At 51.1% G+C, this 107,598-nt stretch overlaps 15 protein-coding genes across 19 annotated transcripts in view; 5 read left to right on the top strand and 10 right to left on the bottom strand.

The window, feature by feature from the left end:
• The first annotated feature begins 574 nt into the window (after window positions 1-574).
• LOC128279105 (paternally-expressed gene 3 protein-like) lies at window positions 575-5,470 on the top strand. The gene is made up of 4 exons (XM_053017827.1): window positions 575-670; window positions 2,763-3,668; window positions 3,721-4,350; window positions 4,438-5,470. Exons 1-4 carry the CDS (start codon window positions 665-667, stop codon window positions 4,687-4,689), a joined length of 1,794 nt encoding a protein of 597 aa, XP_052873787.1. The 5' UTR covers window positions 575-664; the 3' UTR covers window positions 4,690-5,470.
• Window positions 5,471-5,798: 328 nt separating this feature from the next.
• Window positions 5,799-6,797, bottom strand: LOC128269400 (trypsin 3A1-like). Its single transcript, XM_053006852.1, has 3 exons — window positions 6,504-6,797; window positions 6,080-6,414; window positions 5,799-5,991 (listed from the first exon to the last, which is right to left on the bottom strand). The coding sequence occupies exons 1-3, from the start codon at window positions 6,795-6,797 to the stop codon at window positions 5,799-5,801; spliced, it is 822 nt and encodes a 273-aa protein (XP_052862812.1).
• A 298-nt stretch (window positions 6,798-7,095) lies between these two features.
• Window positions 7,096-9,098, bottom strand: LOC128269102 (40S ribosomal protein S4). The gene is made up of 3 exons (XM_053006463.1): window positions 9,080-9,098; window positions 8,365-8,623; window positions 7,096-7,865 (listed from the first exon to the last, which is right to left on the bottom strand). The coding sequence occupies exons 1-3, from the start codon at window positions 9,080-9,082 to the stop codon at window positions 7,339-7,341; spliced, it is 789 nt and encodes a 262-aa protein (XP_052862423.1). The 5' UTR covers window positions 9,083-9,098; the 3' UTR covers window positions 7,096-7,338.
• Window positions 9,099-9,817: 719 nt separating this feature from the next.
• Window positions 9,818-15,629, top strand: LOC128269055 (serine/arginine repetitive matrix protein 1). Its single transcript, XM_053006401.1, has 5 exons — window positions 9,818-9,950; window positions 10,147-11,119; window positions 11,210-11,402; window positions 11,468-12,049; window positions 12,194-15,629. Exons 1-5 carry the CDS (start codon window positions 9,939-9,941, stop codon window positions 14,304-14,306), a joined length of 3,873 nt encoding a protein of 1,290 aa, XP_052862361.1. The 5' UTR covers window positions 9,818-9,938; the 3' UTR covers window positions 14,307-15,629.
• Window positions 15,630-16,261: 632 nt separating this feature from the next.
• Window positions 16,262-28,257, bottom strand: LOC128269056 (uncharacterized). The gene is made up of 4 exons (XM_053006402.1): window positions 28,225-28,257; window positions 19,014-19,389; window positions 17,179-17,347; window positions 16,262-16,451 (listed from the first exon to the last, which is right to left on the bottom strand). The coding sequence occupies exons 1-4, from the start codon at window positions 28,255-28,257 to the stop codon at window positions 16,262-16,264; spliced, it is 768 nt and encodes a 255-aa protein (XP_052862362.1).
• Window positions 28,258-29,922: 1,665 nt separating this feature from the next.
• On the bottom strand, window positions 29,923-43,564 carry LOC128269094 (nucleolar protein dao-5-like). 2 transcript variants are annotated; one of them, XM_053006447.1, is made up of 6 exons: window positions 42,314-43,564; window positions 41,827-42,250; window positions 36,189-36,439; window positions 31,632-34,343; window positions 31,392-31,562; window positions 29,923-30,390 (listed from the first exon to the last, which is right to left on the bottom strand). In XM_053006447.1, the coding sequence occupies exons 1-6, from the start codon at window positions 43,550-43,552 to the stop codon at window positions 30,235-30,237; spliced, it is 4,953 nt and encodes a 1,650-aa protein (XP_052862407.1). In that variant the 5' UTR covers window positions 43,553-43,564; the 3' UTR covers window positions 29,923-30,234. The 2 variants fall into 2 exon arrangements, with proteins under 2 accessions (XP_052862407.1, XP_052862408.1); XM_053006448.1 differs by lacking the exons at window positions 41,827-42,250; window positions 42,314-43,564 and adding exons at window positions 30,514-31,037; window positions 37,559-37,687 and having other exon boundaries at window positions 30,288-30,390; window positions 36,189-36,920.
• Window positions 39,020-40,333, bottom strand: LOC128269099 (probable ATP-dependent RNA helicase Dbp45A). Of its 2 annotated transcripts, none has more exons than XM_053006457.1 (2): window positions 39,535-40,333; window positions 39,020-39,471 (listed from the first exon to the last, which is right to left on the bottom strand). In XM_053006457.1, the coding sequence occupies exons 1-2, from the start codon at window positions 39,782-39,784 to the stop codon at window positions 39,044-39,046; spliced, it is 678 nt and encodes a 225-aa protein (XP_052862417.1). In that variant the 5' UTR covers window positions 39,785-40,333; the 3' UTR covers window positions 39,020-39,043. The 2 variants fall into 2 exon arrangements, with proteins under 2 accessions (XP_052862417.1, XP_052862418.1); XM_053006458.1 differs by having other exon boundaries at window positions 39,020-39,442.
• LOC128269095 (mediator of DNA damage checkpoint protein 1-like) lies at window positions 41,549-52,922 on the top strand. Of its 3 annotated transcripts, XM_053006449.1 has the most exons (6): window positions 41,549-41,588; window positions 41,658-41,762; window positions 48,074-48,334; window positions 48,393-51,645; window positions 51,954-52,268; window positions 52,333-52,922. In XM_053006449.1, exons 1-6 carry the CDS (start codon window positions 41,571-41,573, stop codon window positions 52,554-52,556), a joined length of 4,176 nt encoding a protein of 1,391 aa, XP_052862409.1. In that variant the 5' UTR covers window positions 41,549-41,570; the 3' UTR covers window positions 52,557-52,922. The 3 variants fall into 3 exon arrangements, with proteins under 3 accessions (XP_052862409.1, XP_052862413.1, XP_052862412.1); XM_053006453.1 differs by lacking the exon at window positions 52,333-52,922 and having other exon boundaries at window positions 48,393-51,422; window positions 51,954-52,096; XM_053006452.1 differs by lacking the exons at window positions 41,549-41,588; window positions 41,658-41,762 and adding an exon at window positions 47,896-47,970.
• On the bottom strand, window positions 43,722-45,480 carry LOC128269097 (esterase-5B-like). Its single transcript, XM_053006455.1, has 2 exons — window positions 44,266-45,480; window positions 43,722-44,200 (listed from the first exon to the last, which is right to left on the bottom strand). Exons 1-2 carry the CDS (start codon window positions 45,478-45,480, stop codon window positions 43,730-43,732), a joined length of 1,686 nt encoding a protein of 561 aa, XP_052862415.1. The 3' UTR covers window positions 43,722-43,729.
• Window positions 45,946-47,739, bottom strand: LOC128269096 (carboxylic ester hydrolase-like). Its single transcript, XM_053006454.1, has 2 exons — window positions 46,479-47,739; window positions 45,946-46,414 (listed from the first exon to the last, which is right to left on the bottom strand). The coding sequence occupies exons 1-2, from the start codon at window positions 47,703-47,705 to the stop codon at window positions 45,950-45,952; spliced, it is 1,692 nt and encodes a 563-aa protein (XP_052862414.1). The 5' UTR covers window positions 47,706-47,739; the 3' UTR covers window positions 45,946-45,949.
• Window positions 52,923-53,072: 150 nt separating the features above from the next.
• Window positions 53,073-54,727, top strand: LOC128269098 (60S ribosomal export protein NMD3-like). Its single transcript, XM_053006456.1, has 2 exons — window positions 53,073-53,981; window positions 54,050-54,727. The coding sequence occupies exons 1-2, from the start codon at window positions 53,087-53,089 to the stop codon at window positions 54,679-54,681; spliced, it is 1,527 nt and encodes a 508-aa protein (XP_052862416.1). The 5' UTR covers window positions 53,073-53,086; the 3' UTR covers window positions 54,682-54,727.
• Window positions 54,728-59,081: 4,354 nt separating this feature from the next.
• On the bottom strand, window positions 59,082-82,366 carry LOC128269100 (cold shock domain-containing protein CG9705). Its single transcript, XM_053006460.1, has 3 exons — window positions 81,706-82,366; window positions 61,398-61,520; window positions 59,082-61,290 (listed from the first exon to the last, which is right to left on the bottom strand). The coding sequence occupies exons 1-3, from the start codon at window positions 81,879-81,881 to the stop codon at window positions 61,113-61,115; spliced, it is 477 nt and encodes a 158-aa protein (XP_052862420.1). The 5' UTR covers window positions 81,882-82,366; the 3' UTR covers window positions 59,082-61,112.
• A 4,549-nt stretch (window positions 82,367-86,915) lies between these two features.
• LOC128279104 (protein nervous wreck) lies at window positions 86,916-91,586 on the bottom strand. The gene is made up of 8 exons (XM_053017825.1): window positions 91,566-91,586; window positions 91,127-91,356; window positions 89,282-90,365; window positions 88,420-89,220; window positions 88,099-88,342; window positions 87,901-88,014; window positions 87,777-87,799; window positions 86,916-87,671 (listed from the first exon to the last, which is right to left on the bottom strand). Exons 1-8 carry the CDS (start codon window positions 91,584-91,586, stop codon window positions 86,916-86,918), a joined length of 3,273 nt encoding a protein of 1,090 aa, XP_052873785.1.
• A 2,540-nt stretch (window positions 91,587-94,126) lies between these two features.
• LOC128279103 (UDP-glucosyltransferase 2-like) lies at window positions 94,127-95,969 on the top strand. The gene is made up of 3 exons (XM_053017824.1): window positions 94,127-94,248; window positions 94,314-95,249; window positions 95,933-95,969. The coding sequence occupies exons 1-3, from the start codon at window positions 94,127-94,129 to the stop codon at window positions 95,967-95,969; spliced, it is 1,095 nt and encodes a 364-aa protein (XP_052873784.1).
• Window positions 95,970-99,056: 3,087 nt separating this feature from the next.
• LOC128279102 (PHD finger protein rhinoceros) overlaps window positions 99,057-107,598 on the bottom strand; it is a 13,246-nt gene continuing 4,704 nt past the window's right edge. Inside the window, exons 5-6 of the mRNA XM_053017823.1 lie at window positions 102,915-107,598; window positions 99,057-102,860 (exon numbers count right to left, since the gene is read on the bottom strand). The exon at window positions 102,915-107,598 is cut by the window's right edge and continues 3,379 nt beyond it. Coding sequence (XP_052873783.1) covers window positions 99,057-102,860; window positions 102,915-107,598 — 8,488 coding nt within the window. The remainder of the gene's footprint in view (window positions 102,861-102,914) is intronic.

The following is a 107,598-nucleotide window of genomic DNA, read 5'->3' as shown; positions in this document are numbered from 1 at the left end:
AGCACGGGGCTCAGGAAGGATATCGCGACGCGAAACGAGAGCAGGTTCGCCGTGAAAGCACGCACACGCAGGCGCGCCCCGTGCGTGTGCCGTTCGCACCCAGAACCGCCGCCGCTTGGTGTCGGTTGTGAAAAGTCAAGAAAAGTCCGCGCCCTGCTCCACAATCACACAGACACACACGCGAGCTGGCGCTGGGAGGGAGTCGGTGTCGGCGCGTGTTCTGTGTTCCCCCGGTGGCCCGGTATACCTCTCGGCTCGGGCGTTCCTTTTCGGGGCCGGTGACCGGTGACACTTCGCGTGCGCTATATAAGAGACCGGAGGACCATGCCGACCATTCAGTAGTAGTAAAGTAGAGTACGCCGCTCTACGCCTATGTAGAGCGCCAACTTTTCTCACCTCAAGGACCTTCGCCACCGTCGTTGTCGTCGTCGCCGTTGTCGCCGCCGAGTTTGCGCTGGTACGGATTTCGGTGCCCCGGACTGTGTCTGTGTGTGTGCGTGCGTGTGTATATTCTATTGCCGTTTTTTGCCCTCATTCTAGTGCAGAGTCCCAGATTGTGCATGTGAAGCGCGTTGTGAGCGGTTGGTGAGCTTCGAGTGCGTCGGTGTCCTGCGCTGAAAGTTGCCCGACAGTGGCTAACGAACAGTGTCCTTAGGGAATCATTATGAAGGTGAGTGATCGCGTGGTGATCGCTGTGGAAGCTATGAAGCGCGATCGACGTGAATTGCGGTGCAACGGAGTGTTAAGGACACTTTTTGTCAAGTGTGGAGCTGAAACTGAAACCGATCGTGCTCGATAAGAACAATCTACGCCTGCGGATACCCGGGTGTGCCCGCCACATCGTTAACACGCACAACCGCGACTACCGGTCGACCCTCGCGACTAAGTGGATCCGGATGTTGTTGAGAGGGCGACGTTTTGGAAGCATGCCCCAAATGTTCCGAATTCCATCGGCCTGGCCATAAATGGCAATGGGTGGCTGGGCTCAGGGCTGGTCGGTTGTCCGGTGAGGGCTGTCGAGGCCTCTGTTCCGCGGTCCGTGCGATCACGCGACCCGGCAATGATCTAATTGCCTGCCGCGGCGACGGCGACAGAATCGTGAGCTCGAGGTTCAATGAAATCGAGAGTATGCGACGACGACGATACGCGCAAGGTGAACGCGCAATCGTCGGCGTCGTCCAGCGTCGTGATGCTCGGCGGATACCAGCACGGACAGCGGCTGACCACCGTGTATTGCGCGAGATGCCCGAGGGGCCACTGACGCACCGAGCTTGGGGTTGAGATCGATATCGAGGTCTAACGTGCGTCAGGTGAACGCCGCACGCCGGATTATGTAAAGCGGTAAGGCGTCGCCAGGCTCGCAGGGAGAACCTGCTAACCTTAGCGCGCGTGTGCCCCGCAGTACACGGTTCTGCTGTGCGCAACGCGATATCCACTAGCGCACCGCCACCACTTCTGATGCAATTGGTAAAGAGTTTTCTGTTTCACTCCACAAATCGACACTGGCCCTTTTAATGACACCTTTTGATCGGTGGCTCACGAACCCGTTATGGTTACCGAGCACGGAGCACCGAGATCGCGAACTTCCCACAGCGTGCAGAGCGCCGACGACGAGTCCGCGATTTACGGTTCTCCCGGCGCACCGTAGGCGTTGACCAACGGGAAATGCTAAATCATGCTCGCGGGCTATTGCGCCCCGCTGGGGTGGTGACAAATGTTGATGCAAGGAACGCCGACGGAATACCCGCGTCGTGGATCCGGCTCATCCGGTAAAGCGAATGGGACCTTGCCACTGTGAGGGCGTGATCCACACGCTGCAAAGGCTAACCGGATCCAAGACTGGCCGGATATGACGGGGGTTTGAAGGCCACACTCTGCCCATCAGCAGGAGCTGTGAAGTATCATTTGTGGGGCACTATACCGCTAAGTCTAGTGTGCCATGCACACTATTGTACTCTTCATGAGACTCATTAGCGTTCTAGTCATCGTTGAAGCAGCCGAGCAACGATGAAAAATTCCCAAAAGTGTTCTCCGAAATGGTCAGATCGATACACCTTTTAATTCGAGTTTCTCACCGACCGGCATTCCCCAAGGATCGGGCCACGGCCCCAGTTATGTTGAATTTAATGAGATAGATACCTGATACCCGCCGAGTGCGCCCACTTGGAGGGCCAAATATTTGGTCAGGCTGGCCAATGCTGGCCGGCGCACCCCGTAACAACGGACGGTTAATTGAATCGTCACCGAGCACCGTTCAGCGAGTGTGACAATGTCACCGACTCCGGCCCGCAAACGCACATCGAATGTCATCGAGTGTGAAGGTGCGTCAGGGTGCTCGCCACGGTTTGCTCCATCGCTCCAATTTGGTCAGACAGGTACACCAAAACAAGTTCGTTAAGCGACACCACCAAGTGATCAGGTATCTGATCGATACGACCGCAGCCGCGAGGTTTGGAGAGTTTAAATGTCTGCATCGAAACCGGTGACCGCCGGGGTCTGGTGGTCGTCTCGTTAGTAGGTCACACAGAACCTGGTGGCGTTCTTGGGGCTTGGGACGAACGCCACCTGACGCGCGTAATAGAACCGCGGATTGCAACAGCACATTTCGCAACATTCTGCACTTGTCCCTGCCTCCGAACTGGGTAACGATTAGATTGTCCGTTGTCGCGTTACGTCGCGATCTACCCATCCGTCGATCGGGTGTGTGAAGTCACCAAAGTGCCATTTTCTAACAGTTCTTTCTTCCACCTTCCGCGACCTAGCTTTTCGCTGCCCTTCTGACGGTGGCCAGTCTCGCAGCGTCGAGCTTCGCGAGCCCGGTACCGGACTGTCCGCCGAGCGGGCATGTCGGTGGCTACGCGTATCCAGCCCCCACCGTCCAGTTGTCGGTCGGTAAGGCCATCAACTCGGTCAGCGTGACGCCCGGTTTCTCGTCCTACTCGGTCGACGGTGACGTCAAGTATGCCTCCGTTGGACCTTCGTACAGTGCGTACGAAGCGTCACCGGCCTACAGCGCATATGGTTCGTCCGAAGCCGACCTGAAGCTGACCAGCTACGAGCCGGCCGTGAAGACGGTGGCCGCCGTACCTTCGGTGGCCTACGCCAAGACTGCCGGTGTCGTGTACGCGGACAAGTCCCCGGCCGCCACCTTCGCCTCAGTCGTCCCGTCTGGCATTAGCTACGCTAAAACGGTAGCCGCCACACCAGCGTACGTCGGCTCGGTCAGCAAGGTATACGACAGCTCTCCGGCCTACGTCTCGAACGCATATCTTCCGCCGGCGGTCAAGACCGTCGTTTCGGCTCCCGCCAGCGAATACTCGTACGTGGCCAGTCCGGCAGTCAGCAAGTATGTTGCCAGTCCCGCCGTGTCTTCCTATGTCTCCTCGCCGGCTGTAGCATCCTACGTATCCACGCCGGCGGTGAGCAAGTACGTGGCCACACCGGCCGTTTCCAGTTCGTATGTACATGCGGCGCCCGCCGTTAGCTATGCTGCTGCTCCAGCCGTTAGCTACACCGCAGGATACGCTCCAGCTGCCAAGGTTGCCGCCTACTCTCCGGCTGCCACTTACGCCAGCTATGCTCCGGCTGTGAAGGTTGCTTCCTACGCTCCTGCGGCCAGCTACGCCAGTTCGTACGCTACCACATCCAAACTGGCTTACGCTGCTCCAGCTTCCTACTCCTATGCTGCTCCGGCCGTCCCCGGCCTACGCTTCGTATGTATCTGCCCCAGCTGTAGCAAAGGTGGCCACCGCCTATGGACCAGCCGTCGCTGCGTACAGCTCCGGTGCTGCTGTCTCCGGATATAGCCACGGATCGGGCTACTCGGCGTACTCGGTTTCTCCGGCCGTCTCGAAGGTTGTCTCTACTCCGGCCGTCGCCGCCTATAGTGCCGGTCCGGCTTACTCATCTTACTCCGCTGGTCCAGCCGTTGCCGCGTACAGTGCTGTTCCCGCTGTCGCTAAGGTGGCCACTTACAGTGCTCCAGCCGTGGCTGCGTACAGTGCCGGCCCTGCTTATTCGGCGTACTCTGCCGGTCCAGTGGTCTCGAAGGTTCTGACGACACCGGCCGTTGCTGCGTACAGTGCTGGTCCAGCCTACTCCGCTTACTCCGTCAGCCCGGCCGTCACGAAGTACGCAAGCTCTGCGGCCCTGGCTGGCTACGCCACGACCGGTTCTTCGCACGGATACTACGCCGCCGGTCCGGCGCTAGCGACCGACCACTACGGAGGCTACCGTTACGCTGCTGCTGCCCCGGCCCTGGCCACGGCCTACACTGCTCCGGCCACCGTTGTCAAGACCGTTGCTCCGACCGTCGTTAAAACTGTCGCCGAAAAGTACCTGGAACACTACGTAAGTAGTAAAACGAGACCGACCGAGTAGCTTTGGACTCTCAAGACTTACTTTTCTTGGCATGCTTGCTCCAATCCTTCTTCACAGGACGATAACTCACGCTACGCGTTCGAGTACGGTGTGAACGATCCGCTGACCGGTGACATCAAGCACCAGAAGGAGGAACGTGATGGAGACGTCGTGCGCGGCCAGTACTCGCTGGTTGAGCCGGACGGTAACGTGCGCACCGTGGACTACTACGCCGATTGGGCCACCGGATTCCACGCCACCGTCACCAACAGCCGGGACCAGGTGCACGCAGCGAAAGTGCTAGGCAAGCGCGACACCGTGAAGGCGTAAGGCCGCCGCTCCAGCTTGCCCAAGCCAAACGAAAGTAGTGGTTGGTTCCGGTTGGGACAATTGTTGCTTCACTGTACAGAACGGAGCACAGATCGATGAGCGAGAACGTTTCTGCGGACGAGATTCCGATATGGTTGAATCCGTTTGTGCTAGCCCTGACTTGAGTTATTGTTAATCTTGATTTTTTTTTTATATTAATTCTTATCACACTACTATCTCCTCATCGCCTCTTTGCGTCCGGCCACTGGCCATCGGCCCTTCTTGACCAGCGAGTTTTGTTTTGTGTTATTAATGTATTTATTGGATGGCCAAGATTGAGAAGGAACTGGACCGACAAAAGGACCGGCATTGCACACGAACGAACACACACACAGGGCACGTCCACACACGGCTCGTTAAGCAAATGCGACGAGCTAGGAATGATTTCATAAATTTGTGTATTTTCTTCTGAATTCCCTACCGATTTCGGACTTCGAGTTTAGTCGCTGTAAATATAAATCCACTCCATTGTTTGTGACAACAACATCATGAAGCCCTGTACATTCAATCTTCAGTCTCAATCTCAACAATCTTGCGTTTATGCCTTTTTTGTCACAATTATACTCAACGGTTCCCTTCTTCATGGGTCCCGTCTTCTGTTCCAACGTTCCATCGCGTTAGCAGGAACTCTCCAACAGCGCGCGGCCAGATATCGGGACGTGGTCGGGACGAAAACAGATCCTCCACGTGCGCAACGGACACCAGGAACGTTGAAAAGCTGCAAAAACGTGTCAGCATGTGAGCGCCCATTTTGTTTCTTGTGATAGAAGTGTCATACAAATATATGTATTTTTATTATCTGGTTTTACTGCTCTTTCTAAACGTTCGTGGGTTTATCCGTGCTGTATAATGCAGCCTGCAAAAGATCTCTTCGATAAGCAAGACGATAGATTACGTCCGGCGGTATGTAAAGTTTCGTATTCAGATTGCTCAATCAATTGCATGGTGACCCAACGAGCCAATCGTACTTTGCGTGGATTAGATAACATTTGATTTCTCAGCCCCAGCAACTAGTTCACTGTGATCGGTGATGGCGGCTTAGTGCTGCTCAAACATGTTTTACATATATTTTATACATTGGCATTCTCGCGAATGAAAGTGCGAATGGCGGGAGCAGCAACGCGAGCATAAACTCCTGGCAGATTGCCGAGACAGAGTGGCGATCCCCAGGAAACGATACCGATTTGACGACCGTTGTTGGTGAGTGGGCCGCCGCTGTCGCCGTTGCACGCATCACGGCCCGCTTCACTGGCACAGATCATGCTTTTTATTAGGGTGAAACAGAGAAACCACGGCAAACCGTTAAGGGAAGTGCTTTGGGAAATAAACGAACGAAACGACGTGAACTTACTTATCGGTAACACTCAGCAACGACCAGCTGCTGCGACAGCTTTCCTGCGAGATAAGCGGAACATCGACCGCCATCAAATTGATCGGCAGAGCGCCAATAGGACTGGTGAGACCCCAGCCCGACACGACGGTACGCGTTCCGGCCGGATAGTCGGTTCCTTCCGGTGCCAGAGTAGCGGCCGCAATATTGGCACCGACGAATGACGTCGTAATACGGACAACGCAGACATCAAAGTCTAAGGTACCATCGTTGTACGACGGATGATTGATGATTTCCGCTGCCTGGAACAGGATACCACCCGTTGTCCTGTCACTGCTTCCACCACGGAAAGTGATCTTCCGGTACGGAGATGGTGCAACAAAGCGTCATTTAAATTATGGAACTTGGTCAGGATTGAAGTCGATATATTTCGATGGCTACTTACCGCCGCCACCGGTGGAATTGGGAAGGTACAGTGCGCAGCCGAGAGAGCATAGTTGCTCGATATCACCGACGCACCGCAGATGTGGGCTCCATTCTGGCGAAGCGACAGTTGGTACGGGAAGTTGGCAATGTTCACCTCGGAACCACCGACAATTCTGCCCCCATCGCGGCCTGGTGCGGGAACGGGCAACACAACGCCTCGCGGAAGGCGACGCTTCGATAGGTACAGGTCTTCTTCTTCGCAACCGGCCAAAGTGGTACCGATCAGTAGTGCAACGACGAACAGCGATTTCATCCTCTATCTGCTTTATATTCACGCCAACGGGACTTCCGTAACTGACCAACAGCGGTTAGCGATGGATGGCTTAAATAATTCTGCGCTACCGTCCCACGGAGATAAGGTATCTTAACTAGGCCTCCTCCTTTCGTAAATTGGGAAATCCTTCTACGTCAGATTACAATAAGATTCCCGTAGATTAATTCCGTTAATCGCTATTGGTGCTACAAAACTGGATGAACTTTCGCACATTGCAGAACCGTTCATTCCGCGAGAAGGTGCGAGTTCTCAATTGAAACAAAGCGCGAAACGAATGGCCTTTTTGTATGTTCTAGATTTTATTTCCCACCGCCGTTTGAAATAGATCTAGACCATTTCAAACGGAAGTCACTTTCTCCATTTCCACACAAACCAACACGGAATTGTTGTTTCTTATTCACCGACGACACCATCGGCTCGCCAGCAAACACCTGAGAGGCCGCTGCAGCATTTTCCGCCCCTACGAATTAATGGTCGTCGTCGAGTGAACTCAATCACTCCTTCTGGCAGCCTCCGCTTTTTAGTGGGCAGCCTTGTTGGCCAGTCGACGGTCGCGCTCCTCCGAAATACTCAGCTTCACACCCTTGCCCTTCGGCAGCGAGATGAATGCCTTCGTGCCCTTGCCAATGATGAACACGTTCGAGAGCCGCGTCGCAAACACATGGCCGGTCGTGTCCTTCACGTGCACAATCTCGAACGATCCCGGGTGCTTTTCGCGCAGGATCACCGTACCGCAACGACCCAAATTCCTTCCGCCGGTGATCATGCACAGGTTACCGGGTTCAAACTTCAGCACCTCCATCACCTTGCCGGTGGCAATGTCGTACTGAATCGAATCGTGCTGGTGGATGGCCGGGTCCGGGTAGCGGATCGTGCGACCATCGTGCGTCAGCAGGAACGGTACCTTCTTCGGGCCGATCTGGACGCGCTTCACCTTCAGCAGCTTGTACTTGGCCTCCTCGGGCGTAATGCGATGCACCGTGAAGCGACCCTTAACGTCGTAGATCAGACGGAAGTTTTCACCGGTTTTCTCGATGTTGATGACATCTGGGGAAGAAAGGTGGTCAGAATGACGATTAGACACTCGGTTCACTACCTTCCAAAAGCCTCCACACAGCCTTAATGACATTTCGTTATCCTCCATCAAAAGTGTTATTGATAAGCCATCCATTGCCGGACTTTCAATGACCGTCGACGGAGTGTTTGCTCTCGGCACACATTGTTTGACAGGTGACGCTCATAGTTTCGCAGACAACCCGCTTCGATAAGGCCAAACGATTTGGCGCGATTTAAGAAAGAATGGTACAATTTTCCGATAGTTTGCTTTCACATTGTCCTCCATCAAATATGTTATTGATAGGCCACCGACAATTCAGACCTTCAATGACCGTCGACAGAGATGATTTCTTCTTGGCCACAATTTTTTTGACAGGCGACGCGTAGAGTTTCGCAACCAACCCGCTTCGATAAGGCCGATGGAACACTGCTCACAGGCTGGCTGGCTGGCACACACGATACGATACGATGTTCCGCAAGCAATACGTACCCATGAATCCGGCCGGGTAGTTGGGATCGGTGCGAACCTTGCCGTCGATCTTGATGTGACGCTGCATCACGATCTTCGTCACCTCGGTGTTGGTGAGCGCGTACTTCAGGCGGTTACGCAGGAAGATCACCAGCGGCAGCGATTCGCGCAACTTGTGTGGGCCGGTGGATGGACGCGGGGCAAAGGTGCCACCGGTTTTGTCCAACATCCATCCTCGGGGAGCATTCAAACGCTTCAAATGTTTCTTCGGTCCGCGCGCCTACAAAGAAATGGGGTAAAGTTAGTAGGGTAAATTACACAGCCCTGTTACAGCAGTTGCAGTCGATCGAAAGAATCGCTCCGAAGTTCAGTTCAAGTTTTGCAGTTAATTCGAGTACCTGACATGAAGATATGACTTAAAATGTTGGCATGTTGACAGTGTATTATAAAAACCCACGAATCGGTTATATTTTAATCACGGAACACAACTAAAAGTCGAAGCCAACCGTGAAGGTAACAATCCGGCTTGCCGAGTATCAACAACCACTATCTTACATGTGGCACTGCAATCCATCGCTTTGAGAGCTCAAAAACAAAGCAAATTCACTGAATATCACATTCACCGTGTACCTCGGACTTTCAGTATTCCATTGGACTATCCCAAAAAGATAAGCCAAACCATTTATAACGTGAAATTCGCGATTTAACAATCCAAAACTCGTCGCACATTACTTACCATCTTGATAGTTCAGGGCGAAAAGAAAACGACAGTCAAAATGCCGGAAGTTGTCACTTGGCGTTCAGTGGCTCACCGGTATTGACGTTTACAAAACATCACGGAAGTGCAGTGCAACCGGTTCGAACTGGCCCGGTTGATGGCATTAACGTTTTATATTGTTTTACCACGCTTTATAGGAATAAAACACACATTCGAACACTGTTTGGTCATTTTCAATCGTCATTTTACAATTGGAACCTCAAATGTTTGTCCTATATCAAATAGGTACCGAATGCCCGATGTAAATTGTACCAGCTAGGCCGCGTCACATAGCGCCGCCGCCTTTGTCGACGCCGCCCGGGTTGTTTAGTGCCGAAACGGCGCCGTTTTCGATCGGGCCGTCAATTGACAGGACGAGTGACGGGCGGCTTTCTTGAGCCTTTTTTGCCGAGTATTTTTCTTGCTACCACCAACGAGAACGCCATTTTGCAAAGGCCGCGCGTACACTGGATGTGTTTGCTTTCTGGGTTCCCCGTTCCGCGAGACAAACGTGCCACAGAAGTGGCTTTGGTCGAGGCCGCTAGCATCGCCGAGCCGTTCTGCAATGAACACGTAAATAAGGGGAACCGCCGCGTACACCGCCAATCCGCCTGGGGCCTGCCGAAATCGCTCTCTTTTCGTCCGGTGGTTGTGCTGCTCGGTTCGGCTGCAGGTTTTGCCGGGGTGTTCCCAGTCGTCAGGCAAAGACAATTACGGTTCGCGCTTCGATCAAACAGTTTGGGCACTGATTAAAGATCGTTCGGACCGTTTTGCGGTGTTGTCGGTGCTGTGAAGGTTCACTGCTGAGTACATTGTTTTGTAACTCCACGGACGCAAGATGATGTTCACTGTAAGTATTGCCCACCCGGCACCCGTGCGCTGGTCATGTGTGTGAGGGACGAACAGTGAAGTTGTGCAATGTATCACTGGCCAGGTCGCTATCAAAACACCCGAACCAATGTTACGACACCGTTCTTTGCCCCCTTTTTATCGCGTACTCATAAATATTTGTGTTGTTTTCTGTGGCCGCACGTCGGTTCTTATAGGGAACAAATCAGCAGCAGGACTCCCGGTTCTCGGACAAGGAGAAGAAGCTGTTGAAGCAGATGAAGTTTAGCGACAATCTCAACAAGCGTGTCGACATGTCGAAGGTGAAGCTGGACGTGCTGCGGCCGTGGATTAGCCAGAAGATCACGGACATGCTAAACATCGAGGACGACGTGATCGTTGAGTTCGTGTACAATCAGCTCGAGGAAGAAAAGTTCCCTTGCCCGAAGAAAATGCAGATCAATCTGACCGGCTTTCTGAATGGAAAGAATGCTCGCGTGTTCATGGAGGACCTGTGGTCGCTGCTGCTGTCGGCACAGGAATCCGAAACCGGCATACCGGCCGAGTTTATACAGCAGAAAAAGGACGAAATTCTGAAGCGCGAAGAGGACGCCCGGCTGCTGGAAGACGGTGGCCGGGGACGGCGCTCCAGAAGTCGTACTCGCGACAAGGACGATACGACGGGAAAATCGAAAGCCAAGAACGTTGTGAGGCAAATGTACAAACCGGAGCCGGAAGACTATGTCGACGAGGAGGAAAAGATGATCGAAGAGTTCATCGAGGCGGATGTTCCGAAGGAGTCGAAGAAGTTACCACCTACCGTTGCGCCGGGGGAAGTGACCAAGAATGATGGCAAAGGTGTGGCGGCGCCACCCTCGGACAAAAGTTCCCGGGACGGGACGGGAACGGGAGTCCGCCGAAAGTCGGGTGAACGTGGTAAATCGACCGAGCGTAACGATAGAAATCGCCGCAAGTCTCGTGAGCGCTCGCGATCACGGACCGATCGACGGGCATCATCCCGCGACCGGAGGGCTTCGTCGCGGGAACGTAGATCTTCACGTGATCGTCGCCGATCACCGGTGGATCGATCGCGTAAACGCGGTAGTCGCTCGCCGCGAGACAAACGTGTAAACGATCGCGACCGGCGACGATCCCGCAGTAGCTCTCTGTCCAAGAAGGACAACAAAAACGGTAAGCAACGAATGACAGCAAAGTTAAAAGTTTAAATGGCGTGACCTAATACTGAATTCACCGGTTTTCACCTTCGCTTCGTTCACTTAGGCAACGGAAACTCAGCCGCTTTGTCCAAACTTCAATCGAAGCTCATGAATATGGCCGAAGGGAAGAAGGCGGTTAAAAAAAGTGGCAGCGATTCGACGGTTGGTTCACGTTCTAGAAGCCGATCCGGGTCGGCCAAACCGACCAATAGAAAACCGACCCCCGAAAGTCGCTCACGATCCGGATCGAAGCTCAGGTACGTTGGCTGCCCTACCCGCACGTCATTCCTGCCGATGCGTGATTGAGAGCCGTCTATTTTAGGTCAAAAAAATCGAAGAAAGGCCATCCCGGCACACGATCTCACAGTTCAAACGATTCTTCGGATTCCAGTTCGTCCAGCAGCGAGGATGAGCGGAAGGCAAACCCGACTGCCGCGGCTGGCAGTAAGAAGCGCAATGGACGAAACAGTCGCAGCCGTAGCCGTAGCACGAGCCGCAATCGGCGAGGCGATACGTCACGTAGTCGCTCCGGAAGCAGCCGATCGGTGTCCAGGGGTCGAAAGCAGGACGTTGATTTCGAGATTCAAAAAAAGGAAAACAGCGTGCAGAAGAAGCGCCACTATCGTTCCAACAAGGACTCTTCCGACTCGGAATCGGAAGCGCATCCAAACAGAGGACCGCCAACGTCACGCCGGCGACCGGCCGATGGTGACGGGCCAGACCGTGGTGGTAAGCCCGGCGGCGGCAGATCGGGTGGTGGTCGGGCGGATCGCGATCGACGCTCACTGTCTCGCGGGCGAGCTCGTGAGGATGCTCGTGGGCGCAACGCTCGTTCGCGGTCTCGCTCTAGAAATCGATCTCGTTCGAGGTCACCGAGGCGTCAAATTGCACGTGGAAATACACGGTAAGAGCGGATTTTTAGAGTTTTAATAGCCGATCTTTTCGGCCCAGAACTGGCACAAGAAAGTTTTGATTATCGAAAGGGTTTCGATCGCCTGATTCTTTTACACCGCATATTAATCTTGTTTTGCTGTTTTGCACTTCTTAGTGATGGTAATTTTAATCGTCGACGATCACCACCATCCCGTGGTGGCGGAGCACCGGGACGGGGACCAGACAAGGACAGGGATCGGGAGCAGCGGGATCGAGAACGAGACCGCGATCGTGCTGCAGCTGGCAACGCATCTAATCAACAGCAACGTTACGCGAGTCCACCGCGAGGACGTCGTCCCGAACCGCGGGACCAACGTACCAACCGTGGTGAGCGTCGCTCAGGTGACAGTGGTCGCGATCGCGAAACGCAAAACACTTCCAAGTGGCGTCGATCGAACGAACGCGAACAGCATCCGCCACAGCAGCAGCAGCAGCAGCAGCAACGTCACCAGCAAATGGGGCCACCGGCATCCAATCGGTACGACGATCGCGATCGAAACCAACGAGAAGCTATCGGGAATCGAAGTTCGGGTGCCGGTGGCGGTGCTCGCCGTGGAAGTCCAGAACGGGACAGTGCCGAACGGCAAGATAGGCATTCAAACCGAAGTGGTAGCAGTTTGGTTCGAGGTCGTAAAACTTCCGAAAGTCCCGCCGGATCGACGGGTAGCCAGCGATCCACGACCGCCAGGGCTTCGAATGCTCGAGATTCCGTCGAAATAGTGACGGATGACGGTGTCGGTGGTTCAGCGACTACAGCCGAGCGTAACAGCCGTAACTCGTCCGATTCAAAAGGAGCTACGATCGTAGAGCGAGGCCATAGTGGCGAAAAGGAAGAACGTCGTTCCGCCGGAGCTCGTAAGCAACAACCGGAAATGGCCAGAAAATCGGACGAACCAACAGTGGCGGCTACCGTTCGTGAACGGTCTAAAGAAGGCTCCCTTAAATCGGCCCCGATCGAGGATGCTAAAAAGCATCCCAAGCATCCTGCAACCGTCACAGCGTCTCGCACCGCCCGGTACAGTCGGAGCCTTTCGCGAACACCTTCACCGTTCCTCAAACCACACGAACGTGAGGCAGGCCTCAATGTTTCGGGTCAGCGAAACGAAAAGACAACCGCTGCAGCACCAACGGCCCAGAAACAGCTCGTAAAGGCGACTAAAGTGCAGACAAGTGGCAGTGGCAAGCAACAGCAGCACCCGAGCTCGGGCAGTGAAGAGGACGACAGTTCCGGTAGCGAAAGTGACGAATCGCAAGAGCTAACTAAAAAAGCGAACCGACGAGAGGACGGCGAAAGAAAACAGCGCGAGGCAACGGCGGTGGCGGCGGCACTCAAGAAGGAGAAACTCAAGCGTAAGCAAGATTCGAAGGCGCACCGTGGCAAGCACCGCTCCTCTTCGACGTCCTCTTCGACGAGCAGCGAAGAGGAGGAGGACGACGATGACGACGACGATGGGCCCGCGGACAAGTCCTCCGACGAGAGCCACGCCGATAAGCGAAAGTCGAAGAGCAAAGACCGACGGCCACCAAAGAACGCTCCTAAAGCGTCGACCCATTCGGCGGACTTTGCGCCCGGCGGCCCGGTGGATGATCATCGGAAAAAGTTTGCGACCGTAGCAGCACCACCCACGGCGAAGGAGAGCATTTCAAGAAAGCACCGGGACAGCCCATCATCAGCCGACCATCATCAGCATGGCAAGAAGCGCAAACAAACGAGCACTTCGGCGGAGGCCACCCGAGAGGCACTTGAAGAGTCCACGAAAGTGAAACTGAAGGAAAGTAACTCCTCGAAAGTGAGGCTTGCCGCCGCGTCATCGACTAAGGCTCCGACCGCAGGCACCGCCGTCGACGAGCGGGATTCCTCCTCGTCGAGCGATTCGGAGCGCCAGCGCAAGAAGCGTCGCAAGGAGAAAAAGCGCCAGCGGGACGCTTCGGAGGACGGTAGCTCGTCGGACTCGGAATCGGGCGGCAAGCGCAAGAAGCACAAGAAACACCGGAAGCATTCGAAAAAGCACAAGAAACACAAAAAACACAAGAAATCGAGCAAATCGAGCAAGTACCGTGGGGGCAGCTCTTCGTCCTCCTCCGACGACGATGCGGATGCTGGCGGTACGGTGCGAGCGAAGAAGGGCGCACCGGTCGGTGGTGCGGCCATCAATGACGACCTGGAGAAGCAGCTTCGGGAGCGGGCCCTCAAATCGATGAAGAAGCAGCAAAGCACTTCCGACTGAAAGCGCTCGGTGCCGTCACCACGGCGGCACTGGGGCACGAGGCAAGTCACTGTCACGCATCGCCGTAACGACTAGGCGGACACGACGGACACAGCCGGCAGTTGGACACACTAGAGGTAAAGTAAAGGGTTTTTGCGTTACACGGAACGCAGCACGGAGAGGTTGGCTACATGATTCCTAAGAACTTTTGAGGTGGGAAAGAACGGCCCCGATTTTTTGAAGATAGCGCCGCAGGGACAAGCGGCAACATTGTATAAATAGACTCTAGACGAATAGGATGGGTTGGGCCCGCGAATCCTCGGGGTCCTCCGGGTTTCCGAAAGAAGCTCTCGACCCTTGGCTTGACAGATGACGGTGTACGATAAGTACACGGTTCAATCGAAGCGATTTCAGGAGTAAAAGTTAGTAAGTTATGAAAGTGGCTTCACCGGCCCGGTCGGTTGAGCTGCAAAGAGGCACAGTTCTTAGAGGAAGAAATTGACAACATTATATCCAATAGAGACACACACACACCATTCTGAGCTGGTGAATGTGAGTGGCGTCCGTTTGGCACACTGAGTTACGGTTTTACTAATAAGCGCACGAGTTCGGTGGCCGTTGATCATCGTACACCTGGAGGTACTGATCCGTTCGCGTTCCGGAACGAGCAACGGGCACATCCAGGCCATGCTGTGTTAGAGGAAATACTTGAAACAAATGATATCCACACTCGCGGTAGCCAGCCACGATCCAACGATCTTCGAACACAACTACCACACACCAGGGCACTTGACATATTTTTTTCTTATCACTCTCTTGGACCTTGCACGCGCGCGCCCCACAAATCACCGTGATTGGCCCGGTCTGCGGCTGGGGCGGCAGATTATTGAACAGAATGTTTAGCTTTAAGAAAACCATCCTAGACTAAAGTAGCAACCGCTAAGAAGTACTAAGTTAATGAATCCTCTCTCGCTTACCGGAAAAATGAGTGTATGAATTTGTGTGTAGGTCGATAACGGATCGTAGATCGCACACCACGATTACGATCTACTTGCGGCAAACCCACATTAAGGAGAAAGCGCTGGTGTCGAAATTGGTCTACTAGAGGCGCCCGAGTACTACAGATACGACGAATGCTAGAGGACTCCAACAGATCCGTACGTAGCCGGCCCGTAGTCGAAGATGGATAGTGGAAGCGTTAGCGGAACAAAGGAAAAACAAATAATATAAACATAATCTCGCATCGTGTGAAATTTGTCTCAATTTTCAAAACAACTTACCGCGACCGGCAAACAACAGCATGGGGAAACAAACATCAACCAAAACAGAAAACGCTAATAAAGAATAACCGTATAGAGAATAATTCAACGTATCTCACACGGCACACGGCGCAATCGGACGGCGGCTCACATATGAAAGAAAAACTCGTGTCGTGCGCACACGGATTCGACATTACTTTCTTTCTTTTCCCCTCCGGTCAAGTAATCGAAACAAGGGTCTGCGAATCGAATAGAAATATTTATTTGTATGTACAAAAACGTCCGACCAACGGCGTCCTCGCGCACCTGTGTTGTGTAGTCTTAGCCGTACAGTTCCGTCTAACCCTATTGTTTTAATAACTCACATTAAACCACTAGCTACGCCATGTTCTATGTTCGCCTAGAGCCCCGTTTCCGGGGGCCTGAGCCAACAACTCCCCCTATGGTTGGCTCGCAGAAGTCGCAAAAGTCGCACAAGTCGTTTGTAGCCTGTAACTGCCGTGTACTCGAGTCAGAGAACGAGTTTAATAATTTAGTTTAAACACATGCGCACGGAGCGTCTCCGGGCGTTCCGATTCGAGTAGTATTAACAGCCGTTTCTCTGTCGTTCCGTGATCACTACAGTCCCATTGCGCTCAATGGATATACCAGCCAGCCGTACTACTCCGTTTTCGTGTTCCCCCGCTGTTTTGTAGATTGCTGGCGCGCCGGGTAACCTTACGGAATGAAGTTACCGCCCGCTTCCCGGGGCTTGTCGGTGGCGTATTTCGGCTTGCAGACGCAACCACTCTCCACCAGCACGTAGTCCTGGCCGGTCAGCGTGACGGGCCCGAGCGGGATCACCAGGAACAGGTACGGAACGTACGTTTGCGTGCACTCACCCCGGACTACGTCGCACTCCGATGACCTGTGGATGTGAAGCGGAGAAGAACCGGTAAGCATAGGCAAATGGTAATGCGTTGGCGCGAAAATGAAAGCTCTCGATCGCACAGTGAGCGAAAATCGGTCAAGTTTAAAGGCCACCGGCGGCAGAACCACCGCAAAGCCGAAAGAGGTGCAGCACAAAACGGGCATCGATTACAATCAGCGATATGTTAATGTCGGTTTTATATCGAAAGTGCGCTTGCGCGCGCATGCTTCCACGCTGGCCACGGTCAAGTTTCTGGTTTCTTTGCTAACCCCGAACCCCAGGGCGAGTAAAAGTTAACTTTCCCATCGACCTGGGCAAATAAAGCAACCGACCGACCGTCATCGTGCCAAATGGTGAAGTCGAAGAAAGCCGTCACCAAAAACTTGCCACTTAAGCGCACGCGGCCCAAGTTTCGTCGCTCACGTTGTTTGCATAAATAATGGCGCCAAGTGGCACAAACAAACCGCCGGAAAACCGGAAGAAGACCGCAAGTAAAAGGTTGCCAACTTTCGATCGATCACGGTGGCGGGGCCACTACACGACGACGGTGGAATCCTCGGGCGCCTTTACAACGCCTCGGTGCCTATCGGTGCTGAGAGTTGTTGATTGCTTCATGAATATATACAATAAAAAAAACCAAAACTCTATACGTGGATTTTCTACATTTTCCAGGCGCCATCAAGGCACTAGCGTCCTGAGCACGATCGCCGGATTCGGTACTTACTCGCACACTTCGAAGACAACTTGCTGCAGCAGATCGGGGAACTTCTGCACGATCGTGACCGGCTGGCCGGAAGTGAGACTGACGCCGTACATCGGGGCCGTGGTGTTGTAGCGGGTCTTGCAGAGGCGCGACGGTGTATCCCGGCACTGGGTGCTGTCCAGCGAGCGACCTTCGGTGGACCGAAACAGGAGCGGGAACGGAGAGTACAGAAAACAGTTTGATTAGCAGAACGTGACTCGTCCGGGAATGGATTAGATTGCCAAAGTAAAATTGAAAGTTTGCCGACGACGGCACAGCGAGAAGCGATTTATGTTCTCAAAATGGGAGCCCGCGTCGTTCGAGGAGGAATTTCAACGACCATCGTTACCGTGTTCGATACTAACGAGTTTTGGTTCAAAATGGCGGCCTGCCGCCCATTGGACTCTGATCAATTTACGCGCGCGCGTACGTCAAACAGCACATTGTGTTGAGAGGCAAACGCCTTCGGGGTGTCGCAACGCTAACCACAAAGTAGGCCCTGTCGAGTCAGAAAGAAAATTCTTCTTCATTAGCATCATACCCACGGCCCATTAGCATCTTTGGCCGCCCGATGTTGCGACATTCTGATGGTCAACTTTTTCCCGTAACGCGACCGATGACGCGCCGTCGTAACGGTTTCCTAGAAAGTGGCCACCCTTATGGCGCCCGCCCCATAGCAACAGTTGCTTGAAACTTTTCTGTCACCATGCATGATTTTCATCCGGCGCCATCCAAGTGTGCTGTTGATCGGGCATGAAATGAATGAACCGTTGAGAAGCGACGAATCGGTTAACCCAACGTGTTAAGCCGCTAATTGTTTCACCTTGGCAGTGCACGGCCACTTGTTTCAATTCGCGTGAAATTGCCAGCATTCCGCACGCACTTGGCACTCTGCTTCCTAGTGAAACGTTTGGCCCCATTTGGCCAAAGTGGGCTTTTGGCGGGTGTACTTAATTGCTAGCTAGTGACGGTGGACAAGTTAACAGATCGTGACTCATGGATGCATTCTGCAAGAAGAAACTCGCGTTGGCATTCCCCCGGGGGGGCGAAACAATGGCACTGCAACACGGAGCTCCTCGGGGAGCGCACTTTCGACACTTTCTTCTGTCTGGCGGCCCGACGAGTGGTCAGCACACCGGGGCGCCCTCGCCTCGGCCTCGAAATTAATAGTGAGAACTGTGAAAATACGGCCCGTTAGTTTCGCTTTTTCCACCACCCACCGACACAATGACACGGGTGAAGGAAAGTGAAGTTTTCTCGCTTCGTTCGTTCGCCGGCCGGCCGGCCGGCCGTCCGTCCGTTCTTCGGTCCAGTGGCCGGTTAATTTCATTTTCTTCCGGCACGCGTGACGTACACCACTTCCCGGTCCCGGAAGGTGTTTAAAAGACCTTTCCCCAAAAGTGAATGCTTGACCGCACGTTTCGCCACTCTGGCGCCTTTTTCCACCCTATTTCTTCAGCTCTGATTTGTGGATGGTTGTTAGCGCCCCAAGAGTACACGCTGCTTGTAACAAATTTAACACTTTGCGGCAGACGGCCCGTTGCTGCATCCTGTTCGGTATACAGAAGGGCCTTTGAATTGTTTTTACGGTTTCGACATCCATCCTAATGATGATGGTTTCACTTCTCGAGGAGATTCCGTTATTTGTCTTATTGGCGCCAAGCACTTCCTTTGGTAAAACAATGGGTAACTCATCGTAATTTAGATCGATATCGATTAAACTGATCGTAATTTAGTTGATTTGGAAGAGCCGGCAAAAGCCCACAAAATGGATATTGATTAGTTGCCCGCGGCGTTCGATCCTCTCCGTTACTTACTGTATCGTGTCCGGGCGCTCTCGATCGAAGCGGCCTCATTTGCGTCACCGTATGCCTGCAGCAGGGCCCGCTGGGTGAGCTTTGGATCGAGCGTCGGCAGCTGGCTCATGCGGCCACGCCGAGACGAACCTCCCGGGGCCCAGTTCGAGAAGGTGCGCGCCACCATGCCCGCCGGATACGGTGCGTTGTTCGGTCCGATGCAATTCGTGCTGTCGACGAGTGCATCGCCGGACAGGTACTTCAGGGTACCGCTGCTGGAGCATTTCTCTGTACCACCGGAACCCACGCTCGGACCGTCGGACCAGAGCGTGTGTGCACGGGCCGATGAGCCGACCAACTGTGGACCGTACGCGGGCAGAAGCAGAATTGTCACGAGCTGTAACGGAACGAACAATTAAAGCAATTAAAATATAGGTTTTTTAGAGGATTAGTAGAGTTAATAGACAAAAATGCTAACTCTAACCAAAATGACTAACTAACTCTCTCTCACTCTCTTCCCATACGGAGCACGTGATGGGCCAATTCACATGGCGCCCCAGCACCCATCAGTCAGCGCCGGGCGCATTCGCGGCCTAAATTGCGAAATGAACTGGAACACCGCCAGAAGTCCGGAAGTGCACCCAACTGGAACCGATTGCATGCAGCAACCTTCTTCTCTCAGCACCGAAGAAGACAAAAAATATCTCCGCACCTAAATTGCCCGCCTTCAAAACAATGGCCCTGGGCGGCGGGCTGGCCAAAGTACTTCGGATTTCACACATTAGCTCGGCGGCTTCTCGACGCACAGTTTTGCTCCCGTTTCCGACGGCCCGATAAGATCGGGCCCCCCGCCGTTTTGGTGAGTGAGAAGGGCCGTACCAAAAACCCTGCCACTAGGCCACCGCTGGCGGGCCGGAAGCCGACCGGTGTGGCGGGCGGCGGGAAAATTATTAATATTTTGCGTGGCGTCAGTTAAAACCATTCAGCCATAATTATGCTGACATCGTTTTTTTGTTGGTCGTGCTGCATCTCACAGTTCCCAGCGGCCGCACCGGTGAGGGCACCGGATTTTTGCGCCATTACCGGCGCGAGGGAAAGGAAATTGCTCTCCACGCACACGCACGCGAAAGAAAGAAAATCCCGGTTCCCGGAAATCGGTGCGCGCCACACTTAACACCTTTGCGCAAAGGGAGCCTAATGCGCTCTAAATGGTGCTGTTGCGCCTCTTCTTTTGGGCTCTCGCATGAAGTTAGATACAATTTACCCATTTCGGTCCTATCTTCTCGTACCGATCGCGGTCTTCTGTTTTTTTTTTTGCGAGGGCTCTTCACCGTCGGGTTTGTTTTCCCACCGGAAACCAGTGTTCAGAATTATCGCGCGCTGATTTCCGATCAGACGATCGCCAGCTGGCAGCCAGCCCGGCCGTGTTCCGGAGTGGGCCTCATTACATCACGCCATTTTGCGAAATAAGCCGTAAGAACACCTTTTCTTGGCAAAAAAAACCTCCTCAACAGGTCTGCGAGAAGAGCCACTGCCGAGTGGTGCTGATCGTACTGGAAATCTTTGGCGTTCGGTCGGCCGGTCTGCGGCTGCACCTGCCGCCGGTTCGGGTCAGTAATTGCCCGGCCCGGCTTCACTATCTCGCCACTGAATTTAAGCTCTTTAATCCGTTCGTCAGTTTTAGTAACTGTAAATACTAGTTATCGCGCCGGACCGCAACGGGGCTCTCCGCAGCGTGCTCTCGCGAGATTACGCAAGAGCATTCCTTCGGAACCCGTTAAGTGTGAGCCTTTTTTTAATGGTGGTTTAATAGCGGTTTACAGGTAACATTTGTTTTAACACTTTACGGCCGTACGCGCTACGCTTTTGGGGTGTTTTTAATCGTAATAGTTGTGAATGGTGCGCATCTGTTTCCGGCTGATACGGACACGCATTACCCTTAATGAGGTGATACGAGTGTTTCCCTGGGGGCCTGGTCCGGTGCGAGGTCATGCGGCGAACGCGGCTCTTCAACTGGGTTGAATATGCGCTAAACGGACCACGCGGGCACGCGATGTGGTCATTTGAAAGTTTCGTTTCGTTCGGCGACACACTTTTTCCTCGTTTATCTCGGAAATGCGTTCACGATTAGATTTTCCGGTGACCGCCTCGGTCCAAGACGCTGGCCAGCGAGGTGCCAACGACGATAAAAGAACGGACACACCACCACCGAAGTGGCAGTGGCGTTGGCCAATTGAAAGCTTTTCACTTACAAAGTTTCCCGCGGGAAGGCGGTCCCCGCCAGATTAACAGCTTGTCACCTTCACACAATGGCGCTGATTGAAAAACCCCACCTTCGGCCCACCAACCCACCGGGGAGGCCCGGACCGGAATTAATGTGCATGCAGCAGCGCCAGCAGCAGCAGCATGCCAACATGGAGAGGTACATGCTACACGCTATCTGCGCACCAGCCGTGCGCCGATGGAGCGGAATGTCATCGGTTCCCGGCGGCTCACGAACGTCGGGACCCGTTCCCGTTCCACTTCCCAGCCCCGAAGCTGGCCGGTATGTCACCCTGCCGACCGACGAGGCTAAAAGCGAACGAGACCCGGAACAACACGAGGTGGTCCCCCTAGCGAAAGGGAACCGGTAGCGGAATAATCCGCTTGACACGGCACAGCTTGGGCACCGAATCGATTTCGATGGCGGTCGGCGACGGGAAGCTGGCTTTTCCATTTCAATGGATACTTTTCCCACTCGGCGGAGCCCAACAGTCGGAAGATCACCCTCCGCTCTCGGCTGATGGCGGCAAGGAAAATTTCTTCAACAACCACCACCCGTTGCTACCAGACCCCGCTTATGACCCCGTTTTTGCCGCCCCGTGAATGCATTCTTCGAAGGCACTGAGTCCTATACGGCTGGTGGAGCCACCCCACAGGCAGCACCTCACCTGCTATGTAACCGAACCCGACGCCGACGCCGACGACGGTACCGATAGGCTCCACGAGAACCACGCTTCTGCCATGGCCAGTTGCCGCTGGTGGTTTATGCAAATGGTGAGAAATTCTGCACCATAAGAAAGTGTAAGAAGTGTAATTTATGAGCTCCCCGATACCGGGTGGTGGAAAGAAAGTGTTCACGGCCGGATCAATGAAAGGCCAACAGAAACACACACATTTTTTCCCGGATCACGTAAAAACGGGACTGGCCTTGGAAAAGAGAAAATGGTGTGTGCCCGAACGACCTGCAATTTGTGCTTCAACGGCCCTCCGGGGCCATTGGGGTTGCGGTTTGTTTGCATTTTGTTGCTGATCATTTCGCTTTCTTTGGAGCTTCGGTTTGTTTTCCCTCGCCAATAGAACAATGGCCGATCGTTACCATGGAAATATGGCTTTCCATAAAATGCAAGCTGCGTCTTCCAAGCGATGACACTCCGTTTGAGCGTACGTTACGCATCTCCACCTCTATCCGTCCGTATTGATAAACCCAACGCAGAACCGGAATCAATAATTTAGGACCCCCCGGTTGTGTGAGCCAAAAATTCTCGAGCAACATAAGTATGCTAATGGACCGCTCCGGCCGTTCCGGGTGCGTGTTAACCAATTTAACGTGCGCCAGCAAACGGTATCGGCCTATTAGGGACCGAGATTCTAGCGCTGCACATCTCCCGAGGGAGCAGACACAAAACATAAACCCCCGGCCTCAGACGCTAAGCTCGCTAATCGTGGCTCTCGATCTCGTCTAATCGATGCTGCGCGTGCCTTCGCGCGCCCGCCCAATGAATGGGCCGCGGCTTGCTGGGGCCATGCTGGGTTGCCCTGCCCGTTCCTAGTTGCCTAGGTTGGCCACGACCAACCGACCAACATTCGGCGCGGTGCGGCCCGGGCACGTTCCGGGTTCGGGTTCTCTCGCCGCCGCGGGTAACGCCAGGCGGATGACCCATTTTCGCCGACTTTGCCTCGTCTTCGTCGATCTTTATTATCGCTCTCCGATTCTTCCGTGCGGCGGGGTCATGGTTGGCCCGCCGATGTCGTAAAACTTTCCAAACCCACACGCCCGTCCACGCGAAGTAAGTCAGAGATAAAGATAAAGGAACAACAAAAATGCGTCTACCCCCTCCCGGTGCGTGTGTGTGTGTGTGTGTGGCCGATCGGACCCGAGAATGAATGGCGCGAAGAAACATCTCACTTCGGGGATTTGGGTCAGTGACAAAAAGGCGCTACATCCGCGGCCACGGCCCGACACCATTTGGGGCGGGCATAATAAGAACGGTCCACGGGCCGAAGTTATGCAAATGAAACGCTCCCCTCTTGGGCCGGGTGTGATGCTAGACAGCACTTACGCGTAGGAGTATGAGCCATTGGACCTCGTGAAATTGGCGACGATCCAAGACCAACTCGAACAAAAAACCGGGTGTTCCGGTCCAGGGTAAATGAATGATTTCTACGGCGCACTGTGCCGTTTCACTTTGGCCCACTTACGCAACCGCCGGCCAGCCTGCAGGAGGTTTGTCACTTGCTACAAACCCCGGGTGCAGGCCGCGGATTGCGGAGAACGCAGAACCTTTATCGGCGGACGGAGCGTGATTCAGGCGGGCGATATATTTAACGGTACCACCGCGGTGGTACTGGCAGCTGGCCATGTGTCAGCGCTGCAAGTTTAACGGATCTTTCTCTCCCGTTCGGCGCAAAGCGGACCGAAGCACCGACGATGGCAGCCGATGGGACCTAACTCATAATGTGTGACAAATGTCAGTTTTATTGGAGCCCGGAAAGCTGATTAAATGAAACGAGAACCCAGAATGTAATAAAATACCCCCGATCACCCAGTCGTCGCAGCATTTGAAATTGTAGCTATGGTGATTCTCATCGATTCTCCACAATCCACAAACGATCCACAAACAGACATCCGGAACGGCGGAAGACGAAAAATGTGACCGAAAACCGAAAAAAAAACCGGGCCCCGAAACCGATCCGCAGCTAACGTGACGCGGCGTCCGAGCCAATTTAGATAACGGTGCACGGCCAATGATGCGGCACGATAGGGATTTGCAGTCGAAAATTGGTTCGCCAGTGTGACCGACTGAATCGGGGTCACACCCGGGCCAGCGTGTCCACTGTCCGTGGCACTACTAGAGGCTTTTGGAAATCTAATAAATATTTGGCCTTTGATTCGTCACATAAAACACCGATCCATCAAAAGACTTGGTGCGCGGGGAAGGTAAGCGACAAACCCGCTTTTCGCGCTGAAACCGGAGCCATTTCTCTTGAGTTTCCACTCATTCAGTTGCGACACTTAACCTGCAATCTGTCATGTTTTCCGCCTCATGCCGTGGTGCCCCCACTAACGATTCGCAACCTTGAAAACTCTCTGGCAGCGACTTTTTCGAGGCTATGGCGCCCAATGAGCATGCTACCGGCATGAACTTGACCGTGGCTAATGTTCAACCTTGACGCAGCCTTTGACGAGTTTAAGCGCCGGCAGCGCTGCGGGCCCGCGGAGGGGTTTTATTTTTTTATGCTAGCGATTATTAAACCATCCTTTTGGTGGAAGAAACAGAGAAAAAAGTGGACTGTTAAGCCGGCGATCACACGCCCGATGTTGTGGTGGTGCACTCATTTGGGTTGTTAAATTCCTGTTGCCGTGCGGTCCAAAGCTAGCGATCGGGGAAAAAAATAAGTAACTTAAATGAAATCCTTCCACGAACCGGCGGAGTAGAAAGTTGAACGGAGCGGGTTTTCCATGGCGCAGCGCAGCGCGTGATAGAGAGGATCACGTTTCACGAAATGGCAATTCGGTGGTATGTTTGCAAGCAGAAGATCGTTTTATCTCGTGCAATAAAAGTAATTTGAAAAACAATCCCATGCGTATCACTTTCCTCGCGAAGATGAGCACGATCGGGTGATAAATAAAACATTTCGGGCCAGCTTTTCCCGTATCAATTTATCGCCCCCCGCTGGGTTTCGGGTTTCGCACAGCACAGTGGAGAAAACGTTGTTTATAAATATTGCAGCGTTTTTTTTAGCAGTCCTCACTTTCTGGCCTGGCCCATTTGGCACGATAAAAATGGATTAGTGCAATTTAGCCAGGGCAAAAGCGGTGCGGGTGCGGTGACAGTGTTTTCACTTCTTACACACGCGTGGCGAAAAAGTAGGTTGTCGTCGTAGAGAATTCGTGTCCGTGGCGTCGTGGCGAGGTTCCACAGTCGGTTGCATTACCCGATTCGTTCGTCCAATTCAAAATTTCACTTTCGCCCACTGCGCCCTCGCCAAGGAACCTGCTGCTGCCCGTGTGGACGTTCCGTGCACGAACTGCTGCTTTGGGTCAATCGAAAGCAAAATCCACGACCAGCGGTCGCGGTCGTCGCCGTGGTCCAGCCCATCCAGATTGGCGCCGTGGTTGGCACCGTAATCGATTATAAATGCTCCCAAACGTGCCAATCTCTCCGTGCCACCGGGAAGCATTTGGCTTTCTTTTGTGCCCACTTCCTTACACTTTTCTTTACACTTTGCTTGCCCCCGCTTGCGGATTGCCCCGTACATGGGCAGTGTGCTGGTAATCGGATCCCGAACTGGCCGACCATCGACAAACTCCGGTCCCGTGCGATCGCGACTGTATCGATCGATTGAAAAGTGAACGGTCCCCAAATAGGGTCCCGGTGTGGATGATTTGTCGGGGAAACCGATGGCCTACTTGCTCACGAACTGTCCTCGATCGTTTGTTTGCTTGCGATGGCGCTTTGGTGGCTCCCCACACATGTTCTTACTTCTTTCGATTCTCGTTTTCATTTCGAGCATATCGTGAGCATCAATCATAAGACCAACGGTGGATTCGTCACGAATTGTTTCCGAAACAAACATTAGTAACAGGAGGCTCGCGTATGGCATCGATAAAAACTCGTTTGGTAACTGTTTAAAGTGACCAATCACCGCATCGCTGCGAGCTGAGGCCAATGTTTCAAGAACATAATGAGAAGCATAAAGTTTGAAGCGTTTTTCTTATTTTTAATGGAAAGTTTTTTCCTTCTGGGGAATAGCAACGTCTGCAGTTTTATATCCTTTTTCTGACCGTGTCTTCTCAATACAGTTCCTACCCAACGGAAAAGGGTGTTGCAATAGACGTTGGCGCAAAACCCCACTAAAGCGGCGCCTGCCCGCATGAGATGGCCGCCAGTGGTTTTCTTTTGCCAAGCACACCAGCAGATTGCGGAAGATCAACGTTCACCGTGCGACGTTGTTCGCCTTACGCGGGTCTGCCTGCTCTGGCGATCTTGAACTTGAAAGGAGTCAACCCTACATAACCCGATCGGCTCGTGCAAGTCGGAGAGCTTCAAGTCCAGTTCAAACGAAGCGAACCCATTTTAGGGCGATCGTGATCAGGGTCATCTGTCATCGCGTCCTCGATGCCAGCGCAGCCAGACACGTACAGTTTTCCCCTCCCGGGCTAAGGGGTCGTCCGGGTTTGTGGGACCATCCTTCGAACAGAACAATCCACCATAAATTTATGTTTGTGTGTTTGTGCGCGTTCACTGCAATCCGCTGCACCACAATGCGATCGATGCCTTCCGCCCGGTGTGCGTGTCTTTCCAATGGCCCCTGACGAAATCAACGGGCAATGATTTTTTTATATGCAAATCACAGTCCACACGAGCCCACGATCGCCTTCAAGAAGCGCCATATTTTACGGGGAGGCCCAGGCGGTGCATTATCTTCCTGTTGGTTCAATCACAATGGAGGGTGGGCGACGAAAATTATGGTTTCCTGGTCACAGCTGCGAACGCGCGGAGAAAGTGAACCCAGATCCGACCGATCGACCTATGCAATGTTGCAGCCATGGTTCTCTCTTTTTAATGATGTTTTTCAAACAAAATGTTCCATCCTAGACAACAAGAAATGCATTACAAACAGTGAAATCCGATCAAATAGTTCACTCAAAATTACTCTACCTAACTGACCACGGGGATTTCGATTAGCGAATTGGTTTCCGTCAGTGGTGCTGCTATCCACGCAAGTCCTACTTAACGTTTGCCATTGATAACTTAATCCCCCGGCCAGTATCGCACCGGCCTCCTGCACCAAATGCCGATCGGCAGCTGGTGTAATTCACCGTGGTTTCCATGGCAACGGCCCAACTTAACCTCACACGGTCATGCTCATGTTTCGACGGACGAAGAGAAAGCTTCCCCACATTTCGGTCAATGCGGGACACGGAATGTTGGACCGCTGCCGCTTTGACGTTGAATCATCATAGCGCATATGCCGCGCAGACCAGACCGGGCCGGGCCAGGAGTTAAATACTTTTCATCAACACCTAATGAATGATTCACTCTGCGCGCCACCTTTTGGCGGCTACTTCTTCACTCAACGCCATCCGGACTGACTGAGGCAGTAAACGAACATCAGCAACATCGCCGCCTTTTTTGGTTGGTGGTCGGGGCTTGTTGGTCCGCGTGCCTTACTGACTGACTGACTGACTCCGACGCAGCAGCGTCATTAAACGCAGCTAATTTTCCTGCAATTTTTTTGATAAAACATCTTAAAAACAGGACCTCCACTTGCGAGCCGTAAATGAAAGTATAAAATTTATACATGTTTGAATTACAGAAACAGATACTGCAACATAATGCGCTTCGGGCCGATCTTGAAGCGCCCCAAACGGAAGGAAAGCCGAAACGGAAAAGTCACGAAAATTCACCACGCTCCGCATCCGCTGCCGCTGCCGCGTGTACGGAAATTGCACGATGAGAAAGTTTCATTATGCTTGCTGATTGGGGGGATTTGCTTCTTTTTTTTTGTTATTGCTCGTCTGCTACAAGCCAATGTTTTTGGCCGATGGCACACGCTGTCGGTGGCTCCGGTGATCCCAATTTTCCCAGACACGCGCCCTCGTGCCCTTCGCATCGGTACCCCTTTCGGTGCGCAGCGTGTTTGGCACGAGAGCGAGCATAAGCGACCGGACCCCGGGACTCGGCGGGCCACAAATAGTGCGTAATTGGGTTGAGTGCTGTAAACCGGTGAAACAAATTAAACGAACTCAACCGGCGAGTGGCCCCGGCGCAAGAGAGGTTCCTGCGCGCGCCACTGCACCGTGCTGAATAGATTGGAGAAATCAGCTTGAAGCGGCAGCGGCGCGTACTTGGGGCTTGCGTTCGGAGTAGGGTGAGATTTTCTGGAGTGGCCACTCGAGTGCTTTCGACGAAGCGCGCGATTCCGAGCCGTCCGACAGGTGGTATCATCTCCTTATCGTACTTACTTGTGCCAAATAGCATATCCATCGTTGCTCCATGTTGGGGTTCGCCTTGGCCTTTTTGTCTTGAGCTGCTTCCGCCGGACCGGTGCGGTGCTTCAGGACTGGTGCGATCGGTTGGCGAGCGGCCTGAGAACGTCGACGCAGGCAGACACACAGACCGGGTCCGTTCCCGTGAGGGCAAACCAACGAAAGTAGTACCGTCTAGGGGGTTGAGTCGGGTTTTGCTTTCGAGAGTGCCCGCGAACCACGGAAGGCTTGGAAGATGCGAGCAAAAACGCGTATTTCCTGCGTACAATTTTCAGCAACAGCAGCAGCAGCACAACAACAGCACACACGTCTTGCTGGCCAATTATGCGCGCCCAGGGTTAATGAACAGGGGCCGAGGCGAAGCACAACGCTGCGCCGTATTTTCCGCACTCTCGAGTGCGCAAGAAGAACGCCTAACCTCACACTCGCGAGTCTCACTTTCGTCCCGCACCTGTACCGGCCTCCGGCGGTCCCGGGTCAATTACCCGGCTGCTGGTGCGCAAGGAGTCACACGCAGCACGCAGCAAGGAGCGCGGCGCACTCGGGTGCGACCGGGGCGAACTGTTCTGGATTTTGCTGGACCGGATGAATTCGGTTTGTCGCACGAAGTTTGCTCGACAGCATCCACAAGAGAGTCGGTCCGATCGGGCGGTGTTTTAAAATGGAAGCGTTCTTTAAACCACCTGCACAAACTGTTGAGATCGAACTCAGAACAAGTTCAGGGCGCAGAAAGTACGAGATCTAGAGCTAAGAGACGCTGCACGATCGGTTCGATGGAAAGAGAAGCCAACGATCATCCCGCATCGGCCACAGGGCTGAGAACGAATCGATGCTGACGGTGCAATAAACCGGGAGCTTCCTTTTTCTCTCACCGCAGCAGGTACCGGAGTCGGTCGAATCGATGTGAGCTATCAAGGGTCCTTTTTCTGGGCACACTACCGGAGGCCGCTTCCAACGCCAGCACAAGCAAACGCACCGCGCACTTGGTCAACACTTTCTGGGAACGCAACTTGCCGATCGTTCCCAACGCTTAACCGGGCGCCGACAGAGGATCGGAATGAGTACGAAATAGGTATGTGTGTGCTGAAGAAGGAATGCCACAAGAAGAACGCCACAGGTACGATGTCGCCGACTACGGTAATTACGGAGGGCACAGCCGAGCAGTCGGTTCAACCTTTGTCAAGCAGAAGTTCGCGCGAAGAGGAAAAGATCCAAAGCAGCGCCTGCCGTCCACACGAGGCGAGCGTCGAGAAAGAACTGAGCGGCCGCGAAGAGACGAACTTTTCAAATTAACACCGTCTTCACCCACCTTCTTCGCTTCGTTCGCGAAGGAACGGGCCGGAAAGTGGGAAAACGGGAACCGAAGCGCAGGTTTGGGCTGATCGGTTCGCCGTTTCTTTCTTGACGTTCGCGTTCGGGCTGAGCCTGAAAATGTAGTCACAATTGAAGAAGTGAAGAAAGCCACCAGAAGCAGGTGAGAACGTCCGCTTCGGAAGTGAAACGAACCGCGAGTGAGATAGCGAATGGCACGGGCGCGATCAGTGAGGAGCACATCCGTTCGCGTCTTGCAGATGATGATCGAAACGCTCACTATGGGAACATCCTTTTCCAACTTTTCGGCCACTTTAATCCACGTTTGAAGCAATGGCACAGTTTCGGGTTGTTGAAGCTCGGTAAAATTATATATTTTGTATATTTATATGAACATTCATGTTTGCGGGTATTAGGACAATCGCTTACGATCTATCAAACACAGGCGATAGCACAACAGCTTGCATTGTACGTAATTACATACGTAAGATTTTCAGCCACTTGATGTGTACTTTCCGTTATCGCGCCGCTTTTTGTTTGGCGCAAATACCGTCCAAGACCCGTAAAGCAATTCCATCTTTAAAGTGTTGAGATGTTAATCGTGTCTTCTTATGGTTCGTATGCCTAGTAATATTTTCTTACAGTCGAAACTATAAATAAATTGAATATGCGCTTCTACTCATCGAACTTGATCGAATTAACCGACATATCGATCAAACCGCCACGGTACCCGGAGCGTTTCTTTTTCGTCTTCTCGTGGCGGAACGATTTTCCTTTCGTGTGCTTAAGGATTTCGTTGGCCCGTTCACCGAAAGAACCGCGAGCGTTGATCTGCAATAATAGTCCGTAAGAAATACTCAATGAAAACCGTACTTACATTACATTATACACTACATAGACTAGTGACTAACTAGCGAACAATGGATCATTCCCAACTTCTTGGATCACACTAACCGGGGCGATACTGAATCCGTTTAATCAATGGGTTTTAATGCGTAGCATCGAAAGCATTTTAAACTTTTAGAGAAATTAATTATTTTACAACTAACGCACTTCCAATCTCCTGCTTTTCGTGGAAACTTCGTCTTTTCTTTTCGGCTCTGTGCGTCCGTCACGGTTTGTTTTGCCTTGGCGCAAAAGCAAGAAGAAAACCGCTGATCGTTCGTCCGATGGCATTTTTCGCACATCCACTTGCCAGTTTGCTCGTTCAGTGTCCTGCCGGCAAGGTATGGCGCCGGATGCTCACATATTTTGCAGCACTCCGTATTCGTACGATCAGCGATTATGTTCTTCTTAAAACAGGACATACACTTCCAGCTCGTGCGGTCTAGCTTACACTGCGAGCAGGCAATCCGAATGGCATAATTAACGCTGGAACATCCTGCACACAACCATTCACCGTACCGGACGTTTGGTTTAACTTTAACAGCAATGCTCGATTTGTTACTATCATTTTCTTGGGCAGCAAAATTGATAAACTTTGTGTGGGCACCAAAAAGGAAAAAAAACGGAAAGAATGGTTCTCATGAAGCACAACAGACTCAAAATGATGTCGATGGATGAAGAAATCATAATCTACAAAGATCCGCATTCTAAGAGATCGCGACAAACCTTTGATAATATTATGCCTCACAAGGGTTGAACCAACCAATCTAATTTTATCGTTTTTTCTCCTTTTTACATTCGGACATTGAATTCTCCGTTCATTCTGGACCATGGATTGTACTGCGATGAAGCGCAGAATAGAAGATCGGGAATGATGATCGTTCGCAAATTATGATTCCTACACTTACATTTACCAATTACTAGGGCAACCGCCTGCTTCGACTTACCTTAGCTTCGTAAGAGTTGTTCGCTAATCGTTCATCGACATTAATTTCCTCTTCTTTCACGCGTCGAAATCGGTTTACGCCTCGGCGCTCGTCGCTATTGGTGAAGGATTTTTTGCCACTACTGCTTCCGTTCAAATGCGTGTGATTTGTCTTATTTGTAGGCGTTTCGTTCTGTAATCAAGATCACCATTAGATATTTTGCAAAACTTTCGTCGTGAAAGGACGTGAATTCAAACTAACCTGACCGTTCCACTGTTCACTGGATCGTACGAAGTTGCTGTAATTATTTTGCTTTTTTGCCGGAGGTGTTTCATGACTGTTCGCATGGCTGTCCTCCACTTTACGTTTCTGTCCTAGTTTAGGAGCCGGTTGAGCTGTGGCTGGTTTATGATCTTCATTCTCAGAACTATCATCGGAACTATCATCTGATGGCGCTTTCCTCTTTTTAGCAGCTTCAGGCTTTGGAGTCACTGGCGACTTTTTCGCCGCTTCCTCCTCCGAACTGTCATCGGAACTGTCCGACGATTCTTCCTTCTTTTTCGCCACAGCCGCAGTAGGTTTTGGAGCAGCCTTCGCTGGAATTTTTTTCGCCGCTTCGTCCTCCGAACTATCATCGGAACTATCATCCGATGACTCTTCCTTCTTTTTCGCTACGCCCGCAGCAGGGTTTGGAGCAGCCTTCGCTGGAGTGGCCTTAACTGGAGCCCTTTTGGGCGCTTCGTCCTCCGAGCTATCTTCGGAACTGTCTGACGATTCTTCCTTCTTTTTCGCTACTGCAACGGGTTTCGGAGCGGCCTTCGCTGGAGTGGTCTTAACTGGAGCCTTTTTCGCCGCTTCGTCCTCTGAACTATCATCGGAACTATCATCCGATGACTCTTCCTTCTTTTTCGCTACGGCTGCAGCGGGTTTTGGAGTAGCCTTCGCTGGAGTGGCCTTGACTGGAGCCTTTTTGGGCGCTTCGTCCTCCGAACTGTCCGACGATTCTTCCTTCTTTTTCGCCACGGCCACAGCAGGTTTTGGAGCAGCCTTCGCTGGAGCCTTTTTCGCCGCTTCGTCCTCGGAACTATCATCAGAACTATCATCCGATGACTCTTCCTTCTTTTTCGCTACGACCGCAGCAGGTTTTGCAACAGCTTTCGCTGGAGTGGCCTTAACTGGGGCCTTTTTCGCCGCTTCGTCCTCCGAGCTATCTTCGGAACTGTCCGACGATTCTTCCTTCTTTTTCGCTACTACAGTAGGTTTTGGAGCAGCCTTCGCTGGAGTGGCCTTAACTGAAGGCTTTTTGGCCGCTTCGTCCTCCGAACTATCATCGGAACTATCATCCGATGACTCTTCCTTCTTTTTCGCTACAGCCGCAGCCGGTTTTGGAGTAGCCTTCGCTGGAGTGGCCTTAACTGGGGCCTTTTTCGCCGCTTTGTCCTCCGAGCTATCTTCGGAACTGTCCGACGATTCTTCCTTCTTTTTCGCTACTGCAGTAGGTTTTGGAGCAGCCTTCGCTGGAGTGGCCTTAACTAGGGCCTTTTTCGCCGCTTCGTCCTCCGAGCTATCTTCGGAACTGTCCGACGATTCTTCCTTCTTTTTGGCTACTGCAGTAGGTTTTGGAGCAGCCTTCGCTGGAGTGGCCTTAACTGGGGCCTTTTTCGCCGCTTCGTCCTCCGAACTATCATCGGAACTATCATCCGATGACTCTTCCTTCTTTTTCGCTACAGCCGCAGCCGGTTTTGGAGCAGCCTTCGCTGGAGTGGCCTTAACTGGGGCCTTTTTCGCCGCTTCGTCCTCCGAACTATCATCGGAACTATCATCCGATGACTCTTCCTTCTTTTTCACTACAGCCGCAGCCGGTTTTGGAGCAGCCTTCGCTGAAGTGGCCTTAACTGGGGCCGTTTTCGCCGCTTCGTCCTCCGAGCTATCTTCGGAACTGTCCGACGATTCTTCCTTCTTTTTCGCTACCGCAGTAGGTTTTGGAGCAGCCTTCGCTGGAGTGGCCTTAACTGGGGCCTTTTTCGCCGCTTCGTCCTCCGAGCTATCTTCGGAACTGTCTGACGATTCTTCCTTCTTTTTTGCTACTGCAGTAGGTTTTGGAGCAACCTTCGCTGGAGTGGCCTTAACTGGGGCCTTTTTCGCCGCTTCGTCCTCCGAGCTATCTTCGGAACTGTCCGACGATTCTTCCTTCTTTTTCGCTACTGCAGTAGGTTTTGGAGCAGCCTTCGCTGGAGTGGCCTTAACTGGGGCCTTTTTCGCCGCTTCGTCCTCCGAACTATCATCGGAACTATCATCCGATGACTCTTCCTTCTTTTTCGCTACAGCCGCAGCCGGTTTTGGAGCAGCCTTCGCTGGAGTGGCCTTAACTGGGGCCTTTTTCGCCGCTTCGTCCTCCGAGCTATCTTCGGAACTATCATCCGATGACTCTTCCTTCTTTTTCGCTACAGCCGCAGCCGGTTTTGGAGCAGCCTTCGCTGGAGTGGCCTTAACTGGGGCCTTTTTCGCCGCTTCGTCCTCCGAGCTATCTTCGGAACTGTCCGACGATTCTTCCTTCTTTTTCACTACTGCAGTAGGTTTTGGAGCAGCCTTCGCTGGAGTGGCCTTAACTGGGGCCTTTTTCGCCGCTTCGTCCTCCGAGCTATCTTCGGAACTGTCCGACGATTCTTCCTTCTTTTTCGCTACCGCAGTAGGTTTTGGAGCAGCCTTCGCTGGAGTGGCCTTAACTGGAGGCTTTTTGGCCGCTTCGTCCTCCGAACTATCATCCGATGATTCTCCTTTTTTCTTCGCCGAACCCGCAACAGGTTTTGGGACGGCTCTACTTGGGATCGATTCTTCCTCAGATGTACTATCGTCACTGGATGAACCACTTGGTTTCTGTTTCTTCGCAGGATGACCATTCATTACTAACTTTGAGTTAGTTTTAGCAACCCCATTCACTACAGGAGCTTTACCGTTGACCATTTTGTTTGTCTAATACGCAATGACAAAAAAATATTATTAATGCAGTGTTTGTTCTGAACGAATTCGGGAAGCGCCAACTTCCCAAATTACTTTATCACCAACGCGTAAATAATGAATCTTTTCAAATCATAAATAATATTTTTAGTTAACGTGCGGTGTTCAATTCCATCGGCTAAGCATCAGATACTATTGAACAGGAATCAAGATCCGGTACTCAGTGTTTTGGTGGCACATAAATAAAAAAAGACAGCAACGAATATTATGTCCGGTGTGTGTAGCTGACTGGAATTAGTCAATATATTTGAACGACAAAAATCGAAACTGACATGAAACGCAATTAAACTTACAAACAGCAAGTCGTAGGTATCTGGCACGAAATGTGTTTCATGAAATTTGTCCTTCCAGTGACTGATTTACAGTTCGTAGTTAGTATGTAACTTACAAGACAAGTTTTATCCTTAACTCTAAACCAAACAGTTTTCGTTTCGGCCCTGTCCTGATTGTTTTTTTTCTGTCCACAATCTTTAGAATAAATGCGATGTGTTTTGGGGGAACCTGGTCAGAGGGGCGCGTGTAAGGCGTCGGTATCATATAATGGTTGCAAGTCTATTCGGGGGACATACTTTTGACTTAAAAAAGAATACAATAATCTATATCTTTTTCACACATTATGGTTCTAAACTCGGATAAAATTTCTAATCATCGCTGAGCTTGACCTTTTTGTTGGGTGTCGCTTCGCTTCCGGAACCGAAGCTGCGATTACCACCGCCAAAGTTTCCACCCCGCCCACCGCGTCCACCACGACCACCGAACCCTCGGCCACCACCGGCACCGCGGCCACCGGCACCGCGGCCACCGGCACCACCACGACCACCGGGACCGCCACGACCACCAGCACCCCGGAAACCTCCTCGACCACCACCGCCGCCGCCGCCGCCGCCGCCGCCGCCGCCGCCGCGAGGACCCGTGTCATTGGGATTCTTGGTCTGGCATTTCAAGCAGCTCCAGCGCGTTTCATAGTTTGCAAATTTGCAACTTGGACAGTTCCAATTGTTGTTCGGAACAGGATTCGCTTCCTCACACTTGAAGCATTTGGAGCGCGATGCAAAGTTCGATGTGCCGCAAGCGGGACAATCCCAGTCGTTGGGTTTCTTCTCGAAGGTGCGCCGCTCACCACCTGCATCGCCACCCCTTCCTCCACGGGGCGTTGCCGGGTTCGGGTTGGCCGCCGTACACTTGAAGCAGCTGGAACGCGAGGCAAAGTTCGACTGATTGCAGCTCGGGCAGTCCCAATCGCCGGGCTTTTCGAAGGATTTCCTCTCGCCCCCGGAGTTGCGATTATCGAAGCCACCGAAAGATTTACGCTCATTCTACGCGACCCAGACCCGGGGGTTGGCCACCAAGAAGAGAAAAAGAAAAAGAGAAAATTAGCACTTGTTTCAACAGCTTTCACAGGGACCACGGAAGAAGATCGAGTTATCGAGAGTGTGTCATTCTAATAATCAGCAGGTTTCCTTTATAATGGGGTAAAAGCAAAGATCGTAAATCGTTTCACATCGCACAGCACAGGCGAGCTACATTACCCTTACAAAAAACAATCATCCGTTTCTTAGCCCCTGAATGAAGGTTAATGAAATAGTGCCTCTTTTTCTCATTTTCCCATCTCTTTAAGGATATCTTTGGCAGTATCGAATGACAACACGAAAACCTGCAGCCCATTCTGAACCGATTGATTCCGGACACAATTGAACTCGATTAGACGATGGGACGAACTCTACTTTCTCAATGTATCCGCGACCGTGATTACGAAAAGATTCACCACACAGCAAAAGGACTGATGTAAAATCCACCTACCTGCTTGTTCTTTCCGTCCGATTTACCGAAACTGGCGTTCTTGGCCGGCGCTTTCACTTCGGTGTCTTCGTCATCTTCCTCTTCATCGTCATCATCGTCATCGTCATCATCGTCGGCCGGTTCGGCGGCCTTACGCTTCTGTCCCTGCTGCTGCGGCTTGGTCGCTGGCTTCTCTGCGGGGCTTTCTTCCTCATCTGAATCGTCCTCTGAATCCTCTTCTTCGTCACTGTCTTCTTGTGCCTTTTTGGGTGCTAAAACCAGTGGCTTTTTCTTGTTTACCAGCGGCATGACGGCCGGTGTCTCGTCTCCTTCCTCATCGGAATCTTCTTCGTCCGACGAATCTTGCTGGCCCGCCAGTTTTGGGGCCACTTTGGCGGCAGCAGCTTTCGCCGGAGTACCCTTCTTGGGCACCGACTTCAGTTCCTCTTCTTCCTCCTCGGAACCGTCATCATCGTCGTCTTCCGAGTCCTCTTCCTGTTGTGGCTTCTTCGTAGCGGCGGCGACTACCTTGTCGGCCGGCTTTCCGTTCGCTTTGCCATTAGCTGCTGCGGCCTTAGCCTTACCGTTAGCTTGAGGTTTGGTTACCTCTTCTTCCTCGTCGGAGTCTTCTTCTTCCGAGTCAGACGAGCCCTCGGCAGCAACATTGGCATCCAGCTGCAGCTTCTTCTTTGTCGTGGTCTGGTAGTGCTTTACGATTTCGTTCAAACTGGGCGATCCTTTAGGAAGTTTGGGCTAAAGGTGAAAAAAGATGACCCAACATGACATGGTTATATACTTTGCTATGCCAAAACCGACCAGCGGGGAAACGTTCCGTGGGGTTTTATTGTTTGAAATCATTGCCAAAACGGGAGAGACAACACATTAAAGTCTATTCCCAAAAGCGTAAGCGCGATTCCGGCTGCGGTTTTAATGTTGGAGTAGTAATTAAGGGAAAAGAATATGGAGAAAATGAATTCTAATCCCTCCTGAACATCTCCGTAGCACCAGGAAGTGCCCCCCAGGCAAGTGCGAACCGTAGCATATTCATGCTTCAAGGTCTCTCTGCTGCCATGCGGGACAGACAGGTAGGAAGTGCGACGCACGCGTTGATTGCTACCACGCGGCGTCAAAGTCTCCATATTACTGTGTGACTCACTAAATGTGCTCGTGACCATTTTCACGGGGCGTTTTTCATTTTCCTGCCATCTCGTGCAATCAAATCGGGCTAATCAATCGCACGATGCACTTCGGAAGCGTGGAACTAACCTAACTACGCCGCACTTTCTGCGCCACCACGTGCACCGGCCTCAAGCGGGGCGATAAAGTCGAATACCGTCCGAAATACGGCCACCCGCGGTTTACCCACATAATGCCGAGCAAGAGCTACTTACCGATTTGTATTTTTTCTGAAATACTTCCGCAAACGTTTTGTCTTTACGCGACAAATGATCGAATACGAGCGCATCGAGAACTGTTTCACTGAACGCGGCCATGTTGAACGAACGAAAAGAAAGACAATCTACACCACATCGAAAAGAAAGAAACATGGCATTTGACAGCCCAACCGCAGTTGGCAGCCATGTGCACGTTTGACAGCATAGCATTTTTCGGTGGGCTTGTAGAAACCTTGCTGAAAGCAACAAACTAGTTGTGAAACAATAGGAATTATTCGATAAGGCAATGGTACAAACCAATGGAAAAATCTGTATATCGTCAAAACCAACCGGAGCACGGGCCAACAGCTTTGTCACAATTGTTAAAAGGGTGCCCTTTAACACGCAGATTGTTTGGATTTTGAGCAGTATAGGAAAATAATTTGCCAACCAACCAATAAACAGAATTGATGGAAATTTGACTGATTAATTGATGTTTTTTCGGCAAAACGTTTTGCCGAAACTTTTAAACTATCGTTTCATGTGCAAGCTGTTTCTAACTTGCTTGACAAACTTTCCAGTGCCAGTAACTTTCTTGGATCCAGACTTCTGTGGCCGGGAACGCGGAGAATTACAGAGAGTTTGTTTATGCATGGTTGTTCAGTGTGTGTGTGTGTTGTTGTGTTGTTGTGAGTTCAGGTTTCCCGTCGAATTTTACGTGTTTTCACCAAAAAGTCGGTGAACGATCGCTAATTTTTCAGAGTCTTTCGCCATTCCACAGTTCACAGTGAATTTCAAGCTCAATAAAGATAATAACAAGTTCACAGTGCTTCGAGTCGGCCTTTTCGAGCCCTCAACACTCAATTGTAGACGCTTCTGACTTTCTCTCTCGCCCCGATCTCCGCTCGTCCACTCCTCCGTTAGCAGCCGCCGTAGTGTGTTTATCGGGCTAATTTTACTACAAAATGTACCGAAAACGATGGCAGCAAACGAGTTTTGGCCGCACCTACCCAAGGGCTCTTAATGTGGTTCACAACTCGCTGGTGAATCCTCAAACGGACCGCCGTTTCGTGGGGATCACGTAGTGAGGTTATGCCGTTCCGGGGCTGGCGTGTTGTGTGTACTGCTGGATACCGATTCCGTCAGCCACCGGATTGTGAACCACTGTGTCCGCTCTTGGTCAAACTGGCACTAATGCAACGCTTTTCCCTAGAAGAAGATGACCCGCAAGCAGCGCAAGGAACGCAAGAACCGTATGAAGAAGGTGCGAGGCACCAAGAAGGCGAAGGTTGGCCAGGCCGTGAAGAAGTAAGCTTCTCAGGGGCCAGCCGGTTGCCATTGTTCGTGGTTCCCGTTTTAAGTTTATGTGTTTTCTCTCGTGCTGAGGAAAGGAAATATAAGCAACATCGATACAATGTAAGGAGAAACCATAGCAGGAAGTGTTGTGTTTTAGTTGACCACCAGCCGTTGAAGGTGCAGTGAATGTTTTGTTTATTGTTGTCACTATTGTGGTCTGCTTTTGGGGCCTTTCTTCTTGGTCACTTTCTTCCCGGCCGCTGGTGTCGTCTTTCGTTGCACAACCAACTCGTTCAGCTTGTCGGAAGCGATGAACTTCTGCTTCTTGAATTTCCTGTCGGTTACGGCCGCCTGGAACCGTTTATCATTCGCTACCAGCGCCGAGTTCTTCAATTCTTCCTCCCGCCGGCGACGCTCCGCATTCTCTTGCTTCAACCGTTCACGGCGCGCCTCCGCTCTAGTTTCCTTTTCCTCGCACCATTTGGCCTCCATCTCATCCGGATCGAGGCCTTGCTGCATCCAGCGCATCCGACGATAGTTCTGCTGCCGGTCGTCGAAGTCCTTGTTGTCCAGGTTCATCTCGGCCTCACGACGAGCCACACTCACCTGCATGAATATCCGCTCGACCAGTCGTTCTGAAAATGTGGCGTCAATCATCGCCGCATCGCTCCCCCCGTCTCGACGGGGCTATCTCTTACCTTGACTGGAGTAACATTTTGTAAACATTAGCGAAAACACCAACGTCGCCAGACAGACGGCAAGATTCCGGCGGCCGCCAACGCGCCGGAGACGTTGCCTACATCTGCTGCCGCTGCTGCCGTCGTTGATGTCGTTGATTTGGTGGCAGCTGTTCCGGATGCTGTCTGGCGGCGATGCACCGAACCGAACGCCGGTCGGTTGTCGCATGTCGCGATTGCCAACGCAAGTGGCGCACTTTTTAAACCGCATCAACGGCCACTTTACACTACTTATCAGACTATTGTGTTGCCAACCGGGCCGGAACAAGAAACACCGAATCACGGATCACACGACCACGGCACACGGCATAATATCACCTCAGAAACCGATCACAGAACAGGTTCTTCGTGGCGGCGCTTAACTATTCAAACCTCCATTGTGGGAATTGTTTCGCACAAACTTCTGGTCGCACCCTTTCTGCTTTCACGGGACTCGTCGTTTGTGGTTTGCGATGTTTTGCGTGAACAACATTGCTTCACGGGTCCAACATAAACAACGCACGACGCTTCCTGTACACGCCACACGCACGCACGCGGCGCGCAGATCGAATTAAACGCAACACTCACACACGCAAACCGCCTTTCGGGCCATGGCTTTGTGTTTCACTTATTTCACCGGACACCATCCGTGCAAACGAAGAAGGGTTTCACGGGCCCCGATTGCCGATGATGTACTTTCTTTACAAGCTTAGCGTCGTTTTACTTTTACATTGTGTTGTTATTATCTTTTTTATAGAGATTTTGAGCTGAAGCTTCCCAATGTTGTGAATTTGTTGAAACGTCAAAAAAATGAATGAAAGTTGTTTTTATGAAACTGAACCTAACTTTGACACTCGGAACCTAACATCCATGTTCAAACCTGACACCCGAGTCAACCTACGATAATCCCGAAAAAAGCCGAGTCAACCTACGACCATCCCGAGTCAACCTACGACCATCCCGAAGGTAACTCACAATTCATCTGGCACTCCTCGTTCCTACCCCCTCGGGCCCACAAGCTCGCGCTTCCGAGGAATCCGTGTGGTTTTCGTTCCTTTCTCGCTTTTTTCAATCGTAGCGGGCAAAGTAACTCACGAATTCATCCGTCACGCGACTTTTTAATGCACTGTGGGGAATTTATATCGGATAGGTGCACATATTTAAAATGTTTTAATTTAATGCCTTATGAATTTGAACAAGGATATTAAATGATCGATGTGCTTAACCCATTGCGTTTGTGGGAATTTTTACCATCCAAATTATTACTCCTGAACTATTATTGCAACGTTTGATATAGTACTAATGAGCCTTTTTTCATCCAAACTTAAAGCGATATTATCTACTTGATTAAATACATGAACAATCGCGATATCGTCGTTAATGTTTTCCTCCATGATAAAATTTCTTTTTACATAAATATTAACTTGTTAAAGTTGCTTTATGTCAGCCATTTACCCACAGTGCAACATGAACAAAATTGAGTCCCCGAGTGCCCGATGAGTGCCAATTATGTTCACTGGGTAAGAATGAATTTGAAAAAACCGAACAAATCCCGAACAAATCCGAGTCAACCTACGAAAATCCCGAACAAATTACCCGCAGGGCTGCGCCGGGGTTTTGCCCGGTACTCGCCGAACATGTGCTCCGCGTTGACAGTTCATAGACCGTTTTGACAGCTCCCGGGGCGAAACGGGGCGACAATAATGATGAAAATGTTCCGGATCCTCGTTTTATTTGGCATTTTCAGTGTACTTGAGTTTGTGTAAAATAATTAATAATGGATACAATTTCAGTTTAAATTGGAAAGCAAATTTTACTTTTTTGAATACCACAACTGCCAAAACCCGTATTTGAGCTACTGTGATTAATATCCTTCATACCCCCCTGCGTTATGAAAACAGCGCCAACTGTCACAATTGGCGAGGCGCAAAACAACCATTCGCATTGTTGATTGTCGTTTGTTGTTTTCGTGAAAATTCGTGAACATCGTAGTGTCTCTTAAATGTAAATTCTGTACCATGTCGCGTTGTAATGTTGTAAGTTATGTGCCTAAAGTGTGCACTTTTGTATGCGCCAATTTAATGTGCCAATTTTTATTGTTTTAGATAAGTCTGATCGTCCGCGGTGTCCCATACACCGTACCTCCAGGGCTTTCGGTGATCGGTTCAACGGAGCACGAACCCTACAATTCGTTACTGGTAGCCGATCAGGTTCGTTTTTATTTAGGGATCACAATGGTACCTTTCCGACGTCGCTAACCATGTACCGTGGTGCCGTCGTTAAAATCCAGCAAGTTCCAAAATGCTTCATCGCTTAGGAACTCCTTCGTTACGGTGGTGCTGTTTGGGTAGTTGATTGCCAAATAGGTTAATTGCGCAGCACTCTTTTGGGGGTGCATTTCACAGTCTCCGAAGCGAGGCTGAAGTCCGTAGGCAAATGATTCGTACAGGTCTACGAACTTGGAGACCATCTCCATTTCCTCTCCGGTGTACGGCGTTCCGTTGCGTAAGCTACTCGGCAGGATGAGCAGTAAATCTTCCCCGTGAGCGATGCCCAGATTGGCGCTGGAGCCAGACATTGCCTCTCCCAAGCCATAGGACGCTTTGTATTGGTCAAAGTACAAGTAGACCGAAATATGCCGTTGCATTAGTTTAACCATTTCCGTTACGCCCACAAAGAAGAGGCGGTTGGAGATCATCTGCCGAAGGTTAGGTTATAGGTTAGGGATCGGATATTGCGCCGCAAATTGACAGCATGTTACCTTCACAAACTGACGATAGTTTTGCTCGTGCAGACTTTCCGATCCCAAGTAGTGTGCTCTGATCCCTGTCGACAGCGCATTTCGCCAATGACGGTCCGTCACGGCATACTTGTAGTCCAAAATGCTTGGCAACAGTTCGTTCCACCGTTCGTCGATTTGCTGCAAATAGCTTGCGTTGCTAACAAACTCAGCAGCCGGGTACAGTCCTTCCGCTTCAGTAACGGACAGCAGCAGCGGAACTCGGCTAAACTTTCCCTTCCGGGTCAGGGCACGGGGATGTTCGGAAAGAAACGGTTCCGGGTTACGTGGGCCACGCATCTCTACCACCACTCCGAGGGGCGAAAACGGATTGTATAGAAAGTCTTGCAATGTTGCCACTTGCCGCACGATGTCTTCTGCTGCACGGTTTCTTAAACATTCCAGCATCGTTTGACTCTCGTTGAAGGCACATCCAACGCCGGACGCAATCGATCTGGCCTTTTCCGGTGCCCTCTCCATCATTGCCCAGGGATTGAAAGCCGACCCACTGTGACCGATGCCACGGTGAAAGAGGTCCCACGAGAGAGGCGAAAGATAGTGCAAGTGCACACTGGCCGAACCGGCCGAAAAGCCGGACAGGGTGATCCGGGTCGGATTGCCACCGAAATACTTTATGTTTTTCTTTACCCACTGCAGTGCCGCTCGTTGATCTTTCAGCCCAAAATTGCCCGCAATCACGTCATCTTCGGTGCTGAGAAATCCGAGTGGTCCGAGTCGATAGTTCACCGTGACCAGAAGCAGTGAGCGCGAGAGCAGGAAATCGGGCTGAAAGAAGCCTCCGCCGCCGTACATGAACGCACCGCCGTGCAGGAACACCACCGTCGGGAGCGGCTCACTCGGTGCCAGATCGGGAGTGTACACGTTCACAAACAGGCAGTCTTCTTCGCCCTCCAGCTTATCGTCGCCCGGTTTCAGATGGCTCCACTGCATACACACGGGACCAACATGGGTCGCATTTCTTGGCTCGTGCCACCGATCGTCGTACGGTTGCGGTGCTGCGAATCGGCGCGCACCGATCGGTGCCTTCGCGTACGGTAGCCCCTCGAAGGCGAAGTAATTTTTACGCTGCTCACCAACAATGGGTCCATTTTTTATTGTCACCTTCACACCGTTTGCCGTTGCTCCGATCGTACAGTTTAACAGTAGCAAAAAGGAAAACAAAACCGACACCGTAAACATGATCGATCGCAGGATGGACATAGGAATGAAATGGATTCTTCTAAAATTTGGTGGATCATCTTTCAATGCCGAAATGCTTCGTTGCGAAGAAGATTAGACTGCGTACCGTGATAAGAACCCCGGGCAGTTTGTTTCTACCACTTGATAAGACAACTGGCGAGTGACCGAAAGCGGCACTATCATCAACCCGCGAACCCCCTACAGTTCAGAGTGAGGCATCGTCGGAACGTTTTTCGTTGGGTCCTCGTTGAAATCGAGCTTCTCCCAGAACGTCTCGTCGCTAACGCCGTAAGCCGTTTTCACCTCGCAACACTTGGGATGCTGCACCTCGAGGAACCGCAGCTGCCCTGGCACGTTCTGAACGGGTAACTCATGTTGGCCGTACTTTGGAGGCAGTCCGCGCGAGAACGTGTCGTACAGGGTGAGGAAATTGGACACCACCTTCAGTTCTTCGTCGCTGTATGGATGGTCGTCCCGAAAGTCGCTGGGGAAGATGAGCAACATGTCATCACCGTGTGCCACGCCAAGATTGTTGTCGGTACCGGACAGCAGTTCACCCAGTCCGTAAACTGTTTTAAAGTTGAAGTAATAGAAGTAGACCGGAAGGTGTGGCTGCAGCAATTTTGCTGTGCGCGTAATGCCCTCGACAAAGAGGCGGTTGGAGAGAATCTGGATCGGATTGGAATGGGCACTATAAATCCATCTGACCGGGAGAAAATGAGCCACATACTCACCGAAACCAATTTATGATAGTTGTCCGGCGACAGTTTACGATCGTTTCCAAAGTACTGTTGGCTGATGGCCGTCGAAAGTTCGAAGCGTTGCTTCGGATCCGGCACGGCCGTTTTGTAGTCCAAAATGCTGGGCAGCAATTCGTGCCAGTGCTCATCGATGTCCTGCAGGTACTTTGGGTTGCTAATAAACTCGGCAGCCGGATACACACCCTCGGCCTGCGCCACGGACAGTACGAGTGGAACTTTGGTCAGCTTTCCCTTCTTCGAAAGCACCGTTGGATGGTCCGGCAGGAAGGGTCTGCTGTTGGCTTTACTTTGCCTCTCGACGACGACCCCGAAGGGAGTGAACGGATTGTAGAGATAGTCGAGAAAGAATGGCACTTGGCGCACAATGTCTTCCGCGGGACGCTGCCGCAGACACCGCAGCAACGATTCACTATGATCGGTGGGGCAAGCGAGGCCTTGTGCGATTCGTTTCGCTTTCTGTGCCGACCCTTCAGCCATCACCCAAGGGTTCAGGGCGGTGCCACTGTGGGCGATTCCATTCTGGAACAGTCCGCGTGACATTGGTGAAAGGTAGTGCAGATGGACACTGGCCCCACCGGCAGAAAACCCAACCAACGTCACCCGATCTGGATCCCCACCGAAATGGTGAATGTTACGCTTCACCCACTGCAGGGCCAGTACCTGATCTTTGAGCCCGTAATTTCCCGGAATCGCATCGTCCTCGGTGCTGAGGAACCCGAGCGGACCGACGCGATAGTTGAACGAGACCAGCACCATCGGTTTCTGTAGGACGTGGCGCGGCGAAAACATTCCTCCATCACCGAACATGAACGCACCGCCATGGATGTAAACCAGCGTCGGAAGCTTGGCCGATTGGTCTAGCGTAGTGGTGTACACATTGGCGTGCAAGCAATCTTCCTCACCGGAAAACTTATCCGCCCCGGGCAGCAGGTGATTCCACTGCATACAGTTCGGCCCAAGCTGGGTGGCGTTCCGTGGTTCGGTCCACGGTTCATCGTACGGTTGCGGGGCGGCAAATCGAAGGTCTCCAAGCGGAGGCTTGGCGTACGGTAATCCCTCGAAGGCATAGTAATGTTCACGGTGCTCGCCAATGATCGGTCCATTTTCGGTGCTCACAAGCGACCCAGTGACGGACGGTGCGAAACAGCTAATTATCAACACGAAGCCAACCGCTGCTAATCGTGTCATCTTGCACCCGAATTGTAGTCAGTTCAACCAAGTTCCAAGCTTTTTCTCTCCAAATCTACCCGTTAATGGGTAGAATCCACCTCTGTTACAGCTTGATCGGCACTGAGCGTTCTTCTACCCGCGATGCTTATTTTAAAGCTGTTTCGTCCCAAACACACAGCACACAGGTATGGGCCCACCACAAAACGAACCATAATCTTATCGGCTCTAGATTTTGCTCTTCGCTCTCCTGCCCGTCCATTCCACTGGCTATTTTTGCCTCACCTTATCGACGATTTGCATTATCTGCCCAAAAATGGTTCGCCCCGGAATATGGTTGCCTAAATCGAATGGCCGAATGTTTGAATTGGCAAGAATTGTTTTGTATTTTTTGTTTGTACCAATTATGATGTAATTTATTAATGGAAAATTCATCTCTAAAATTTAGTCGTATTTATCTAATTCATGAAAGGGCGATTGGGGTCAAATTCTACAGCTCACTGTGAGGCGTGTGCACCACGACATCGCGTGGTGCGTCGTTACAGTCCAGTTCGTTCCAAAATGCTTCATCGCTCACGCCTGCCGATCGTACGGTTTGACTCGTTGGGTAGTTTAATTTCAAATATGTAATAACCTCTGACGAATCCTGAACCGGCAACTCGTACGAACCGAACGTCGGCTTGCCCCCCTTAGCGAACGTTTCGTACATACCGACGAAGCGATCGACAACATCAAGTTCCTCGTCCGTGTACGGTACGAGGTGCCTGAGGACGCTCGGGAAAATCAGCAGCACATCATCCCCGTGGGCCACACCAAGGTCGTCGCGGTGCGAAAGCGCCTCCCCTACGCCGTACTTTGCTTTGTAGTGATCGACGTAGAGATAAACCGGTGTGTGACGTTGCATCAGTTTGGCCGTTTCCGTGAAGCCCACGAAGTACAGTCGATTGGAAATAAGCTGTGGAAATAGGCGAAAACTATAGGTTCTATTTGGCTACTGTTCCGTGGTACGGAAAATATACCCGCACAAGATCGCCAAAGGTATCGACCGTCACCCGTTGCGAGCCGAAGTAGTGCTTGCGAATCGCGCTCGATAGTAGATCGCGGTTGGCCCGTTCCGGGACGGCCGTTTTGTAGTCGAGAATGCTAGGGATCAACTCGTTCCAGTGCGAATCGATCGCTGCGAGATATTCAGGTTTGCTGCAAAACTCTGCCCCCGGATAAAGTCCTTCGGCCTCCGTTACGGAGAGTATCAGCGGTAACTTGTTGAACGTTCCGTCCACCATCAGTGAGCGAGGTGTTTGCTCCAGAAACGGTTCCGGATTGTTGACGGTCCGCTTTTCAAGCACCACCCCAAACGGTGAAAATGGATTGTACAGGAAATCAAGCAACGAAGACACTTGCCGTACAATGTCCTCGGCTGGACGTTCGCGCAAGCAATCGCGCAATGCTAACGTTTTGCGTGTCGGACAACCCAAGGCAGCGGCCAAACGTTTCGCTTTTTCGGCCGATCGTTCTGCCATCACCCACGGATTGAGTGCCGTTCCACTGTGGCCTATGCCGTTGCTGAACAGTCCACTCGAGCGAGGGGACAGGTAGTGCAGGTGCACACTGGCCGATCCGGCCGAATAACCGACGATCGTTACGCGGCCCGGATCACCACCGAAGCTTCCGATGTTCTCTTGAACCCAGCGCAGGGCCGTCACTTGATCTTTCAAACCGTAGTTCCCGGGAATGGCATCATCTTCGGTACTGAGAAACCCGAGCGGTCCGAGACGATAGTTGAACGTGACTAGCACCAGTGGCCGGTGCATAAGATGATCCGGCTCGTAGAAACTCCCCATACCGAACATCAAGGCTCCACCATGGATGAACACGATCGTCGGTAGCTTAGCGGCCGGGTCCGCGTTGCGGGTGTACACGTTCAGAAACAAACAATCCTCCGCTCCGTCCAGTTTGTCGTCGTTCGGATTCAAATGGTTCCACTGAAGACACACCGGCCCGAAGCGGGTCGTGTTCCGTGGTTCGGTCCACAGCTCATCGTTCAGTTCCGACGGCTCGAACCGTAGTTTTCCGATCGGAGCCTTCGCATACGGTATGCCCTCGAAGGCGTAATAGTTTCCCCTTCGCTCACCTACTATGGGGCCATTTTTTGTGCCAACAATCGTGCTCGTGCTATCACCACCACTAACCGCTACGACACAAACGAAGCAATAGACGATCGTCACTAGCGAGTGTAACGGTTTCATGGTGTGGACTTCAAGGTTCGCAGTTTGCTGTACTGTTCGCTGGCTTCGGCAAGACTGCCGGAGCAGATGCTCAATATGACCCTTTTTTAATGTTTTTTACGTCCGATAGCACATCGTACAACGCACGTTGTTATCGCGGAAGCGTTAGCGTTAACACACAAACGCCAGCAGATGATCAGTGTATGGCGGGTTGATAAGAAACATGACCTTTTTGGCGCGTGCCTACCGCAGCATCATTTACACACGCTCATCTGAAGGGCTCATCGTAATTCGCTGATTTTTTTGCACGCTGCAATACGTTGTTACATGGGTAATGAACTAATCGTTTAGACGCTTTGCTTTATGGCTTCTCGTTTCTTATTTTACAGACCGTCTCACCTAAGCATGCCAGCATTCGCTACGATTCAGCCACAAACAGACTGGAGGTAATGGACTTGTGTTCACACAGTGGTGTCACTGTTGATCAGCGCCCACTGGATCCGTTGGTGTGGTGTGAAATAAACGCGCTCAGCCGAATATTGTTTGGTTCCGTAACTGTGATTGTCAAAATCGACCTACCATCCAAGAAGCCCGACATTTCGTTCTTTCAAGATGACGATTCAAACGACTTTATTGACTGCAGTCTTGAGGTAAGCGTCACCAACCACACCGGAATAGGCCCATTCTGACGTCCACTCTTCTTTACAGGAATCACACCTGGTTAAGTCAGGGCAAGCGGCAACATCAGGCAGTGGTGTTTCGCTTAATGAATCACTTAGACCGTTTGCGTCCATTCGTGCAACAGCAACACTGTCATCGGCCGAGGAGCACAAGAGCGCTCGGCGTAGCAGTTTTCTGGTTCCAGCTACGCAGCAGCTCGAAGAGAGCATGTCTTCAACAGTTCCCAATGGCTCCAAACTGGACATTGAAGATGGTGTAGCGAGTAGACAGCCAATCGGTGAAGCAAACCCCGAAACGGGACTCCTGGGAAAAGATGGTGACGACGACGATGGATTTTTCTTCATTCCCGAAACCCAACTGGATGAGCTTGACTGCGTTTCGGCAGTGATTGGAGGGATTGCTCCCGTTGGGGAACCTACATGTTGTGTCGTAACGCAATCCACAGAAGACGACTACTTCCAAATGACGGAACAAGACGATGACGATCAGAACAGCATCGATGGACTGTTCAACAATAAGTACATCGAGGAGTCGCAAAATTTGCTCCAAAGCATGGACGAATCGTACCGGGTGCAGGCGCCGGAACACGATGAAAGGCAGCGACGTGCCTCGATAATCCCCGAGCGATCCGTGGATTCGATATCGTGTCATGAGAATCAAAACACCACACAGGAGATGAGTCGCATTGAGTGGAACGAGAGTAAACAAGCAAACGATCGATCGATCGCTGCAGCGGTAACCGATATGGAAGCTGGCCCTGGACAAGGAGAAGCCTGCTGTGACGAGCCAGATGACCGAACAGTGACACCGGATTTAGTTTTCGAGAAAACGCAGGATGGCGAGAAAGAATCACGTAATGGAGCAACTGATCGTGGCGAAGAAGATGATCGAACAGCGACACCGGATTTGAATTTCGATAAACCGCAGGACGGCAAGAAAGAATCGAGGGCTGGTTCAGCAACGCCGGACCTGAACGGGCACCTTAATGGCAAACCTGGAGCAACTGATCGGGGCGAAGAAGATGATCGAACAGCGACTCCCGATCTGAATTTCGATGAACCACTGGAAGCAGCGAATAAGAAGCGGGATTCGTCACCAACCTCGGAGTTGGAACTGGACAGGAAAGCTCCACAAAAAAGCACCCAAATTGAAGCTCCTGCGGCACTGTGCATTGAGGAACAGCAAGAACTTGATCAGGAGCCTGAAATTTCCCTTAACCAAGAGGGTGCCGTACTTCCTGCGACGAACAACGTGTACGAGATCGAAACACAAGCCTTGTTCGCGGACGAACTGGAACTACCTGCGGATGATGTTGATCCGTACGATTTATCTACACAGCCGCTACCGCGAAAGAAAGCCGCAGTGTTGCCCGCAGTTCTGCGCCCAAAAAGTCAACGGAAAAAGAAAGAATCCCCGGCCAAGGTTGATGAGAAAGATTTGCTAACACAGCCCTTAACTCCACCAAGCTTATCTTTGGTGCCGCGCGCAACGCGCCGTAACAAGGCTCCGGAAGTTTGTTCTCCGGTTTCGATAGACCCATCCGATCTGCTGACACAACCTCTCAGCCCACCGAGGCGGTACCTTTCCGGGGGGGTGCGTAAGGACAGCCCAGCTAAAACGAAAACGATCCCGAAAACAACGAGCACCGTCTACGATTTGCAGACGCAACCGTTGAGCCCGGCGCTATCGCGGATGCTATCGGATGATAGATTTAGCGATAGAGTTCCTGTAGTTGCCCTGGTTGATATTAAACACTATCGCCGATCGAACGAATCGGTGCACGATCCTTATCTGGCCGCAACGCAACCTTTGATAGAAGACGAAGAGGGCAATGTTTACGATCTCCAAACACAGCCGTTGCATACGACGTCGCGAGTAACGGCTGGCTCTGGTAGCGATCTTGACGATAGCGGAAACCACACGATTCCGATGGCCGGCAATGAACAGTATCTGGCGACTAGGGGGGAGTCGTCGAACGTTACACAATTTTGTCCACAAATTAATAGCACCGTCCGCCAGTCGATGATTGCTGATCAGCGGCAAGAACAACAGCTGAAAATCTCTCCCTCTTCCAATAAGGAAAACCAAGCGGCAGACACTTTGTCCAGCGAGCCCGAGGACGAGGATCTTGAGGATAACTTTTGTTTGGCTGCAACGCTTCCGATCGCGGAACTCGGGACGGGCGGCCCAACCGGCTCCAAGCCAAGTGGGAAGGTGAACAAACGCTCCACAAAGAAAACGGACGAGCTCACATTTAAACAGCCGGCTACCAAAACCCCGGCGCCCAAGAAACGAAAGCCGTCTTCGTTTTCTCAGTTCTCGACTCCAGAACACTCGCTGTTCGCTTGTCTTCCAAAGGCAGATGTGATCCGTTCGTCGACGAGTGTGATAAGCGGACTCTGTGGAACTAGTTCGCATGGTGCGGTCAGTAAACATCCGTATCCTTTCGGTGATGGCAGCAGCAGTGACAGCGAAGAGGACAGCAATGTGTTCAAAAAAACCAACGTTAGCGAGGCGTTTGAGCGTGAGCTGGAAAAATCAAAAGAGGATGCAAAGCGCAGCAAATTGGCCAAAGAAGCAAAAACGGATCGCCCAACGAAATCTAGCCGTTCGAAGCGCACGGAAAAACCGGTTGAGAAAGAGCTCGAGGCGCACGGGGATGCCAGAGCTGGCACATCCACGAAAACAAGCACCACCACCAACGCGGAGAGAAAATCAACCAGGAAAAGGGAAACCACTAGGAAGCTGGAGGAGGCACTAGCGAAACCAACGCGAAAAAGGGGCTCCGAGTCGAGCGAGCCATCCGCAGCAGTGCACAATGCACTTCCCAAGCGCAGTCGCCGTGAGGTGCATCAAAAGATACCAACGATAGAGGAATCGGTTGAGTATGACCGTCACAGCACTGGTGTTAGTTCCGCTGGCAACGAGATTGTTCCGCAATTGCGCACCCGAACGCGAAAGGAGAGTTCTACGGAGCGGCAGGAAAAGCTTTCGACCGAAGCGACTGAGCGGACAACTTCGGCGGCCATCACCACCACTCGGACCTCTCGGAAGAAGGTAGATGCTTCAAACGGCGTTACGGGTCGGGAAGTAAATGGATCTTCGATAGTCGGGGCGGCGGGTGGAGTGGAAAGGGAAACGCCGGTTCGGGGGAACCTTAGCTCCACCAGCAGCGTGGCGAGCGATGGGTCGAATATGTCGATCCGGCCCAGAAACCGGCCAATGATCATGTTCACACGACTGGACCCCAAACCGTACCGAGCGATTATAGCCCGTGCTGGTACGTAATGGCTTATGATAACGATAGTTACTTTGAATTCGATTGTACCAACGGCTTATCTCCTCCCTAAGAACTAAGATTCCTATCGTTTTCGAACCCATACTCATCAGTAATCACTTGTTGCTGCTTGCGTGTTCAATTTGCGAGGTTTTGTCATGTTTAAATTCAAAACGCAATCTGTACTACATTGCGCCCTGCCGTTTGGAGTTTGGCCAACAGAACGCTTGTAGAACTATTACGGTGATCCACTATCTGACCAACACACACTTGATGGCAATTTCGGTGTTCTTCTCCTGTTTCCGGTACAGGTGGTAAAGTAGTGGACATACCGGAAATGGCCACGATCCTCGTGACGGATCGCATCAAACGAACGTACAAATTTCTTTGCGCCGTCGCCAAAGGTATACCTATTGTGGGCCAGTCGTATCTGGACGCCTTGAAAGCGACTGACCGGAAAGACAAACCAGATCCATGGGAACACATTCTGATCGACGATGAAGCGGAAAAGCGCTACGCTTTCTGTCTCCGTGATACACTGTTGAAGGCACACCAGAACCAACTGTTCCGTGACTATACCGTTTTTGTGACCTCCAACACGCAGCCACCCGCATCGGATCTATTTTGTAAGTGCGCCAGCGCGCTCATCTAGCAACGATCGTAACTTCTTATGTGTACTTTGTATTACAGTGATACTATCGTGTGCCGGAGCCAAGCCGTTAAAAAACCCGCCCAGCAGCAGTTCACCACCGATTAATGTGCACAAAATGTTTGTAATCTCGAGTCCCGCTGATGCTGCATCGTGGGAAAAGTACAGGGAAAAATATCCACACATTGAAATCATCTCCACGGAAGGGTTTATGATCTCCATCATACATCACGTGGTTTCGTTTGAGAAATATCGATTGCTTTGAATTACACCGTTATTCCGTGCACAAAAATGGACGTGAACCTAGTACAATGACCCAGAGCGAAGTGACGAAATGTTGTGCCATCAGTCAATTAACAAAACAGGTGCTGCATTGACATGTTTTTTACAGAGACTATCCTTTTCCTTACTCTTGCTTAACTCCAGTGCTTTATTGTTGCTCTACGAAACTTTCGCGTTTTATTAACAATCAACTTTGAAATTACCTGAGATTGCTCTTTACCATGCGCCTTCCGTTTTCGATGAAACGGCCACTTTTACATCACATTTTGCCTCAGTACGACCTTGTGAATTACAATTGTTTGTGTTGCAAACGCATTTGTTTACTTAAAAAATAAATTAACCGTTATTCCGTGCACATTTCAATTCGATGGAACCTTCGAACTCTGTCGTATAAATGGATCCGAAACCAACTGTCATTCGACAACAACAAACGTCATCGCAGCAACCCGGAATTTAGCTCACCCGTAAACCTAAAACACACGTGTTTGTTGGTGGTAAAGAAGGGCCGCAATAATGGAATACCTTAACAGCGCAATGAACGACACGGGACCGGCCGCTTCCGGATCGGGGGCGGTGAATAAAATTCTATGCTGCGAGTGTGGCGTCCCGATCGAGCCGAATGCGACCAACATGTGTGTGCCGTGCCTTCGCTCGCACGTCGACATCACGGAAAACATTCCCAAGCAGGCCGTGATTTTCTTTTGCCGGAACTGCGAGCGGTACCTGAACCCGCCCAACGAGTGGGTCCAGTGCACCCTGGAGTCGAAGGAACTGTTGTCCCTGTGCCTGAAGCGCGTCCAGGGCTTGCGCCTGGTGAAACTGGTCGATGCCGGATTCGTGTGGACCGAGCCTCACTCGAAGCGCATCAAGGTGAAGCTAACCGTACACGGCGAAGTAATGAACGACGTCGTCCTGCAGCAGGTGTTTGTGGTGGAGTTTACGGTCAACAATCAGATGTGCGACGATTGCCACCGGACGGAAGCGAAAGACTTTTGGCGCTGCATGGTGCAGGTCCGCCAGAAGGCCGTCAACCGCAAGACACTGTTCTATCTCGAGCAGATGATTCTGAAGCACCGGGCACACGAGAACACGCTCGGAATTAAACCGTCACCGGGGGGGTTGGACTTTTTCTACGCCACCGATGCACACGCCCGCAAGATGGTGGACTTCCTGCAAGCCGTGCTGCCGGTGAAGGTGACCAGCTCGAAGAAACTCATCTCGCACGATATCCACAGCAACTCGTACAACTACAAGTACTCGTATGCCGTGGACATTGTACCGATTTCGAAGGGCAGCTTGGTTTGCCTACCGAAGCGGCTCGCCCAGCAGCTTGGCCACATTGCGCCCGTATGCCTGGTGACGAAAGTGGCCAACGCGATCCACCTCATCGACCCACAAACGGCACAGCGTAAGTAATGAAACATCACAGATTGCGTACCTTCGATTGCCTAACCCGCCCTAGCTTTCATTTTACAGTGGCCGAGGTTCAGAATATGGCATTCTGGAAGACACCTTTCGAGTCGATCTGCAACCCGAAGCAGATGATCGAATTCGTCGTGATGGACGTTGAGTTTCGCGACCAGAAAGCGTTCCCCGGCCAGGGGCCGGTTTCGGTGCGCCACACGTTGGCCGACGTATGGGTGGTGAAGTCATCGGAGCTCGGCGTTGACGGCAGCACCGTGCACGTACGTTCGCACCTGGGTAACCTGCTGAAACCGGGCGACACCGTGTTGGGATACGATTTGCGTGAAGCGAACGTAAACAATGATTACTACGAAAAGCTGAGTGCGGACGACGCAGTGCCGAGCATTTTGATCGTGAAGAAATCGTTCGATAAGACGGTGCGCAAACGGAACCGGAATTGGAAGCTGAAGCACCTGAACGAGGACATTGTGCTGGACACGGACATCGAAAACGACTACAACGAGTTCCTGGAAGATTTGGAGGAAGACCCAGAGCTGCGGCAGAATGTGAACATTTTCAAGGACAGCAAACGGCAGATAGCGGTCGACACGAACGACATGGACGATCCGTCCGTACCCCGAATCACGCTCGAAGAGATGCTGGACGATCTGGTGCTCGACGATGCCGAGATGGGAGGCAGTTGAAAACACGGGCTGTGGGTTTCTTTGCGCTGCGTTACAATAAAATCTGGGGCACTGTCCCCGACTAGCAACGCACGGGTTTATCTTGCTAAACCGCACTAGAAGTGTATGGATTTTGTTTTTATTAGTCTTGTCCTCTGCCCTTCGCTGGGTCCACAGATTTTACTTAATACAACAAATTGAGTAGGTTTGTGTGTCTACCTGTATGTGTTTGGAATTCCTTGCCCTCCCTTTATCCGATCCAAGCAGGCGGGTTTGGATATTCCCACCATCGAAATGCAGTGACAACCCTGAATCAACGATAAAAATTCCCAAGACAAGTGATGGCAATGGTGGCTAACTTGGTACAGCGCGGGGAAAAAATCCACGCCTCCACATGGTGCAGCAAATTGGAGACATTTTAAACAAATTATTTTAACAGCTGAATGACAGTGTGTTGGATTATTTTACTGCTCAGCTCACTGCTTAATGCAGCGGCTTGCAAGAATAAATCCGAAAAAATGAGCAATTTAAAAAAAAATCCGAAACAATCCGAAACCCGAAAATCCCAAAATTTTACTAGGAGAGCAGGAAAGACTGGTAGGTAGCACCAGTGACTTGCATGCAAGTTTTGTCTTTCGAAACTTGTATGCAAAGTTGCATGGAATATTGTGTGCAATCTTGTACACGAACTTGGTCGGAACTTGTACACGAATTATGCACCGGAAAATAGCACCAAACTATTTCACACGCACTAATATTAAAATATTGCCAAAAATATTGTTTGGCAATATTACTACGCAATATTTCCATGCCAGTTGCGCAATCAAGATTGCATATAACGTCAAAATTGCATCGAGATCGTGCATCGAGACTATAACAAAATTCTTTCGTGAATGAAGCCGAAGAGTGATCTAATGTCGATAACACTACACTTTAAAATTATAATGTCACCACTTCCGGTTCTGTAAAATGCACAAACGTATTTTTAATAATCATTCAAGCATTCATGTAGAGTGTGATATCTTTAATAATATCTTTTCTATTTCTCTAAGGAAACGACCTATGGCTTGAACTACCGTTTATTGGCTGCTAATCTTATTAAACACTACCTTTATACCTATCTCAGCCTACTTTGGGAAGAATATTCGCTACAAGAGCATCGTGGTGGTCACCGAGTTGAGTACAGCTTGTTGCGCTTTGCAGTTCGCGAAACACGACAAAGTGGTCCACCAAGTCGCTTTCCAGGGTGCATCCCGCGGTTGCATCGAACGGAAGCAAAACAAAATCAAACACTCGTGTTATTGCCGTGTCCAACCGGCGCTATGCGGTGCGGTCTCCGTTGACACGTTTCGGGACACGTTTCTTAGCTAAAGCAAAAAAAACAGGAACCGGTGGTGTCGATGGAAACTGTATGGAAAATTGAATGCCTGCCTCGATAATTCCCTCTTACCCGGTGGTCATAATTTCCACGGATCACGAACAGGGGCGAAGAAAATGCATGACCGCAACAGAGCGGAAAAAGTGAAGCGGGACGAGCGCCACAAGCCCGGGCTAAAAGTGTGCCAGTGATTGTTATTCGATGAGCAGTTATTTACTCTTCCAATTCCGTGACACTTCCAATCCAATCAATGGCATCGTCACGCCGCTTGGATCACCCTGGTTCGGCTCGCAGAAACACCAGGAGAGTGGTTGGTAGTTGCAAATATTAGCACCGTGGGCTGACCTGTCCTTCGTCCTTCGGAGGCGTTAGTTGACGATCGTTGAAAAGCAGAGCGGATAATGTATTGTACGAAAATGAAACGAATCTTTCACACGTGAGAATTAGCATTGGTGTCAGAAGGAACAGGCCAGAATAATTGAACGGAACGAAGATTTAAAAAAAGGATATTCGGTGGCGTGCGCTACACATTTATGGTTCTGTTGTACAATGAACACCATCATTTTCTTACGTTTTTGGGACGTTATTGCTTCAGGCTAAAAGCTATCAAGTATTGACTACGTGTCCAGATTCCTCCTTAGGTTTTGGTTGTTACTTCCGCCCGAAGGACAGTTGTTGTTACAACCCTTTTTGGGACCAACGAGGCCGTACGGCACGTTTTCCCGTCCTGCGTCGTGCATGTTTCGGTTCTAATTTTCCGGTACACGGTCCTCCCCTTGGGGTAGGATACAACAGTCAGTCTCGGTGTCGGAACATCGACGGAGCATGGACGGTGTTGACGGAGGGTAAATATTTGAGTCGGAAAATTAGTTTGCGAGCTCAGCATCCAATGACCGCCAGGAGCCATAAGCGGAGCGGATGACGAAGGATTGTGGGGAAACTTATTGACGGACTTTGGGCCACTTTGGGTTCGGTTCCTGGGGCCAGATTTCGGCCGCAGGCCAAATAACTAAAGACATCTGCTTACGGATTTATCGCACTTCAGCAAAGCGTCAGGCAGCCGTTAAGTTGAGCAGGAGCGCCTATACGAAATTAATCGCTGCTTAACACTTTAAGATGAGATCCGCCCCGGGCGGAAGACGTGCGTGCGTCAGAGACGTGAAATAATTAATTTTAAGAGTAAAGAGAGAGACGTTCACAATATATAATCTGCATAGTAAATGGCAGGAAGTTTGCGTTGGAAATTATGCCAAACAATGGCGTGGCGCGATGAGACACATGGCCACCACGTACGGTCCAACGCCGTATCTCGCTCGTCGCTTGCTGTGAAGTGAGTCAGTTTAATAAAGTTGGGCCCCTTCCCGACCATGAACCGAGGAGGAACCGACCATGTTTGCTCTGGTGGTTGCACAGTTTTATTAGAACTTTGGTCGCCATTTTGTGGGACTGAAAGACTCATTGAATTGCTCGCAAGGCAGACCGCTCGCGAGATGATATAAGGAAGCCACCAAGCCCCATTGTCTTCTTAGACTTGATATTTTGTAGAAAATTCCTTTCGCTTGTGGAGTGGAAATCGATCCGTGTGGATGCCGCCGTCGACGGGAAGTTTATTAAAGGACAATAGGTTATTATTTCTGACAAGATACGCCCGTGAAGAATCCGGTACGAAAACGCTTCCAAAAAAAGGACGGTGTGTGTCTATAAAAGAACGCAGCTATATTTACAAGCAGGCCATGAGCAGTGCTGTTGGGGAGCGAAACAATGGCAAAGAAAATTCTACAAAACCCACATCCGACTGTTCTTTACGCCTCAGGTTAACGGCGTTTGTGTTTTCTTTCTACAGGATTAACGTAAAGCGGTGTTTCGGATAGTGATTGTGGAGGAGATGGTTCCATTCCGAAAGGACCTTCTCGCCCATGGCGGTACATGCCGGGTCCACAGCAAACTATTATCGGATTTTTTAAACTATTATCCGTGTAGTTTTTATTGAAACCCCAATCAGAACCGTTCCACTGATAATCGCCCTCCAAACTATCGCAGCAGCCACAGCTTTGGCTCCACAGCTTAGCAAGCCTATTGCGCAAATGTTTTAAAACTACCCTGCCTGGGGTGTGCGGTTTCACTTAAATTAGCTAACCTTTCGCACTGTTTTTCGGAGTCACCATTTCTATTTGAAATCCGGAAACGTGAACGGAACTCGGAAATACATCGTTATACACACACTCATTCCTAACACTTTTAGACACACACATTCACATGGTTCACATTAACATCAGCCAAACAGCAAACACTGATTTCGGCGCCTTTAAGGGCTACTCTGTAACAGGGTCCCTTGTGCGTTCCGGCCTGCTTAATAAAATTACAAATTTAAAACAGGGCCTTGAAAAAAGTGTATTTTTCCTGCGAAGTGTAAGCGAAAAAGGGCCCCTGTAATTATAGACCGACCGGCCAAGGACTTTCCTCCGAAGAGGAAAGTTAAAAGCCTTTCACAAACACTGCTGCCCGTGGTGGGCGGGTTAGTTCTGCACGGCGTGCGCGGATCGTAATTTAACTAACGCACCACAGCGCATAATGAAATTGGTCGCCTTCGACCTCGCTGGACACACAAATAAACCAAACACCATCGATTACCGATTCTTCCCAACGCGCCGAAACAAACACGCGAAATATAATTAGCAAGGCCTCATTTATTACACGGCGCACGGCGCGGTGGAAAAGGTAGTTAGAAAAACCCTCCGACGGGGACGGTGTTTTTTGGAAAATAATTTGATTTTCTTTCGCCAAACGCGTTCCTTCGCGAACACGACCCCGAGGCCCGGGTATCCGTTGTGTGGTCGTGGGTGAAATTTCATTACACATTAACCGTGTCGCTGCGAAAGGATCAAACTCCTTATCTGGCCGTGTGCCGTCCTGCGTCCTTCGCGTTATGGAAAGCCCCCCTGCAGGCAAACGATAAACTCGGAAACGGTCTCCCCCCTAGACTCCGGGACCGACCCGGTCCCGCTGGTGGCAATATTTGAAGGTGAGCCACAGAAACGGGGTCCCTTTATCCCTTTCTCGAAGGAGTACAGCAAGATGCGTGAAATCTTGGGCACCGGTTGCGGCAGTTTTAGATTTTTCACCGGTTTTATTTATAGCTTCGTACATCAAACAATCATCCAAGTCTTGGCGAACTTTTGGTTGTTTCTGTTTTTACTGAAACCTCATCATTTGCTAGCTTTTGCGGGTAGGTGTTTCATGAGGTAAGGGTTTGCTGTTGTGGGCTTTCGGTGCTATTGTTTTCAAACAGCAACCATTAATCGAGAACAACATGGACAGTGTGTGTGTGGGAGACATATGGATGGATTACGAACATATGGATTACAACATTTGCTTAGAGCACGATCTCCCGACCACCTGTGCCGCTCGTGACCGCCATCGGGAAATGGGTTTTGATCGGTGGCCATCGCCGATTACGATTAGTGGGGCTCATATTTGACGACTACTTTATGCCCTGTATGTCGGTTTACTAAAAAGGGTTTACTACACGTAACGTAGCTTCTCTATCATCTAACATCGTTTGTGCGGCGGCTATCGGCACCGGGCTGCGGTGCACCCGGCGCGGGATTACTGTTTTTTTGTGTGTGTGTTGCTTCTCGTCGGCCCACGAATAACACGAACTGCCTATTTCTTGCGACGACTGGTCCCCAGGGGCCTTCTGGTTGGTTGGTGTGTGGAACATTGAAATAACACGTGTACGGCTTGTCTAACACACAACACACGCTTCTAATTCTGCTGTTGCTGCTGGATGCTGAAATGGCTCGTTCCTAAAAAACTCATTACTTTATCGCGGCGTCGCGGAACCTTCTGCTATCTGCTTTCAGCGGAAACGCACGTTCGTTGAACCGAACGGGCGCGCGAAAAATGGCTCGAAAAAGTCGTACGTACGTAAACACTATAGGCACAGCACAAACACCGTTGCGTGGCGGTCCATGGACGCAGCGTGGCGAGGCGCCTCTGGCACCGATTTCTAAATTGTTACAAAATACATTTTCCTGCTCCGACACACGGATGGCCCTCTGTTGGCCTTGTGAAGGTAGTAGTAATGCCCTGTTTTATTGGTTTTTGTTTCGTCGCTCTCGCAGTCGCACTAAGCCTAAGCCGTAAAAAGGAGTTTTCTCGTGTCTGGAGAACCGAGAAGGAAGAGATAGCAAAAAAGGGGTTCACAAGAATGCTGCACGGAGTGCTATTGCCTCTGGAAGGCGTTGAGGTTTCTGTGGCGATGGCGACGGCGACCACTATCCGCCGGCCGTTTCACGGTTGACGTGACATAGTTGCACACGCCGCGTGTGTTGTGTTGGCGCTGCTAGTTAGCAGAAAGATTAGAGGAAATGCCAACCTGCGCAGCGCCACAGGAAGGGTTTAAAGTGTGCAGCACCTAACCCAAACACGACGCCTGTGTGCTGCTGCTGGGCCCGGTATCTGGTATTCATCGCTAATTTTCGTTGTACAATGTTCTGGCGGCAAGCAAGCGATAACCTGTGTTCCCGATGGACACTGTTGCATACCGCGACGACGATGGAGAGTGTGCATCTGCTACATGTATGACCCACCATGGCCAGTAATCTTAGTTCGCAGTGGGTCGCTTAGTTTTGTGTTGGTCCCCACATCCTTCCTTCCTGACTCCATCCTTATTCCGGCTCTTCCCACCACATTACGCGCCATTTCTATTTATTTAACCAATGCTCCGGACGGTAGGCGTGCCGAAGGAATAAACTAGATTTCCAACTCTAGCCACGTGTGTGCGCGGGAATCAAAGCGGTAACTAGAATTTAACATTATTTACGAGTTACCAACAAACCCATCGATAGGGAAAATAAGCAAAACTATGCTGAAACGTGCAAAATACTGAACATCCCCTCTTCCGGTCCGGCTCTTCTGTTTGCGCTCCTCTCATCTCGTCCACTCACTGCCACCACCGTCGGTACCTTTTCTACGCAAAACTGAACGAAATATCTGGCCACCGGCGCGGATCGCACTTCGCAGACATCGGTTGCTGCGGCTGCTGCTCCTCCGGCGGTTCCAACCACCGGTCCTAATGCAACCGATGGCCGTCGTCGTGCCCGATGCAGGTCTCCCAGCGCGAGTGCTTCTCCGGCGTTAGGTGCGTGATCTGCACGTGGATGGCCTGCACCTTCTCGTATTTGGGCGGAATCGAGCACAGCCGATAGCTGACCTCGTCGCCGGGCAGTGGCACATACTCTCCCTCGATGCTGCGGGCGTTTCGATGATGGAACGGAAAAATAAAACAAAATGCGTGAAATGCAAATTCGGTCACCAAAAAAGGGGGACGGCAACAAGCGAACAAATTGACACTCACTCAGAAATGTGCACGAACAGATCGTCCCCACCGGCGGTCGGCGTAATGAACCCGTGTCCTTTGCTTCTGCTGAACGATTTCACCTTGCCTTCTTCGATCGGGTTGCGCATGGCACGGTCGGACCTGCAAGAGGGAACGAATTCGATGGAGCAAATGTAAATCGGATCGGAACTCAAATGCGGAGTGAAAAAACACAATCCATAGCGTTGTTGCCCACTGTTAGTGCGACGCGATGTGTGTGCTGTGCCGCAGCGGAATTTTGTCCCCACCGTTGTCGCGACATGATGGCGCCCACGCCACCAAAAAACATCCTCTTTGGACCATAATTTTATTCCAAAGTTTGTTGCGCAGTCACGCTGTGTGTGCGGCTGCAGGTAGACAGCATCGGGGGATCGAATTGATTTGATTTGATGAACGGAATGGAAGAGCAGGATCTTTCCTGGGACTACCCGGGACAGTAGTAAGTGCCACGTCGGTGGGCTAACCTCCATTAGTGCTAAGGACAGTATTTTCTACCGTTTGCGACTCGCACCGGCAGAGGCGGCACCTCTTGATGGAAGCCTCCCCATAAGCCGCCGGTGGAAGTAATAAATAAGTTATGAAAGGTATGACGGGCACCTTTCGACATCTGGGCACCGGGTTGGCCAATGATCGCGGCAACGGTGTCCCTTTCTTGTGCAGGTTTTTTCCACGAAAATAGGGATGTATCTGCATTCGCTTAGGGTGAATAAGTTTCCGACCGAGTACTGAGACAGAATGGCAAATGTGGTTAAAGATATACTTTTTGAGGGTTAAGGGTATACTTTTTGATAAGGACATTTTACAACAGTTTTACAGACATTTGGTTTGAACTTCATCTGCCAACATTTTAGTAAGGAAAGGGATATAACTATATCTAACTCGCTCTCTGAATGTAAAATATTTTCCATGGAACGGCAGCACGACCAGGACACGACATACCGTTGAAGATCTGACTATTTTCTCGCCTGGGAACCCGTCAAATAGTGATAACCGGATACGCGCGCTTATTTGCTAACCTCATTTGATGTCTCATTCGTCGTTGCTGCGCCCCTTTCGCGGAGCCATTCATTTTGTGAAGACAGTTCAATATTTGCACGTCACATGATACCGGTCGGTGTTTTTGTAAACTTCTTGCAGCGGAAGCGGACCACCCCCGGGGGGCCGCTGCCGAGGCTGATGACGACGGAACCAAATAACTTGCCCATCGGGTTGCGCTCTTCCGCATAACAAATAGCGGACAACAAACACGAGCACCGGAAGGACCGGAACGGAAGCCATGTCACGGCATTTCGCGACGGACGTGTCGTTCACGTGCGTGCGCGGGGCGTTGCTCCAATTAACGTCAAACTTTTGGCGAACAAATTCTATTAGTGAGGCACAACACACTGCGTAGTTTCGCTCACTTGCTGCTGGTGTCCTGCCTGGTTGGCCGGAAGCAACAGATCAATAGGAACGACGCGGTACCGGAACACTGAAGCCCCGCAGGACAAACAAGCGCCGCCTGCGAAACAGTATCCGTATGAAATAAATAAAGGGAAGCTAACCACGGCGAGGGATAAATTAACGTCCAGCAAGGACACTGTTTCAGAGCAACAAATGCTACCATTCTTTTGGTGATAATCAGACCACCACCAACTAGTGTGTGTGTGGAAAAGTTCTGATAATAAACCGCTGATGTGTTGCCATCCAGGCTGCAACACCCTCGGGGGACACATTCCTGAGTGTCCGTGCCCGAGAATCATAAACCAACCACGGAATGGAAGAATGGTATCCTTTTTACAGCGGAAAACGAGGTCACAGCCGGCCACACGGTGTAAGGGTGTGTGCAATAAAGCTCGATCGTTCATTTATCATAAACATACCGAAAACTAATTAGTTAACTGTTTATCGTCGGGCGCCGGGACCATTTCATGGCCCGGTGCCTGAGCCTCATGACAAAAACCTTCCGCTGGGTATGCGGCTCCGTGTCGTTGGGTCAGCTGCTGCTGCACGGGTTGCCCATTAATCACAATTTGCCTCCGCTAATTCCATTATAGGTCCGGAATTATGCAATCATGCGACTTTCCAGAATACAGATTTCGATCTATTTAAACGAATCAACGTCGATTGCTGATCGGCAGTCGACTGACGGGAGGCATAACAGAAGGACATACATGATAGCGGTCCTTTTTTTAATGTAATTACACTTGTATAATGCGAAACATGATTGAATGAACTGAACGGTCTACAACTTAAATGGTCCGCATCCTTTCGAAGAAGTTGTTTCAAGCTGTTACGTTATTAAAATAATTTGGAATGCAGAAGCGTCCTTGTATCGGCCATAATAAGACATCGAAAAGGTCGAAAGAAATCACGAAGAACACGGTTGAGCACCCAAAAATCGACTCCCGGTCGACGACTGCCAACGCATTGAAAATCAATGGCCCATGGTTCGGCAAATGTTCCGTGGAATGGTCCTGACCATTCCGATGGAACTATCCAATTTCCCCAGACGAATGGCAAAAGCATATAATTAATAATGGTAAAAAGAATGAAAAAGAAACGTTTGAAAAAGGCAATCCACTCCAAACAGAACAAACAAGCGCAGATCAATGAAATCGAATCCTAGAAGCTTCCAAATAACGGACCAACAGCCAGGATGAAAGGAGGGGACACAAAAAACTTCTTCAGGACCGTTTTTCCACAGGAAAACTTTCCATTTTCCGCGTCTAATTAAATGGCCTTCTCCATGCGACAGAGAGCAGCCTTAGCGTGAATCGACCGAATTCCTACGCCAGAGCACATCCTCCCGGTGTTCGGGTGTCGCAGAGCACTCACGCTCATGAATATTGCATAACTAAATCTACTAACCCTACACATAGTGGCCCCGGTGCTCCGGTGACTGTTAGAGATTTTCACTCTCATTACACAATTTTAGATAGTTTCCAAAAACGATCGTACGCTTGAAAACCGAATCTGTGAGGAAGATTTCGCTGGGATGGCTAAACTTCGTTAAGGGCAGAGGATGCCGCTTAGAGGACGAATTATTAATTTGTGCCCTCTGTTTCCGCGATTAATGTGAAAATTTATGCATGACCTCATTAGAGTGCCACATTTTGCTGCAATCAGACGCAGTTTGTTAAGCGGTGTTTTGCCCGGCTCTTCTGCGCTGTGAACTCGGCGTCATTTCGATGAGCGAAGTGAATGATAATTATTCTCTTCCGCCGATGTTTGAAGTGAAATGGGTTTTGCTGCTTTTTTTCCTGGGTCCGCTTGGCACAGGTCGTGACACCATTTCGTGTACGTTTGCATTGCTACAAAATCCCAGCCATCAAAAAGGATGTGACAGTGAACAACATCACGGGCGACGAAAGAAGAGCTAGTCGCTTGTTTTAGCGCAACTTAAGACTCGAAACAATTCAGGTGCACGAAGCTTTCGCGCCCGGGAAGTTTCGAGAGGACCCGTCGCAGTGAGAATCCTTGCACCTTTTCCCGAAAGCACTTCTCGATTTCATAGAATGTTCCTCCAGAGGAAGCCGTGCGCTGTCGAAGACATTTCTGCCCCCAGCCGGTCGTGATGTTGTTGACACTGAGCCCAGCTCGCACATCCGATTATAATGCCCGCTGCTCGCTATCCTTTTAATGCTGGCAGCAAACATCCTATGGGCTGGTGGGTTTTGCATGAAATTCGATGGCTTCGATGGCTTTTAAAGCGTCTTGTTTCGCGCGTACGCGAACAAATGAGATTTTCGTCAATCGGGCGTTGGCGAAGGTGAACGTAAAACTCTGGCCAAACTCAATCAATTTATGTAAATACACTCCGAGACATCACCAAACAGAGAGTGTAGTCTAGGATTGAAAAGGGCCCGGCGCGTGAAGCACTTTTAAAAAGCAACCCGGAGCAAAAACGCAGAAAAGTTTGATTACTGCAAAGTGGTGGGTCTTAGTGAACATTTTCGCTCAGAACAAACGGCCGCAATCGAACCGAGAGTGTCCACCGTCCCGGTTCGGTCGGTTGGCAATTGAGTTTTCCCGACTAGTCGACCGATAGTCGGAAGTGCCTCGAACTGGCAACGCACGAGACCGAAACTACGCAAACCGCAATCTCGTTTCGGTGCATCACGCCAACACGGCCTGTGTCCTGCGCCGCATTCTGGGGGTTAGAAATGCCTTCGGCTTCACTTTGATATGGTTGGCGCTGCAGTCGCAGTACCGGGAGAGTGCTTTCGTGTAACTTTTTCCCGAGCCGAGGCCGGGTCGAAAGTAAATTCTAACATCCACTCGACGGTACACTTCGGTAGGACTTCTGGCACACCTTCTGGCCACACAGAATGGCTAAGGACTGGCGGACTGGCGGACAGACAGACGGGTTCATCAGGACTTCATGAATACTAGAACGATAGCGTATGCGCGGCCCTACAACGCCTTGGCCGTAACTGTGCGTCTGACACGCTGGCGGATGTTTCTGCGCTTGAAAGCTGTATGTTTGTGTGTGGATGCCTGTCATTCTTTGTCTGATTAGCTTTGCGTTGTTACAAATTAACACGCCCTTTATCTCGTGGAACTTTAGAACCATCATTTGGTAGCAATGTTTAGCAGGAGCCTACCGCCCAGGACGCGACAACGTGCGGCCAACTCGGGCAGTGTTAATTGTCTTACTGATTGACAAAAGCAGAACTTACCCTGCCGGTCGGCAGGGTAAATTATCGGAGCAGAACCGAATGTATGGCTAATGATATTCATAACACGACCGCGGCCCACGACGACGACGACGACGTATGTGTCCCACGCATTCCGATTTTAAGGCTAATGGATGGCCGGGGAGTACCGACGGAGTGTCGCACGACGCAAGTTGACGCTGCAATCGAGCACCGGCACCGAGCATAATTATGCTGCCACAGCCTAATTGGATCCCTGCTGCGCGGGATTGTTTCCCATATCGCACACGGCTGCCGACGGATGGAGGCTGAGATGCGGCGCGCTGTGTCGAAACGGTTCCGAATGAAACCGTCTTCGTTGGGGCCATTTTAATGGCACTTTGTTGGTTTATAAAATCGATAAAACATCCGCCGACGAACAATTTATTGTGAGTAGACGGTTCCCGACAAGAACATTTCAAAACCAAAACTATACCTCGGCAACGCGGTTTGGAGACCCGTCCGTTTTAAATGTATTTGGGCTTGAAGCTTTCATGAAGATCGATTGTTAATTGCTATTTTTACTTGCCACGGCTGTTTTTTCTAGGTTGTTCATTAAGTTTTGTCGTTCGATACCATTGGGCGCTGCTATAAGCCTAACTTTTTTGTTATATTGGTACACTCTTGAAATGAACGTATGTGAAGTTTCATTTCAATCGGTCACTTAATTTTTTTTTATACAAGCCATTTAGTATCGGCATATTATAGTATTTTTTACAATGGAAAAATCAAGTATCGTGCAGAGATTTAATTTATATCTTTGAAAGGTTAAAAATCAAAGGAAAATTATGGACGCATGTTGAAAGTGTATAAGGGCTTTTCACCTTTAATTAGGGTGTTAAAAGGGGGGTTTCTGAGTTGAATCGTGGTCGTACTAGCCTTCAAGGCGATCCATGTCAAAAACGTAAAAAAACAGATACAACACCTCAAATCGTAAAAAAAAAATACCGGATATCGGAAAATCGTCGAATCACTTAAAGAGATTTAGTATAAGGCCTAGCCATCTCATTGAGCATTATAACCAATACGTCAAACCACGAGAACCTACCACGAGACAATACGAGAACCTAGTACGTCAAACACATGGTTCAAATATCGTCGCCGTTGGAGATAGAGTTCAGGTACTAACTTTACATAAAGAAAACTAGAGATTTCATAAAAGTTGTTCCGTTGATCAGTGTCGACCATTGACATATCTTCTTTGGAGATCCCATAGAACATGCTCAGTATGAGAAAGCTTAGCCTTAAAAAATCTGTAGTACATTACAGTATATAAATACTTTCTGTATTCTCGCCGTTTTCCTTAACAAATTCGTGGCTACGCGGCAACAATCACTCAAGGTGGCCTGCAAACGTTAAATTATATTGTAAAGTTTCCATTATTTGCGCAATCGATTCGATCATCTGTGGAACAGTTTGAGCATACAATTGAATCAGAGTTGAATCAATCAAGCATTGACAGTTATTAAAAGCTGCCCGCTGAGACATCGCCTGTCCCGCATCCACTCTACGACTCTACTCTCTCTACGACGGGCACGTGAAATTATTGATCCGCGGTGTTAGCTCTCTCGTTATGGACCGTTAGGTTGGTCACCCTCAAACAAACCGACACACAGGAGATCCCGCCCTCAGTTGCGCTGTAAGCACCTCCCCAAGTGTGCGGTTCTTTTATCGCCACACACATCACAAGCATTGCTGCAACATGTGCTGTGACGTACATGTTATTTATTTCCCCGGGATGTGCCGTCAAATACAACTTGAGTGGTCAAAAAAAATAGTAGCACATTATGCCGAAAACCCCGAACCAACGAAAAGGTCGGGTCGGTGGTCGTTTGTGACGGACGGATATACTCGTAAAGATAAGACCAGGGCCAGATTTGTCACGATGGTCATCCGTTGGTCGATGGACCGGTCGCAGCAGCAGCAGCAGCAGCAGCAGCGGAGACCATTCGGTTGCTGTCACCGATTTCCGTCGACGACCCCGAGAGGGAAAACTTTTCCACAGCAACGGCAGATCGCTTGCGGGTGCTCAAACGTTGGCTTGCGAAAAGTGCGACGCATAAGTCAAGTGTTGGACAGGACTCTCGGACTCTGTGGACGAAACGCGCGGCCAAGGAAAAAAGAACATCATTGGCACGCCACTTCTCACGGCTGCTTCGCTCGGTCACATCATCGGCGCGTCGGGCAGAAAGAAAAGCGAAGTAAGGCGGGTCGGACCACCATCAAACGAATCCGCCCAACAAATCTGGCCGGATCAACCCCCGCCGTGCGAAAACGAAGAAATGAGGAAGAAATATGCTTTTATGTGAGTTTAAGGACACTTTCGTCTGGGATTCGGTTCGAGCGGCAGAAAGCGCGAGTGGGCCACCGTTAGGAGATGGGTGTCTATATTTTATGTTGGCCCACTTGCCCGGGTGAGGTTCTTTGTTTTTTGCTCTGCTGCCCATTTCCCTGCCCTAGGGCTCTTAAACCATCAGGGGAACTGCTGCTCGATGGCTACCGCGAAACATGTCTCGTAGATTTAATAAAAATACCAAAAGACGGTCTTTTCCGATGGATAAATAATACGTACATCTCGGCGCCAGGTACGCAGGGAAGGTAGGATCCGCCGATGTGTGTTGTGTTTGAGTTCATCTCGCCAGACGCATGGATTGTGGCGGAAGGAACGCCAAAATGTGGCCCTTTTCATCAACTGTTCTCCGGGCCGCCGGGTTAATGAATTTATAATACTTCGATTTCGCCCCCAAAAATTGGTAATCAATCTCAACCGACCTACCGACTGGCTGCTGGTTCTGGATGGTTGGTTTGATCGTTTTGATAACGATGCATTATAAATTGGACGAAACGATGGTTCACTCGTGTGATACAGAGCACATAACCTTCTCAGAAGACGCTTCGAGAGTACAAAAACCAATCAGATAGACTCAAAATAGAAGGTGAACCAATAAGAAGTTGTATAGGTGGTTCATGGAAGCACGCAGTAAAAGCTAAATATTCAACAAAATTCGCTATTTGGAAAATACTACAATTTATGAGCCCATGTCCCGGTAATGTTTTCATAGACCGCAGAAGTGCTCCACCGGGCGCCATATTCACTTTGATCGATTTTGATCGTAAAAAATTCTTAGAATGCATCCTAAATTCGAAACGCAAAAACGATCGCAAAACGCTACACTTAACACAATGATAAAATTGGAAACAAAATTTCGTTTCACTACTTATTGATCGACGTCGTGCTGGTCACACGCACCTGTGATAACAGAACCACATTTAGTACATATTCCGACGGACAAACAATCGTCGAACTCGCACCCGTAGAAGGTGTTACATGGCTTCCAGTGTCGTGTGTAAGTAAACAATAAATGTGTAAACAACGCACAGCCCAAGGCGTTGGCCGTGGCCAATTGCTGAACGAGTTTTCGAACGAACCAAAAAAATGATAACCAAACGCTAGGGTGTTGTGGCTCAACCGTTCACGGAAGAAATGGAGGATCGATTTCAATTCCACCTAAAAACTGAGCCACCTGAGGTTCCCTAGCCTTGGTTCTTTCCCAGTAGCCGAATGTGTATTTCGACATCACTTGTCTCACTGTGGTCCGGTGCAGTCATAAAAATACACACCACAATGATGACCACACCACCGCCGGTCGGATAAGACTGGAAACCAATCGGAAAACCAATCGTTGCGGAGTGATAAAAATAGATCTCTTCCAGCGTGCGGCACGAGGACGTGTTCGAAATGTGAAGCAACGCCGCACATGTCTCGCCGGTGGCCGATTTCGATTAGGGGAACATAAGTATTCGATCCGCGGAAAATCTAATAAATTGTGGCAGGCTGGTTGGGTGGTTCGCGGTGCTCCCCGATAAGTGTCGACTGACGGTGGACAAAGTTTTGATTGTTTCCGCGTTGGACGCGTTAAGGCCGTGCTGATCTGCTAATCCGATCCGAGTGAATGGTGGAAAAACATCCAACTAAAAAAAAGACCAACCAAGTATTAACAAGAATTACGTATAAATCGCGAGAATTTCGTAAGACCCAGAAGAAACTGATCAAATGATCACCTCAACGTTAAAGCCAACCGATTTGACACCCAACCAGTCAGTGGCAATTGATGTCGATAACACACTCTACGAGTTCTCCTTTTGGACTATGACATCTGAAACAGACTGATTTGCTCGATTTGGCTTTGGTATGGCTCGATTTGGCCTATCGTTCGTTAGAGCCATTATGTGGTGGCTAAGAAGATTGTAAAGGCTCGGCTCTGCCACCGCTCGATGTTTAGAACGTTAGATGTCGATTTCCAAAGCCGCAGAGCCTGTCCGTAGCATTGATGGCGTCATGAAGGATACCGCTTTCCCGTCGGTCGGGTGCGTCTGATTCAGAGTTTAACGAAGTGTCCAAAAGATACCCACATGAATCGTTGGTTCCTATCAACAACATACCAACGAGAAGCCCACTTGTGACCCGGGACAGCGTTGGCCTTTGTATGATTGTTTGGTTCAAATCGGTCCAATCGATAACCGTGAAGCGATATCGTCTAAAGTGGTGCCACATACGAGCACCTTTCACCCACTTCCACGCAGATGCCACATTTTTCATTGTTCGAATCAACAGTCCCAAGATTAAGTTGGACCCCGCTGGACACCGGTCCTGTCATCCTCCTACGGCGGTAGATTGACGTAAGAAATAGAAAAGGACGCTCAAACCATCCGTTTTGGATTACCTGGGCCGTCCAGGTTAAATTGGACCAAAGACAACAAAGTCACCGGGGACCACATCCCAGGGGACGGACAACGTATTGAAAGGAAGGACCCAAATCAATCAACAGTTTCGCCCGCCAGGTAGCAAACCCTTTTACGGGGAAAACGTTTCCTTTGCTTCCGACGAGAATAATCAGTGATTCTGTGCGCCCAAGTGATTCCCGCTTCATCCGCTTACACATCTCGGGTGGGATACTCAAGGACCCCCCTTTTTCTTTGTCCGTGGCACACTTGGGCGACGAGCCACTCGAGGGTGCCGTGGCAAAAGGTATACATTTTCCCGCCCATCACGAAGCCCGATTCGATTATGGCGAATTGATGGCGACCGGACGACTGGAAGTTTTAAGACGGCAAGCGACATTGCAGCACGATGAGCGCCGTCCGCCAAGTGATTGATTTGTGTGTTCCAATTTATGTCTTCACTTCGGAACCGGAGCAACCGGATTTCCACAGCAACCCGCGCGACCGGCTGGCACTGATCGGTAAATGGGGATTTACTCTTCGTCAGACCCACGAATACGGGAGCACAAAATCTTCCGCGATCGATAAGTGAGCGTTAAAATATGTGAACAAAAACAAGGGTAGTAACGGCGAACAAACCCAACGGCGGGCTTCGGGACGAAGAAAGTGTTGTGTCCACGTTCTACAGCTTTTTGGGCCATTCTGTCTCGCCACCAACTGGCTCCAAGCAGCCGTGGACCGGCGATTGCGCCCACACGGGCCGGCCAGACTTTCTGCCCCGTTCGCGTGGGGCTTAATCAAAAATAAATCATTGCTTCGTCGGAAAAACAAAACCCCAAACGCGAACGACCACGAAGAGCAACGGGTCCGGGCGCGTTTGTCTGCGTCATCGTAAAACATCGCAACCCGACCGACGCCGGGGAACAGCGAATGGGACCGGAAGAAACACTTCAAGTGCTCAAATCACACTTTCCGGTGCCGGACGGCGGGCTCACGGAGCGGTCAGAATCCGCGGGGAGTGAGAGTTGTTTTACGTGCCGCTATTTTGCCGCCTTGACGTGGGATTATAAAACGCGAATCCTCATCATGGAAAAGGGCCGGAATTAGAAGGAGTGAAAAGCGGTTAGGCGGTGGCAGACAATGAAAAACTTTTCTTCATCAATAAAAGTTTAATTTTCCAGAGGATTTATGCGCCCTTAACCGGATGGTGTCGCTTCTCGGCCCCACCACGCCAACCGTTGTCGATGGGTGATGGGTCGTGCTCCGAGATTGTGCGAGATCCCGTTTCTCGGCTGCGGCGGTACGCTTTCGAAACGGAAGGACCTAACGAGGATCGGAGTGTCGTGTTTTACACCGGTTACGATAAGCGGCAACCCCCCAAAACAGGGTGTAAACGGTTCTCGCACGTTTTATCGACATTCCCGCACCGCACACAACAACATCAACAACGGTGCCGCATCGGGTGGTTATTTTGTGTCATTTATCTCCCGAAGACGCCGGTGAAAATGCGGCTTCGTGGTACACATTGTGGCAATATGCTGGCACAGCGGGAAAGTCGGCACGTCGACGGAGCGACGGATTCTGTAGCTTAGATTTGGCAGGCAACATCAGTCACCCGCAACGGGCACAGAGAGAGAGAGAGCTCCCCGCCGGCTTTCTTGCCCCTTTCGGTGGTATGAAGTTTATTTTTACTTCATCCACGCTCGCATCCGCATGTGCTTTCGCCGGGTGCCAATTGGTTATTGGCAGGTCGGAGGGGGGCGGTGACGGCATCGGCGAAGAAGCAATACTTTCAGGGAGTACAGCAATCCGCGCCGAGATTGAGATTGATTTTGTGGTTCGCGCCACCCAACACGGAAACACAAGCTTGGCTAAAAACCGGATTGCGACTTTTTATGCGTGTTGCACATTCCTTTCGGGGAACGGTCTTTTAAACGACTCTGCGAACGACGTGGGAATCTAAAATTGAAACGTCACAAAAGGAAAAGTTTAATGAAAATTAAACACGCAACAATGTTGTAAGTCAGAGGCAGGCCATCGAGATTGCTCTAACCGGGGCCAGTGTTAAATTCTTTTGATTACTTGCCAACCCTTAGACGACACAGCCTTTTAAGGGAAGCGTTGTCGCGTATTGGAAACAGCAACACCAGTTTAGTTGACAATCTGGTGTCGCAAATTGGGCTCTAAATGGGCTCTACAGCCCATCGTAAAAGTTCACAGAAGGAGCAAAACTGTACGCGACTTCTCGAATCCTTTACTATCGATTGGTCGGTACCTGACCCTTCGAGATCGGATTTTACTTAGCGTCGTCTTGAGGGAGCGTATGTGCATTACGACAATGTATTATGGCCAGCGTTTATTTACAAAAATAAAGTAAGGTACACTAATGGCTGTACTCTGCAAAGGTGTTGCGAAACGGTACGTGTGATCAACCGGGAGTTCTGCGTTGTGCCACGTGGAATAAGTCCTAGAAGCGAGGTAGCGATCAACGAGAGTGTAGGGCATGCATAATTAATCGCATCGTCAAGTTGTGAACCGTAAATCATTCTGGCAACAAGCCGAGGTGGTCTAGAAATGGTCTCCAGGACACGACAACCCCTGAGGGAAACGTGTTTCTATAATATGAACCAGAAAATTTATGTATTTGTTTTTTCCAACGTACCAACGTATAAGACGAAATATTAATTCGAAGGATAACAAACGCTAACCCCAAACGGCCATTCGCGGTTTTGCCTTGCCAAACTGCCACGCTGAACCAAACCCAATAGTTACGATGCGAATAAAAAGCGCGATCGAACGCAAACAATTGGTCACACGTGGGCCGAAAAATTGTGTCAAAAACCGAAATCTATCATCCATCGCCACCATTCGAAATGAACATCACCGGCACACACACTCCCGTCGGAATGGACGAGAAAACTTTTACCAGCCGGACGACGGAGCGTATTTCCAATTTACTTTCGGCTTTTCCGGTGACCCGCGGCCCACGGAAGGCGGCAAAAGACATCAGCCAACTTTTTGCGCACCACGTGTGGGCTCGTGCGTGAATGGAAACAAATTGAATGAACGGGGAGAGCAAAGTTGACGAGGTGCGCCGTGTTCGCTCCGGTGCAGAAGAAGTTTCACGTGTCACGAGCTGATAAGTTGATTATGCTCTTAATGCGCTCTGCCCATGGGTGGTTGGTTCGGTGTTTTTTTTCCAAATTCACTTTCCTTTGGCTGTTTGATAAAGAAAACCGCAAAAGGGTGAAAACCTAAACTTAGTTCAAGTGCATTTTTTGATATCCAAATCCGTTAGAAACGCGTCGTGGAAATACCGATTCCCGGTCCAGTTAAGCTGATGTCTTAATACACTTTTAACGATCGTTTTTCGTTAACCTAATAAGTGATAGTTGATACCGTTTTGGTCGATTTTCCTTATTTACGTTTTGGGCCCTTTTGAGTGTGACTTATCGGAATGTCATTTCCTCCATCGAATGCTCCATTATTAGAGCAATGTTTCAGGTATACAGCGTCAAGATGAAATGTAAACATATAATTCTCATAGTCTCTTAAGAAGCCTTCCCAGCATCGAGCCACCCTAGTTTTACTCTTACCCGAATTTATGAACGATTTATCTGTTGTTGTTTCTTTGGCATTTTATAAATAACCACCAAAATAATATCCCAATCTATTTCCATTCAAAGATAGATATTTCCAGTGATAAAATATCAATCCCGTGGTCCGCAATGTACAAGCTCAACACTGTCCGACAGTAAAACAATAGCGCAGTGTGCAATTTGACATTCTTAAGCAATGTTACTAAATGCAAAAAAAATTTCAATTGCGGAAATAATACCTCGCGGAAAATGGCATAAAGGGACTCGACTACCCTTTGAAAAGACAGCCACACAGACAGCTCCTGCGGAATGGCTCCACAAAATGGGATAAAGACATTTTCGAGTCACTCCAGCAGGGCACAATTAGACGGAGTAGGTGCTAAAACCGAAAAGCAACGAACCGCCTTCGCCTGTCAGTGTGCTAAACAATCCATCAGGATCATCGTACGGAACGGACCGCACAGAAGGTAAAAGGCATCATTTCCCATTACCGCCCACCGCCGCTGGCAAAGGACATCGCTTTTCGTGCTCCAGCGTAGGACGACGGGTGCCCACCGACGTCGTGACTCACCGACACCGACCGACAGTTTTCTTTTCCAGTTTCTTCCAACGCGACGAATGAAACACCGGACCCACCGGAAGTGGGTTGCTCCAGTGCTCGAGACCCGCCGGATGTCCGTGGCGGAAGTGAAGGATTCGCACGCAAATCCCCGTCCCACGTCTCGGTGGTGTGCATTGTTAATGCGTATACACCTCGCACGACTGCGTGCTATCTGTCAGTCAGCCCCGCGAATGGCCGCGGCCGAGGGGTGAAAAATGTGCTTCTAACGATATTTATTCTAACCGCTCGGTACGGGGGCCGCCTGGGCGGGGTCAGGGTATAAAAATAGCCCTCGGTCGTGGTCCTTCAACTTCGGGTGCTTGCAGGGATCCTCTATGCCCTTCGGGGCCGCCATATTTGCGCTACGATGAAAACAAAGCATTCAAAGCATTAAACGAATGATCCGAAAGGACGACGACGACGACGATGCACCACCATTGCGCATCCTTCTTGTTCCTTATGCATATGCATTGCCGCTCCACCACGGAAGGTGAGCTCCCTCAGGCTTGTCTCAGTGCCATAGAAGCTTTCTTTTGGGCCCCCTTCCCGACCGGCCACCAGCAAATTCCGTTCACGTCCGTGTGTGTGGCAATGCACCGTTGGAAAACACCATGTTGTGCGGAGCAGCACATACCAGCTACCACCCGGAAGGGTCACGAATTCAAAGCGCAAAGTTACCGAGGCGGCCGCGGGGTTTGGCAGAGATTTGCGTCTTTGCTGGCATTGTGTTCCGGGTGCTCCGTCGTTCTATTTGTGAAGCAAAAATTGAAATAGTAATTAAAAAGTTTACCGTCTCTGCTCTCCGGGACACGCCTGGCGCTCTGCTTTGTGGTAAGAATATTGATTATTTTAATACCATTTCGGAATGAGAAGTTATACTGGCGCAGCGTTCTTTTAAAGTAAGCTTCCCGGAACATCATGTTTCCTATCTTTTGTCGCGAAGGTTGTGCGAAAGCAGAGTCTCGTTAGTGAAATGCTTAGCGTATTAACCGAAGGCGTTATTCCGCGAAGGATGGGTTGTGACCCGCGCCAAAAAGTGGACGGTTTGTGCCACACTTCCAAAATTGTGAACATCATTTCTGCGTCCCCTGCGTGTCTCACGGTTAATGTTTTATGCTCCATCATCGCCCACACGCAATTTAACGTTTGCTTGTACCGTTTAGGTCACAGTCACCACCTTGCGCTGCTGCTGTATCATTTGTATTGCCGGAAGCGGAAGGTGTAATCATTCGAAGTCTTCGTACGCTATGGCTCTCATGGAGTTCCATGTTTTTTAGGTGGCAAACCTCACCCAAATCGGCCCAAATCGATCTGTTGCATTGGTTGCAGCCCCAGGTGGGTCCTGAGCTTTACATTAACTGTGATGTTGGGGTTCGGAGTAGTGTTTTTTGCTTCGTTCGTTAACGAACGTGTTGCGTCATCCAAAAAAGTGTATTGTTTCATGTTCCCCTCAGCTGTGTCCGCCCGAATGGGGTAACAGTACCTAGAGCTGATGGGGAAAACAATTTATATGGACACAACGGCTACGGTACCGGATATGATAAATCGAATTACAAACCAGGCGGCACAACTAAGGTTCTTTTTCCCAATTATATGCGTTGTTTGTTTGCGGAAAGGTTCGTTTTGGGCGATTGTCAACCTGAATATGAGTTGCGAGTTGCGCTTCGGGGCAAATTTATGCTTTATGGTGATGATGCCAGACACCCAAGGATGACCGAAACTCGTTAAACAATCGAGGAGACTTGGCAAATCAACGGCATATGAATTTTGAACACCTCAACAGCTTGTACGCGCCCTTTGCTGGAAATATGAAAATTTAAACGCACTTAAAAACTTACCCGACGAACCACTAGATTCTCCCGTCTAGTGGCTCCCCGGACTGCCCCTTTTTGTGGCTGTCATTTGCCGGCTAATGCTATTAACTATTCTGTCGAAACGAGCCGTCACCCCAAATGCAGCTTTTCGGTCGGTTTGAATGAAAATCGATGGGCCCCGGGGCGTTGTAGCAGTAATTATGACGGCAGTAGATAGCAGCTGAAAGCAATACGATTTCGTTGCCCGCCAGCGTCGATTACATCATGCCGATGGCTGGTCGTTACCGGCTTTTTGGGGTGGACAGGCCACTGGAAGCACCGGAGTGCGGCAGGAGACGATCGATGCCCCCGGGGGAGCCATCCGTAATAAATCGAATGGTCCATTATTCACACTATTTTGCACCGTGCACCGTAAATTTGCGAATTAATTGTTCCGTCTAAGTAATCAACAAAAATCTGCTCGCAGTTGGGGCAGCCACATACATAAAAGCTAAAAGCCACATTTGCATACTTAAAAGAAGGAAGTATTAAACTTTGTATGACTTCGTTCTTTTCATTTTTATAGAAAAAATTTAAACAAACTCCGGCAGTGGTCAACAACGACGCCCAGTCGTAGACCCGAAATTCGGCCAAAAACGTAGCTGGAACCGTAAAATAACGTACGTCACAGAAAATGAGGGAAGACGTGCACAAATCAATACAAAAGAGCACTTTGCGAAACAACATCAGTAGTGATGCTCCGATCCGGCCTAAAAGTGTTCTCAACACCACTTACAAATACTGAAATCCTGGTGTTGGTTCCTAATTTTTTTCGTTTCACACATTCCGAATGACGGGGTATTTTAAACAACGGACCATTTGACTGTTCGCACGTTAACACGTTGCGTCATTAAGTGGAGGAAAACATACGGCCAATAAATAGCGGACCCCAACCGTACGTACGTGGTCGGCAAGCAGCCGGAGAGAAAATATTCCGAAAATACGTTTATGTCTAACTTGCAGCGAGCTCCGAACGCGCTCAGATGGGAAAATGGTCAATAGAGAAACTGAAGCAAATGTTTTGTGAGTTCGTTTTCCGGTTTTTGAAACATCTTACGACACGTTGTCTGTCACGTTACGCCTTCACACGGTCCAGCTCAACAGACGGACGGTTCATTGGGGCTAGGAAAATAAAAATAAAACAAGCAATTGCCATCGATAAAATACCGACCGTCGTGTATCGTCACCTGAGGCCCGCAGAGCATGAAGCCATCGATTGCACTACACACCGGCCGGGGCAACATAAATCGCAAAACCAATGGCAAATAAAAAAAAGCGCCGCAGCTCTCACGTCTTCAGGGCAGTGCAGAGCCAGCCAAACAGCGCAGTACAAGCACCAGTTCTTTCTCCGATCATCGGAGAAGGACCCGATTCATCTGCAGCGTTATTGCACCCGGGACAGAGCGTGTCGCAAAGTTGGGAGACCTGCAACTTAAATGTAATGACTCCGATCGGCGGCACTGCGGGTTCCAATTATTTAGAAACTTTTCAAAAAAGAGTTTTTTTTCCATTGATCAGTGCGATGACCAGCAATGCGGGGATGTAATGAAATGGCCGGCAAGTGGCCGAAGTGCCCGCAAACGCAATGGTGCAGTAGCGTTGCGTTTGCGAAAGGATCGATAGCCGATAAATTCCCCGTACCGTGCTTGTTCGGCTGGGAATGCAAAAAGAAAATTGGGCCAATGGCAATTTATGGGCCTGATGGGATGGTGCCAACATTATGCTAGCGGAGAACCTCTCCGTCGTGAGCCCATAGTTTGCGCCTTTGGTTGCCGGATACACCGGAAACGCAGTGTTTTTGGCCACTAAACGCAACCGAATACGGGTGGCCCAGGTGTGGCAGGGCAAGGGGAATGCATTGCCAATTAACAACTTCCATCCTTGAAGGTTATTTCGTTTGCGAGCGAATTTCTAACCAACTTTCAGCCACTGTTGCGGCGATATGGCTTACCCCTGAAAGCGTAATTTAACACCTTGCCTGGAAAGCAACCTCGTTTGGTGGAGGAATTAGCTTCAGCTGACCGCAGGATGTATACTTTCCACTTTTTTGGAAGTCATAAATTTCAATGTTAGTGTTTAGGTAAAGGAGCACATAAACTAATGCGAGCTAGCGTATCGGTCGGGCAGTTACGGAAAATGCTGATGAGAGGTTTCGTACGGTTGGAGCAGGGATCGGTATCGCAAGCTGTCGGAAGATAGCTGTGGCATTAAACATTAACCATGTAATAGATTGGAACTGTCTAAAATGAGCAGCCTTTTCAAATAATGTTACAAAGGCATGTTACCCTCCACAAAGTACTCCAAAGCCTAGATTGGCATCAAACAAGATTTTCTAGTTTGTTTGGTGAAATTGGGAAGTCAATCGTCTGTCCGGCCCTCGCGCACCGTTTTAGTGAAACAACCACGAAAAAGGCAACAAAACTTTTACAACAGAAAAAACAGTCAATTTTGTATAACTCTCTTAACGGAAAACAATTGGGCGACCGTTTAGCCTTTGAGAATAATTTTGGCAAGTTTTGGTGTAACATGGCAAAAGGTTTTCGATAATAACAGTCAATTTTGGTTCTTCAAAAGCCAGAAGGACACCACCAGATAATGTCCAATCGATAGATTATTAGATCTAGGCAAAGTCCGTGGTGCTGTGGTTTAAAATTTTATGTAATCCGTAAGATTACATGTTCGTTGTGCAATCGCCCCAAACTGGAATTTCCAGGAAAACGCTCTCATGCACATGCAGTGCTGCGATGGAAGCTTATGTCACGTGCACTATTTAATATGGATGGATCGAGGTACATCGGGCCACACCAGAGAGCAGTGACTGCACTGAACCACCCCACCGGTGTGCATGATGCACGAGACCAGGCCCCGACGGAAATACTTGTCTTTCCCCGCTTTTAATTCATTTATTAAATTGGACTTGGAGAGAAAACTTCAACATTGCGGCAAGAGTCAGCCTTCCCATCACCGAAACGGCAGACCGCCAGTGGGCCAGCGGCCGATGGAAAATTATTGATTCGTTCATGCTTCGTCGGTGATTCACACTGACGGTGACGGACCGCCCCCCAGGAAGGTGGGTTGGAAGGAGGCTTATTGATTGGCCAGCCCAAAGAAAGTGATGGAAAATCGTTGCTCAAAATATACCTGGCATCATCCGCTTAGTGGACGTCCATTAGAGAGCCATGTTGGCGTGCTCTCGTGTCACTCTCGACGCGGCGATAAAAGCGATCGTGTGTCAGTGTCTCAAAAAATTAGCATGTTACAACCTAGAAACGGCCGAAGGGTGCGATAATAAGGGGTGGCCATTTGCTAATTAGTTTAGCGACACTACATTAACATATTTTCGCATCGTTAGACCTCTAGTTCCTCCATCGAACATGGTTCGGGTTTTGGGCGAGTCACAGCAAAAACAGAATCAATTTAAAATTTTCATAAAAAAAAATTAAGTAATATTAAATTCAATCAAATCGTCTCCCATCATCTGGTGCGATTCCACTCTAGTTCCAATTTCCCCGAGAGGATGGTCGAGATGATCCGAGGAAGTTTCCCCAACGTACGACACACTCCCGGTCGGTGGATGATTCGTCGCCAACCTTTGAAGTTAAGCCACAGCAGGGTAAGCACCCTACAACGGAGAGAGGGGGAACCATCGAGGACTCCACAGAGCAGTCCCGTTTCTGTAGTGGTGTTCCCATCGAAGCGGAACATCCCCTTTAATCGTTTTATCGCTGCCGCTCGTACCATCAACACTTTGCTTCGCCCCCGGGGGAAAAATCATTTCTTCTTATGATTAAAGAGACGCGTTTTTGCCTCGTCTCGTCCGCCGGACCGCTAATGACCGGGGAAGGATGGTGGCGTGCGAAGCCGGGCTTCCTGCCGGGCCTTCCCCGTGCCGCAGAGTGTACATAGAATTAAGTTACGCGCCGGCATGGGATAACCGTGATTAATAAATCGCTTCGCCCTGGCCTACAGCATTTTTTCAATCCATCATGAACGCCGTTGTTAGGGCAATGGGAGTGTGTTTGTGTGTGAGTGGAGTGAGTAATTGATTTGCTGCTTTGTTTCACACACAACGACGGCACGCCGGAGATCGTCGACCAGCGCAAGCATATCGTTGACCGGCAAGACGATGCGGAGGAATGTACAAAGAGCATCCTGATCGGGTCTGATCGGTGGAAATGTCCAAAAAAGAGAAAACGCACACGGATATGCTTCGTCGGTCGTACAGATGGACAATCGGGAAACGGGGCACGTTCGGAACATCAATTCTCTGGCCAGATGGACGCCAGGTGCACGAACTACGGGAAAGAAGATAAAGAGTCGAGCGCATTCCGGATCGAGCACACTACGACAAGCAAACCTAAACATGCGTTAGCAGCAGGAGTGGATGGATACAAAAAAAATGGTACCGATTATCATTCCGATCCTGTTTATCAGCGGCTTGTTATCGCATTGGCCGCTGCGTAAACAGCATCATGACGACACGCGAATGTGGCCATTTTGGGTAGAACAAACTACGGCGCAGACTGTGGATTGGCTTAAATAAAACACTTTAACGCGATAACACCGCAGCATGCTGTGCGATTATGTTGGAGCTTACAAATTTGGATTATCAAAGCGTAACGAAAGCACCGAAACTTCGTCGGTGGATTTTGGGCCCGCAATGGACGCGCCGATCTGTGACCTTCTCGGCGACCCCGCCAACACACAATCACACACGCGTAACGTGACCCTCTCGCAGCACCACGGCGAGATAACCCATTAGCGGTGTGATTAAACACGCGGAGTGACCGGTTGGTCGTTGGGACTTTTGCAATCATTTTGCTGGTCAATACTCACGTCGAGGCGGTTCGAGTGCGCCGCGTGATGATCGGAGAAGGCAGCTGCAGATGAGAAGGGCTCGAGGGAATGCTGGATACCGGCGGCGGCCCAACCGGCGGGGTCTTCGTCGGCGTGGCGTTGATGTTGCCGGTTGTCGGTTTATCGTCCGCCGTAATCTGAATTCCGCTAGACATCGTGTGGCTCCGGGTTTTGCTGGTGGTGTGCGCGGGAAGACCTGGCTGGCTGGCCACTGTGTGGATTATCGCACGATTTCGGCTGCTTTTTTAATGCACAACGCAACGGCCACAAAATACACGGAACAGGTTTCACTTGGACACACTTTGATCCTCGGGACGGCCTTGGTTTGACGATCACTAGATTCACGCACGGTATCACTGAGATTATGGATTTTCTTTCACTACGAGACGACGGACTTCTTTGGGCAAGCCGGTAAAAAAGCGAGGAAAATGTATTTTGTAGTGACGCGCGTCTCGGGAAAACACAAACACGTTTTCTGCGTCTGCTCTTTGTGAATAAGAAGGGGCCCAATGCTAAACGAGTTGGCAAGGGCTTCAGGGAATTCTCACACACTATTTGCCCCTTTCAATCTTTTCACCGGTGTTTCAATTTTACCTTTTTTAAAAACTGGAGTCGGAAAAACGGACGCGAAATTGGTTTCCGCAAATTTACGGGTTTTTCCTGGGACACACAGAAAAAGCCGGTAGCACACACGCACAAAATTTTAGAGAGAACAAAAAAAAAAATTTTAAGAATGTTGTTTTTATGAATTCGACCGGCTTTTGAACCTAACTTTGACACTGCGAACCTAACTTTGACTACAAACCTTACACCCGAGTCAACCTACGATAATCCCGAAAAAAGCCGAGTCAACCTACGACAATCCCGAAGGTAACTCACAATTCATCTGGCACTCCTCGTTCCTACCCCCTCGAGCCCACAAGCTCGCGCTTCCGCAGAATCCGTGTGGTATTTGTTCCTTTCTCGCTTTTTTTAATCGTAGCGGGCAAAGTAACTCACGAATTCATCCGACTTTTTAATGCACTGTGGGGAATTTATATCGGATAGGTGCACATATTTAAAATGTTTTAATCTAATGCCTTATGAATGTAAAAAATGGTATGAAATGATCGATGTGCTTAACCCATTGCGTTTGTGGGAATTTTTACCATCCAAATTATTACTCCTGAACTATTATTGCAACGTTTGATAGAGTACTAATGAGCCTTTTTTCATCCAAACTTAAAGCGATATTATCTACTTGATTAAATACATGAACAATCGCGATATCGTCGTTAATGTTTTCCTCCATGATAAAATTTCTTTTTACATAAATAGTAACTTGTTTGAGTTGCTTTATGTCCGCTATTTACCCACAGTGCAACATGAACAAAATTGAGTGCCCGAGTGCCCGATGAGTGCCAATTTTGTTCACTGGGTAAGAATGAATTTGAAAATCCCGAACAAATCCCGAACACAAAACGGAGAGCGGAGAGCGGGCCAGAGAGAGAAACAGTAGCGTCTACAATTAAGTGTTGAGGACTCGAAAAGGCCGGACTCGAAGCACTGTGAATGTTGTTATTATATTTATATATTATATTTATATATTATATTATATTTATAGATTTTTGGCGTTTCGAAGTTGAATCGGGTCGTGGTCAGTTTCGTCATCAGGTTCGCAGTGTCAAAGTCAGGTTTGTGACCGGATTTTGTCAAGCACGCGATGTTTTCGATGTTATTTTAGGTAAACTTCAAAGCTGCTTTGCAAATAAACATCGCTCAAACGTCACCATCAGCAGACCATCCCTAGCAAGTTGTGTCAAATTCACACGCAAATTCCCGTGCAAGAATTATATTTGATATCTTCTGGTCGTTGTTTTTTGTATGGGGCACATATTCGTTCGCAAATGAAGAAATGAAGATGTTTTACTACAATTTTTACATGATTTCATGATAAATGGCAAATGGAATTTTAAGTTCATTTGTCAAATCAGTCAAATTGAAAAGTCTTGAGAAAAAAACTAACTTTAGCACTTCCGTTCTAAAACTTAGCTCGTTCGACTGTGCAACATTGTGTGCAATATTTTGTTCTATGCCATCCCGTATGCGAGTGCCGTTCGAGGTTGTATGCGCATTTTCCTGGTCGCCCTTTTAAAGGGAGTGAAAGAGTAATGTCTCCAGAATGAAAATTAATATCCCCATGGTCCGTTTAGCATTTTCATAGATTTATTTTATGATAGAATTAAGTACAATCATACAATTAGAAGAATATCATTAAAGGAAACTTAACGGTTCTCATTTTGCTATACATCGATGACCCCCCTTTTTCTGGGCAAATGCCAACAGACAATTGGCATCGATGGCCTGTACGTTTCCTACTACCCAAAGTCGCGAACGTGCCGGATGTGGCGAAATCATGAAACGAGAGTATTTACGATCAACGTAACATAAAATCTAATCATAAACAGTTTACAGTAAGACTACGTTTGAACAAGGCGCATTTAACCATTCCGAATACTTCGCCAAACCGGTTACCTAGGTGTTAATATTACATGGATGTACATAATGGATTGCCAACGAACTGGCCGCGAGTTGGCGTTGCATGAGGTCCATCCATGGGCTCCTCCCGTTTATCTATATGTGGATTACTGAGTGGCGCACTCAACGTTTGAGAAGAAAATTGTCATTCAGCAACAGGGTTCTAGCACTCGTAACCGAAAACGACCGAATTCAGCCTACAGGTCACAGGTAATTGCGGATACGGTTTGTCATAGGTAAGGTAATGCGTATAATTTTCGTGAGATTGTGTCTGCCCCCTGAGCACGCGGTGGCGGCGTAGGCGTATGCGTAGTATTTTTTCTTTAACGAAAAATGAGCCAGGGCCGATTGCGTGGCCGGAAACTTTGGGTGCGGAAATGTGATGATTTCGAACCGATCGGCGGACGCGGAATAACAAACATCCATACACACACTAACTACGGTTAATCGAGAAACCGGAATCTTCCGGCCGGTGACATTCGAAATTCGTCCTAAACTAAACAAGATGCAGGCAAACACTACTACTAATCCCGTGACGGATTCGATACACGCTGCCGAATAAAAGCACAATATCTATGCATAATGGGTAGACCCGCACGGTGCCACGTGGCGTGAGAGCACGTGGCGGGCACTTCCCAGGCGATCTGGGTGTGTGTGTGTGGTGACAATTGTACTTCTAATTGGGGTTTTCCTTCGCGTCGGTCCGCTCTTTTGCCCGTATCTACACTCATAATTATTATCGCTATGCATATAGCCACAGCATCAGGCGCGTGGTGAAATGTGAATAACTGGATGTACACTGTAAAGGATGTAGGCTGGCACCTGGAATGCAATGCCGTACACTGCGGGCCCATATAGGCGCGGGTGGCTCACAGAATTCGCTAGTACATAGAAGCTATAAACTGAACTTTCGAACCATTGTATACGACAATAAAACTTTGCGCCGCAAGCCGCGGGTGTGCCGTGGCGCGTATATTGGAATGCTTGGTCTGCACTGATGATTGTTTGTGGAATGTGTCCGCCGGCAGCAGTTTATTCGCAATGCAGAGAGATTATTATCAGAGTACGAGTAGAGTTCGGAATGAACGCGAATTATTGTGTCGATTTGTTTCCTTTGCTCCGCTCCGTACGGGGTGTGCTCTAGAACGATACCTTTGCGAAAGACTAGTTAATAGATTGCTAACGTATTTTTTGATTTCGCCTTCCCGGCACTTTTGATAGTTTAGAGATATACATATGCGCTTTCGCTGCTTCCCGTTTTCTAATGAACTCTCCCCGTCATCGATGCTTGTTGCCGATAAATGTGAGGTTAAATGAATCTATGGCGCGCGCGTTTGATGAACGATTAGCTACCCTTACTCATAGAAACTAGTTCGAATGGCAATGGCTGCCTGCCGGTGGAGAATACACAGTTTAATTATTGTACGCACTGAAATTCATCTACCGTGTGTCCGGTATTTGTTGTATGTGTTGTCGGTTTTTGCTAGCGAGTATATTTCTTCGAGCTACTTCCTCGTCCACTTGTCCCTACAGTTCAATCTCTAACTTCAACCCTTCTAGCAGAGAAAGAGACATAGAGAGTGGAGAACAGAATTGAACTAATATTAAGTTTAGTTTGGGCGTTTTACTTATTTAGGTAACGCATTAATAGGCAATAGATTAGTTAGTGGCATCGTTACAGCGTTCGTACAACCACTTGCTAAGGGACGCGTGCGATGCGATCCTTTTACGCTTTTGTATCGTTACAACGAGCATGGTTCCTCGTGGAATCTTGTGCTACCCAACTACGCCTTGTACGGGAATGAACGGGCGTTGGTCAGCAGGTTAGTGGGGCTGCTGCAGGAAAAGGGTTTCATGTGGACTCGGATGCACCCGTCGGACTTTCCTTCATCTCTTTGAAACGTCCCAATAGGACTCGTGCGGGCACCGAAGTTACCATTCGGCTAGGCAATCAAATGGTCTCATTTAGGCTATCTGCTGGTGATATGTTGAAACTTACACTCTGTAAATCAGTCAGAAACGCAGGAATACTGAGCGATTGACCAAGGAAACCCACTCTACGGAAACAATCATTCCACACGGTTCATGTTGAGCTACGCAACGGACAGCAAACAACTACAAGGAGCGGTCCCTTCGATGTGGTCCATATAGTATCGCAGAGGTGGTCAAAACTATCACAAAGTGCTGCTTACAGAAGTATCGCCGACGGGGGGACATACTCTTACCACCACCACGGCCAGCAGTCCGGCTCTTGTGCCCTACGGCTGGGTATACGACGACAACAACGACGATGACAACGACTACAATTTGGATCGATTCCATGGTGTGCAGTTGGCTTCAGGAATAATGCACACTCAAAAACACCGCTGGAAAGAACCCGATCGCGGATGTAAGACATGGACTTCCTACGTGTACGTGATTGTTGTAGCAGATTGTATTGCGCTAACTTGGCGCCTGCAGAGTTGCGGAGCAGGATACTGCCCCTCGAAGCCTCTTTGCGTGGAACAATTTGGGAACAAAAGTGATCGCTGAACGGCCGAACAAATACTGTGACTGTGATGGTACTGTGGTTACTCCCCCCCAATTCATCGGAGTTTCCCGTCCCGTTAACCCGTTCTACATTCCGCCACGCACCTGCGCCCATCCAACGACACGAACGTCATCCGAACCTATTATGCGTTCGATTCCTTCAAGTTCTGTAGCCGCGCTAGCTGGTGCGGTTCCAGCTCCTCCGGTATGCTGGCCCGGCCGCCGACCACCTGCTTCGGAACTTCCGGTTGGCTGCCACCGAACGCGTCGTCAAAGTTGACCGCAAAGTTCGCCTCAAAGTTCGCCTCGAACGTTGCCTCGAACGGTGCGACCGGGTCCTCGATCGGGACGACCGGTCCGGCCGACGATTCCACCAGCTCCGGCTCCGGTTCGGGCTCCGGGATTCGGGTGCGTTCCGGTTTTTTGGCCACCTTTGCCGTCACGTTCGTGGGCTTCGGTGCCGTGGCCGGCTTCTCCGGGGTTCCCTTGGGCGGGGCCGGCTTCGGTGGCGACGGAGGTTTGGCCGGTTTTGGTGGGGTCGCCGCCTTCGGTGGTTTCGGCGGCGAGGAAGCCTTCTCGGGCGGTGACGTCACCGGCGACTGGTTGACTTCTGGTACGTCCTGAGATTTTTTCTTACTGCTTCGCTCCTGCTTCTCTTGCTCCTGCTTTTCGACGACTTCCGCCTCGGTTTCGGAGTCCGTCCCACGTTCGGCCGGCTGCTCGCCGGCGGCTGAGGGGTCGAACTTCTTGTTCGCGTCCTCGTGCATGGGCGTGGCGGCCGTCACGATGATCTGAGCAAAGTTCAGCTGATTGCTGTCGCCACTAGCAGTAGCTGCTGCGGTAGCGGTCGCTGCGCCTTGCCGCTGAGATTCCTCCTCGATAGTGGCTGCTTCCTCGGCCTGTGGCGGAGAGAGAGAGTTACCGTAGACCGGACATTAGTATTAGGAACCCATGCTCTGGCGTCACTGCTTTTAGACCATGCTTTAACGGGAGCCATAGTTTACCTCCGGATCCTCACAGATCACAACTGTACGGTTTAGCGTGCGCATTAATTGAAGGACAGTAAACAGATTAACAACGAAGACCCCGACCCGGCAGATTCCCAGGCGGTTCGATTCGGTAACTTACCCGGTGGTGGCTGCGACGGTGGCGGAGCTGAAAACTGGGTCCCGTACTGCTCGTGCTGGACGTTGTTCAGCTCAAACTCAAACCTATCGATCGCTGGTCCCGAGTTGGCCAAGTCTACAATGGAGCGGGTGGAACAGAAACGTTAGGAACAACTAGGAGTTTCAACTGACAGCAGCCGCCAGCGTTGCTGGGACTCACTTGGACTTTCACCTTCCGGTGGTGTTGCTTCGTGAAGTATCATCGGCGGCGGTGGGGCCGGTGCGGCAAACGTTGGCGGTGCCGACGGTGGCGGCGACTCATCCTCGGCATCGGTAAGCGGCTCCCCGTTCTCGTCGCACTCTTCCACCACCAGCGATGGGAAGTTGCCGATCTTGCCCATCAGCTCACCCTCCCACCAGCCATCGTCCACACCGTGGGGGCTCTTGGTGATCAGCTTGATTATCTGCGTATGAAGAGAGGCGTATTGGGGTGGTGTTAGGAAGGGAAGTGACAAAACCATGACCCGTCCCGAGTTCGCACCTGGGCCTCCTCGAAGGTCAGCTCGTCCTCGGCGGTGGCATCGTAGTCGTACAGCGCCACGCAGTACAGTTGGGTGTTGAGCTTGCGCGGTGCCGATATGACCGAGATCTGGTCTGGCGACTGACCCGAGTCCTGCATGTGGTCCTGGTCCTCGTTGTCGACGGTGTAGTCGACGGAGGAGAACGAAATTTGCGACGTCAGCTGGGCGGGACCACCGGTGTGCGTGTCCACCGGGGTGTCCCGCTCGACGTCCAGGTAGTTGTGCGGCACGAAGCCCTCCTCGCCGCGGTAGTTCCGCGCCCGCAGCCACCCATCGCCGTCCCCTTCGCCGACCACCTCCAGCTGTTCGCTCTCGACGATCGTCAGCTCGTCCGGGTTCTGCGCGGTGTACGAGTAAAGCGCGGTACACTTGAACGTTTGGGCCGCGCTACGGGGCTGCTGGGCGCTGGATGGCACCGACTCGACCGCCCCACTGGTGCTACCACTGGCCGCAGCCGCTGCCGCCTCCTCTGCACCCCAGTCCACGTTGACCGGATCGTCCCAACCGTGCGATATTTGCTCGATCTTTTGCCGCTCCTGTTCCACCAAACCAAAGTCTGCAGGGAAAAGGCTTTGCTTAGCTTCGGCTTCGAACCCCGCGTTTGTTTTGGCCCGTTGGCCCTTACCCTCATCGTCGTCACTGTCGGCCACGAACTCGTCCACCGGTGGTTCCGGCTGTTTCGGTGCCGGCGACGACTCCGACACCGGTTGGTCCTGCTCGGCGTTGTCACTGTCGTAGAACGAGTCGGAACTGGGATTCTCCTGGAAAGAAAGGGGGAAACGCATGAGGCGTTGGCCTTGAGGCGGCGCCACGGAAGCTTACCCCTTGGCCGGAAGCATCGGTACGCATCGAGAGGGAGCTGGCCGAACGGGGCATCTCCTGCACGCTGAGCGTTTCCGCCTCCTGGATCCACTCGTCCACGTTGATGCCGCCGATGCGCAGACACTCGAGGCGCGCTTCCGCCTTCGCCTTCGCAATCTCCGACCGGCGGATCGTCTCGCGGAACTCGTCGATCTTCGTCTCCAGGTCCGGCCCGTTCTGGTCGTTCGGGTCGTTCCGGTGGCCGGCCTCGCGCAGCGCCGTACACACCGCCAGCTTGCGGGCACACTCGCGGACGAGGTTGCTCTCGCGGGCCACCCGGCCGGCCCACCGTTTGCCCTCGCGGCTCAGCGTCTCCGCCGCCGAGTCGTGGTCGGCCGTAATCTTCGTCACCTGGTCGTTGTCGCACGGTTCGTACTCGTACTGGATGTGCTGCTTCAGCACCGGGTAGTACAGGTAGCAGCACTGCAGGTTGTACTCGCGCGTCAACTGCTGCGCCTGGTCGCGGATCTTGCCGAACGAGTTCTGCGTGGCCGAGCACGTCAGCAGCTCCGTGCGCCCGATCAGCGCCAGGTAGTCGGCCACCCGCTCGTACACGTAGTTCTCCATCGTGGCCATCGTCGTCTGCAGGTCGATGGTGAAGTAGCGGTTCTGGTGCGCGTTGGCCGCCGCCAGCCCGAGGATGTAGTCGTTCCGGGCGCCGGTCGACTTCTCCTCCAGCTGCTCCTTGCGCGACGTCACCCGGGCACTGTTCTTCTGCAGCGACGTGATCGACTGGAAGAACGAGCCCTTCTTCTTCTTCAGCTTCTCCTCGATGTCGCGCGCCTTGTCGCGCACGTCGTGCGCACTGTGCTCCTCGTCGAAGTAGATCTTCTTCGTCTTGTCCACGTCCTGCACCGAGTTCTGGAGCTCCTTCTGCACCACCGACAGCTGCTCGATGCACCGCTTGCTGCTGTTGAGCTTGGTGCTACGCAGCACCTTCGCCTCGTCGGCGATCTGCTGCTGGAACACCTCCACCGCCGCAAGCCGGGCCCGGGCGAGCTTCTCGTTCTCCTCCAGCACCGTCTGCCACACGCTCCACATGTTCCTGGGAAGACGCACACGGGGGGCGACTGACTGATTAGTAGGGAAGTTCCATTTTCTAGTAGCCCCGTGGGCCCCTCCATTCAATTTCCATCGGACGTCGGTTCCCAAATTAAACTGCCATTGTCTTGCGGTGGCCCGTCACATGATTGATCGGGTACAATCGAGGGTCCCAACATGAAGAAGCGTGCGTGCCTTCCACCCACCACCACTGTAGGCAAATTACACTTTAATACCCTCCCGAAATTCTCCAAGACACGGCCTCGATCCTATTTTTAGTGCACACGTCTCGATGCGCTTATCATTGAGTTGGTTCGGGCTGTCCGAAAAGGTGGAATCAATTTCACTCGTCATTAGCTATTTTCCAACCGGAGGAAGGAGCCAAAGGCAGCCGGCAGTGATGAAGGTCACGCGGGAAGCGGCACCCTCAAAGACGTTCGCCTTTCGGGTGTTGCCAAGGCACCGGTGCCCTCTGGCAAACACCAGCAAAGGGCTAAGGTGAGTTGATGATACATAATAAATGACAGGCTGATGCCGACACCACGTGTGCCTGCCAAATCGGGAGGGCCCACAAGGGCTGGCAGACAGGTTTACTAGCCCACGTTCCCAGGACCACGCCGTGGCCCACATTAGCGGCCCACTCGTGGCGTACGTAGAGGGCCGTCAGATCGGCCCGTCAGCCGTTTTAGACACGAGTATGACAAATGAGAAAGTGTCGAGTCCGTGTCACTCGTGGAGACCCCCCCCACACCCGGAGAACCTTACCATTTCTCGTCCGCGCCGTCCATTTTGATCTCCGGGATGCAGGCTTGCTTTTTGTTCAGATAGGCCGACGAGATCTTCAGCAGGGCCTCGCTGTACGACTTCTCGATGGCCGACCGCTTGAGCGTGAACTGGCGGATGTCCTCCAGCAGTTCGCACTCATTCTGGTTCTTGAGCGCTAGCTTGGCCAGCTGCTCGGTGTGCAGGTTCTTCAGGAACTTGGTGTAGTTCCCCTGGTGTACAGAAAAGAGAGAGAGCACCACTTTACTATCAGCGACAGAACTGAACCGACACGGACCGTTTCCTCGACGGATGGGACCACCGCTAGACCGTAAAACAAATCATAAAAGACCGGCCCTGCGGCTGGTCCTCTAGTTCCGACCTCCGTCGACTAGCCGCACACTCCAACCGGCCGTGTACCCGCGACCCGCGTGCTTCTTACTTTTCGCGGTGGTGGCTGCATTGTGACGATGCTCTCCACCCTATGGCGCCCAGTAAACCCTTCACAGGAGCACCGCCCCACACGTTTCACTTCCGGTCGACGGACTTCCTGGTTGCTTCCTGGTCAATTTTGTCGAGGTTTCGGACGCCCCCAAAGCAGAAAGGGGTTGGAACAGGAATGGCTGGCTCTTGGAGCAGGGTTTGCCTTCTGGCGAATGTCCCTCGCTCTCGTTTTATACTTTTCTCTCCCGCTTTCTCTCTTGTTTTCCGCAGCACGCACCACACGGCGGTCACGGTGACCAATTTGGGGGGTTCTCCAATTCACGTTACCACCACCACCGGGGCTGGCTGGCGTGTCTAGAATTTTGTTAACTTCACTCCCAATCAATAATGGGGCCGAACGATATCATGTCCGTTGCTCGCTGTGCGCTGTACGATGCCACCCGCCACAATTTCCCTACTTAGAACCCGCGCGCACACACACACACACGTGCTGCTCGGAGCCACCCAATGGAGCCCCAAATGGCTGCTGCTAGCAGTTGTGTTCTGGGGTTTTTTTTATGTAATCACGGACTATTCCGGCTCACGAGTCTGTCTACGCATCCCTGGTGGCGTTCTCCATTCTCGGGAACTGGGCGTAGGGGCCCCACACAGGTCACTAAGAGGCACCCGAAAAACCGTGCCCCACTCGACAGAGGCTGCAGACCCGACTCCCGTGCGTGCGTTCGTGCGTGCGTGCGTGCGTAGAGGAGTGCCTGCAAATGACTGGTTCTTAGTTTGGGGGGTGTATTGATTGTCCTCTGCCGTTCGTCCGCTCGTATCCCCACGCGCACACACACTAGCGGACACTTGTCACACGCACGACCACTAGCGCACCATTGCCGTGAATGAATGGCGTGAAAATGTCGTTGGTCCCTTCAACGCGCGAACGCGAAAATGCCGCTACTATCCTGTTTCGTCCCGATTGCGTCACGGTTCGCGATTGCAATTCTGTGGCTCGACTTCGACTTCCGGAGAGTCAAGTCTCGTCACCCCATTAGTGTTCTCTATCTCCTTTTTTCTCACACTCTCTATGTTCGCCACTACCCACTCACCTTCGATTTCCCTTTTCCCCCGCTTGTGCGCATGTCGGACTACTGTCAGAAGCAATTTTCCTCTTCAAACTCCTCGGAAGTAAATCAAAAGACTCCACAATGAGAGAGAAAGAGAGAGCGGGAGAATCCTCGCGGAAAATGGCTTCAACAGCGTTTCGGACGCGGCTGGCACTTGAAGGGTTGATGAGCTTTTTCGAAAGCTTGTTTTCAGAATGGCCGTTGCCAGGAGCGGCTCAACATGTTGCGTGTTTGGTTTCACTTCACATCTTCCCACCTCTCGAGATATCGCCACTTTGGTGCAAAACCTATGTTACGGCCTTTCAAACACACACATCTGACGGGGTACGATCGTCACTCGGCTGTCTTACCTGCGATGAGTACACGAAACGGTTTCTGAACTTCCGGCGCTGCGGTTGGCCGGCGTAATGGATGTCGTTTAACGCTTTCCCCATCGTGGCCAACCCGTTGCGGTGCCCCTGGCATGGGCCTAGCGCTGCTCGAACGACTGTCCAAAATTTCGGCGTGCCAATCCAGGGATGGGTATACTTTCCGGCAGCGAAGATACTGTCGCACTGTCGCCCAACACGGACTTGTGCTTCAACGTGTGTGCCTTTATCAGGTGGGCCTCGGCGTGCCGATCGATAACGAACACCTAGAGTTCGGTAAAAAAACAACTATCGTGGCATTGCAATAGTGGCCCCCGATATTGATAGATAAGCGTATCGAAGGTTGCACGAGGCAAGGCGCATTACGCAAGAAGTAGCATTTCGCGGCCAATGCTGCGAGGGGCATCCTACCGGTGCCAAACCGATACGTGATTGACCAGAAGGGCCGTAACCAGGATGTTTGAGAGCAGGCGCTGAACATATCAGTGTGGGATTGATCGCAGCGAGGACGTTATGTAATGTTTTGCTTCTGTTTGTATGCTTTTAGTCCCTGCAATAGTGCAACGGTCATGCATCGGAGTGTATTTGAAACAAATTAGAAAAAAAGTTCCCTTAAATAGATTTCCCAGTAATTTTACGTGAAAACATGTCCGTTAAAGTTGAACTTCATAGATACCGTTCGGATGCAATGTGTGATGTGAAGTGATGATGATGCGACCAACGGTCGGTTTCAAACCACCGAGTTTTGCTGAATCATCTTGACCGGCCAATTTACGGCATTGAGCGACCCGCGACCGGTACACAGCATCCCAAGACGGTCAATTCAATCTTCACCAAATAAAAAACAAACATTATTCTGACGCACCACTACCACCGAGTGTTTAGGAATAGCCAGCCGTAGGAATAGCGACTAGAACCGTTCGCCTTCCCTGATCGAGATGCTCAGTTTCATATCTTATCAGAGAGGGGTCGATTGTTGTCGGTGTCGGTGTCCACAGCTGAGTTGAGATTAGGTTTCGCGAGCGGTCTTTTTATAACGGACCGGACCTCATCGCACCAGTCAGCTACGAAAACGCGAAACGATGAGGTCGAATTCGGCAGCGGTGGCATCGGTGATCCTGGTGGTCGGATGGCTTGGGGCAACCAGCCACGCGGCCAATATACTGTACATCAATACCGTCGCTTCGCCGAGCCATTTCGGATGGTAAATGCTGGGTTGGGTAAGAAAAAAGTAAAGTGATCGTAAAGAATGGCCCTCTTTTCCCATAGGAACCGTGCCCTTGTCTATGCCCTTGCCGACCGAGGCCATAATCTCACCGTGTTCGGTGTGGACGCCGAGAAGGATCCACCGGCGAACGTTACCTTTATTTTGGTGGAGAATGTGTACCAATCGTTGTACAGCGAATCGGACATGAGTATGGATTTCTTCGAGATGACAAAAATGAACGTGTTCGGAATGCTGAAAATGTACGACGATTATGTGCTGACCGTGTGTGACATAGTGTTGCGCAACGAGGGAGTGAAAAAGCTCTACGAATATCCGGCGGACTTTGGGTTCGATTTGATCATAAACGATTACCTCAGCGGACCGTGCTTGGCGGCCCTTGCTCATCACCGGTTCGGGCAGCCACCGGTAGTGGCAGTGACGGCGTATCATGGCGCTTCGACCACCCTTTCCATGACCGGAGCGTATCAGAACTCGGCCCTCATTCCGAACCACGCGCTCGACGCGATGGAGCAGATGAGCTACTGCGAACGGTTCGTCAATCTGTTGGCCAACATGTGGGAAGAAATGTTGCACCGCTGTGATATGATTCCCAAGTCGAACCGAATGCTCCGGCGCTTCGAACCTTCGTTGCCGGACGTTGGAGAGTTTTATCGACAGACGAAACTTGTTCTGCTGAACGCGAACCCGATTATCCAGTTCACCGAACCGCTGATGCCGAACATCATTCCGGTCGGTGGGCTGCAGATCGTCAAACCGAAGCCACTGCCGGAGGATCTTGCTACGATGCTAGACCGATCGAGCCCGGGCGGTGTTGTGCTGTTCTCGCTCGGGACGAATGTGCGCAGCGATCAGCTGGGCACGGTACGTATCAACGGAATCCTGGATGCGATGCAGGCCCTGCCGGAGTACACGTTCCTGTGGAAGTTCGAGTCGGACGCGATGCCCCGGGCTTTACCACCGAATGTCCACGTGCGACCGTGGATGCCACAAAATGCCCTATTGGCACACGGTACCGTTCTTCTTACCGTTCAAAATGTTACAAAACCGGGGATGACAATTCGCTAGTGGGACTCTCATAAGTATAGTAGTAACCGTTACTGTGTATTTTGTTTGCTAGTGTTAGTTATTTCCTTTTACTTGTTTCGATTTTTTTCTCTCTCTCCGTTTTCTTTGCTTGTGTGCAGTTTTTCTATCAATTTCGGACAGCTTCGCTTGCCGACCAGGAATGTTTGCTTATCCCACCGCATCCCATCTTACTTGCTACGGTTTTTGCATTGTGTTTTATAGCTAGTGTTTCGCTAGCAAACTGAAGCTGGCTGAGTTATAGTGGACAATTTTTACAATATGGTAGCTAACGCAGGTAACCACCAATCTTTACGGGGGCCCGCGCATGTGCATTTCTCGCATGTGTGCGCGCGCGCGTGTGTGTGGTTTGTGTCCACTCCATTGCCATACCACACACATACACATACACTATCATGCATTCATTCCTAATATGGGTGAGTGAAGGTATCAGTTTTTTGTTTGTTAGCTTTGTTTGTTTGTTTCATTTACTTAATTTGTATTTCTTTTCTGTTTTGTAATTATAATTATATTACTTTCCACTTTCACTTTTCTTTTACACTTTGTTGCTTTATGCCGCACTCTTTGCAATACACAGTCGCGGCGGTGACGGTGGCGGCGGCGGCGGCGGTTGACAGGCTGACCTCGCTCGAATATGCTACCCTTCTTTTGTCTAATCCTACGATTTGTTTTATAAATAAATTAAATAACTTTTGACACAGTAAAAAAACCGAAACGAACGCCGCGATCCTGTCGATCGCGACAGGATCGGCAGCGTTGATCATCACGACACGACGGACACAACACGATCACGATGATGACGACGACGACGACAACGGCGGCGGTGGTGGTGTGTTTGGGGAAAAAGTGGGTCATGGGAAATCGTATGATCCACAAATTAAATCTTTACAGCTACAGTTTCATACTAGGTTCCCCACTTGCGCTTAGCGTTTGTTGAGTTGGTTGTTTTGTGAAGATTTCCCTCAGAATTGATTACGTTCTTGTCCGTTCTTGTTAACACTTTTAACAGCGAGCGCTCAGTCATTCGTTCGTCCTCAAAACGCTCGTCGGCCACTCTCTCTCGCTGCCCCTCTCTCTCTCTCTCTATCTGCTTGATTCCAAACTACTTTTTGTTATACTTTATTAGACTTATTATTCACATAAAAACTAACTACTGGTTCGACTGTGTCCATGTGGTTTGTTTTTCCCCCTTTGCTTGTTTCTGCGGTAAAGTTTTGTTTGATTCATTCTGTAGAATTATGAATGGTTTGTTTGCTTCGCTTTGCTACTAGTTATTACATTTACAAATTTCACTTTAATTTCATTACGTTAAGTTTTTGTATGATTTTTTTCGTTTTCCTTCGTCTCTACGCTACGGTACACGGGTATGTTTGTTTCATCTTTCCCTGTACCGCACGCTTTTGTTGTAAATTCTCTGCTGTAGACTTTTTAGTCGGTGATTAGTACGTACCTCTCGGATGTAATGCGATTGTATATCTTCATCTTTTTTACAATTTGTGTGCTGTGCTAAAATTGCCATCTCAAGCAGAAGAGGGCGAGAGATATTGGCCAGTTTTTTCCCTCAATTGCATTCCTCCTGTGGACTATTACTGCAAACTGGTTGCTCTCTGTACTTTGTCCATTACTATTGAGTAGTTTGAGAAATAGTGAACTTGGCCGTAGAAAGAGAGCATGGAAGCGGATGCGGTATACTGTTTTGTAACTGTACTTAATTTTTTTGCATAAAACCAATACAATGGCGTCAATCAGCAGCAGCATCAGCACCTGTTCGTCATTAAAAGGTTTGCGCGTCAGGTTCAGTTTGTTTCATAAATTGCCAATATCATCTGTTACAATCGGTCGGCTCATTTGGGTATTTGGAACTCAAATTGTGCATGTTGGATTTTGATTTTGATCTCCAGTAAATAGCTTAACTTTTAATAGTAAACTGTTTAATACTCTTTCGTCATGACTGCTCGCCATCATCATCTTAAAACGATTTTAGAAACAGTTCCCACGAAACAATAAATTATTTTCAACCCACAGATTCAGGAGAAGGTTTAGTTTTACTCGTTGTAAATGCGTCTTATTGTTTCATCACTCAACACCCTGTGGCCCTAGTAAGAACTGATAAAACTTTCCAACAAAACAACTCTTACTAGCAGGTAAAAGAAAGACAATGACAAGAAAGTGGACAAGGTTTCTAAAAGTTTTTGATAGTAAAGTGTGTAAATAAAAATCTCAAACCACGTAATCTCGACGAGCTCTGTAATATCGTTTGCGGGAAAAACTGTTTGGTAAAATCGGTTCAAGCTTCAGCGTACCCGAGCACCACCAGTAAACGGCTTTCGAAACCTTCAGTGACATTTTACAGCAGTCACAAAGGAAAACTTTACAATATTCCACAACAAAGTCCGCGCGAACTCGTACCTTTGCCAAAAGTGTAGCCAAAAAGATCATGGAGTTGCCAAAATGCAGATCTCTCATTCGACTCTGTGCTGTTGTGGTGCATTACAATAATAGCCATTTGTAATTTGTTTATTAAAAGCAGAGAGAACGGCATAGATACAATGCGGAATCGGAATCGGAATTGGAATAGGAATATTTCGTGCCAAAGAGGGAAAAGCAACCATTATTGTTCGCGCAGTCAATTGAATTTGGGCAAAGCAATTTTAAACCAAAAATATTACCCGCCTTCGGTTCCATTCTATCGTAAGATTTCGTACCGTTTGAAGCCTGAATTCAAATTAGAAACTTGCACAAGGGAGGACCGACCGCAACCAATCTGTGCTGCATTAGACGATGCCATTTTAATTCGACTACCTTTCCTCTCTCTGAGCTTGCACATGTTCCAAGCGTTCATCCATTCATCATCCTTCCTTTTGTTAATTTAATTAAATCTAAATTAATTTACACTATTTGCTAAACTGTCTGTCTGTGTGTTTGTGTGTGTGTGTTTATAACATTATATTCTCTACATGTGTGTGTGTGTGTATGTGTTTGTTTTATTATACAATTAAATATCTTAAAACACGTCGCTCATCATCCCTCGAGTCAAGGGACAGGGGCAACTGTGGGAGGGGGGTTAAGCCGATTGTTTGAACGCCAGTTCCGCTGCCCTGTCGTGCTGTGCACGACACAGGCCAACAAAAAAGGGCACGGCACGGGACGGGAGTATGGTCAAACGACACAACAACAATGCAACAACAGCGTCAAGCGATGACTTGGAGGCCGACGCGATGTGCGTTACGCTATAAAATACTGTCTTTTCGGCAATTACAGGTGGAAGAATGTGTTAAAATAAAAGTTTACAACAACGCGAATGCGGGCGCCGGGTGTGGTATACGGGTGCTCCGTATCCAGTGACCGTAGTAATTAAAAAACAATCTAAAATGTATGTACGTTAATAAAAAAACTTATCAACAACTTTACCCAGAGAGAAGTACTGTGAGAACAGAAAAACGCACAAATTAAATTTGCGAATTGCACTTGTGTTTTTGGCAAAAATTGCACCGCCTCCAGTCCTTGAAGGAATGGCCGCAAATCTGTGCAAACACTGACCGCACCCCGGTCACACCACCGCACGATGCGATGGCAAAGAGAACATAGACCGCAAACGGCACTGCGTAGAGACGCGGCCAGCGTATGGTGAGGGGCTGATGGACGAAGGTATCCATTCTGGCCACTCCCTACGGTTAGGCCACCTCCTAAAGCACGCACTGTCATCGCACCTCACAGTCCTTCTGCGCGCTATTACTGGCAGCAGTTGCGGTTGCGGTTGCTGTTGCATTGCTGTTGGTCGTCGCCACCAATGGTTGCTGCGATGGTTGTTGGGATTGCTGCTGCTGCTGCTGCTGCTGAAGATGGAGATGTGGTGGTTGCTGGGTTGGATGGTGCTGTGGTGCGACTGCTGGAGGTCCGGCCAATGCTGTGAGCATTGAGACAGAGGATTGACTGAACGATAACTGTTGCTGCTGGGTGCCACTGCTGCTGCTGCTGCTGCTGCTGCCGGTGTTGGGAAACAGGCTTGCACCGGCTGGCACCGTACCACCGGCGATACTGCCAAAGTTGCTGCACGTGTTAGCCGACGCGTAGTCGAGCAGACTTTTGAACGACATGGCTGCATCGGCGGCCGTTGCTGCCAACTCCTTCGATGGGTTGATGCTGGTATTACCGGTAGCGCTGCTTCTACCAGCGCCGTACGTGGTGTTCTGATAGCTGCCCTGCCGATCGAGCGAGTTATTGGCGTTGCTCGGCGAGGCTGCCATTGCCATGTTGGCGACCGACAGCAGGTGATCGATCATGTTCCTACTCGCGGCCGATGCTGCTGCGGCCGATGATGTTAGATCGAGTGAGCCATGGACATCCGTTCCGGCAAGACTATTTTTACCCAGCGTTTCGGTCGATGGTGATATGCCCGGCCGACAGGGGCTTGGACCAACCGAACCGGGCACCGGCGGTGGAGTGACGTTCGGAAGCGGAGATCGTTCCGAACCGCTGCCGGAGCTGTTCTTGGACGACATCACGTACCCACCGCCGGACGAATTGCGTGCCAGCTTTAGTCGAATCGGGGTGATTAGAGGCTTTTCCACCGGGGCAGCTTGAGCCGCCGCCGCTGCTGCGATCCGTTCACTAGCTGGGCTCGTGTTATGGATCGCCGCGAGATCGATCGCAAGTGGATCCGTTTCTGGCGATGAAGAGGACTGCTGCTGCTGCTGTCGACTGTTGCCACCCGCCGCATCGATTATCGTTGTTGTCCCTCCTCCACCCACCGATGGTGGTCGGGATCGCTGCTGCGATCGCTGCTCGGGCGTTTGGGAACCTACGTTCGACGAGGATGACGACTCTTCCGAATGCTGCGTCGGCGGCTTCTTCACGCCCAGCCGAATCACGATCCGTGGTGCGGATTGCAGCGCCTGCGACCCGCCCCCCTCCTCGCCAGTGGCCGCCGATATGATTTCCACCTTCTGTTGCTTCTCGCCCTTATCGCGCTTGTGTTTTTTCTCCTTCTTGCGCTTCTTGTGCTCCCGGTCGCGCTCCTTGTCCTTGTGCTTGTGTTTCTTCGCCTTCGGTTCCTCCTCGTCCCCACCGCTGGCCTCGTCATGTAACGGACCGGTGGCGGTGGACGTCCCACTAGCACCAGCACCACCGCTGCCACCCGCCTCAAAGTCATCCTCAAAGTTCATCGTTTCCGCGAACATCATGTACTCGCGCTTCAGGTCTTCCAAGCTCGGTGGCGGCACACTGCTCGCCAGCCGCTTCTTCGGCGGTCGACTGCTGCTTCCGGCGGTGGTACCAAACCCGTACACTCCGCCACCGTTTCCACCGGCGCCAGACGCGTCCAGCATGCCGATGGACGAGCCGAGTTTGATCTTCAGCTTTGGCGCTTGCTGTGCCGATACCTGCTGACCCACGACGGTGGTCACGATCGCACTCGTTGCACCGCCCGAAACACCACCCGCCCGATTGTTGCGAGATCGACGCTTGCCAGAGGCACCGGCAGCTCCGATCGGGTCGACGGACCCGACCAGGTTCAATCCGCCCGTTCCGCCAGCAGCGGCCGCTGCCGAACCGACGCTACCGCGCCTCCGGTCCATCAGCACATCGTGATGCAGAAGCTCACCACCGGATGGCTGGGTGGCCGTGGCCAGTTGGCGCAGCTCGCGCGACGCGTTCGAAGACAGCTTCTTCCGGTGGATACCGCCGTACTCTTGGTAGTCGTCCTTCGTCGGCATGGTACCGAGCGATTCGACCGCTTTCGGAAAGCCGACCGTGGTACGATTATTGTGCCCGCCCAGCGTGCCCCCGAGGCCCATCCCCTGGGCCATCATGTGATGGTGATGGTGGTGGTGATGGTGGTGCCCATCGCCCGCCTGATGTAGCATGGCCGTCTGGTCGTCCTGATTCTGGTCCTGGTTGCAGTACTGGCGCAGCAGTTCCTTTTTGCGCATTCGCCGCAAATTGGACGACCCGGCCGACCCGCCTGCAGCTGCCGCTCCCGCCGGAATGCCACCGATACCGCTCACCGCACCGACACCAACACCGGCCCCGACCGGTCCGATCCCTGCGGAACCAACCATCAGCGGGCCGCTGATGGCACCACCGAGACCTGCCGCAATAACGCTGCCACCGTTGCCGCCACCGCCGAGTGATTGCGATTGCGATACGATGGTCACCGAGGACGACGATGAACCGCTGTCGAGGTGCGCCAACGGTCCCTTGATTTTGAGCTTCATGATGTTGCGCGAATCGGCCAGCGAGGACATCTTCATCGTGGGCAGACTGTCAACCGAATCGTTCGTCTCCTCCTGCGTTGGCTCCAGGCTCGGCTCTTCGCCCATCATCACCGACAGCAGGCCCGGAGTCGTGCACGGGGTGCTACTGACGGAAGCCATGGTCGTAGCCGTAACCATCGTGGCGTTGGTGTCCGTTACCGAAGCTGAACCGGTATGTGTGACTCCGGCGAGCATGGAACTCGCCGTGGAGACACCTCCCACGGCCTGTGACGACGCGGCCGCAGCAGCTGCTGCGGCAGCCGCCGCTGCCGTCGACCGATTGTTGCTGTCAGCCTTCAGCGCCGATTGTAGCTCGTTCTCCATGTCCTCGTCAATGTCGGCCAGCGTTTGATCGGCCGTGCCGCTCGCAAACACACCCAACAGCTGGCTGTTGTACGCCTCGGTATTGGTGGACGACTCGAAGTTGCTGTACGTGCGCATATCGACCGGACCCGGCAGTACGGCCATGTCCGGTATCGTGCTAGCCGGTCCACCGACTAGACCGCCAGCTCCAGCTGACGAATAGCCCCCGCCCGTACCAGCACCTGCTGCGGCACCACCGGAAGCAGAACTACGATTCGCTTTCGCATGTCCAACCAACCCACCAGAGCCACTGCCGGCACTGGCCACGGAACCACCTCCCACCGTGCCTGCGTTCCCACTGCCAGCGTCGGCCATTGAGCGATTCTCGGGCGATCGGCGTCGATCGCGCATATCGCGCAGCTTCCCGCAGTCCATAACGTCGTCAAAGTCCAGATCGTACACGGTGCCAATGATCTTACTGACGATGCCGAAGCTCCCGAAATCATTGGCCGCTCCCATCTGCTGGGGCAGATGATAACCCGTGGCACCGTGGCCGTGCTGCTGCGGATGATGCGGCTGCTGATGGTGGTGTCTTCCACCGACACCACCGCGACCCCCTCCGGCACCGCCAGCACCGTGAATTCCGTGTCCGGCACCGGCCGCATTTTGCCCTCTGCCCGCTCCCCTTCCGCGGCCACGTGGGGCACGGGTACGTGGCACTTTAACGTTCGTCGACAAATCTGCGTTCGCCGTAGCTTTCGACGTTTTCCCGTGGCCCGAATGGGACCCCAGCAGACCGGCGCCACCTCCGAGTCCCTTCTGCATATCGTACACGGAGACGGCCGTCGTTTTGGGGCTTTTACCCGGGCTGATCGACTTTGAGCCAACGGCCGGAGTCGGGACCGGGGTCGGGGGAGACTTTAGGTGATGATGGTGTTGTTGCTGCTGCTGCTGCTGTTGCTGCTGGTGCGCCACCATCGACTGGTGAACTCCGCTTCCCACGGTGGCCGCCCCGTTACTGTCGTTCAGGAGCATGCTGTGATGCTGTTGTTGCTGTTGCTGTTGTTGCTGGTTTTGAATACGGGACGAAGAACGGGACGATTTCGCGGGACTCTTCTTCGACGTGGCGTGTAGCACGGTCGCACCGCCAGCATCCCCTCCTAGCATGCCGCCCATCGCGTCCGGTAGCGGTTGCAGTTGGTTGTGCTGCTGCTGAGGAGTGCGACGGTGTTGCGGTGTCCGCGGTGTACTGCCACCACTGCTGGTTCCACCCGACGGTACGCCACTGTTCAGCAGATAGTTGTTCTGCTGTTGATCCGGCGTCGTCGGCGGACGGCTCTGTTTGTTCGGAGAAACGGTCATAGTAGCCATTGGCGAGGGCATCTGGTCGACTACCTGCTGCTGCTGCTGCTGCTGCTGCTGCATCTGCTTCTGTTGGTTACGATGAGGCGAAACCATGGCATCGGCCGCCGACATGGACATGGCGTTATGATGCGGCGCCATCGTCATACCCAACCCACCGATGGAAGGTTGCAGTGGATGGTGCGAAGGATGCTTGCCTCCGGCTCCTGGCTGTTGCGTAGTAGGCGTTTGCTGTGGATTGCTAGGTTGCTGGTAACTGTTGGCAAAGTTCGGTGGATACAGCCCGGCTCCCGGTGAGGGGAATGGTACGGGGACGCTCGTCGGAGGAAACAGTGATACCGCGGACGGATATTGCTGCTGTTGTTGCTGTTGCTGCGGATGTCCCGCGAGGGGCTCATTCGAGTAACCGTACGGTTGTTGCATTGCACTGTTGTTGTTGCTGTTCGCGGTGGTGCTGTTGGGTACCGCATTATTCTGCTGACCCACCAGCGAGGAAGGCGGAGCGGCTATCGACGGTGTGTTCTGGATGTCCATGAAGCTGTTGAGATCGTTCAGCTTGTTACGATGCTGCTGCTGCTGCTGTTGAGCCACCTTCTGGAGAAGCATGTTTTCTTTCTCCTGCATCACCGCACACTCGTGCTGCTTCTTCTGATGCTCGATCGAACTGCCCAGCCCAGCGCCATCGACCGCATTATTGTTGGTGGTATTGTTTTGATTCCAACGCCGGCCTGACGGTGGCGGCGGCGGTGCTGGAGGCGGCTGCTGCTGCTGCTGTAGACTATCAAACAACAGCATTGAGGTAGGTTCGGTCTGGTTTGGAACACCGACCTTGTTGTGCATTCCCTGCATAAAGTCGAGCCGCGCCGCGAGTGAGTTCTGCAGGTGATGGTGGTGATGGTTCATCTCGCTGCCGAGCTGAAGTGGGTGGTGTTGCTGTTGCGCAGGATGCTGCAGATGGTTCGTCATCGCGGCGCTGTTATCGAACAGACTCACGGTGGAAGCAACAGCCGCGGCCGAATGGGCCTTTTCGTTGTTGCTCAGTGCAGTATTGTTATTGTTGTTGTTGTTGATGTTGCTGGTGTTGTTGTTGACCCCGCCGCCGGTCTGGCTGTTGAGTAGCCGGGCGGCTTCCATGCAGTTCTGAGCCAGCTGGTGACTCGGAACCGTACTGCTACCGAGAACGGTCGAAGGTGGCGGAGCGAGCGGTGATTGCTGCACAGCGGACAGGGCCGTCGTAGTGCTGGTAGGCGTGGTAGGCGATGGAGCAACGATGGGAAGCGTGGATAGCATGGCCGACGGTGGTACCCATCGCTCGTCGGACGGTCTCAGAGTGAGGTGATCCAGGTGATCATCCTTGGCACTCTTTTTGTCACCCGTATCGTGCAGCGACGATGGTTGCTGCGATCCAAGCAATGGTTGTTGCTGTGGTTGCTGCGACGATTGCTGTGACGATGATTGCCCCATTGGACCGGCAACCGACGACGACACATTGAACGACGATTTTCCAAAGAAGTCGAGACCTTTCGTGGCGAGCAGCGATGCCGTGTCCGTTGTGTCCGTTGCCACCACCAAGTCATCCTTGGGACGCTCGATGGCACCAAAAGGCGCCAGTGACAGCTCGGCAGTGGCGGGTGTAGCGCCTAAATCGTCGGCCAGCACAGTCATGTCGGTGCGTTTCTTTGTGTCCTCATCCGACTGCTTCTGCTGATCGTACGAGGAAGCTGGCCCGGTGGCGTTGGTGACACCGCCCTGGTGATGTTTTTTATACTTCTGGCGCAGCTTCTCGACCAAGTTGAGCGTTTCGCGTTGCGTGTCCTCCTTGCAGTCCTCCATGAACGGGAAGTTGAGCGTTTGGTTCAGCTCGAACGTATCGTCCGTCACGGTGCTATCCTGCGGCAACAGTAGATCGAAGATCGAGGGAGTTCCTCCGTCGGTGGTGCTGTTCATCAGCGACAGGCCACCGGCACCGATGGCAGTATGGTGATTGGTATGGTCCTCCTTCGATCCACTGTTGACGGAAGGAAACGCTCCACAGCCGGTCGTCTCCGTAAACGGTGCACCAGCACTCGGTTTCTTTCGGTCCACTGCCTCGTCCACCATCGGTGGTGCACTTTTGATCGGCACTCTGCCTGCCAGTTTGTCCTCCACCGTCGCGTTCCCATCGTCAATCTTCGCCGATAGTTCCTTCGTTTCGCAGTCTACCTTAGCAGGCTGGGACGGCGGGAGCAGATCGCTCGGTTTCTCCTCGATCTTCGGTGCTTCGTTACTGACATCCTCGATCACCACCACATCGTCATCGTTCGAACGGGAATCTTCCACCAACGAGATGATTTCGATGTCTTTCCTATCGTCTCGCGATCCCTTTGCTTTGCCGGCAACACTCAGATCGGCAGATATATCCGCCGTCGCCGAAAGGGACGATTTTTCGAGCGAATTGCTCATCTTGCCGTCACCCTTCGAATCCAGCTTTACGTCCGACGGTTTCTTCGGTTTCCGGTGCTCCGCGCTAGAGTCTTCGTCCGTCAGTAACGAAATGGCATCCAAACTCTTCGCGGGTACGGGTTTACCGATCGGAAGCTTATCTTCCGCCTCCTGGTCCATCGGTTGATCTTTTGCTCGGTTAACATCCTCATCTGCCGCTTGATTCGTCGCCTTCGGACTGCGCCGTTTGCGGGATGAGCACTGTTCGTCGGTGTTTGGCCGTTTCATCGCACCGCTCACTTCGCCTTCTTTGTGGGACGCTCCAACTGGTGGTTCATCGGCCATCGGGTCTGTGCAAAGAGCCGTACAATCATTCTCTTTCGCCGGAGAACCGGACAGAATACGATCGCCAGAGGCATCACGAGGTTCCTCGAGTACTTCGCTCGTTTTGCGACGTCCATTTTTAGACGCACCTGTGGCCCGCGTCGTTACCGCAGTATCGGTGACGGTGGGTGCGACAGCGAGAGACAACTTTCGGTGCTCCTCTAGTTCACTTGCACCGACAAACACCGATTGACGACGACTACCTCGTTTGGTGGGCATCGTTGGTGGTGGTGGTGGTGGTGCTGAATCGTTGCTAGTGACCGGTTGATAGGAGTTCCGTCTACTTCCGGTCGTACTCGTAGCCGCGTCAGCACCAGCAAGAACCACGCTGTCACCACGTTTTCCATCCACGGGCGGTCCTTGTGGTTTGTCTTTGCCTGCGGCCGCTTTGGTTGCAGTGGAAACGGCTCGACTAGCACCGACCTTTCCTCCGACACCGGCAGCTTTAGTGGCACCGGCCGGCGACTCTTTCGTGCCGTCTTCGTGGACGTGGAGCGATTCATCGGTAGCGGTGGAAGACTTTCGTCCGGTCGCTGTCTTACGAGTGGCAGCGGCCGCTGCTGGAACGCTCGGTGGTGTGGTGGTCGCCACAGACTTCTTCGGACTCGGTTCACGCTTGCTGGCGGAGGCGCTGGATGAGATCGACTTCCGGCGACGCGCAGCGGCAGTGCTGGCCGGTTTATTAGCCACTGCTCGGATGGTGGCAGCATTTGGAGGTGAAGAGTCATGGCTGCTTGCGTTGCTACTGCTCGAATCGCTGTCACTGTCCGAGGAGGACCCGGAAGAGGATGACGACGAGGACGAGCTCGAAGACTCGGACGCGGAACGTGCTGGACCCTTGTCAAGAAAGGGCAACACTTCCTGCCTCGTCTGCGCTCGTTGCGCTTGCTGCGGTTTAGAGTGCGAGACCGCGGCCGCTTTCGCCGTGGCCGTGGCCACGGCCGCTGGCACCTTCGCGCGATTACCGACTGCCGTCGATGGTGGCTTCTTCGAAGGGAGCGTTGTGGTTGCGTCCTCTTCCTCCTCGTCGTCTTCTTCCTCACTGTCCGAACCGGAACTGCTCGAACTGGAGCAAGACGATGAACTGCTGCCGGACGAGCTCGAGCTGCTAGACGGTGTCGATGCCTTCCGTTCACCGTCTTTACTTTTCGACCCTCCACTGGTTGTCTTAGGAGGCGTTGGACCCTTTGCCACAGGCACCGCCGGCAGCTTCTCGTCCGTGCCGACGATCGATTCACCGGTCGTCGGTTTGCCGAGTCCGCTTTTGATGTGTTCGGCTGCCTTCTTGGCCGCCTGTCGCTGTGGGACGTACGCAAACACTTCCAGATGATTCTCGCGCTTTTGCTTCGCGTCCTTCGCCTTTTCGGACTTGATCGCTGCAACCCCTGCCGCGTCGTCATGGAGACGATCCACCAGGGCCTTGCTGCGCTGCTCTCTGTTCACCGGCGTCGTCGTACTCGCAGCGCGATCACGGGCCGTGCCACTTTTCTCGACGACAATGGTTGAAGGACGTCGCTCT

This window comes from Anopheles cruzii, chromosome 2, assembly GCF_943734635.1.
Source record: "Anopheles cruzii chromosome 2, idAnoCruzAS_RS32_06, whole genome shotgun sequence".
Classification (NCBI taxonomy): domain Eukaryota; kingdom Metazoa; phylum Arthropoda; class Insecta; order Diptera; family Culicidae; genus Anopheles; species Anopheles cruzii.
Note: the sequence above shows the minus strand (reverse complement) of the source record. Positions and strands in the feature narration are given on the sequence as shown.

Coding starts and splice junctions, on each gene's coding strand:
- LOC128279105 (XM_053017827.1), top strand. Junction 3,669..3,720: donor AACTGGCTTACGCTGCTCCA/GCTTCCTACTCC, acceptor GCTTCGTATGTA/TCTGCCCCAGCTGTAGCAAA. Junction 4,351..4,437: donor AAAAGTACCTGGAACACTAC/GTAAGTAGTAAA, acceptor CCTTCTTCACAG/GACGATAACTCACGCTACGC.
- LOC128269400 (XM_053006852.1), bottom strand. CDS start 6,797: ATGAAATCGCTGTTCGTCGTTGCACTACTGATCGGTACCACTTTGGCC. Junction 6,415..6,503: donor CAATTCCACCGGTGGCGGCG/GTAAGTAGCCAT, acceptor CCGTACCGGAAG/ATCACTTTCCGTGGTGGAAG. Junction 5,992..6,079: donor TTGCTGAGTGTTACCGATAA/GTAAGTTCACGT, acceptor CCTAATAAAAAG/CATGATCTGTGCCAGTGAAG.
- LOC128269102 (XM_053006463.1), bottom strand. Junction 7,866..8,364: donor CTACCCGGCCGGATTCATGG/GTACGTATTGCT, acceptor TTTCTTCCCCAG/ATGTCATCAACATCGAGAAA.
- LOC128269055 (XM_053006401.1), top strand. Junction 11,120..11,209: donor CAAGAAGGACAACAAAAACG/GTAAGCAACGAA, acceptor TCGTTCACTTAG/GCAACGGAAACTCAGCCGCT. Junction 12,050..12,193: donor ATTGCACGTGGAAATACACG/GTAAGAGCGGAT, acceptor TGCACTTCTTAG/TGATGGTAATTTTAATCGTC.
- LOC128269056 (XM_053006402.1), bottom strand. CDS start 28,257: ATGGAGCAACGATGGATATGCTATTTGGCACAA. Junction 17,348..19,013: donor GAGCGCCCGGACACGATACA/GTAAGTAACGGA, acceptor GGTCCACCGAAG/GTCGCTCGCTGGACAGCACC. Junction 16,452..17,178: donor GTTGTCTTCGAAGTGTGCGA/GTAAGTACCGAA, acceptor TCACATCCACAG/GTCATCGGAGTGCGACGTAG.
- LOC128269099 (XM_053006457.1), bottom strand. CDS start 39,784: ATGCGGTTTAAAAAGTGCGCCACTTGCGTTGGCAATCGCGACATGCGA. Junction 39,472..39,534: donor AAAATGTTACTCCAGTCAAG/GTAAGAGATAGC, acceptor CCACATTTTCAG/AACGACTGGTCGAGCGGATA.
- LOC128269095 (XM_053006449.1), top strand. Junction 48,335..48,392: donor TTATTGACTGCAGTCTTGAG/GTAAGCGTCACC, acceptor TCTTCTTTACAG/GAATCACACCTGGTTAAGTC. Junction 51,646..51,953: donor AGCGATTATAGCCCGTGCTG/GTACGTAATGGC, acceptor TTTCCGGTACAG/GTGGTAAAGTAGTGGACATA.
- LOC128269094 (XM_053006447.1), bottom strand. CDS start 43,552: ATGTCCATCCTGCGATCGATCATGTTTACGGTGTCGGTTTTGTTTTCC. Junction 34,344..36,188: donor CGGACGGAAAGAACAAGCAG/GTAGGTGGATTT, acceptor ATTGCGTATTAG/ACAAACAAAATGGTCAACGG. Junction 30,391..31,391: donor ACAACTCTTACGAAGCTAAG/GTAAGTCGAAGC, acceptor CTATTATTGCAG/ATCAACGCTCGCGGTTCTTT.
- LOC128269097 (XM_053006455.1), bottom strand. CDS start 45,480: ATGACACGATTAGCAGCGGTTGGCTTCGTGTTGATAATTAGCTGTTTC. Junction 44,201..44,265: donor ACTATCATAAATTGGTTTCG/GTGAGTATGTGG, acceptor AATCCGATCCAG/ATTCTCTCCAACCGCCTCTT.
- LOC128269096 (XM_053006454.1), bottom strand. CDS start 47,705: ATGAAACCGTTACACTCGCTAGTGACGATCGTCTATTGCTTCGTTTGT. Junction 46,415..46,478: donor CCTTTGGCGATCTTGTGCGG/GTATATTTTCCG, acceptor CTATTTCCACAG/CTTATTTCCAATCGACTGTA.
- LOC128269098 (XM_053006456.1), top strand. CDS start 53,087: ATGGAATACCTTAACAGCGCAATGAACGACACGGGACCGGCCGCTTCC. Junction 53,982..54,049: donor CGACCCACAAACGGCACAGC/GTAAGTAATGAA, acceptor TTCATTTTACAG/TGGCCGAGGTTCAGAATATG.
- LOC128269100 (XM_053006460.1), bottom strand. CDS start 81,881: ATGTCTAGCGGAATTCAGATTACGGCGGACGATAAACCGACAACCGGC. Junction 61,521..81,705: donor CGCACTCGAACCGCCTCGAC/GTGAGTATTGAC, acceptor TCCCTCTTGCAG/GTCCGACCGTGCCATGCGCA. Junction 61,291..61,397: donor CTGTTCGTGCACATTTCTGA/GTGAGTGTCAAT, acceptor AAACGCCCGCAG/CATCGAGGGAGAGTATGTGC.
- LOC128279104 (XM_053017825.1), bottom strand. CDS start 91,586: ATGCAGCCACCACCGCGAAAA. Junction 87,800..87,900: donor ACCGTCGCAGCCACCACCGG/GTAAGTTACCGA, acceptor TAAACCGTACAG/TTGTGATCTGTGAGGATCCG. Junction 87,672..87,776: donor TGATCTGTGAGGATCCGGAG/GTAAACTATGGC, acceptor TCTCCGCCACAG/GCCGAGGAAGCAGCCACTAT.
- LOC128279103 (XM_053017824.1), top strand. CDS start 94,127: ATGAGGTCGAATTCGGCAGCGGTGGCATCGGTGATCCTGGTGGTCGGA. Junction 94,249..94,313: donor TCGCCGAGCCATTTCGGATG/GTAAATGCTGGG, acceptor CTTTTCCCATAG/GAACCGTGCCCTTGTCTATG. Junction 95,250..95,932: donor CCGAATGTCCACGTGCGACC/GTGGATGCCACA, acceptor TGCAATACACAG/TCGCGGCGGTGACGGTGGCG.